Source organism: Erythrolamprus reginae, chromosome Z (assembly GCF_031021105.1).
Source record: "Erythrolamprus reginae isolate rEryReg1 chromosome Z, rEryReg1.hap1, whole genome shotgun sequence".
In the NCBI taxonomy this organism is placed as follows: Eukaryota; Metazoa; Chordata; class Lepidosauria; order Squamata; family Dipsadidae; genus Erythrolamprus; species Erythrolamprus reginae.
The window spans coordinates 23,507,216-23,618,384 of NC_091963.1; the positions used below are offsets into that span (position 1 = coordinate 23,507,216).

At 37.8% G+C, this 111,169-nt stretch overlaps 1 protein-coding gene across 2 annotated transcripts; it reads left to right on the plus strand.

Moving 5' to 3' along the window:
* Positions 1-993: 993 nt before the first annotated feature.
* ODAD2 (outer dynein arm docking complex subunit 2) lies at positions 994-107,134 on the plus strand. 2 transcript variants are annotated; one of them, XM_070729143.1, is made up of 20 exons: positions 994-1,098; positions 1,192-1,454; positions 5,652-5,809; positions 6,115-6,310; positions 7,079-7,185; positions 19,114-19,250; positions 19,913-20,029; positions 25,318-25,532; positions 28,012-28,110; positions 30,189-30,333; positions 38,325-38,471; positions 42,040-42,249; positions 44,722-44,946; positions 47,058-47,168; positions 49,604-49,758; positions 50,735-50,977; positions 65,325-65,439; positions 80,286-80,474; positions 80,792-81,013; positions 105,731-107,134. In XM_070729143.1, exons 2-20 carry the CDS (start codon positions 1,231-1,233, stop codon positions 105,842-105,844), a joined length of 3,129 nt encoding a protein of 1,042 aa, XP_070585244.1. In that variant the 5' UTR covers positions 994-1,098; positions 1,192-1,230; the 3' UTR covers positions 105,845-107,134. The 2 variants fall into 2 exon arrangements, with proteins under 2 accessions (XP_070585244.1, XP_070585245.1); XM_070729144.1 differs by having other exon boundaries at positions 1,040-1,116.
* Positions 107,135-111,169: the final 4,035 nt, after the last annotated feature.

Consider the following 111,169-nt stretch of genomic DNA (forward strand, 5'->3'; position numbering starts at 1 on the left):
TATTTTTAAAAATAAAGGATTGATAAGGATTGTTAATGAAATAAAAACAGAATTAACAAATATATGACAGAAAAAGCTCTCATTTAAGTAGTCTTTCAATAATTTAAAAGGCAGTGATTAAATACAGCAGATTTGTAAAATATTGGAAATGATATTCCTTTGGCAATCTTACAAACACATTTAAGCAGATAGGATTTAAAGTTATAAATTTCATCCTGCCCCCACTAATGTTAATTTAAAATTATAATTTCACTAGAAATCTATTTCTATTTCTATTCTAATCTATTTTACTTTATCTTATTTTTTCTATCTTTTTAAATTTAAAGTTGTTTTCTAATTGGTTTGTATGTGTTTAGTCTGCTTTATTTTGTATGCCGCCCATGAGACGGGCAGTGATGTGATGTGATATGTGATGAATTAATAAAAATAATACATAATAAATCATTGCCACTCAGAAGCCCAGTCCACTGTTTGTTTTTTTGAAATCCAAGCTCCTACTTCTAATAATACCCTATGACTGTCCGAATTAATCCTAGTTTTTTCGACATGCTGTTTTAAAAATATATATATATTGCTTTGCAACGCCCCTGTCTCTTGTCCATTTGATATGCTGGCCGGGGATCATGGGAAGTACATTCCGTCTCACGCAGCCATTCGTTTAACGAAGTCACCGAAAAACAGAAAATAACAATGTCAGCTAGGAAATACGCAAAAACAAAAAAATCAACCCCCCCAAAAAACCTGCGTGAGCGTGCATGTAAAGTCGAGAGGGGGATGATTGACAGCTCAAACAGCCGGTTAAGGAAGAAAGGAAATATAATGAAGCCAGACGGTCCCGAAGGCAGCAGACCCTCGTCTGGGTAGAATCCAAAACAACCAATGAACGGCGGGGAAGCACTCTGGCGCGAGAGAAAGGGGACGGCCCAACGCGTCTACCCCGCGTGTTGTTTACTACAGGAGGAATCTCCTAGCAACCGAAGAACTAACGTTCCCATGGCAACCAGCGTCGCTAGCTCCGCAACAGAAAGAGCGGCGGACTAGGCCGCGTCTTCCTAGATTCTAACAATTACGGAGCGAACCGGCTACCTGCTCAGCCTGGTAAGCGGCTGCGAACAAGTAGGTGTGGTGTATATTCAACCTATATTCAACCTAACACACTTTGGTCTGCAATGCTTCTTTTCTTGTTTTTAGCATCTCTCTGCCAAGAAGACTCTGGGATGATCATCAGCCATGGGGGTAGCCTTGACTAGAGCAGCTCAGTGGACCGCGGCTGGATCTGGAACGGGCACCTTGGAAATTACCCCCCTGAACGAATCTCTTTTGAACGAAATTATCAAGTTCACAGAAACGTTTAGTATCAAGCATTCCCAGGAAGCAGCTTTTATCTTCAAAGAACCACTCGCATGGCAAACAAAACTAGAACCATCTGCATTTGAGGCAGGCTATGAAGTCAGGTAAGACGGTGGCCAGATCACTCCTCCCAGGATGTACAGTATGAGAACAAAATAAGTCTTTTAAATACTGATAAAGATCTCCCCCCATTTCCTAATGGAAATATTAGTGTGTGATTTGGATTTTTTGTCTTGGGCTGTCTTAGAAGATGTGCCTAATTTTGCATCTGCAAATCTTCAGATTTGCAATGCTTTTTATTGGTGAAATCCACGGAGAGAGGTGGCATATGTCCTATAAATAAATAAATAAACAAATATTTTGAAGGGATGTAAGGAACATAATCATAATAATAGGTGGAGTTCAAGGGACAGGGATAGTTTGATGTAGTGACTAAAATGCTGAGCTACAAATCAGGAAACAGTGAGTTTTAGTTCTCTCTATAGCAGACCTGGGCCGCATCCGGCCCGCCCACTGTCTGTGACCGGCCTGCTTGCTATCTGTGACCGGTTTCCTGGAGGAGGAAGCCATGGAGTGTGGGGGGAACAAGCACCTCGAATGAACAGGACAAAAAAGCACCCACCAACAAGGCTCTCTTAGAGCCCCACTGTCGCAGGACAAATCAGGGTCGCCTTTTTTAGTCCTGTTTTGCCGCAGGAAAGCAACAATCCCTCCTTCCTCATGGCTCTCTCCTCTCTGTGGTGCCAGACAAAAAGCAGTGGTTTGGGAGGGGGGGACAGTTGCTGAGGCTCAGGGCAGCAGCAGCCCAACCGTTGTGGGAACAGGGTAGGCAGCTGAGACGGGGGAGTGGGGACAACAGCCCAGTGGATAGGATGCAAGGGCGGAGGCTGCTGGGGGAGGCAGTGGGGGGCCGACACGGGAGGATGGCGGGCGGGTGGCTTTATGCCATATTGGGTGTTATTGTGCCATAAGTGAGTGTTATTGTGATAATGCAGGGGCAGGGCCAGCCAGGAGTGGGGGTGTGGGCTGCTGGGGAGGGGCAGCGCGAGTGAGGAAGTGAAGGGAGGGGGGGAGGAGAGTGGAGGGGCAGATAAATAAATAAGGAACAGGGGGGAGGTTTGCGCTCTTTGTATGTGTGTGTGTGTGTGTTGGGGGGGGGGGGTAATTTGGGAGAAAGAAAACAAGGAAGAGGGTAGAACTGAATTAATTATATTAGTCTGGCCCTCTAAAACCATCCCAATTTCTCATGAGGCCTCATGGCAAAATTAATTGCCCACCCCTGCTCTATAGGCATGAAAGGTGATTGAATGGCTTTGGGCCAATCATGCACCCTCAGTCCAACCCATCTAACAGGGTTGCTTCAGGAGATAGAAGACAGGCGATAGAAACATTAAGTATGAATGCTACAGCTAGTCCTAATGTTACAATTGTCAGGATTAAAGTCAGAATTGCCATCACTAAGCAGTACATCATCCAGTGTAATATCACATGACTTTGTTGCTTGGTAATAGTAATACTAGCAATCTCCACTGGGTTATAACCCCGGGAGCATCCAAGGCAAGTGGGAAGAAATAAGGAGTGTATGGTGGCCATGGATGGGCCTGGGAAGACAACAGCAACAGCAAGGTCCAGGGAAGTGTGTGTGTGTGTGTTTGTGGGAGGGGAGATTTTTGCAACAGAGGATAAGATTCCTGGGATCTCCTATTCTATAGTGGAAGAAAAAGCAGAAGGAACAACGTGAGATCGTCCCTTCCGTTTCCCACTGACTTTGCTTGTGAGAAGCTTTACTTTAAAATGAATGAGCTGGAAAGGACCTTGGAGGTCTTCTAGTCCAGCCCCCTGCTCATGCAGGAGAACCTGTATTATTTCAGACTTGTAAACTGTCTAAACTCTTCTTTAAAACTTCCAGTGATGGAGCATCTGCAATTTCTGGAGCAAGCCTTTCCACTGATTAATTGTCCTATTAGGAAGTTTCTCTTAATTTGAGGTTGCTTCTCTCTTTGATTAGTTTCCAACCATTGTTCCTTGTCTTGCCCTCTGGTGCTTTGGAGAATAATTTGGCCCCCTGTTTTTTTGTGGCAACCCATCAAGTACTGGAATACTGCTATCATGTTCACCCCTACTTCTTTTCTTTAGACTAACCAAACTCAAATCCTGCAGCCATTCTTCATATATTTTAGTCTCCAGGTCTTTGATCATCTTAGTTGGTCTTCTCTGAACTTTTTCCAAAGTATCTTTTTTGTAATATGGTGACCATTGCTTTCAGTATTCCAGATGTGGTCTTACTAGGGTTTTATAAAGCAATGCTAATACTTCAAATGACCTTGTTTCTATGCCTGTGTTTATATAACCCAGGATTGTATTAGCGTTTTTGGCTGCTGCTGCACACTGCTGGCTCATATTCAAGTGATCATTGATTAGGACTCCAAGGTCCCTCTCACAGTTATTGTTTTTAAGCCAGGTCTCACTTAATCTATAGTTAAATCTTTGATTTTTTTCCTGCCTAAATGTAAAACTTTGCTTTTTTCCACATTGAAATTCATTTTGTTGATCCTTCAGCATCATAGTGATCTTAAATTGCTGCTGAACGAATGGTCCTAAGTCAAGGACAACCTGTAAAAATAAAGTGGGATAACAATCTAAAAAGAAATAAATTTTAAATTTGGCTAAATGTGCCTACAATGCATTTGTGTCTACCAAGCATACATATTGAAGAGCTTCTAAATTAAAAAAAGACTTATTGCCTACAATGAACTGTAATTAAAAAAATGCTATTTAACGTAGATCAAGGATCATGAGAATTATCATCCAAAATTCTGGAGAATCCATCATTAGAAAAGCTGATCTACTATATTCTTTTTAAAAAACCAATAAATGCTATGTAATTTCTAGATTCTGTATAAGAATTAATGGGATAATCAATGTTTGTTTAATGAATATTGCAATATTTCCTGTTCAGAAATAATCATCATTCAAGGCTGCTGACACTGACAATAATAAAAAAATACAGAACTGCAAAATACAAAAAAGATAGCAATTTGAGGCAATTTTATTTTATTATTATAAAACATAATGATGGATAATATTTTCTTTGTTTGAGGTTACATAATTTTATTGCATAACCTATTCTTAGCAAACTAGATAGTATTTAACATGATCAAAGCAAATCAATTAAAAATCTAGTATGTAAAAAATAATGAATTTAAAAAGTTAACAATAAAGGATGGGTATCCATTGAAAATGAAGCACAGGGCCAAACACACACACACTGGAATAAGATTGCTTTGATCTATTTATTAAATGTTGGCAAGATCAAAGTCATCTGTAACTCTGGGGGACCTTGTTCCACAAAGTGGAAGTAGCTACTAAAAAGAACTGTAAATCCTTGCCCAATGGACTACATGAGCAGCATGAACCTCCAACAGGCCTATTTTTGGTTTTTCTCCTACAATAGGAAATAATTCAATTTTTGGCAAGTTGTTGCCTGATATATCCCATGATGTTTTAAAAGATAATGACCAGTATTTTGAATTGGACTCAGAAGCCAATTGGCAACTTAAGCAGTGACCTCAAATTAGAATCTAGTTTGACGAAATTGATCCCTCAGGAGTATAGCTTCTGTATTTTGTTCCAGCTGTAGATTTCAGGTTGTATTTTGGGGAAAATATTTTTTACTTCAAACAAGTATACTGTATTCCAGTAAGTAAATAGGCCTTAAGGATTTTCTTTGTGAATAAATATTTTGGGAGAGAATGTGAGGGGAAAGGTCAACCAAATTAGAATACTGTAATTAGAATAAGGAAATATTACTTATCCTGGAGTATATAAAATAAAGAGGTTCAAATATTGATCCTTGTTTAATTTGCCACCAAAATATCCCTTATTCTATTAATGTAATCCAAACTATTAAAAGACAGTTCAGAATATTTAATAGATAAATTCTGATAAGTTAATAAAAGAATTATTTATTTATTTATTTATTTATTTATTTATTTTATTGGATTTGTATGCCACCCCTCTCCTAACACTATTTTATTGGAAGGCAAGATCCTCTGTTAGATGGATTAAAATCAGTTTGAGAAAATGATTTATAAATGGTAATTGAGAAAGAATTTGGGCTTATATTTCAGTTGCCAAGACTTGGGTTTTATATCCTTTGCCCAAATTATAAAAAAAGTATAAAGCATTTGACTGATGAAACTGGTTTACATGACTAAAAATCAAAATAACTGCAGTGAAAAACAAGCAATGTTTATTTATTAAGGATCACTGCATTTTAAATTATTACTTTATTCTTTCAGTGAAAAATCTGTTCAGTCTCAAGAAAAAGACAAAAATGGACAGCCACTTCTCCTCCTTAAAGGATCAAATATTAGCGTTCGCACTTTTGGGCAGCTGTCTCATTTAATCTCTCTTGCTGGGAAAAAAAGACTAAAAGAAGCACAGGCATGTCTTGAAGGTATTCTGTATACTCTTTCTCTGAAAACCTGGATATTTCTGAATTACATGATAATTAAGATACCTATTCCCAGTTGGCATTGTCCTATTTCAATAATTAGTTTATAAGGAGAATTTGTTGCTACTGAAATGTAGGAGAGATAGTTTATCATGATTTAAAATCAGAAATAGGTTAAGTAATACTAAAATTAGATGTTTTACAACTAATGGGATAATGTTTAATTCAAATTTATATTTATTTGTAATTAACCAAGACCTTCAATAACTCAATCTGAGTTTTTTTTATGTAATGTGAATTACTTATAGCCAATAGAGATCCTATTGTGAAAATTCTTGGCCCTGGATATGGAACAATTGAAGGAGAGGATTTGACCATGATTCGTTTGCTAGACAAAATTAAAAAGGATGATGCATCCGACAATGAAATTAAAATGAAAATTTCCCTACTACTTCAGCAATTGGATATGCAGTTGCTCAACAGCTCGCTGAAACAGATATCACAGTGAGTCTATTTCAGATAGTATTTGTTTATCTAAAATGAATTATGACCTCCTCAGAGGGCAAATCTTTTACATTTTTAAAAATAAGATTTACTTTTGCATATCTTAACTGAAAATTCAAATAATTCCCAATAATTTGAAAAGGAAAAGTAATAGAAATTTGGAGCTTCTGCAGTTTACTTTTCAAACATTGTCACATACAGGCTATCATCTGAGAATAAATTAATAAAGTACATATAAAGATTACTGCATTGCCCTTTTGCCTTCCTCACAAGTAATTTGAGGACATTGGGTGCTATCATAGACAAGTAGTCAGAGGAAAAATGGATGATTGTCAGAAAACAAGAAATCATTTTTCCTCCTATGTCCTAAGTTAACCTGAAGTCTAACTATCTAATTTTTGGTAGTTTCCTCTTTGCCCAGCAGCCTTGCCATACTCTTTCCCAAAACAAGTAGTCCAGTCAATAGTGGGTTTAAAACCTTTACTACTGGTTCATGCATGCGCGTGCTAGAAGACTCCAGGGCAGATGGGCAGAGCCTCCCATCGTTGGCACTACTGGTTCTAAGAACCAGTCCGAGATCAATTCACTGCTGGGTCCAGAGTTATGTATGAGAATTTCTGCTTTAAAGCTAATTAGTCAAAGTTAATAGTCTTTCTGTGGAATGTGGAATTGCTTTGAAAAAGTAACCCAAAATATGATTTGATTGAATCTTTAAATATTGTTAAAATGTTAGAATGTTGGAATATAATTAATTTATTCTAATTACAGGGAAGTAAGACTGACACCAACTGCTGTGAAAAATGAAGTGCAATTGCTGAAGCATTTCTGTGGGACAATGGATGATGCAGTCCTTGAATCACTAGACTATATATCAGGTTCAAATTGTGTTTTTTTATTATTATCATTTAAAAAAAGTATATTAAATAAAGAATAAAAGATAGACTCTCAAACATTTTGGGTTCATGGTGATAATGGAGAATTTGACAAATCGACAGGAGTTTCACCATTAAGCTAATCATGCTAAGGAAGAGGAAAGTTAACAATATTTATTTATTTATATTTTTAATTTTTAAACTCATTTCCACAGACTGTAACAGGGAAAATATCTGCCTACATAGTTCTGATCTTTGTAGGGTATAGAGATATTATGACATCTGAATATATTTTTCAAGGCTTTCTTTGCGACCTTACAATTGCTAATCTTTGGCTTGGTTCTTTTATTCTTGATAGTTGATTCTAAAAATTGTCAACAATTTCAATATTATCACAACCAATTCTCAGACTGGTTATCATACCTGTTATTTATTTCTATTTATAGCCTCCCCATCTCACATTTGATGTGGCATAATTAAAATAAAAGTATTAAAATATTATTATTATTATTATTGTTGTTGTTGTTCTTGTTTGTTCTTTGTTGTTGTTATTGTTATTATTATTCCTAAAATTTGGCAGTTTGAATCTTATCTAGATCCAGGTTGACTCAACCTTCCATCCTTCTGATTTTGGTAAAATGAGGACCCAGATTATTGCAGATAATTTGGCAGTTTGAATCTTATCTAGATCCAGGTTGACTCAGCCTTCCATCCTTCTGATCTTGGTAAAATGAGGACCCAGATTATTGCAGATAATATGCTGACTTTGTAAACTACTTAGAATAGGCTGTAAATCATTGTGAAGCAGTATATACAGTGGGGAAAAAGTATTTAGTCAGACACCAGTTGTGCAAGTTCTCCCACTTAAAAAGATGAGAGAGGCCTGTAATTGTCATCATAAGTAGACCTCTACCACGAGAGACAACACATCCAACAAATTTATTTGCAAATTATAGTATTTGCAAATTATAGTATTTGGTCAATAACAAAAGTTCATCTCAATACTTTGTTATATATCCTTTGTTGGCAATGGCAGAGGTCAAACATTTTCTGTAAGTCTTCACAAGGTTGCCACACACTGTTGCTGGTATGTTGGCCCATTCCTCCATGCAGATCTCCTGTAGAGGGCTGTCTTTTGGGGCTGTTGCTGGGCAACACGGACTTTCAACTCCCTCCAAAGGTTTTCTATAGGGTTGAGATCTGGAGTTTGGCTAGGCCACTCCAGGATCTTGACATGCTTCTTACAAAGCCACTCCTTCGTTGCCCTGGCAGCGTGCTTGGGATCATTGTCATGCTAAAAGACCCAGCCATGTTTCATCTTCAGTGCCCTTGCTGATGGAAGCAGGTTTGCACTCAAAATCTCACGATATATGGCCCCATTCATTCTTTCATGTACACAGATCAGTTGTCCTGGTTCCTTTGCAGGGAAACAGCCCCAAAGCATGATGTTGCCACCCCCATGCTTCACAGTAGGTATGGTGTTCTTTGGATGTAACTCAGCATTCTTTCTCCTCCAAACACGGCAAGTTGTGTTTCTACCAAACACTTCTTCTTTGGTTTCATCTCACCATACGACATTCTCCCAATACTCTTCTGGATCATCCAAATGCTCTCTAGCAAACTTCAGATGTGTCCAGACATATACTGGCTTAAGCAGGAGGACATATCTGGCACTGCAGGATCTGAGTCCCTAGCAGCGTAGTGTATTACTGATGGTAGCCTTTGTTATGTTGGTCCCAGCTCTCTGCAGGTCATTCACTAGGTCCCCCAGTGTGGTTCTGAGATTTTTTCTCACCGTTCTTGTAATCATTTTGACTTCACAGGATGAGATTTTGCGTGGAGCTCCAGATCAATTGAGGGAGATTATCAGTGGTCTTGTATGTCTTTTATTTTCTAATTATTGCTCCCAGAGTTGATTCCTTCACACCAAGCTGCTTGCCTATTTCAGATTCAGTCTTCCCAGTCTGGTGCAGGGCTACAATTTTGTTTCTGGTGTCCTTCGACAGCTCTTTGGTCTTCACCATAGTGGAGTTTGGAGTGTGCCATTGCTACAGGTAGTGAGTGGAGGACAGAGGAGCCTCTTAAAGAAGAAGTTACAGGTCTGTGAGAGCCAGAAATCTTGCTTCTTTGTAGGTGACCAGATACTTATTTTCCACCATAATTTGCAAATAAATTCGTTAAAAATCAGACAATGTTATTTTCTGGATGTGTTTCCTCATGTTGTCCCTCATGGTTGAGGTCTACTTATGATGTCATCTGGTTTTTGACTAAATATTTTTCTTCCTCTGTAAGTTTAAGTGCTATCACTATTGCTATAATCCATAATATAGCTAGGAAAACGTACAAACAATTTAGCTTCTATACTTCCATGGATCTGATGGTTTCACCCAGTATCTTTTATATGGTTAATGTTAAATAGGAGCAAGCTTGGTGGCATGTTACATAGTACGGGTGATAGAATAATCTCTCATTTCCAATAAATATCGACTGGAACCTGCCTAAAAGGAAAAGAACCAGCATAATACAGTGCTGCCCACTTCTAGCTCTCCAGGCTGCTTGACATAGATACCATGATTAATGTATCAAAATCTGCTGAGAGGTCATCCTTGAGCAAGGATATATGCATGACATCTAACTCGTTCTCACTAGAGGTCATCAAAAAGTACAATTGATACTGCGTCTGATCCATGCTCAGATCTGAAACCTAATTAAAAGGGCAGAAATAATTTGCTTCATCCAAAATTCTCTTAAACTTTGATGCCACCATCTTCTCTGCAACCTTCCCTAAAATGAAAACATTGAATACTGGACAAAATATATTCAATATGATGGAATATAGTCATGGCTTCTTGAGGAAAGGGTGAGCTAACAATTAGGGGTTACTCAATCATTAATTGTTAAACCTTACTTCTACATGATATTTATCTTGCATAAGGAGAAACCATACTCTTAAAAAAAGGTAGATCTATTCATATTATGTAGAACAAATGAATAACGCCAAAATTCATACTACAGTGATCCCTCGAGTTTTGCGATCTCAATCTTCGCGAAACGCTATATCGCGATTTTTCAGAAAATATTAATTAAAAAATACTCCACTCTTCTCTCTCTCTCTTTCTTCCTCTCTCTCACTCTCTTCCTTCCTTTCTCATCTCTTTCTTTCTTTCCTTCTCTCTCTTTCTCTATCTCTCCCCCTCTTGCTCTCCCTCTTTTTCTCACTTTCCCTCTCTCGTGCACCGAGCGGCGGGCAGGCGGGCAGGCAGGCGGCGGACAAGCGGCGGGCAGGCAGGCGGCAGACAAGCAGCGGGCGGACAAGAGGCGGACGGGCAGGCGGGCAGGCAGATGGCGGACAAGCGGCGGGCGGACAAGCGGCGGACAAGCGGCGGGCGGACAAGCGGCGGGCAGGCAGGCGGCGGACAAGCGGCGGGCGGACAAGCGGCGGACAAGCAGCGGGCGGACAAGCGGCGGGCACGGCAGCAGCGAGGAGCCGAAGATCGGGGTTTCCCCTTTGCGTGGGCGGCGGGGAAACCCCGATCTTCGGCTCCTCGCTGCTGCGGCGCTGCCGAGCAGATCAGCTGCTGGGCAGCGGAAGGAACCTTCCCTGGGTCTTCCCAGGTGCGGAAGTAAAAACACCATCTGCGCATGCGCGGCCATGGAAAAAAGGGCGCGCATGCGCAGATGGTGTTTTTACTTCCGCACCACTATACAGTGATCCCCCGGTTATTGCGTCCCCGACCATTGCGAACAGGGTAATTTGCGATTTTTCAACCCGGAAGTCAAAACACCATCTGCGCATGTGTGCCCTTTTTTTCTATGGGCACGCATGCGTAGATGGGGCCCGGCAGATCAGCTGCTGGGCGGCTTCCCTGGGTCTTCCCCCTCTTGCTGGTGGGAGGGAGAGCAGCGGGCATCAGCAAGGAGTTTCCCCACCGCCCACGCAAACTCCTCGCTGCCGCCCGCCCTTCGCCCGCCCACACCGTTCATTCTCGCCGCTTTCGAGCTGAGTCCTGAAGCGAATTCGCTCCGGGACTCAGCTCGAAAGCGGCGACAGCCAGCGCGGAGAAGCCGTTCGCAGGCGCTGGCTGTCGGCGCTTTGGAGCTGAGTCCCGGAGCGAATTCGCTCCGGGACTCAGCTCGAAAGCGGCGACAGCCAGCGCGGAGAAGCCGTTCGCCGGCGCTGGCTGTCGGCGCTTTGGAGCTGAGTCCCGGAGCGAATTCGCTCCGGGACTCAGCTCGAAAGCGGCGACAGCCAGCGCGGAGAAGCCGTTCGCCGGCGCTGGCTGTCGGCGCTTTGGAGCTGAGTCCCGGAGCGAATTCGCTCCGGGACTCAGCTCGAAAGCGCCGACAGCCAGCGCGGAGAAGCCGTTCGCCGGCGCTGGCTGTTGGCGCTTTTGAGCTGAGTCCCGGAGCGAATTCGCTCCGGGACTCAGCTCGAAAGCGCCGACAGCCAGCGCGGCGCGGCTGTTTTAAAATGTCGCCGCCGGCATGGGGGGCTTGCCAGCACCCCCCGGACACCCAACCCGGGTTTGGGGGGCTGCTAGGAAGCCCCCCATGCCGGCGGCGACATTTTAAAACAGCCGCGCCGCCCCCAATCTTCGGCTCCTCGCTAGCGCTGCGGGAGTAAAAACACCATCTGCACATGCGCAGATGGTGTTTTTACTTCCGCAGCGCTACTTCGCGAAAACCCGCTCGTTGCGGGGGGTCCTGGAACGGAACCCTCGCAACGAGCGGGGGATCACTGTATTGCGAAAAATCGAGTATCACGAGGGGTCTTGGAACGTAACCCTCGCGATACTCGAGGGATCACTGTATTATATTATCCTAAAATTTGTATTGTTTTAAACAAGTCAGCATCAACAATCCCCTTGGGTATGATAAGTATAGTTGGAAGAAAAAGTTTAATTATACAGTTATTCCCATTTGAAGCAACATTTTATTACAAAATTACCTCTTTTGTTACTAGTAATTAATCAAATTTAAATGAGTAACTTACATTTTACTTTCTGATCAAGAGAGAAAGCCATGGTTCCTTCGTTCTAAAAGTTTCTTCAACCCTCCCGCCCTTTCCCCCAGTGCTTCCTGTAGAGGAGGAGCTGTGATTGGTTCAGCCTGCTGCCAATCAGGCAACTGAGAGGTGTTGCCTGCAAGAGCAGGAGCAGCCATGCAAAGAAAAAAGCCTCGTGTTGTCAGACCCATCAGGTTTCTTTTCTCCCTGCCTTTCACGTTGGAACTGCTCAGCTTTGGGAAATGCTGCACGGGAGTTTTCAGGTCAGTGAAGGTCAGTGACTCAAATATAAGCCGAGGTTAGATTTTTGAGCACATTTTTGTGCTAAAAATCTCAGCTTATACTCGAGTATATACGGTAAATCTAATAAATAGTTATTCTCCCTTTTTTAACTTGTAAACTTAGTCTCATTGGATACATGATAGATACACAAGCACATATTAGATTCAAACTAAATGTAAACCGCTCTAAACTCAACTATAGAAAACACAACTTCAGCAATAGAGTGATCAGTGCCTGGAATGCACTACCTGACTCTGTGGTTTCTTTCCCAAATCCCAAAAACTTTAACCTTAGATTGTCTAAAGTTGACTCCTCCACATTTCTAAGGTCTGTAAGGGGTGTGCATAAGTACACCATTGTGTCTGCCATCCCTGACCTACTGTCCTATTGTCCTCTTTTATCATTACTTTTTACTAATGTTATGTTATGTGCCTGTTGACACCCATCCAGACCCCAACAGCCTCCAGGCACCAGCACATCACTTCCACTGCTTCGCTGACTGGACATGGGGTAGAGATGTACAGCTGGGTATCATCAGCGTACTGATGATAACTCACCCCATGCCCTTGGATGATCTCTCCCAGCAGTTTCATGTAGATATTGAATAGCAGGGGGAGAGGACTGACCCCTGAGGCACCCCACAAAGGAGAGACCTAGAGGTCGACCTCTAACACCCCCCCCCCCCCCACTAACACTGACTGCAACCGACTGGAGAGGTAAGAGGAAAACCACTAAAATTGTGCCTCCCACTCCCAACCCCTCCAGCTGGCGCAGAAAGATACCATGGTCGATGGTATCGAAAACTGCTGAGAGGTAAAGAAGCACTAGGACAGAAGATAAACCCTGTCCCAGGCCCGCCAGAGATAATCCATCTGCGCGCCCAAAGCAGTTTCCGTGCTATAGCTGGGCTTGAATCCTGACTGTTGAGGGCCTAGATAATTGGCTTCTTCCAAGGGCCGCTGGAGCGCCATCACCTTCTCAACAACTTTCCCCATAAAGGGAAGGTTGGAGACTGGGCGATAGCTGTTAAGAGTAGCTGGGTCCAGGGAAGGCTTCTTGAGGAGGGGGTGCACAAATGCCTCCTTGTAGGGAGCCGGAAAGGACCCCCTCCCCAAAGAAGCATTGACAATCTTCTGGACCCAGCTCCGTGTCACCTCCCTGCTGGCTGAAACCAACCAGGAGGGACACGGATCCAGTAAACAGGTGGCGGAACTCACAGCTCTAATGGCCTTGTCCACTTCATCAGGTGTCACCAGATCAAACTCCTCCCAGACAGATGAACAAGGACAGGCCCCAGTCACCTCAACTGACTTGTTGTCAGTCGATTCTGTTATCCAATCGGAGTCGAGATCCGCCTGGATCCGAGCGATTTTTGTCAGCAAAAAATGAGTTAAAATCCTCGGCACTGATCTGCGAGGGTTCCCCAGCTCACCCCTGATTAAGAAGAGAGCGAGTCACCCTAAACAGAGCGGCTGAGCGAGATTCCAGTGATGCAATCAAGGCAACATGATACGTGCATCTTGCTGCCTTGAGTGCCACTACTTGAGTCAAGTCCATGGCTGTCATGGTGACCATGAACTCCTGTACTAGCCCAGAGGATCTGCTGAGCGGCGGCAAATTGAAGTCCCCCAGGACAATGAGTCCGGGGAACTCCACTGCCAGCCCAGCCACCTCCTCGAGCAGCACAGGCAGGGCTGTTGACACGCAGCTGGGAGGCAGTTATGTGAGCAACAAGCTCACCTGAACCCCTAAGTCCAACCTCATCAGGAAGGACTCACAACCCGCAATCTCTGAAGCAACGAGTCTACGTAGGCAAAATAGCCATTCCTCCCCCCTTCCCTGGGGTTGAGGCTGATGCCATACCTGAAACCCAGCTGGGCATATTTCAGAGAGAGGAACTCCTCCCTCCGGGCCCAGCCAGGTTTCAGTCACACATGCCAGGTCAGTCTCCTCCTCCAGGATCAAATCCCGGATGAGGAGAGCTTTATTTACCACCGACCTGGCATTGAGTAGCAGCAGCCTGAGCCCAGGGCTCGGATTACACTCGTCACCAGTACCCCGAGTTGAGCTCACGGGATTGGGACAAGGGATCGCTTTTAAACAGCGATATCTTCTTCCCCTATAACAGCTAGCCCTGTGGTTCCCGCCACATCTGCCTTCCCCAGCAGCAATAGAATAGGCTCCCCCTTCCCTCCTGCCTCTCCATCGCCAGGTAGGCCAAAATTATCATTCATACTATTCCCATTCATCTCATACATACTATCCCACCCCCCAATAATTCATTCCATACATATCGCCCCACCTATCTCAATTATCCATCAATTAACCCCCCCTAATAAATTAGCTAAAATATTAAAAAATTAATAATTAATTAAAAAACATTGATAGAAATAGAACAGTTCATTCATCATATCTTAATCAATCATTCCCAATCATCCAACCCTAAACATAAATTCCTCCTAAAATTAATTTAAAATACTCCCACTAGTTAAAAATATTAATACCCTTCCCTAAAAATATAGTATCAAATATAATAAGTTTAAATTAGAATTGAAAGAGGCTCTCAAAACTAAAACAGTACTATAAAAGATATTAAGGTTTTGTAGTGCCATTACGGATATTAGAATATATAATAATAAGTATAGTTAAAAAACAAAGCCCTCAACCCTTCAGAGAATGATCAGGATTTTACATATGTCCACAGATATTGTCTTTTCCTTAAGATTTCACTTCCTGGGGGCGGAGTGGACAGTGTGGAGCAGAGCTCCATGGAACACCACTACTTTTTAGATGCTTGATCGATCTCTACGATGTCGCAGACTCCATGGCAAGGAATCCGAAGAAAGGGGGATCCTGCTAGCCAGTTTTGGGGGCGGCAGTCCGATCAGCGGACCAGGAATTCCCAGAAGAAGATCAAGTGTCTAGGAAACTAGTGTAATGGCGGCCTGATGTGCCCCCAGCTGGAGGATATCTGAGCAGACAACTCGCAGGGCGGCTGTGTTGGCAAGATCTGACTGAAAATTCACCAGGATTTTTATTGCCTTTGGTTTAAGAAATTGGTGGTGAGTCCCTTGGAGATAGAGCCCTTGTGGCATACTTATTTGCTAAAAGAGATCTACGGGAGGAGGGAGGAAGCTGTCATCTTTCCCCCTCAGACAGTGGCGAGCTCATTCGTGATTGACAAAACTTAAAACCTAACAAAACAAACTTGCTAGCGACTTGCCTTAATATTAAGAAGATCAGGCCTTTCCCCAAAGGGAAAAAAGGAAATCCAAATAAGACACTGCGTCCCCTCTTCTGGCGTTCTTACTCCTGACAAGGGAGCAATAAGGGAGGAGGGAGAAATCGCCATCTTTTCTCCTCTGCAAGCGGCGAGCCATACCAGAACATCATAAAAAATACAGCGTATCTTAATAACAACAAGAAAGAAGATCAGACGATTTTCTAAAGGTTAAAAATCTTCTCAAAAACAACTTAAATGACATATATAAGCTAAAACGATGGACAGCAATTAGAACTGCTATTTATTCTTGAACTTTGAATGTTTGAATGTACTTTAGCTTGATTGGATGCTTTACGTGGCTGCTGACACTTACCGTAGAAAATCTAAGGTATAGACGGAAGCTCCTGTGAGAACTTGGCTGAAAAACTTAGATCTTTCTGGAATTTTTTCTCTACCTTTCTTTTGGAACAGTTTACCATCTACTAGACTGGTCTATAAACTTTGCTTATATAAAGAAACTAATGAATTGTAATTGATTATAAGTGAACTGATTACAACATCCCAATGATAAACTCTGAGTAATATAAATAAATCCCAATAAGTTTTATTAGTGATTAGATAAACTTTGATTGCCTTTGTTTTCCTGGTTGATTCGACTACCTGACTACTAATTATATAATTAATTAAGCATACCTGAATACTAATTAAGTGTATTGTATGTATATATACTCTATTTAGTTAAGTTTCATTCTATTTAGTTCTATTTAGTTCTATACTATTCTGTATATTATATTTAGTTTATTTTAAATCATTACCGGTAGACTATTAAGTATACTTGATTTTATTGACAATATTTTAGACAATTGACTATTTGATTGTTTGATAATTAAGTAACTAATTAATTAATTGACTTGAACAGATAACCTACTTGACTCTGCTTGCTCTAATTTATCTATAATTTCATATATGACTAAAATTTATACTTTACCTTCCCGATTCTTTATATAGATTGCTTCATAATATAAATTGATATTGGGTTACATTTACTCCAAATTACTTTGAATTTATTTGTAATATATACAAATTATAGAAGTATATATAGAATGTTTATTGCAAATTTACATAACTTACAAATTTACATAATACAAAGAATATTTTTTTCCTTCTTTGTATATGATCGAACCTAGCACAGCCTTTCAAAGAGTGGAAGGGAATAGAAAAGGTTTGGTTAAATGGGACTCCTGGTGGGAAAATATAAAAATGACGAGCCTCTCAAATTTATCTAGACTTGGTTCCAGGAGGAGACCGATTAATCAGTCTACCTCTGCAATTCCTAGCCCATCTACCGAGAGATCCCTTGAGGACATGCTACCCAGGAAAAGGTCTAACTCTTTTAAGGACCTCCAGGCAATGTTACTTCAAATGCAAGATATGATGATTAAAAATCATGATGATATTAAAAGAGAAATTGGGGAGGTTAGGAATGATACAAGTGAGTTGAAAGAGAGAATTCAAAATATGGACAATAAACATGAAATCTTTCAATAACAAATTGTAAAGCATGAGCAAAAAATCCAGGAGCTAGAGGATAGAATAGAACAAGATCAAAGAGGTATGGATGTTATGAATTAAAAATTAATTTAGGCAAATAAAGACTTAGAAAATATAGTGATTCAGCTAGAAACGGAGAAATCTAACCACTATCTCCGTTTCCAGAACTTGAGAGAGGAAAAGAGTGAAGATCTCCCTGATACTAAGGCTGATATCCTTTCTAAAGCACTGGGAACTGAAAAGGAAGTTATGCTTAATGAGTTAGATGAGGTCTATAGAATCAATACTAATTATGCCAGACGCTATAATCTTCTCAAAGAAGTCCATATTAAACTAGTTAAAAAATCGGTAAGGGACGAAATCCTGCACAGAGCACGTGAAGACTCCATTGAATATAAGGGAAGAAAATTAGTGATTCTCAAACAAGTTCCAAAGAGAGTCAGGGATTTCCGCAAACCTTACTCATTCTTGCCAACTAAATTAAGTAGACATAATATAAATTTTAGATGGCTAGTCCCAGAAGGAATTCTGGTGTCATGGCAAGAAAAAATAAATAAAATTAGATACTTTAGACAAAGCGGATGAGTTTTATGAACAAAACTTTAATAAGGAACAGACACTAGAAGATAAAACCCCCAAAGAGTCGAGAGATTTACATAGACAGACAGAAAGAATTGAAGGCCAGGAATGGAAATGACAGGAGGAGATAGTGGATAAGATAAGGAAACTAGATGAAAAGAATGGCCATACAGAAGAACCTAAAGAAATATGAAGTACGAGAGCAACAAGACCCAAATACAAATAAAGTTGCGCAGGAAAAAAATCTAGGGATTGAACTATACTCTACGAATATAAATGGACTAAACACACCAAAAAAGAGATATAAATTTCTTAATAAATTAACTAAAAATAATTTAGACATAATAGCTCAGCAAGAGGTTCATATCAAAGAGAAATTTGAACAACTTCTTAAAAGAAATAATCTGGGAAACTTATTTACGTCACTAGCCCAAGAAAAAAAATTATTAAAAAAAAGATTTCACTTCCTCCTCCTTCTCTTAGGGCTTTAAAAATAGAAATATAATAAGGGGAGATGGAATTATCATGGTCATAATCTCTCTGACCCACAAGCCACAACTGTCTCTTAGGGATAGAGTTCTGCCAGGGGATACTTAGCATATTGAAAAGAGTACAAAAGACTCTCAATATAGGACTCTCTCAATATAGGAATCTCGTCTTCTCAAATGAATCCAAATGGTTTATTCCCTTCCTGTTAATTATCCCAGGGCCATTCCAAAGATTAGGGGTAGTGGGGAAAAGGAAAGTGCAATTACATTCATTGGATTTTTCCCTTAGTGATGATTTTGCTCAACAATGGAGTTAGTGGTCCCAATTGTGGTGAGAGTTATCTGTAGATGTTTCATGCTCAGGCCTAGTATATTACCTATATTACTTGATATTGTTAATATGCAGGGTCTCAAATTGTTGATGACCCTTTTACCACTTTTTAATGTGTGTCTTAGAAAAGTGTTAACTTTTGGCAACTGTGTTGCCAAAGAACTCACTGCAGTTCTTTTTGCAAGATTTAAGAAGTGGTTTGCCATTGCTTCCTTCCTAGGATTGACTAAGAGTGATTGGCCAAAGTCATCAAGTTGGCTTTTTGCCTAAGGTGGAACTGGAATTCATGGTTTTATAGTTTCTATTGTTCTGCCTTAACCATTACATCAAATCGGCTCTTTTTTACTAATCTGTACTGACTGAATATGAAATGTTTCATTTGCACTAACATCACAGTGGAAGTTTATTTACTACCTTTCCCCCTCTATTAGGTAAATTAAAGTAGACTAAAACATTGCTCTTGTTTTTTCAGACTATGAATTCTTCAATGGATGTCGTGCCCCACCTTGGAGACAAGTACATGGGGAAATTTGTTATTTGTCAGTTAAACCACGTGACACAGATGCTATGTTTCTTACTTGTAGCACTGCAGGAGTATTTTTAAATGGAGTAAGTAATTAAAGCAAAGCTTCATGGCATTTATTTCAGAGATTGGGTCTGTGAATTAAATAAATGTTGGTTTGCTTACTGGTTAAAACTATTGGACTGCTTGGAAGTCAATAACCAAAAAAAGAAAATACTTTGTTTAAAAAAAAGACATTCAAATACTTAGTTTTCAATTTTTGCACCAAATAATTCTGTAATGGTACTACTATACCTACATTCTGTTTATGCTGTTTCTTTCTATAGTGATTTATGCTACTTTTATTCTAATTATTAATTAGAATATACTGTAAATTGTTTTCTCTTATTGTAGCACTTGTGATGTGAACTGGCTCACCATTATGCATATAGATAAATAACTCATTTTTAAAATATAATGAGCTATAATGCTGCTGAGAGATATAAGGATTATAATTATATGATAGTATTGCAACAGAAGAAAATAAATAAGATTGAAATCAATGTAATAGCTTCACTCACTTTAAATTTTAAGATACGTTTCAAAATGGAGTGGATTTAACCAATTTAAATCATGCTAGACGTAAAGGTTGCAAGTTTTAGTAAATTCAGTGTGACTTACCTAGAAATGAATATAGCTCTATGAGGTCTATGTTTCTGAGAAATGTGTGGAACATTTGAAAATTATATAAAACTTCATTTTCTTATAGGGAAGGAGCAGTGAAAGAGATGAAATTGATTATGACAGGAAGAGTGACATATATAAAGATCTTGTCACATTTTTAAGAGAACGATCAGCAAAATTTGTAGAAAATATGGTTAAACAGGTATGCATTTCTTGTTATTATACTTCTAGTTCTCAGCCATACTGCGAACTGCTTGAAAGCTTGTGTATCTAAATTATTTTAATGTGATTTTGTATCTTATTTTGGTTTGGTCCATTTATGCAATATATGTTTATACGTGAACACATACTGTACAATCACCCATTGGATAATTTCATACATACAAAGTCACAGAGAAAATATCTGTACAGAGAATAGAATAGAGTAGAGTAAATAGAGTAGAATAGAGCAGAATGGAATGGAATAGAATAGAATAGAATAGAATAGATTAGAATGACAGAGTTGGAAAGGACCTTGGAGATATTCTAGTCCCCTGCTATACCATTTCAGACAAATGGTTGTCCCATCTCTTCTTTAAAACTTTCAGTATTGGAGAATTCACAACTTCTGGAGACAAATTGTTCGACTGGTTAATTGTTCTAACAGTCAGGAAATTGCCTGTCTCCTTGATTAGTTTCTATCCATTGTTTCTTGCCCTACTCTCAGGTGCTTTGGAGTGCGGTCGCCAACCTTTCAGACCTCAGAGACCACTAAATTCATAATTTTAAATCCCTTGGATCGCTAATACGATTTTTTTTTAAAGATAAATATATTTAGTGCAATATAAAAAATGCAAATAATTTTTCTTGGAAGCACCAACATTTTCTCATGGACCACTGATTGGTGATTACTGCTTTGGAGAATAGCTTGACTGCCTCTTCTTTTTGGCAGCCCCTGAGAAACCAGAACACTGCTATCATGTCTTTCATTAAACTAGATATACCCAATTCCAGCAATCATTCTTTATATGTTTTAGTTTCCAGGGCCCTAATCATCTTTGTTGCTCTTCTCTGCATTCTTTTTAGTGTCACAACATCTTTTTTTATATTGTGGTGATCAAAACTGGATTCTGTTCTCTATCCATGTATATAGTTGTGTCAATCATTATTCAAATTACCTCTGGTACATAGTTTAAAGTGATTGGTGAAGCCGCGCACGGGAAAGTACAAACGGCTATCAAAGCTGCGCCTCCTAGACCCGAGCCTTTAAAAAAGGGAAACCCGAGCCGCGTGGTTGTTACATGTTACAACAAGATGTTTACTTTGTTGCAAGCTGCGGATTCCTAATAAACAAATCATGCCAGACCCGTGTGTGTTTTCTCACAACTTAAAAGTGGTGACGAGGAAGTAAAGAACCCAAGACGAAGTCATGGAACCCAAATTAGTAGCTCAAGTGCCAGATTTCTTTGACCCAGAGCAAGAATCCTGGGACACCTATATGGAGAAATTCAAAAAATTCTTGGAGGCGTCCAGCTGCGAAGATGCTAGTGACAAAGTCAAGAGAGCAAACTTCCTCAACCGTTGTGGCAAACTCATGTACGAGCTAGCAAAAACTCTGACGGATCCAGTACTGGTGCGGACGGCACCATGGGCCACGATCACTGAAAAGCTGGCAAACCACTTCAAACCTACAAAACCACCGAGAGTATACCGCCACAAATTTGAGTGCTCAAAACAGGTTGAAGGCGAATCAATAAACCAATTCGCCACGTGCCTGAGAATGCTCCTCACTAACTGCAAATATAAACACCTAGAAGACAGATTAGTTGACCGCCTAATCTTGGGTATGAGAAATGAATCAGTACGGGAAAAGCTGATCACCGATGAGGACTCCACTCTACAGGATGTCCTAAAACAAGCCCAAGCTGTGGAAGTCTCCAAACAGGCAACAAGCAAAGTCAAGAAAGCCTCTACTGCAACAAATATCCTCAAAATCGAGACAACAGGGGCATTGGCTCCATTGGATCCAGAGATTCCAGATCTGGAGCAGACAGATTTGGCCTGCCTACAAATCTCATCCACCGGCAGCCAAGACATCCGAACAGCCATCCAGTGCCAAGGTTGCAGAGGACCCCACCCAAGAGCAAGGTGCCCGTACAGAGTTAAAAGATGCAGTATTCCAAGTGTGGCCTTATCAAAGCATTATAAAGTGGTATTAACACACTTCATGTGATCTTCATTCTATCCCCCTGCTAATACAGTCTAGAGCTGTCTTGGCCTTTTTGGCAGCTGTAGCACAATGTTGGCTCATATATAAGTGATTGTCCACTAGGACTCCAAGATCTCTCTCACAATTACTACTATACATGTACACCATATCTACTGTACCTGCGTGTTTGGTTTTTCTTGCCTAAATGTAGAACCTTACTTTTTTCACTGTTGAATTTTATTTTGTTAGATAATGCCCAATGCTTACGTTTATCAAGATTCTTCTGAATCTTAAACCTATCTTCTCGTGTGTTGGCTATTCCTGACAGCTTAATATCATCTGCAAATTTAATGAATTCTCCACCCCTTCCCTTATCCAAATCATTGATGAAGGTGTTGAAGAGTACTGGGCCTAAAATAAATAAAAATAAAACACTTCCCTCTATTGCAGTTCCAATAGACTTATATACCATTTCATAGTGCTTTTATTTACAGCCCTTTTTAAGCATATTGCCCCTAACAATCTGGGGTCCTCATTTTACCCACCTGGGAAGGATGGAGGGCTGAGTCAACCTTGAGCTGGCAGTGAGATCTGAACTGCTGAAGTAAAGCTAGCAGTTAGCTGAAGTAGTCTGCAGTGCTGCACTCTAACCACTGGCACCCCTCCGGCTCTTAATCTTTTTCAGAATCTTCCAAAAAATTATTAATCATTGTTAAACAACTATGGCTCAATGCAATATATCCACCAATAGATTCTTTAACTAAGTTCTTTTGGTGATTTACTGTATATATGAAGATAAATTTTAATTATATCAGGTATATTGCCCAAAATTGTTAGATCTGGCTGATATTTAAATTCTGCTAAAGAAGTATACTTGCTAAAGAAGTATACCTTTAATGGTCCAAGTCATTGTTATAGACTGCCTTATTTATGCTTTCCTAAACTTGAGCACAGTGGTCAAAAATGGTATTTCAACATTTATTTAGATGATCTAATGCTGAACTAAGTTACTTAGAAGTAACAATAGATAATACAAGAGATTATGAAAAGCTTTATATAAAATTGGAATTATTTTGATGATGAAAATCATTGGTAAATACAATCCTTGTTTCATTGATAAAAGCCAAATGTAACAGAGTATTTTGAATGAAGTTATTAGGAATCCGTTTTTAAATATTTTATCTATAATTTTTTTTTTTCATTTGTGCATGAACCATAAGAAATATCTATGGCTGGCTCAGGAATTTATCTCTTAAGTCTGGAATTTTGTCAGTAAATTTATTTCCTAGATCCTTAACACACTTATTTGGAAGCTGTTTTGATTTTAATGGAACTTATTTCCAAACTTAGGACTGCAGCAGTTGGCAAAAAGTCTCTGCTCATCTTTCTACACATGTTTTTCCTTTAAGCAGTAGTATAATTTTAAAGCAGGAAAATATCATATTTTAACAAAAAAAAGGTCAACTGTCTTTGACAATGCTTTAAATAATCAGAACCATTCCTCTTTCTAACTTTGTTTCTTATTATTTGAATTAAAAAAATATTCATTATTTTTCAGTTTTCTTTGATTTCAGCACTGGGGTACTTTAAACTGACATAGCACGTATGGCTGTTGCAGCTCTAGGATTTAAATATTGCTGGCAAATCAGAATAATATTTTAAATAAAAGATAGCAGTTATAATGGTGTTTATGGCAAATGATTTTCTTCATATTTTTAGATGTTGCATTTTCATAGGAACATTCATTGCAAGTAAACTAAAAATGGTTAGATTTTAAAGTAAGAGAATAAAATGCTAACTCTCATAATCCATAGAGAAATAATGACATCAATAAATAAAAATCTAAAATAAACCTGCACACTGATTGGAAGGCTACAGTTTATTCAAAGAGAACTGACTCCAACTAAAAGGGAAGGGGTATTTCATAGAGCATGGAAATCTTGTCAGGAGTGTTTGGATAACAATAAGAAAAACAAAATACTGTAGTAAGGATTTGATATAGACCTCCTGAACAAGCAGAAAGTAGGGATGAGGTGTGTTGTATCAAATGACTAAACTTTTAAAGGGGCTCATAATTGCGACAATGGGAGATTTAAACTTTCCTGACATCTTCTAGAAATCTAACTGCCAAAAGTCACATTTCTGTCCTTTCTTGCTGACAACTTCATTTGTTAGAAGATGGAAGAAGGAACAAGGATTTACTATCCCAAATCTGATTTTTACAAATATTTTTTTTGAATAACTGAGGAATCTGGGGTCGCTGTCTTTGATTTCATGATAGCAAATGAGGGAGGAAGAAGAGTCTGACTTGTATGCTGGGCACCAAATTCAGAATTTGCTGAGACAACCTCAGGAATTCTTTCCAGCTTTATGTTTTTATAAGTATGTTTTTCACCTTGGGGATGGGGGGAGGGAAGGAAGGAAGGAAGGCAGGAAGGAAGGAAGGAAGGAAGGAGAGAGATAGAGACAGACAGCCATTAAGTTTGTCTCGCTTTTGTACAAAAGTTACTAATTTAATTGAATGTGTTTGCCTTATTATTATTAGATGTTTAATTTAAAAACACCATGTATTATTATATTTAATATTGATATCATAGATAGATAGATATCAATAGACAGATAGATATAGATATAGATAGATAGATAGATATCAAATATTGATATCAAAATGTAAAAATGTAAAAGAATAACATATTTAAAGTAGTTGTATATAATTTAGTTCATTATTAGTATTTCAAAAAAAAAATCAACATTTGCAATCTCAGTTTTTATAAGACTCAAAACAGCTGCTTTGCTAGCCTTAAGTACCCTATGGAAAATACCAACTTCTACTTGTTGCATAGATAAGGAAATTGAGATTTTTGGGGCGGGGCGGGGCGGTAGGTAAATAACACATTCAGTATTGCAATAGTGCAATATTGAATGTTGCATATTATAGTAAAACCCTTAACAATATTTAGTGCAGTTTTTATTTTCAATAAAAGGCTCACATTTGTTTCTATTACAGATTTTTCCTACCATACTTCTTTTGAAGAGAGGCTTAAGAGTTTAGTAACAAAATGGCTATCTACATAAATGTCTGCTAGGCAGTTCATTCAGCAAAAGTTATTTAATATATTTTCAGATCATTAAATAGGATTTTAATAATTGTGTTTTTTAAAATTTTGATTTGGTTTCCTTATGGCTATCTTTTTTTTAAATCCGGAATTGTGAAAATCAAACTAGCTATCCTCTGATTTACTAAGCATGTTTTACTCATTTGGAAATATGACTTTTTCCTAAACATTTTCGTCTCTTATTAGAAATATACATTTTTTGATGAACCAAAGTATGAAAAGCATTCTCAACATATGGAACCAGTTGAGGGAGATGAATATGGCCAAGCCCCCAAATTTTACGACTATGCAGAAAAGAATGCAATTGAAAAGCCTAAGAGTCCTCCTGTAAAAAGTAAAACTCCTGACAGCAAGAAATTAGAACCATCTCTTAAGTGGAAGGCTACAACAGGCACTCGAGAGTATGTAATTCTTTTAGATTTTCTGACAAATATAATTAATTAACCTGCATTTTTGCAATGTAATATTGTTGTCATTTAAAAAAATGAAATTGAACAAATTTAAATTTGCTATAATTTAAAGGCTTTATTTAAATAAATTGTGCTTTCCAAAGTGTTATTTTTCCTTATTTCTCAGCAATTATAAAAAAAATTGTATTCAAACCATATTCCTTCAATTTAAGTACATGCCTCATAAACAGGCATAGAATTTACAAATGTAGATAGAAATAACTATATCTGTATGATTTGGAATGGTGCATTTAGGATCCAAGAAGTAAGCTTGTGGCTCCAACTTTTCATATTTGACAAGCAACTTAATGATATACTGTACCTTGAAATTTTAATGCTTTGTGATTGGCCAGTCTGACTGGTTATTTCATTTATATCATATTTTCTTTTGACAATACAAGGCAGAATATGTGTTTGTTTATGAGGACTGAGGGCAAGATTGAAAAGAATAACTGAACAAGACAATAGTGATTTTAACTTTGCTTCTGAGAATCTGAATTCTAACAATTACACCAGAACAGGTTCTTTACCAGTTACCATTTCACACAGATAAGGCAGGCAGTATTTTGCACAAACAGCAAAACTAATGTTGATAATTGGTGACTTGGCTATTCACAAGCTTGGTTGAGGTTCCATCCAGAACCAATCAAAGTAGAAGATAGGAAGAACAAGTGGTTTGGGCTACAAGTTCAAAAAGAACCTCTGAATCAGCCATGGAGAGTTGAGCAGCATATACATTTAATAAATTATTTGTAGTTGGTTAAACAGGTAATGATAACTTAGACACATGGCATTTTTTCATCTGGATCTCTAAGACATTCTAACTACATTTTCATGATTGGTAATATATACATCATAGAGAAAAAAATAGTAACCAAATCTAGAAGCCCAATAACTGTAAAATTCAAATGTATTGCTATTATTTATTAATTGGATTTCTAGGCCGCCCCTTTCTGAAGACTCGGCATGGCTTAATTGTATATGTATATTAATTGTATATGTTAAAAGTAATTAAGCAAATATATCTTCATTGTAGTTACTTTTATGCAAAGTATTAGTTAATTGGTCCTTTTGAAACAAAACTTTTAATAGGGTGAATATTTTAGGACTATATGAAGATTGATATGTCATAAAGAATATAGGTAGAGGAGAAAAGCAGGTGCCTCTCAAGATCTCTTGGTCTCCAAAAACTCTAAAGTCTGCAGATCTATGGTCTGGGAGTGTTAGGAAGTTTTGAAGACCTCAGTTCTTCTAGCTCAAGCTTGTATATCTTTGAAAAAAGGAATTAAGTGGATTAATATAGCAAGCCTTCTGGTAAAAAAGGACTATTCAGAGGTTTTAGAACAATTTTGTCTATAACATCCCACTGGCTTGCTTAGTGGAAAAAAGTTTCTGTATATATTGCACTTTAAAAAGTAGAGGTAGTAGTTGATTTACAACCTCAACTGAGCCCAAAATTTCTGTTGCTAAGCAAGACAATTGTTAAGTGAGTTTTGGCCAATTCTATGATTTTTCTCACCACAATTAAGTGAATCACTGCAGTTGTTAAATTAGTAACATGCTTGCCTGGAGGTTGCACAAGATGATCTCATGGCCTTGGGACAAGCAACTGCCATAAATATGAACCAGTTGCCAAGCATCCAAATTTTGATCATATGACCTGCAATGCTGCAATGGTTGTGTGAAAAACAGTCATGTCCATTTTTTCAGTGCTGTTGCAATTTTGAACTACTGTACTGTACTACTAAATGAATGGTTGTAAATTGAGGAATACTGTATTGCAACATTTAATTATGTGTGCAATCTAGATTTTCACCGTGACAATATATTCAGCATCAGTGATCATTAGTTGTGATGGTCCATCAGCTAAATTCAAGAAAGATCAGAGAAAGGATTATAGGAGGTGCTTATGACCCCTATCAGAGATATATTACTTACTGCAAGAATTGCAAGTTACCCATACAAGTTGTAAATTGCCCTATGAACTGAAATGCATTATTTTTATCATAGCTCTTGCCCAGCTTCACACAAATGTCTGTTAAAAGTAATTTTGAAAAGTCAAATCAATAGCTGCAGTTTAAAAAAAAAGTTTAAAGAAGAAGAAAGTCTGAGTCTGTTTTTAATATCAAAATGCCAGAACCGCAATCCAAGAGAGAATTAACTGTGCTTTGGTCCATTGAAATCATTAGGGTTATTCTTTGCTGCACTTAACTGAGCTGAATTATGGCCCATTTATAATTCTAGATTCAGCAAATTTTGCTGATAATTTGTGATGACATCAGTTCCTTATGCTTCTTTAACAAATTATTCAATCTAAATGGTATGGCATTAATCAGTTTTAGCCTTTAATGGACTTATTTCAGAAATTAAAACATTTTAATATATTCATTATATCCTTAATTGTGAAAGAACAAATGTTAAATCTTTTTAGAGGCAAACCAGCAAGAAAAGGCGAGGAAAAAGAAATCAAGCATGTCACTCCAGAAAGCAAGAAAAGAACCATTGGAACACCAATTGCTTCTCTTAAAAGGTACACAGTATTAATCATACATAATTTTCATTTGCTTGAATTAAAATCCCAATTTTCTACATGAACAGGATTACAACTAATAATTTCAGCATCTCATATGAGCGAACTGAAATGATTGAATTGTATTTGATGGATTTATTTTAAGGTGGGTTTTGTTTTTCTATTTTTATGTGCGGGAGTCTCCGATACGAATCTTACTTAATAAGTTTTCAAATGGAAAATTTTCTGATGTTCCCACTTCTCTGCATGACCAAATAGGGAACTCCCAAGCTGAAAATATAAACCTGTTGGTTCTGGCAGAATTATGTTATATTTGCATCTGCTACCATTTTTCCAATCACAGACAGAGAAATGATGATTGCTTGGCTTATTGTTCTAGTAACTTGGCTCTTAATAGACATTTCCTTAGCTCACATTTCTTAAGTAGTATACAGCAACTGATCTCAGTTTTGAACAGGGTGCCCTGAAATTTAAATACCTGTTTGGAGAGGTTTTTGCATTGTTTCGTTTTTATTTTTAGTAATCTCTCTTTCTCTCTTCTTCAGTGTTCTGGGACCAAGTTAGTTTCAAAATCTGAAAAGCAAACAAATACATCCATTCCAACAACTTTCATAGTCACATTGTTTCTCCAATTTCACAGTATTCCATCAGGAAAAAATCATGCAGGTTCAAACAAATGATTTTAATTTTTTTTCCACTCTCTAGTTGAGTGGATTATTTAAATATGATGTAATTCAGTTCATTATAGAAGTTAGCTAATTTATTTATAATTAGGAATTGATTTCTATTAATAAAGATATTAATAAACAGATTTACATGCTAATTTTATATAATTATTAGCATAATATAGTGAGAACTTGTATTACGTATGATACATAGGACACATATAATGTCTTCTGATCACTTTTAAATTATTACTATATTGCAAAAGATGGTTCCTGATATAAATGAAACCACAAAAGATGCTTCATCCTTTTTCTTTTATAAGCTCTTTTTATACTGCAAGTTGCATATATATTAATTCTTGATGTTCCACATGAAGAAGAAAGCATACATTTAGCTTCAGAGATGCTTAGCTTTGAAAAATTGTTCAAAAGGGTGGTGGTGGGGGGAGACCTTTGGAAAAGGAGTCAATCCATTTCCCAAATTCTTCTATCTACAACTATACTAAAAACAAAAAATCAAAACTGGGAATATTTTAACATTTAGCTTGTTCATGTGTGATGATAAACCAGCCTCTGTGATTTCATCTCACCATGTGGAACGGGGTAATCATATTGATCTATCTTATACTTTCTTAAAAGTGTTACAGTTGAGTAATTCAGGAAAATTATTTCAATTTATTGTTCAATTTATATAACATATTACTCTGGGCAGGTAACAGGAAATAAAAATGAGATATATACCTTGGTGTTCGGGTGGAAGTGATTCAACTGCATAAATGGTTTCTGATTAAATAGATGCTAGTTTCCTATATGAATTTTTGTATGCAATTAAAATGATTTGTTAAATATGAGAACAAGCGCCTAGGATTTCTTTAAAACAGTGGAGGTTTTTCCCAGCAGCAAAAATATTTTTAAAAAATGTTTTAAAAACACAATTATATTAATAAAATGGGTCATTAAAAAGATACATCTTGTATCTTGTATATTGACTTGGAAAACTGAAAAAAAGATACTCTTTTTAAAAATGCTGCAATCATCAATGGAACAACTTGTCTCCAAAACCTGTGGGTATTTATTTATTTTATTCAACTTGTATGCCGCCCAATCCCAAAGGACTCGGGGGGGAGGGGTACTCCAACACTGGGTGTTTTTAAGAAGAGACTGGACAACCATGTGTCTGCAATGATATAGGGTTTCCTGCTTGAGCAGGTGGTTGGACTAGAAGACCTCCAAGTTCCTCCCACCTCTTTTACTCTGTTACTCATAGGTCATCTTATTGTGGCTTACATTAAATTTCTGTCTCTTAATAATTTCAAATTCATATACTTATGGATTGTGCTTTTGGTTTATAATTATTATTCCTAGCTGTGATTGTCCCTTTCTTGCTCCACTTTTCCTTCTTTTTTGGTTTAGTAAACTTCTACTGAAAAGTGAAGATGTAAGTGAAAGTTCTTCTGAGAGTGAAGAAGAGGATGAACAGCCTGAACGCCATCAGGAAATTAACACCGATTTGCCATCAGAATATTGGCAGATTCAGAAATTAGTGAAATATATAAAGGTAAAAAAATAATTTTGAGGAAAGACTGCAAATGATCACATTGCTTCTCTTCTTATTAAATTATAAATTTAAAATTATTATTCCAGAATCTCTTCATTTTGTTTTTATTTCTCTAATCGGTTTGCATCCTACAATCTTTTTGAACCTCTGTTGTAGTAGATCTATACAATATGATTTAATTTAGTCATAACAATGCCCTTTCAGCCCAATAGACTGCAAAACAGATAAGTAATCCAGTGCAACCTATTTTAACGTGGCAAAATATTAAATATTCTAAATTCCATGTACTTATATATTGAATTTATATAGATATCCATCTCAATAAAATGTCTCCAGCATCCGTTGAAGTTGTGACATAAGAAAAAAGAGAATAATAACTTGACCTAACAGTAACCGTATTGTGTCTCTGTGCATGAAATTTTTCCATCGGTTTGGATTAGGTCTTTCTGATCGCTTTGTCAATTTTATTTTATTTTTTCTTTTTGTTGGTATTTATTTATTGATAGGTCTATAAATTTAAGAGATCACTTATGACTTTTGTTTTTATACATAGTTCCTTGCTGGGTTATATTTGTGCATTTGAACCATATTATAGAACATAGTACATAGAACAGAGTTGGAAGGGACTTTGGAAATCTTCTAGTTCAACCCCCTACTTGTGTAGGAGACCCTGTACTATTCAAGACAAGTGGCTATACAGTTTCTTCTTTAAAACCTCCAGTGATAGGGCCCCTACAACTTCTCAAGGCAATGTTCTCTCACAGTTATGACATTTCTCCTTCATTCTAGTTTGTTTCTTTCCTTAATTAGTTTCCATCCATTGTTTCTGGTCTTGCCTTCTGATGCTTTGAAAAATAAATTACAGTTTCTAAAATAATTTTATAATTTTGAAAATAGGTTATAATTTTGAAATTATTGTAGTTATGCAATAATATAATTTCAAAAGACTAATTATGAAAGATTTAATCCTATTTTCATATTTGTCAAATATCCCAAAGAAGCTAATAGTCTAATAGCTCTTGCTTCTGATGTGGCTCTTCCGGTAACTACAGGGATATATAACCATATCAGGTACAAAAAACTTAATTCATTTATTATATAGTAAGATATAAAAAAAGCAAAAAGAATATTTCCCTAACAACAAAATTTCACATCATATCAATTTAATTGCTCTGATGGAAAACAAAAAAATGTAAAAAAAAAGAGAGCAGCAAATTCTTTATTTGTTTCATTTTACTAAATTGTCCACAATTGTTTACTGAATTGCTTGTGAAAATGCTATAGAGTCATTTCTATTAAATTTAAATAATATGACATATTTGGAAGACTGGAAAAAACAGTAGACTTGTTCTCTCCTTCTGTTTATATAATTAATTCCAGAACATTTCTGCTTGAATATGACAAATGTATTAAAATAGCATTGGATTTGAGTAAAACATTATCTTGTATTAATAAGCTAACATATAACATACTGTATACCCATGGGTGGTCATTTCGTCTTTAAATTTTTAAAAAAAGAACCTTAATGCTTTTGCTTAATGCTTGCATATTGTTTTAGATTGTTTTTATTTAGATTGTTTTGGCTGTTCCATCGTAAATCATTCTGGGCATCATCAGAAGGAAAATTGGTATACCATTATTATCTTCACAACAATGTAAAATCACGACTGCCAATTCTGTAGCTAGTGTTGGCTTTCCTATATACTGTACTGAGTTATTCCCAAGAACCTAGGATATTATAATGTATCACTGTAGCATATGTAATCATCCAAGTGATCTGGTCTTTTGCAATTGACAGATGAAAATGCACAGCTTTTTCCAAATGCTGTCCAAGATGTTTTGATATAGAAATTAAAACAATATTATTATTATTATTATTATTATTATTATTATTATTATTAATAATAATAATAATAATAATAATAACAATCTCATATAAACTGAGCGACAAATTAATAATCAGCAAATTGACACAAATAAAAATATACATTATGAAGAAAGATAATCTCCTTTTCCTCTATAAAGGCAATGCAATATATGTAATGATTTATTAGCTCCAAGAGAAAAATAGCTGTAAGATCTTTGGAGTTATTCAGTGCTTGTAATTAAGTGATGTATCACTGAAGCTTTCCAAAATGTTTGCCACTTTTTATCTATTTGGATGAAAACCTTCACAATCCAGAAGTAGAAGTGAATTGCTTTAGACTGGCTTACAAAAAAGTTTAAAATAAAACGTCAGACATCTCTTATATGCGCCCATAAATGTCAACAGTTACAAAAGGCTTTTTAATTTGTTTCATACTTTTGTTAGATGAACTTTCTGAAATAATGTATGGTGTTTCTGGATCAAATTAGTTATTTAGGTAACAGTTGGAAAACTGACTTATGGAAGGCTTGTATTAGAGGTTTTTTGTGATATATTAAAGATAGAAAATAAGTATCATTGCTCATGAAAACTGTACAGGAAAAGAAAACAAACAGAGACAAAAAGGGCTGAAAAAATACATATGAGAAAAGAAAAATGATATGTGATAAGAAAATATAATTAATAATACACCAGCTGAATGGTACATCTAACGAAGCAACTGTAGCAATGTTAACCAAAAACTTAAACTTTAGGCACAGATATATCCTTACCCTTCCTTTGAACCATCACAATTCTTCTAATCTAAACCTATCCTATGCATACAAGAAGCTAACTTGCTCATAGCTTCCCTATCATCATCAACAGTAGCAGCATATTTCTGTGATGAGGGGCTATATAAAGGAAGGCCACTTGTTAAAAAGCAAAATACCCAAATGCATCATCTGTTTGTTGCATATAAAAAAAAATCAAGAGTGAAGTGATAATATACAAACAAATCGCAATCATGTATACGGCTGGCAGTATAAATAATACAAATACAAGGTGGTGAATTTCTACCATGGCAGGAAAGAGTTGGAGAGAGAAAACCCAGGAGCTGGAGGGAGAGAAGGATCACTTGCAAAGCTGCAGTGTTTCAAAGGAATATCAGCTTTCTTCATATTCAAATAAACCCCAACAGACTGAGGAGAAAAAAAAATAAAATTGGCCCTCAAAAAGTCGGCTAACATCATGTGATCAGCTCCCAATTGCTGCAAAATCTACATACACAGAAATCTGATATAGTTACTGTTAGGTCAAGATGTTTCTTTGCTTTTCTTCTTTCTGTCACAACTTCAAAGGTGCTGGAGACATTGGGCACAGTCAATAGAAGAAATAAGTAGAGTCACGATATCTCACCATACCAAAAGGTAATTAAAATATATAGTTTTTGAGGTACCAGTGCAGATTGGGACTTACATTCTATTTATGCAGCTAGTGGTGACAAGGATTTCAATCCTACCCCACTACCCGCCATGTTTGAAAGACAAACTAGGAAGCAGCAGATGCCAGGTAGCCAAAGTATTACCATTTCCTTGCCCAGACCAAAAACCATGTAAACTACAACCTGTAAAGTAATAGCTAGATCTCTTTATCCATAGGTCTGCATTATGGACTCAGTCTTTCATTTAACACTTACCTGCTAGTGACTGCAAAGCCTGCCTTCTGCCTTTTAGAAATTATTCACCTTGCTGGAATGTATGAATAAACACCCATTCAGTGAATTTAAGACCTTTGCTTGCTGATCCTGTTTATTCCCTGCAAGCATTCTCCCCTCATATTTGAATGCTCTGTTCATATGGTTTAGTTTTTCTTTGGAAAATCTGTTGGCTTTACTGCAATTCAATTGCCCAACTTTTTATTCAAGCTCAGCTGCTTGCTTTTTTCTTGACAGTCTGAAACAGTGATGGGTCTTCCCAGATTAGTCTTGTTAAATGTCTTTTGCAGACATTATTTTAGGCCCAGCCATGACCCCACACCCACTTGTGGCAGCTGCAACTCTTGCCAGATACTAAGAGCAGAACTTCCCCAGATTCCTCTCTATTATCTGCTCTATTTTGAGAAGAATTCAGCAATTTCCCTCTGGTGTTTGACATCAAGCAGAAACACGGCCAGAAAATGATGTGCCTTCCATACGTTCTGGTCCTGGAGAGGGAGGGAAGGTGTAAGAAAATAGGTTACTGTTAAAAGATCTATTCAGTGTAGCAGCCATACTGACTGGTGCAGTTTCTGTATGCTATGTCTTACAAGTTATGGGTAATGTATACTTTAATTGTTCCTGTAAAATGAAGAGGCAATCTGGCTAGTTATCTCCTTTCTAATACAGTTCTCTGTGATGACAAAGAAGAGAATGGGGAAACAAAGGAGAAAGCAGTGTTTTGCTTTTCCTCAAAGTCCATAGTGTCCTTTAAATGTTGATCCCTTTTCACTTTAAAAAAAAATTATGGAATTGATAGATGGGCATAGTCAAGCTAGCTTTACTTATCTATAGTAGCTCTCATTTTTTAAAAACCAGACTGAATGAGTTTGTGAATTTCTTGATAAATAAAATCATTTTTATTCACTCTGGGATGGATGTTAATTTGATAGAACAGGGGGGGGGGGGTGAGTGATGTAATTTACATCTCTTTTGCACAATTATATGAGTTCTCATTTCAAGGTGTTTTTTTTAATTTTTCTTTTTTTAGGAAGAGTGTTATTCTGCTTTGTTTGTCTAGTCTCCAACTCTTCCCTTTGAAGCAAGTTTGTTATGAAGGCATTGGGAACCAATTACTGAGGATTACAGAGGAAACAAATTACCTACATCAGTGTTTCCCAACCTTGGCAACTTGAAGAAATTTGGACTTCAACTCATGGCTGAAATGCTGGCTGGGGAATTCTGGGAGTTGAAGTCCAAATTTCTTCAAGTTGCCAAGGTTGGGAACCCTGACCTACATGATTTTCAGTCAGGATTCAGGCCAAATCATGGGGCATAAACAGAATTTGTTACTCTAGTACAGGTTGTCAAACTCACGGTGTCACATCAGCATTATTTGATATATCAGGACTTTTGCTAAACTCTGCATGAGCATAGGCAGCGCATGATGCATCCAGCCCATGGGCTGGGAATTTGGCAGTCCTACTCAAGTAGCTGACTTAGATAGGGAAATACATTGTTTGATCTTGTGAAACCTCTCAACCGTGAGTATTCTTCATCACCTATAAGGGATGGTGGTAGCGAACACTATTCTGTCCTTCAGTCAGAGGTTCCTCATTCATATACCCTGGATGAAAGTGTTCAAGTGCATGAGAAGCCTGCAAGGAATCAAAATTCTTTCCCATTTTGTTTTAAGCTCAGCACTGGTGCTGGAGGTATAAGGATCTGAATCGGACAAAACCATTTCAGCTTAAATCCCATCAAAACAGAGCTGCTTGTTTTCAGCAAGCATCTCGTAACATTGGATTATGTACTAGATGAAACTCTTTCTCTATGGATGCCCAAACTATATGGGACTCTGTCTTCTTTTTTCATAGAACTATATTTTAATACCTTTCAGCCCTTGGCTCCTGGTGGTCCCAGTGGTATTATTCATCCTTTACATTTTGGATTTTATCATTACATTTTTTTTTCATATGGGGCTGTAGGTGTGTGCCCAAAGGCATCAGGGATTGGGCAGATAATAAGCATTGTAAATATTGTATCAAAAATTAAGGAAATAATGATTTCAAAAAAGAAGTAGCAATTAGAAGCAACATGTGTCAGGTGTTTCAGTAGCAAGATGGGTCAGTAATACCTGTGTAGACTCAGAATTTCCCTGTATAAATACATTTGCAACTCTACAAAACTAAGATGTCAGAAAGTCGGCTTGTAAAGAAAATGCCTAAGAGAAGTTTGAGCATTAGTGCAAACCTACACTTTGAACCCAGTCTGGAATTTCCCCCCCCTGTATCATGCAATTTTGTTTTCATTCTTCATTAAAAAAAAAACTGGTGATGGTTTTAATTTGAAGTTTGCTCTATATATTCCTTTGTTACTGAGACATACCAGGCTTGACGGTGTCAGTGCTTAATTAGCTCTTAAACAATACTTATTTTCCACGCATTACAGACATGTAATGTGAACATTATGGAATCTCTGATTTTTATCATGGTTATGATTTTCCACTGGCCCTGGTTATTTTAATCTCTGTGTTTCATTCACTGCCAGGCTATAACCCAAGAACTGCAGAGGATTCAGGAAATGGGACAAGAAGTTATTCCATAACTCTGTAATATTCCTCCATAACTCATCACTAACAAGTTGCAGCTTGACCTGTGTTCTGTAAAACAAAATGAAAAGTTGGATAAGACATTGAATATTTAATAATATATTATTCCTATTAAAAATATTCCATCATAAAACCATAGCTGAAGTAATTGTGCCTTTATTCTAGCAAGTATCACAAGTATATCCAATAAAGGAGACTATCCACCTGCTTAGATAAAAGTTATGCAGGCAACTAAATGAGAAACTAATATGTTCATAATTTTAATATAGCATATGTATAGCTGAGTTAATAGTCCATTTAGTTTCAATATAATGAATGGAAGCTGAATTAAACTACCTACAAAAATTCAACAGGTAGTCACAAATTAGATTTCATGCAATAATCTGGATTTTTCAGATTATTTGTAAGTCTAGCTCAAAACAACTTGACATTAAAATAGAAAAAATCTGGAAGTACTGTAATAGGACTGCTTGGGAGGTTAGAATGTGAATGATCTGAAACAGTAGAATTATCTGCCAGGTTTTCTTGGCTTTAATCCCCAATTGAGTCAAATACCAAGGAACAGAAGAATATCTGTTTCTTTCTTGGGTTTTAAAAAAAATGGCAGATATTGTAAGGATAAACCAATGGTTTGTAATGTATTCCTGCAAACATTTTGTATGTTTGATGCCCCCTTTTAATAGTCTTTGCCTGGCAAAAGTAAAATATTACTAATTATGGAACTTGTTTTGTACTAGGGGTAGAAAGCTGAGGGCAATGTGGTTGGAAACAAGACATTTCATTTCATTTTTTTGGATGGGATTTTGATGTTAGATAATACCCTGAACAGAATTCTGCAGGAGCCATATGGACTCCAAGGAGTCTGTGGAGCTTGTGAACTAGTCTCATTGTATTAACTGACTGAGAACCAGAGGGCTATTTTTTTTTCTATTTTTCCCCTTAGTTTGGCTTTTTCAGAAGAAAAATGTGTAGGCCAGTTTTAGATTTGTAATTGTTTTATATTAACTAATATTTGTGATCTTGTCATACACCTACCTACATTTACCAGTATTTGTTTTAATGGAATCTTTATTTTTGTTATTTAAACCCAGTGATGAATGAAATGAAAAATGTTAAAAATCTCATCTCAGAAAGGTGGTTTTTCTTTACTTAACGACTATTACTTAGTATAATTCTGAACTTCATCTATTATATTATCTAAAAAGCGGCTAGGATTTTTTTTCTTTAAGCATGCCTTTACTTATTTTTTAAGTTTATATTCTCTTTTCATTACTATTTGTGGATATTTGTGCTGAACCATCCTATAAGTGGAGCTACATTTTTAGAAATAAAATCTGCCTTTAATTTAAAGCTTTAAAGTTAAGTGTTGCTGTACCATCGAACTTACTTTGCATCCATCATACTATATCCAGTTTCAAAGATTTTAACAACATGATGCAGTTTTGGTGCACATTTAATAGAGAACTAACAGTTTCCATGTTGATTAAAATCTACCCTTGAAAACTTCCCCTAATAGCTACTAGGCAGAAAAATAATTGTTATAGTAACCAGTAGTAATGGTTATAATGTAGCACAAATGTTTGAAAGCATATGAAAAATATTTTACGGATTTGTTTTAAATGTATATTAAACAGCGGAAGCAATTTTTTGCATAAAATTTTGTACAAAAAGAACCAGATTCAGTCTTACAAATGTAAAATTAAACGAAACTTTAAAAAGTTAGAATTGTATCTTCTCTTCTTTCATTTATGAAAATATTTCACTGATTTATCTTGGTATGTCTGTTTAGTAAAACTTATAGTAAAACCTATTTTACCCTATATTGATGGTCTCATTTATAGGCAGGTAACCAGACAGCTACTGTAATTGCATTGTGTTCAATGAGAGATTTCAACTTGTCTCAAGAAACGTGCCAGTTAGCAATTAGAGATGTTGGAGGCCTTGAAGTGCTGATTAATTTACTTGATACTGAAGAAATCAAATGTAAGGTGAGTTAATTGCATAGTGAGCATTATTTTAAGGATTCTACTAGCTTTCACATAGGGTGTTCATTTTGACTTCAGGTCCTTTTCTTTCTTTAAAAACTCTGTGACTACCACTCATCTTGTAACACTATGTATTTTAACTGAAGCCTCATAAAGAGTCTTAATATTTAAGTTATGGGGAAAATTTAAGGAATTAAAACAATTAAGAATTTATGCATGAATTACAAAGAAATTTTGAGAATCCTTCTGGCTTCCATGTAGAGTGGACAATGGAAATCAAGATTTCTGTGGCTATTTCCTTTTTGCATCTTCATATAAACTTTCTTTAGAGGCTTTTGCTATCATATCTAGGAAGCAGAAAAATTTCCTTCTTCAGCTTTGTCACCACTTGCACCCATCTACATCACAGTCATGATTCACAGTAGCAGTTTTCTATTTGACAGCATGATAATATCTTCTTCTCATCCTATGAATGAAACAATCATCCTGAGGAGTACTTACGTTTTAAAATTATATATTACACTTTAAATCAGTACCATCCCAGCTCAGCTTCAAGGTGTATGAAATCTGTAGTGCTGCATTACTCATTATCTCAGAGGCAAGGTCAGCTGATAAGGAAGGCTCTTCCCCTGGGGCCGCACGAATCCCAGCGACCGATTAGATCTCACAGAGTGGGCCTTCTCCGGGTCCCGTCAACTAAACAATGTCGGTTGGCGGGCCCCAGGGGAAGAGCCTTCTCTGTGGCGGACCCGACTCTCTGGAACCAACTCCCCCCAGAGATTAGAACTGCCCCTACTCTCCCTGCCTTCCGTAAACTCCTTAAAACCCACCTTTGCCGTCAGGCATGGGGGAACTGAAACACCTCCCCCGGGCATGTACAATTTATGCATGGTATGTTTGTGTGTGTGTTTGTTAATAAATGGTTTTTTAAAAAAATCTTTTAAAATCTTTTACATTTATTTGGATTTGTCATGATTGCTGTATCTTGCTGTGAGCCGCCCCGAGTCTGCGGAGAGGGGCGGCATACAAATCTAAATAATAAATAAATAAATAAATAAATAAATAAATAAAGATTATAGGAATGTTTGGGCATGGGCTCCTTTACCAATCCCTGCCACAGCTATTTCCCTAATAGATTTTGCTCTTTTCATTAGTATTATACTCTTTTCATGCTTGCCACTGTTCCTCACCCTTCCCTTTGACACCAGCTTTTCCCAAGCTTTCTAGAAGTTAGAGCAAAGAAGAGCAAACTGCCAGTACAGTGATCCCCCGATCATTGCGAGGGTTCCGTTCCAGGACCCCTCGCAATGATCGGTTTTGCGCGAAGTAGCGCTGCGGAAGTAAAAACACCATCTGCGCATGCGCAGATGGTGTTTTTACTTCCCAGCAGCGAGGAGCCGAAGATTGGGGTTTCCCCCAACTCCTCGCTGCTGCCGCGCCCGCCGCTTGTCCGCTCGCTGCCTGCCTGCCCGCGCGCCCTTCGCCTGCCCACGCCGTTCGCTCGTGCCGCAACTCAGTTGGGAAGCCGCGCGGCTGTTTTAAAACGTCGCCGCCGGCATGGGGGGCTTCCTAGCAGCCCCCCAAACCCGGGTTGGGGGTCCGGGGGGTGCTGGCAAGCCCCCCATGCCGGCGGCGACGTTTTAAAACAGCCGCGCGGCTTCCCAACTGAGTCGCGGCGCGAGCGAACCCGGGTGGCCGGGCGAGCAGCGAGCGAACGGCGGGTGGCCGGGCGAAAGGCGGGCGAGCGGCGAAGGGCGGGCGAGCGGGTGCTGGGGGGGGCCTTTAAACAAGCAGAAGATTTATGGTGGCTTTCCATTTTAATTATGTCTGGATGCAGGATTTCCTTGGGCTTAAGCTGCAATCACCCACAAAGCTTGGGCTTAAGCTGCAATCACCCACCCTCCCGCCAGCAAGAGGGGGAAGACCCAGGCAAGCCGCCCAGCAGCTGATCTGCCCGGCGCCATTTACGCATGCGTGGCCATAGAAAAAAAGGGCACGCATGCGCAGATGGTGTTTGTACTTCCGGGTTGAAAAATCGCCATATAGCCGTTTCGCAATGATCGGGATCGCAATACCCGGGGGATCACTGTATTTCATTTGCACAAGATCACTGTTTTCTCCTCTCAAATTAAGAGTTTGGTCAGTTTCAATTAGTCAATTTCAATTCTTTGGCAATATAACTTAGTCAATTCTATAGTTACAATGTGTCCTGTGTCCTTTTCTCTGATACTATTGCTGCACACAGGCCTTGGATCGAACCCCAATTCAGAAATCACTTGTTTTATGATAAAATCCAACTCTTTATTCGAACACAAGCATAGATAATGAAACTGGGGTTTTTAAATTAATGAAATGCAGGGTTTTAAAACAGCACAGAAGAAGTTTTTCCTCTCTTTAGAGCTGGCTGTAACCAAAAACTCAGTCTTACCTGCATTCCTTAGATGAAGTCCATTCATTTACTTAAACATATGCTTTTGCTCACTGAAAGCTTTCCCCCAGCACAGCATTCAACAAAGAATCGTGATTTTTAAGCCTTGTTCAATCACACCATCCAGCCTCATGCCTCTTCCATTGAACAACGTTGACTTTCCACATCCCATTTCCCACAATCCTTTTCCTTTATACTGCCTGGAAGTGACATCACACCTCAAAGAGACTAAGGCTGTAAGCTAATACCTTTGCAACTCCTCTCGCCTTCGAAGCAATCTTCTATAGCGAGGATCAATCCAATAACTTTCCACTCTCATGTCTTCCTCACTCTCTGACTGTGACCACTCCCCCATTGTCACATCAGCCCCCTCTAGTGGTTCCTCAGGCTCACTCAAGTCACTTTCTGCCTTACTCTTGCTCTCTGCTTTCTCTGGCAACCCCACTGGCCCAGGGTAACCAGAGGGGCCTGGCTCATCCTCCTAAGAATCTGACATGACCCAAGGTGGACAAGGAGCACTCACAACAGGTATCATTCCATATTTTATATTATTCACTATTGTTTTAAACCTGGGAGATGATCTAATGAAGTAGGAGAAGTAGACTAGGATAAGCCACAGAAGAAAAGCACAAAACTTCTGTTTTCTCTGCTGGCTGGTGAAATTCTACAAGAGGAGAGCAACAAAAGTAGAAATGAAAATAATCACCTGCATACAGTGAATAGCACAAACCCCAGTCAGAACAACACCACTTGATATTGATTTAGATGAGATGCTGTAGAAGCACAATATGAGTTGGCAGTGTTTGACTCCTGGACCACCCGGGTGGAAAGTAATAGAGAAAGAGCCTTTGCCTTCCTTCTTTTCCACTCTCTAATAAACTTGCATGGAACAAAGAAAGATAAGTAGGGTCTCCTCTGGCATGAAAATCTTCATAGTACAGGTAGTCTTCAACTTACAACAATTTGTCTAATATCCGTTCAAAGTTACAATGTCAGTGAAAAAAGTAACTTGTGACCTTCAAAGTTCAACCTTTGCAGCGTTCCCATGATTATGTGATCAAAAATCAAATGAAAAATTTCTTTAAAAAACTAACCTGTACTCTAAAAGAAAGCAATCCATAACAATGCATTTTTTCCCATTAGATTGGTTCATTAAAAATCCTGAAGGAAATTAGTCAAAATGCTCAGATAAGACGTACAATTGCTGATCTTGGAGGACTGCAGATCATGGTTAATATACTTGATTCTCTAGATCAAGATCTGAAGTGTTTGGCTGCTGAAACAATAGCTAATGTAGCTAGGTTCAAACGAGCCCGAAGAACAGTCCGTCAGTATGGTGGAATCAAGAAACTGGTAAGTTGTTTTTGTACTCATAAGTTTTGGTATCAGAATTTCATCTTAATTGTGTCTTTTTTCCTCTAACAGTAATGTGGAATTAAATGTTGTACACCAATGTGGTTAAATAATTTCCTTTTTCTTGTGACAGAAAAGTCACTGTTTTTTTTTTTAAATGATACTATAGGACATTAAATATCAAAACAACTAGACACAGGGACCATTTTTTCTCTCATGTCATCATTCTGTTGAACATCTAATGTCAAAGCATTGTCTTATGTCTAAAGATACTTACATACATGTGGTATGGCTGCATTATTATTATTATCCTTCTTATCTATTTCCTTTTACTATTGGTTTACTATCTTATGATTATATTACTTTGTTGTTGGTATGTACACTGAGATATTATGCACCAGAGACAAATTCTTTTGTGTTTCTAATCACACTTGGCCAATAAAGAATGTTCTGTTCTGTTATTCTATTCTATTCTATTCTATTCTATCCCATCCCATCCCATCTCACATTCTAAACCAATGAGAAGTGTGTTAGTGGGCATTTCTTCCATCAGAAACATAGAAACATAGAAGACTGGCGGCAGAAAAAGACCTCATGGTCCATCTAGTCTGCCCTTATACTATTTTCTGTATTTTATCTTAGGATGGATATATGCTTATCCCAGGCATGTTTAAATTCAGTTACTGTGGATTTATCTACCACGTCTGCTGGAAGTTTGTTCCAAGGATCTACTACCCTTTCAGTAAAATAATATTTTCTCATGTTGCTTTTGATCTTTCCTCCAACTAACTTCAGATTGTGTCCCCTTGTTCTTGTGTTCACTTTCATATTAAAAACACTTCCCTCCTGGACCTTATTTAACCCTTTAATATATTTAAATGTTTCGATCATGTCCCCCCTTTTCCTTCTGTCCTCCAGACTATACAGATTGAGTTCATTAAGTCTTTCCTGATATGTTTTATGCTTAAGACCTTCCACCATTCTTGTAGCCCGTCTTTGGACCCATTCAATTTTGTCAATATCTTTTTGTAGGTGAGGTCTCCAGAACTGAACACAGTATTCCAAATGTGGTCTCACCAGCATTCTATATAGCGGGATCATAATCTCCCTCTTCCTGCTTGTTATACCTCTAGCTATCCAGCCAAGCATCCTACTTGCTTTCCCTACCGCCTGACTGCACTGTTCACCCATTTTGAGACTGTCAGAAATCACTACCCCTAAATCCTTTTCTTTTGAAGTATTTGCTAACACAGAACTGCCAATACAATACTCAGATTGAGGATTCCTTTTCTCCAAGTGCATTATTTTACATTTGGTAACATTAAACTGCAGTTTCCATTGCTTTGACCATTTATCTAGTAAAGCTAAATCATTTACCATATTACAGACGCCTCCAGGAATATCAACCCTATTGCACACTTTAGAGTCATCGGCAAATAGGCAAACCTTCCCTACCAAACCTTCCCCTATGTCACTCACAAACATATTAAAAAGAATAGGACCCAGAACAGACCCTTGTGGCACACCGCTTGTAACCTGACTCTGCTCAGAATACTCGCCATTAACAATAACTGTCTGATGTCTACGCTTGGAATAACTTATTGAAAGCTCACTAAGTATACTTTTCACTTAACTGGGAGTTGCAGAAGGGTTTTTCATGATTATATAAATGGAAATATCCCCAAACCTATCTATTTTTTATCGTGTGAATAGTGAGAGAACCCAGGGGTAAACCGCCTTTTTGTGATATTGTTTTACCACAACTGCTGAAACTCATCAGGGCATTATTTGCTATTTCAAAGTGGAATACAAACAAAAATTCTAAAACAGACCAAATATTTTTTTTAAAAAAATAAGAGCCCACCACCCAACAAAAACTATAAATTTATTATTTTAATCCACCTGTGACATATAGCAAAATATGTGCATCTTTGACCTATCTACAGTGTCTCTCTCTCTTTCCTCCAAATCTCAAATGGGAAGTGTCTTCCCCCTGCTCCACCAGAAGATTACGGATTTCCAAAAGCTTATAGGCAGCAAGAGCTAAAACAGGAGTAAGATTTTTCCTTTCATTTCTAGAACAAGCATTGAAGGCAGAGTGTTATCTTTCACCACCAAGATTTTGAGGTGGCGAGGTGGGTAGAGTAGGTAAAGGTGGCGAGCCAAGGTGGTGCAGTGGGTAGAGTGCAGTACTGTAGGCCATTAAAGCTGACTGCTAGATCTGCAGGTCAGTGGTTCAAATCTCATCACTGGCTCAAGGTTGACTCAGCCTTCCATCCTTCGAGGTGGGTAAAATGAGGACCCGGAATGTGGGGGCAGTGGGCTGGCTCTGTTAAAAAGTGCTATTGCTAACATGTTGTAAGCCGCCCTGAGTCTAAGGAGAAGGGCGGCATAAAATAAATAAATAAATATTTGATTAATGCACATCAGGGTGTATTTGGTCAACTTTATTGGATTTTTATTTCTTACCAGGTTGGGCTGTTAGACTGTTCTGCAAGTCTCAATCAGCTTCAGGGCAAGGAAATTGAAGTAGCACGCTGTGGTGCTTTAGCACTATGGAGCTGCAGCAAGAGTGCTAGGAATAAAGAAGCAATCCGTAAAGCTGGAGGCATCCCCCTGCTGGCTCAGTTACTGAAGTCTCCTCATTCAAATATGTTAATACCTGTAGTAGGAACTTTGCAAGAGTGTGCCTCTGAGGTAAGCAATGTCCCTACATCTGAAAATTCAAATGACTATCCTCTGCAAATCAAATAGAAATCAAAAGTAGACAATGGCTTTAAATTTCAAATGCACATGAAACAATATTCTGTCTGTCTATCCATTCATCCATCTACATACTAATCAATCGTTTATTTTATTTATTTATTTTGTCCAATACACAATGAGGGTTTTAGTGGGTATATATCAATATACACATAGTAAAATACATGATGAAGGTTATAGAGGAGATACTCATAGTAAAATATATCTAAGAAATAATAGAAAAGAAGATATAGGAATAGAATATATCAATGAAAGAATAGAAGAAGAGATATAGGAATAGAGGAAAGGTATAGGAAATATAGGAGAGCAATAGGACAGGGGACGGAAGGCACTCTAGTGCACTTGTACTCGCCCCTTACTGACCTCTTAGGAATCTGGATAGGTCAACCGTAGATAATCTAAAGGTAAAGTGTTGGGGGTTTGGGGATGACACTATGGAGTCCGGTAATGAGTTCCACACTTCGACAACTCGGTTACTGAAGTCATATTTTTTACAGTCAAGTTTGGAGCGGTTAATATTAAGTTTGAATCTGTTGCGTGCTCTTGTGTTGTTGCGTTTGAAGCTGAAATAGTCATTGACAGGTAGAACATTGCAGCATATGATCTTGTGGGCAATACTTAGATCGTGTTTTAGGCGACGTAGTTCTAAGCTTTCAAGACCCAGGATTGTAAGTCTAGTTTCGTAGGGTATTCTGTTTCGAGTGGAGGAGTGAAGGGCTCTTCTGGTGAAGTATCTTTGGACATTTTCAAGGGTGTTAATGCCTGAGATGCGATATGGGTTCCAAACAGATGAGCTGTATTCGAGGATGGGTCTGGCAAAAGTTTTGTAAGCTCTGGTAAGTAGTGTGAGATTGCCAGAGCAGAATCACAGTGATATAATTGTCTATAAATAACACAAAGTAGTTTAAGTGAACTCCTATAATTATATTCCATTATATTTGAATTCTTCTTTAAATTAATACAAATTATGGTATTTACCTGAAAGTAATAATTACAAATAATTACAAAAAGAAATAATTGTATGCTATGTTTGTGTGGGTGTAGAAGGTGTGGGGATGTAGTAATCTCAGGTGACAAGCTGAGCAGTCAATTCCTAGGGCAACCAACAGATCCACACTTAGTTGATTAAAAAATGTGGGCTCTGCACTTGTGGGAAAATGCTAGGAGGAAAAGAGATCATTATCCCAAAGATCTTATCTCCATATTTTCTATCTGGAGCAATAACAAAGTATTTGTATACCAATATGGGTGCAAGTGGGAGATCAGTTAATTTTGAAATTGGGTTGTCTTATTTTGTATTATATACCATAATTGTATGAATTTTGGAGGGCCCATTACTTTGAGGCTCTTTTTCCTTTGAAGAGAAGTTTCTGACCAATGTGTACAGATAGTCCTCATCTTACAGCAGTTTGTTTAGTGACCATTCAAAGTTACTACAGCACTGAGAAAAATGACTTATGATTGTTGTTCACAGTTATGACCTTTGCAGCATCCTCATGATCATGTGACCAAAATTCAGATGTTGGCAATTGGTTCTTAATTTATGACTGTTGCTGGATCCCAGAGTTATGTGATCACCTTTTCTGACCTTGTGGCAAGCAAAGTCAATGGGGAAACTGGATACCCTTAAAACCAGACTACTAATTTACCAACTGCAGTGATTCACTTAATGACTAGTGGAAGAAAGGCCCTAAAATGGACAAAATTCATTTAACAAATATCTCATTTAACAACAGCAATTGTGGGCTCAGTTTGTGGTCATAAGTCAAGGACTACCTGTATTACACATGTATATGCACAGTTATACAGTAGGAAAAGACATATAAACTCCCTGATTGTTTTTGGCAGGAATTGCCAGCCTTAACTCACAAGAAAAGGAAGCTTTGCAGTATAGAGGAATATTTGCTAGTTTTATAATCTTCTATTCATTTTCATTGGGGGAGTGGGGATGGCAAAGACAAAAAAAAGCATTTACCTTTGTCCACATTGGTAATTTATTTTCTGAAGGTCTTTTCAAACCCCTTTCTAATGGGTATTTTTTGTAGCCCAGTTACAGACTAGCAATCAAACATGAGAAAATGATTGAAAATCTTGTGAAAAATCTCAACAGTGAAAAGGAAGAGTTGCAAATGCATTGTGCCAGTGCAATCTTTAAGGTAAGCACTAAGCTCCTGGAACAAAAAAGGTTATTTGCACACTATTTCTCTTTTAAAAATAATGAGACAAACTGGATACTTATCTAAGAAAAAAGTGGTGAGATTTCTTCACCTGCTCTATCACAAAAATTGAAATAACGGAATTTACACAAAAGCCCAAATCATTGGTACTTATAACAAATTATTATTATTAATAATAATAATAATAATAATAATTATTATTATTATTATTATTATTATTATTATTTATTAGATTTGTATGAACAATATAGAAATGCTAGGTCATTTAATCTGTAACATGCCAAATTTCACTATAGATCAGTTTATTTATTTTTGTAAAGTTATTGCCAGCCTTATACCTATAAATTTCCTGTTGGACTATACTTACTATCCTTGGGATTGGGTTCTAAGCGTGCTTAATTTGTCAGGATCATCCCTGTGAAGTTGCATAGTGGCCTCTATATCTGCACGGGAAAATGCAGTCTTTAATAACTTTGTTTACCATCATCTATCAGCTCTGACACCATAAAACTTCCAAAGGAAAATTATAATAAAAGTTTTAGGTCCAAAGGAAAAGTAGCCCCTTCAACTTGGATAGTATTAACTCCAAATCCACCTCTCAAATCAACAATTTAAAGAGGATGGTGAATTCTCTATTATTCTTGCTGTGTCATTCTATAGTTATTACTATAGGATTGTTTTGTAAATAGCTTGCCATGTTTTTTCCTACTTATCTCCATTCATAGACTTTCTTGCTTATTTATTTATTTATGAAATATATATGACTACTCATCTACCTATAGGAAAATTGGGATATTGAACAAAAATAAAAACACCATAGACCCAGAGAGAGTTTTAAACCATTAAAGCAAAAAATGCAATGCTGAGACCCTAATGAAACTTACATCCATAGATCAACCATACTGGCCTCATCAATTTCCTGGTTAGAAACATAGAAGATTGACAGCAGAAAAAGATCTCATGGTCCATCTAGTCTGCCCTTATACTATTTCCTGTATTTTGTCTTAGGATGGATATATGTTTATCCCAGGCATTTTTAAATTCAGTTGCTGTGGATTTACCAACCAGGTCTGCTGGAAGTTTGTTCCAAGCATCTACTACTCTTTCAGTAAAATAATATTTTCTCACGTTACTTCTAATCTTTGCCTCAACTAACCTCAGATTGTGCCCCCTTGTTCTTGTGTTCACTTTCTTATTAAAAACACTTCTCTCCTGAACCTTATTTAACCCTTTAACATATTTAAATGTTTCGATCATGTCCCCCCCTTCTGTCCTCCAAACTATACAGATTGAGTTCATGAAGTCTTCCTGATACGTTTTATGCTTAAGACTTTCCAACATTTTTGTAGCCCGTCTTTTGACCCGTTCAATTTTGTCAATATCTTTTTGTAGGTGAGGTCTCCAGAACTGAACACAGTATTCCAAATGTGGTCTCATCAGCGCTCTATACAGCGGGATCACACAGCGGGTCCCAATATCTAGAGCAGTGAGGGTGAACCTTTTTTTGCTTGGGTGCCAAAAGGCTGTGCATATGTATGATAGCACATGTGCGCATTCCCACACCTATAATGCAATGCCCTCCTCCCTGTGCATGTATGCACAACCCCCACACCCCGACACTCTGCCTCCTGTAGCCTGGGGAGGGTGAAAAATGGCCCAACGGCCTTGCTATAAATTCAGAAACAAAATTCCAGGAGGCCCATTGGGGTGTTTTTCGCCTTCCCCAGTCTTTCAAACTTCTGGTAGGCCCATTGGACCATTTTTCACCTTCCCCAGATTTTAGGAAAGCCTCCTGAAGTATGGAGAGAGTGAAAAATGGCCCAATTGGAAGTTCATTTCCAGACTTCTGTTAAGTCTGTTGTGTCTGTTTTTCACCACCCATAGGCTCCGGAGGTTTTCATGAAGTCTGGGGATGGTGAAAATGATCTTCCCCTTTGCCCTCTGGAGTGCCAAAAACCAGTTGGCCAGCGTATACACGCATGTTCAGGCTGACATAGGGCAACGCTACGCCTGCCCTCAGAAATGCCTCCGCCTGCCACCAGTGGCACCCATGCCACAGGTTCGTCATCACGGATCTAGAGGGGAAAACCATTGCTTTTCTGAAGGCCAATAATGTTAGGCCATCCATATTTCTTGATTAAAACTGTACTTGCCAATGTTCATTTTGAGACTTTTCACTGGAGTGATGAAGAAATGGGCTGGAGTTCTATTTATTTTAATAGGATTTAAGCCTATAGCAATTCTTTGCATTTAATTTAGGAATCTAAATATTGCTTCTAGGATTTTAAATTTAGTCCATTTAAATCACAGTACTGTCTCTAAACAGAACAGGGTAGGGATTGATCTGGATTTAAAACCTGTTTTCAATGTATCTTTGTATTTATATTTTCTTTTCTTTGTTTGTTTTTACATAGTGTGCTGAAGATCAAGAGACTCGTGAACTTGTTAGGCAACATGGAGGCCTGAAACCTCTTGCTACTTTAGTTGCTAATTCTGGAAATAAAGAACTTCTGGCAGCAGTGACAGGAGCAATCTGGAAATGTGCAATCAGCAAAGAAAATGTGACAAAGTACTTGCAATATTTGTTGTCTTGAAATATATATATTGTAATTAGCACCTTTGCTTATAACTAACCACAAGAATTTACAAACGATTAGGATTTAAAAACCATTAGGATTTAATCGTTACGTGTGAATAAGAATATTTAGGTTTTGTGTGTGCGCTTTAGATGGGGCTCTGTCTTAACTGTCATACTGAAACTTAAAACATGATGAAATATTTATTAGATTAGCTGGCAACCTAATAACATATATTTAAGCCAACATTTACTTCTCTAGAATACCTGTAGTTATCATCGACTCTATTCTCTATCTTAATGTCAAAACTAGATATATTGGAGTAAAAATTAGTTTTTGTGCCATGTTGGGTAAGGATAATGGGAAACACAGTCTAATCCATTTTACAGATCACTAAATTGAGGAAGGATATCCAAGAGCTATTGGTATCTGCAAGCAATGACAGGTCTGCTTTTTATGCATTTATGTGCAGTGTTGCAATACAAATATGAAAGGGTGGAATTTGTGTCAGGCATGATGGACAGTTTGGCATCATAATATATAGGAACAGATGTGCCTGGAAGTTAGCAAATTACAATTTGTGATGTTAAAGCAAGCAGCAAACCATTGTAAAATAAGCCATATCAGAAGTAATTATGGCAGTAATGTCAAGATTTGGCTGAAATCAGTTTGTGTATATATGTATTGCCAGTTTCAAATCTGTTTACGAATCTTGAATTCCATGATTCCTAATTATAAGACACAGTCATGACTCAGAACTATAAAATTTTGGAAAATACGGAAAGTACAAAACTTCTACTAAATTTATTTATTTATAAACTTAATTCCTATTGTATTGTAATAGTTCATCTGCCATTAAACCACCCAAAATATGAGACAGAATAATAAAATCCAAATTCTTTGAATTTAATTATAGTTTGAGCAAATCTGTTGACAAATACTATTTAGTCATGAAACTTTGATTTTTAGATTCCGGGAATACAAAGCCATAGAAGCTTTGGTTGGCTTGCTAACAGATCAGCCAGAAGAAGTTCTTGTTAATGTGGTAGGTGCCCTTGGTGAATGTTGTCAGGAACAAGCCAATCGGACCATTATCCGTAGATGTGGTGGAATCCCATCTCTTGTTTCCTTACTCACTGGAACCAATCAAGCTCTTCTTGTGAATGTAACTAAAGCCGTGGGGTCTTGTGCAGTTGAACCAGAAAATATGGCGTAAGTTTTTCTCTTTATATATTTTATGCACATTACCATATTGGTCACATTTGAAATTAGTGCTATTAAAGTCACATCATAAATAAGAATTACATTTAGCAAATATTTAGTATATTTGAAATAAAGTATTTCAAATAATATTTGAAATATTTCAATAACTAAAATATTAAAATTCAACTATAAATTAACAATATTTTTGAGGCTCTTTTTTGTATTCATTGATGATTTTATGGTGGGCTGAATATGAAATTATGCTTCTTGCTTTGAATATGGTATTAGCAGAATAGACTGGTCTATTCTGGTCTATTTAAATCATGATTTTTACTTACCGGTATATGGAAGAATCAATACTGCATGTAGTTTCAGAGTCTTTTCTAAAATGACATTCTAATGAATAACTGCTTCTGATTTCAGAAACATTACTAGAACTGTAGGATTTTGTACAGGTTTTTTGGATCTTGAACTTTTATGTTAAATGTGATCTAACATGGGAGTTGATAACTTGTAGTCTTAAGATCATATAGAGACCTTGATATAATGTAGCTTTCAGTTAATTTCAGAAGCTTTTTACAAATGTGATCTCCAATGTAGTTGTGACCAGTCTATCTCCCTTTTGGAGTCTTCCATAAGGAGACAAAACATAATCAAAGTAAGTTATCTTTGACAGTGTTTTTTATATGTGTGAGAGAATTAGAATGTAAATGGTCACCTTACCATTTCTGGATCTTAGTGGCTTTTCAGGTCCACCATTTATTTGTATGTGTTGTGATGGTATTAAAAGAAATGAAGCCACAATTAACAAAAATGGAAAGATTTGGGCATGCCAATAATGATCTATTTTATATTCTGTATTATTTTATGTAGTTAATATGGGATTGTTTCAGTTATAGTGATATCAAGTCTCAATTTTAAAAATACTGAGTAGATCATACCATTTTCCAAACTCTAGATTCTTTGTATTCAATTAGAAGGATGGGATCATTCTGGTAATACAGATTTCAAAATATCATATAACTATTTAAAAATAACTATATAGCAACTTCCAAAGTATAAATAGTTGATAGGCTCATGAATGATCCTGTGCTTTTCTCCTGAGGCAGACCATGAGTCTCATTTCGAACAATTTCACTTCTTTAGAAGTGAAAGGCAGAAAGTTGGGTTTCTGAATGAGATTCCAGGATCTTCTGGGTACAAACCATATCCTTCACCAACAAATTGTCATTCCTTCTTTGATAATATCTGAATCCTAACCAGTGTTCCCTCTAATTTTTTGGGGGGGGGGGGGCGGAAAAGTATAGTGTCTGAGCGGCAGTCCCTTCGGGACTGGGCGGCACAGAAATAATAAATAAACAAACAAACAAATAAAAAACCCACCCTGTTTTGCCTCAGAGAATATCAAAATAAAATACTGTACTGTGTGTCTACAACAGTGAGCTCATAATAGGGCAACTCTATCAATATCAAAATGCCACTTAAATAGTTGAGCTAGTTTCAAACTACATTTTGATTTTCTTTCTCTCTTCCTTACTCCCATTCTTTTTCTTTCTCTTTTCCTTCCTCTCTTTTTTCTATCTGTTTCTCTCTCTTCCTCTCTTCCTCTCTCTCTCCTTCCCTCTCACTCTTTCCCTCCCGGCTTCTGGGCAGGTTTGGAAAACTCTGAGTTGATGATGATTTTTAAGTGAGCGATTGCTCACTGCTCAGCTTAGAGGGAACTATGATCCTAACTCCCCCAAACAATTATATATTTCTTTTTTCATAGTGGGTGAAGCTAACGTCCAAGAATGGAATTGCCTCACTTCAGTCAATGTCCATGAGGCCTATCTGTACAAACCAATTCAGCCTTCTCAGCAAAGACACTTAAGATTTTGCTATGCAGGTTCTCACTTGATGGGAAGGCCGAATTGGTATGTGCAGGTATGCCTCAGTGAGCTTGATTGAAGTGAGAAGGTCCCATTCTTTGAGGTTAGCTCCACTCTACAAGAAGAGGTGTATCAGGTAAGAACAATGCCCCTTTAAGGTGCTTTAGGGCAAAGTACGTTTCTCCTGTTTCTGGCCATCTAGTCTTTTAAAAATCTTTTACATAGTTGACATTTCTTGAAGTATTTAAACATTTAGTAGCTGTGCATGGAAACTAAAAAATATTAAACCACATTTTCTTTTTTTTCCCCTTCCCACATTGCACTCTTATGCGTAAACCATGTTATTGGTATTTGGCTTTTAAAATGTAAAACCTAGATCTGAGATTTAAGCATTTCCTTTTTGGATAAATGTTTCATTAAAAGCTTCATGCAATATTTTGCTTTATGTGGAAAAAGTGTTTACACGGGCATGTAGTAATATAGTTCTTTGCTTCTATACAACCAAGATCAAATGAACATAGCCCTTGTTTCCTTCCACTGTTTTATTTTGCTTCACTTGCTTTTTTTAGTGCAGTGATTTAATTTCCTTGAAAGCACCATTTGTTTTCATGCTTTGGCTGTCACCCAGTGGCAAGATAGGGCAGAAATGTAAATATGGCATAGAATGAATGAAGCAAGTTCAATGGGAGAAAGATATGCATAGCATTAATCATTATTATATTATATCTCATAAATAATGGCTAATTCACATGTAATTTCTGTATTAACTGAACTGGTGGTAGAGTCATAAACTGATAATGGAACCCAAACAACATATTGTAAAGCATTAGTAATAGCACACTGCTTGGAGGCTACTACTTTTAAATGATTAAAGATAAATAAGGCAATGGGTCCAGATGGCATCCACCCCAGAGTTCTTAAAGAACTCAGATCTGTCATTGCTACCCCTCTGACTGATTTGTTTAACCATTCCCTTTTAACAGGAGATGTTCCTGATGATTGGAGAATGGCCAGTGTTGTGCCTATGCACAGAGAAGAAGCTGGTAACTACCGGCCAGTTAGCTTGACATCAGTTATAGTTAAAATGATGGAGACTCTACTCAAAAAGAGGATAAATCAGCACCTAAAAACCAGTAACTTATTGGACCAAAACCAGCATGGCTTTACTAAAGGCAAATCATGTCAGACTAATCTCATTGATTTCTTCCACTATGTCACAAAGGTGTTGGATGAAGGTGGTGCCATGGATATTGCCTATCTGGACTTTAGCAAAGCCTTTGATACGGTTCCACACAAAGAGCTGATAGATAAATTAGTGAAGATTGGATTTAATCCCTGGATAGTTCAGTGGATTTGCAGCTGGTTGAAGCGTAGACATCAGAGGGTTGTTGTTAATGGCGAGTATTCTGAGCAGAGACTGGTTACAAGCAGTGTGCCACAAGGGTCTATTCTGGGTCCTATTCTTTTTAATATGTTTGTGAGTGAAATAGGGAAAAGTTTGGTAGGGAAAGTTTGCCTATTTGCCGATAACTCTAAGGTGTGCTATAGGGTTGATATCCCTGGAGGCTTCTATAATATGGCAAATTTAGCTTTACTAGATAAGTGGTCAAAGCAATGGAAACCAGTTTAATGTTTCCAAATGTAAAATAATACACTTGGGGAAAAGGAATCGTCAATCTGAGTATTGTATTGGCAGTTCAGTGTTAGCAAAAACTTCAGAAGAGAAGGATTTAGGGGTAGTGATTTCTGACAGTCTCAAAATGGGTGAACAGTGTGGTCGGGCGGTAGGGAAAGCAAGTAGAATGCTTGGCTGCATAGATAGAGCAGAAAAGGGGGGATTGTGATCCCACTGTTTAGAGCACTGGTGAGATTTGGAATACCGTGTTCAGTTCTGGAGACCTCACCTACAAAAAGATATTGATAAAATTGAATGGGTCCAAAGATGGGCTACAAAAATGGTATTGCACCCACCACCGGTCAGCTGAACTGCTACTGCTACTGGGGAAAATTGGAGCCTTCACTGCCAAACGGTAAATTGGAGGTTGAATTGGCAATGGGGATTGCTGTCACCGCTGCCTTTGCCACTACTACCTATCACCGCTGCTGCTGATTGCTTCGATAGCCACCGTCTACTCTGCTGCTGATCACCGCTGCCGATCGCTGCCAAATCTTGTCTGAACATCTGGCTGACTGTGTGGTGAACCAATAATAATTCACGTAACATGATACGTAATAAACAATTAATGACAGAATTCAAACATTGCTCTAATCCAAATGAAGAAATGCACATTATTTCTTAGTACTGTACAATATATAAATCAAGCCAGATCTTGTGACATTTCTTTCTGGATTTATTAATTTTCCAGTGTTAATTTAAGCAGGATTTTAATCATGGCATTATAATAAACATTTAGAAAGAACATTTCACAAAATACAGGTAGTCCTCAACATAACCACAATGGAGCCCAATTTTCTGTTGTTAAGTAGTAAATGTATTTTGCCCCAATTTTATGACTTTTTCTTACTAAGTGAATCACTGCAGTTGATAAATTAGTAATCTGGTTGTTAAGTGAATCTGGCTTTGTCAGAAGATTGCAAATGATGATCACATAAACCTGGGACACATCAAAAGTCATAAATATGAACCAGTTGCCAAGAATCTGAATTTTGATCACACGATCATGGGGAGACTGCAAAGGTCGTAACTCTGATAAGTCACATTTTTCATTGTCATTGTGAGTTTGAATGGTCACTAAATGAATGGCTGTAAAGTAAGGACTACCTGTATCTCCAAAACTTGTTGCTCTAAATGCTAAGTTCTGGATCTGGAACTATTTGTTGTACATGCATACATTACGTGCTCAAAAAATGCAGAGAGAGTTGCAAAAAACCACAATGAGTCATTGGTAGGATCAGCTTAATGCTTTGGGTTTAAAAGATGTAGGGTGACATTTTCCTCCAATAGTTTGCATAATTCTACTACAGGTAATTGGAATATTTCAGCAGAGTAACAACTTTATCTGAATTCCAGTATGCATAATACAGGCTTGAATCTGATGACAATATCTTTTGTTACACAGGCGCACAGGCAACAGAGCATGTTGTTACTAATTCAACGGAACGCTCTTTTGATTTATAAAAGTATTATGTAACTCACCCAACTTTCCCTACAGTAGTTTTTTACAGCCTTCTCTAACCTGGCATCCTTAAGACCTCTCCTAGCATTCTTAGCCAAGTTGACTGAAAAATCTCGGAGATTTTGTACAAAATGTTTTTTGAGTACCAGATCACCATAGTCTAGAACAGTGATGGCGAACCTTTTTTCCCTGAGGTGCCAAAAGAGCATGCATGTGAGGTATTGTGCATGCACAAGTGCTCACACCCACAATTCAATGCCTGGGGAGTGCGAAGACAGCTTCCCCCAACCCCCAGAGTTCCTCTTTGGGCCGGAAATGGCCCGTTTCTCAACTTCTGGTGGGCCCAGTAGGCTCATATTTTACTCTCTCCAGGCTTCAAAGGCTTCCCTGGAGCCAGGGGAGGGTAAAAATACTGTCTCCCACCCCCCTGGAGACTCTCTGGAAGTCAAAGACACCCTCCCAGAACCTCTGTGTGAGCCAAAAATCAGCTGGCTGGCATACACATGCACTTTGGAGCTGAGCTTGGGCAATGGCTTGCGTGTTAGCAGATATGGTTCCGCATGCCATCTATGGCACCCGTGCCATAGGTTCACCATCACTGGTTAGAAGCTGGTCTAGACTATATAAAACATGTTTTTAGAATAGTTTCCCCAGTGTATTTGTTTGAGGGCGTTTCTGTTTGTTTATCTATCCTGCACAATTAGATTGTAAATTTTTAAAAATATTTTCTGTTATATTTTATTTAACTTCAAACCACTCTATCAGTAAGTCTTATGCACTAAAATTTAAGATTTTCTAAACCAACCAGATGTAGCTTGACTCAGATTTACAATACTATTTATCAAAGCAGTTTGTAACTTTTTGTTTAAGTTTACAAGAGTTGAACTGCGGTTTTCAAAAAAAGATGAGATTGTGCTTTGTAAGACTTGAAACTTGTAATCTTACCAGGGAGTGCAATATATATATTCACTATAACACTGTTTACATTTGTGTATGTGGTCTCAATTGGCAGGAGATGCAGTCAGACTTCTTGAGAGTCCTGGCATACACTGGTGTAACAAAAAGGATGATAGCTATAAGAAACAGATGTTGAATGTGTGCATGTGTCTTTGAGAAAGTCTGAGTCTTGTTTACCCTGGAAATATTCAATATCAAATTATTAAAGCACAAAACTAGTTTGCTATAGATTCACTTAGAACTGTTAGTTTGGCAGTAAAACAAATATAACCCTGTAATCCATTTTTTTTAAATGAGCTCAGGTATTAGTTTAAAAAAGCAATTGCATAACCAAAAATAATCAGGGTGTAGCAGACATATTCCAGTATCAATTGCAAAAGTAATCAATGTGACCAAGATTGTATTACACCCAGTATTTTAGGAAATCATTAGTGTTTTGTAGAATGACTGGCCTCCAGATCTATTGTTCAGAAAGTTTGTTTTCTCTTCTTGTTTAATGGTTTTTCTTGTGTGCAAAAGTAAGGGTGGGAATACACAGGAGTTACAGTTCTGAAGTTATAGCGGATCTCTCTTGAAGAATGATTATTATACTGTTGATGGGTCTTGTGGAGCTGGAAACAACTTCAACCAACGGGGATGAAATAAAAATAATGGAAAGTAATCAAAACTAGTCTTAATAGGAGTAGCACAAATTCTGGAGAATAATGTTTTAGGACAGTGATAGCAAACCATTTTTGGTTCGCCTGCCAAAAGGGTGTGTGTGGGTGTGCCAGCATGCGTGCACATGCCCACCTCACTTCCCTCTCCCCCCACACATGCGCAATCCCCCCACTGCCCCACACGCATGCGCACAGTTCTTTCTGAACCCTTTTAGGCAGTGGTGGGTTCATACTGGTGTTGTCCGGAGAGTCTTACCGGAATGCACTGACTTTTGGCAATTTTTTCCTGGCGTTTCCATGTCAGAAGAAACCCTCCTACCTCCTCCTCATCTTAATGCTGACCTTTAAACTTTATCTGAAGCACAGCTGAGGGATTCTTCCACACAGAGACACCAGAAAAAAATCACCAAAAATCATCAGGTTCATACAGTACGGCTCTACCCCTTCCCCCCCACTGCTGTTAAATTTTTAAAATGCTCAAATGGGCAAACTGGAAGTGCATTTTTCTGAACTTCCGGTTTGTCCATTGGGGATTTTTTTTTGCCTCTTGAGGAGGAAACGGCCTTTCCAAAGGCCAAAACTCAGCTGGCCATCCATGCATGCGTGCTGGAGCTGAAACATACAAAAGTCTTGCATGCTTTTCCATATGACTTCACGTGCCACCTGTGACATATCTGTCAAAAGTTCACCATTATGGTTCTAGGAACTCAAACATGTACATACGATTAAGGCATGGGGGAGTTGAAATAGCTCTCCCCCTAGGCCATTACAAGTTATGCATGGTATGTTGAAATAGCCCTCCCCCCCTAGGCCATTACAAGTTATGCATGGTATGTTTGTGTGTATGTTTGGTTTTATAATAGGGGTTTTAGTTGTTTTTTATTATTGGATTGTACATGTTGTTTTTATTATTGTTGTTAGCCGCCGCGAGTCTACGGAGAGGGGCGGCATACAAATCCAATAAATTATTATTATTATTATTATTATTATTATTATTATTATTATTATTATTAATAGCTTAATCTTTAGGAAAGGCAAACAGTTACTATTTGTCATAGCTACTGTATGCATTCAGGTTATACAATCAGTTCAAATTAAAGCAGCAAAAAGATAGATCCTTTACAGTCAAACTAATAATAATTCTCCTTTAATGACCATTCATTCATGATGGTTCAAAATTACAGTGGAGATGAACAAAAGGGCTTATGATCCTTGCCTAAAGGGTCACAAGCCATGATAATTTGCTAACTTTTAGGGGGCATTCTTGATTCTATTCATTATTACAATCTCTTCTAAAAGTGTGTCCTTTCCCTTTCCTTCTTTCCTTCCGTTTCCTCATTACTAGAAAACGTTCTTTAAAATTTTTGTTTATGATCATAAATAAGTGAAAACAAATTTTTCGATTCCTTAAAAATACAGTATTCACAGAAGTGAATACACTCCTTCACATTTTGTAAATATTTAAGTATATCTTTTCATGTGACAACACTGAAGAAATGACACTTGGCTACAATGTAAATTGGTAAGTATACAGCTTATATAACAGTGTAAATGCGCTGTCCCCTTAAAACAACACAACACACAGCCATTAATGTCTAAACTGCTGGCAACAAAAGTGAGTACACCCCTTAATGTCCAAATGGGGCCCAAGTAGCCATTTTCCCTCCTTGGTCTCATGTCACAAGTTACATGAGACCAAGGTACAAAGTCTCTGGTGTGAAGGGGGAGCAGGTGTGTTAAATTTGGTGTTATTGCTCTCACTTTCTCATATTGGTCACTGGACGTTCAACATAGCACCCATGGCAATGAACTTACCGAGGATCTGAAAAAAACAAATTGTTGCTCTACATAAAGATGGCCTAGGACCAGTAATGGGAAGCCAAATTTTTTACTGCCACCCTGTGGGTGTGGTTTATTTTGTGGGTGTGGCTTAATGGTCATGTGACTGGGTAGGAGTGGCTTGCCAGCCATGTGACCAGGTGGGAGTGGCTTGAATGATCATCATCGTTCAAGTGAACTGTTAAGTCCTCAACTTACAACCTTACCAGTGTCACTCACTGGGGTGACAATTTGCTTCGCGTTTCCCATGCTCTCCTTCCTGGGTTGGCCCCCCACCTCAGACTGGGTAGCTAGGCGAATGGGTGCTGCCAGAAGCCTAAATGCTGCCAACGCCGCTTCCCCAGCCCCCCCTGCTTGTACCTCAGGCGGGAGGTGGCCGCGTGATGGTGGAGGGGAGCCAGGCAGGAGAGAGGGAAGTTCATCCAAGGCCAGGAAGGAGAAAAGCAGCAGCAGGGGGAAAAAGGGGAGCCGAGCTGAGACCAGTAATCCAGGAAGTGACAACCACCAATCAGTTGGAGCTGTGCACACATCTTCCTTTCCGCCAGTGGAACTGTGTTCCACCCCGTCCTGCCTGCTGCCCACCCCTGCCTAGGACCCTGAAACTGAGCTGCAGTATGGTGGCCAAGACCATGCAGCGGTTTAACAGGACAAGTTCCACTCAAAACAGGCCTTGCCATGGTTGACCAAAGAAGTTGAGTGCCCATGCTCAGTGTCATATACAGAGGTTGGTTTTGTAAATAGTCCTATGAGTACTGCCAGCATTGATGCAGAGGTTCAAGGGGTGGTAGGGTCAGCCAGTCAGTGCTCAGATGATATGCCGCATATTGCATCAAATTGGTCTTCAGGCTGTCGTCCCAGAAGGAAGCCTCTTCTAAAGATGATGCACAATAAAGCCTGAAAACTATTTGCTGCAGATAAGCAGACTAAGGGCATGGATTTCTGGAACCATGTCCTGTAGTCCGATGAGACCAAGATAAACTTATTTGGTTCAGATAGTGTCAAGCATGTGTGGCAGTGAGGAGTGCAAAGATAAGTGTGTCTTGCCTATAGTTAAGCATGGTGGTGGGAGTGTCATGATCTGGGACTGCATGAGTGCTGCCAGCACTGGGGAGCTACAGTTCATTGAGGTAACCATAAATGCCAACATGTACTGTGGCAGAGCATGATCCCCTCCGTTCAGAGACTGGGCGGACAAGCAGTATTCCAACATGATAATAGAATAGAATAGAATTTTTATTGGCCAAGTGTGATTGGACACACAAGGAATTTGTCTTGGTGCATATGCTCTCAGTGTACATAAAATAAAATATACATTTGTCAAGAATCATGTGGTACAACACTTAATGATTGTCATAGGGGTCAAATAAGCAATGAAGAAGCAATATTAATAAAAATCCTAGGATGTAAGCAACAAGTTACAGTCATACAGTCAACACGGGAGGAAATGGGTGAAAGGATTGATGAGAAAAACTAGTAGAATAGAAGTGCAGATTTAGTAGAAAGTCTGACAGTGTTCATTATTTGTTTAGTAGAGTGACCCCAAACACTAAGAAACTAAGGGTAAAGGTGATGGACTGGCTAAGCATGTCTCCAGACCTAGACCCTATTGAGCATTTGTAAAGCATCCTGAAAGAGAAGGTGGATGCTAGGTCTCTAACATCCAGCAGCTCCATAACATTGTCATGGAGGAGTGGAAGAGGACTCCAGTGGCAACTTGTGAAGCTCTGGTGAACATAAAGTAAATATAGATAAAAAAGGGCAATAGGACCGGGAGGGTAGGCACATGGTGCACTTATGCACGCCCCTTACAGAACTCTTAGGAATGGGGTGAGGTCAACAGTAGACAGCCTAAGGTTAAAGGTTTTGAGGTTTTGGGAAGAAACCACAGCTGTCATGTTTGAAGTTTGTAAAAAGTGTACATGTTTGTAAAAAGGTATACTTGGCTGTAAAAAGTATTCTACTACACTGGTATTTTATTAAATAATATATTACCACACCATTTCCCCCTAATTTTCCTCCTCTAGAATCTAGGTGCATCTTATACTCCAGTCTTATACTCCAAAAAATATGGTACTTAAATATTTGCAAAATGTGAGGGGGTGTACCCACTTCTGTGACATACTGTAGCTTCCTTTTTGCAATCTAAGAATATTTTTGTCCATTTCTTTTTTTCTTTTCCCCCCCCTTCATGATTAAAATTCTATAGCTGGAGCAACAGGGAGACATACAAATTGTACTAAAATATGTTTTGATTTTGCTATGGCCTTCAGCATAGGGCAAAAGCTTGCGTGTCAGTTGAGGCTTACCTAGGAGACAGTTCATTCTAAAACAATCAAGCAAATTTGTCATTTTGTCTTAGAGGAACCTCTGTGCTTGATAAGCCAACAATTTTTCCTTCTAGTCAAGCAACAATGAGCCAAGAATTTTAGCAAAGACAAGGTCAGTTAGCAGTTCAAGAGTCAGCTGAGGTAGCAAAAACTGTTCCATACTCCAGAGTGCAAAGAGTGAACTGAGTCTACTGCATCCAAATAATCAGACTAGAAAATGAGTCAATGTTTCTGGCAACTGGTCATAAGAGTGTCAAGGTGAAGATTATATCTTATTACATCTCTGGAATCAATTCCCCCAGAGATTCACACTGCCCCCACCCTCCTTGCCTTTTGTAAGAATCTGAAAACGCATTTATGCCGTCATGCTTGGGCCACTGGACACCAGCCTCTGCCCAGTGAATGTGTAGGATGTGGTAGCATGCATGTGAATGCTTGATTTTTAAATGTTTTGCTTTTTAAGACAAATTTTAAAATTAATTATTACTATTAATTGTACTAGAAATGTTTTATATATTGTATTTTTTATTGAAATGTTGTAAGCCTCCCCGAGTCCACAGAGAGGGGCGGCATATGAGTCCAGTAAATAAATAAATTTGAAGCATTGGTTTATCAAGGACAATTCAGGGCCTGAGCCTCCATTCTAAACCATTTAAACTATTGATCTCAATAGCAAGGCCAGCAAATACCTTTTCTTGTAAAGGAGTCTTTCTGTGCCTTTCAGCTTACTATTGCCTTTGTGAACTGAAACTCTCAAGAATTAGATCTCCAAGATACTCATGTCTAAGTAAATGGATAGAGAATAAATGATACCTTAAGTAGAGCGTTATGATTAAAATAACAAGGGATGAGTAGGAAGCAGAAAACTAGGTTCATCAGTAGCGATTCTGGATATCTTACTTGGCCTGACTGCATTACATTTTTATTTAGTGTATGGTATATCATGCATGGACTACCAATATAAACATTTTACCCAGAATGGTAAAACATAGTAAAATATAAATGCCAGAAAGATCTGTGTTCAAATAACAATATCTAGGCTGTCTAACCATTGAAGTGCAGCATTGTTTACATGGGGTGTGGGGTGGGAGGAATCAGTTATTGGTCCAATGTGTGCCCTTAGCATACATTAGGTTACAATGTGATCCAGAGTCACACTGAGGGGAGGATATTATGCCCCTTTTATATCTAGCCCCAGCAGATGCCGTGTGAGATGCAAATCCTATTGATAATTGCTGGACTAGTAGTTCAAAGCTGATTGCAAATGAACTTGTACAGATAATGAAAGTGAAAAAATGAAACTAGAAAACAGTGGAGATAAGGAAGACAAAATAATATAATGCTATAGCAATAGCAACCAAATATTTCAAATCTGCAATGGGATAAATTAAATCAAATAAAAAAGAGTTAATCTTTACTTTGTTAAATAGTAGTATGGTACAGTTGATATAATTCAAATCTTAGACTAGAAGGCATATATTGTAAATCTGGAAACCACTATCATGTAGGGCCTTGTGAAAGATCTTGATGAGATTATTGTTAGGTTTGGCTGCCTCATTCTAAACTGCTAAAACTAATACAGTATCTGAGTTTATAAATAGGATGGTTTAAGAAATAATTAAACAGACATTGAAACAAAATGCTATTGAATGTGTGTGTGTGTGTGTGTGTGTGTATTGATTGTAGCATATTATATATATATATATATATATATATATATATATATATATATATATATATATATATATATATATATATATGTTTTCGTAGATTTTCACGGGTATATGTATGTAGATTGTTCTGAGTTCGGGTTTTGCCCTGTGTAATATTTTGAGTGTCTATGCGACGTTTCGGTGAAATCACATTCACCATCATCAGGCTGAAGTTTTAAGCTTCGTGTTGCTGTAAATATATATATATATCTATACATGTTTGTAAAATATTATCAAACTACCCGAAATATTGGACTAGGATTTAAAATTCATTATATAGATTTTATTGTTCTCATTTCTCTTCTATCCTTTTTTAAAAAGCTTTTCATTCTATTTGTAAAATATTATCAAACTACCCAAAATATTGGCCTAGTATTTAGAATTCATTATATAGATTTTATTGTTCTCAGTTATCCTCTATCATTTTTTAAAAAAGCTTTTCACTTTATTTGTATCCAGCTTTTAAAATTGTTTTTAGTCTAAAATTTTATTTTCTATTTTCCGGACAATTTTTTTTTTTTTTGCATTATCTATGCTGGCAATATAAATTTGTCTGCATTATGTAATGTTTGAAATTGACATTAGCTCTCTCCAACAAATTAATATTAGCCTTTTCCAAATTACCTGGATGTTGGAGGCAGAGTTATATAACCAAGTTACACTGATTTCAGTAAAGCTGCAGTTATATTAGACAAAATTGTGTTTCCTAAAGCATTTTAGCTGGGTTATAATAATTGTATGATTATGTACTAGGATGATTTTGTGCTTTTCGTTCCTTTCAAATTCATTTTATATAATGAACAAAAATTAGATGTTCTTGTTTGATTTCTACATAGGTAAAACATCTATTTTATTTTCAAAATAAAGTATTCACAATTAGAGACCTGAATAAACTTTAGAATTAACATGAAGTTATAAATCAAAGTAGGTTGGAGTCTCTTTATCTTCACCTCATCTGCTTTGAATTTTGCATATCTTCCTGAACAAAACTAAGTTTGTAAAGGATATTAAGTTTTGTTTGGTCTTCCTCTCCATTTTAAAGTACTCTGTGGATTTTAATATGAAGTTATGATCCCCTAGACTGATTGATATATAAACATAAGACAGATGGTTTAAAGATGGCTCTGATAATAATTCATTTTTCAGCTAGACATGAAGATACTTTGATTACAGTATGTTTAAGCAATTATAACAGAGTATTCAGTGTTAGTCTTGTCTTAGGGAGAGCATGAGAGACAAGTTGTACATTATTCATACCCAACAAAGAGTGCACTGTGGTAGTGTGACCCATTTTCATTCTGAATGTTAGGTGAGCACATAGATATTTAAAATATGTCATAGAGCAAGTTAAATAAATTAAGCATAGACTCAATATAAAGTACATAACTTTTTGGCATAAATATTTGTTTTGGAAAGTATTTATTGCTATATGAAAGAAACCAGTATGTTTGAATTTTGGTTTGACTTTGCATAAAGCTTGTTAAAAAGTCACATGGCCTGTTTGCAAAATTTATTAGAGTCCTTCTATATAGTATCATTTTATTTTCATTTTCATGAGGAATTATTTTTAAGGCAAAATATTAGGAAATTGTATATCTTATTCAACAGATACAAAGATATTTGAATATCTACAATTACATTTCTAAATGATGTATATACACCTATCAAATTATTAAAAATAGTTCATTTCTATTTAAAAATTACGACAATAAACCAATTCATAAAGAATAGCCATAGACTTATTGATAGAATTTAATAAATTGAACTTGGATAAATAAGCTATTATTCAATTAATCAAACACATGTTTTATATCTTCTAATTTTCAGTTAAATATCTTCCATATTTCTCTTTGATAGGATAATTGATCGGTTGGATGGCGTTCGCTTATTATGGTCATTGTTGAAAAATCCTCACCCAGGCGTTCAGGCCAGCGCAGCCTGGGCTATCTGTCCTTGTATTGAAAATGCAAAGGTAAATAAATACATTGAAATTATAATCTAAATAATCACCAAATGTTGTGAACTAAATAATAAACAACCAATGCATTTGACAATGTATTGGTGATATTCTGATTAGTAAGCTACGTGTTGGCTGAATAGTATGACAATTAAATGTGTTCATAGCAAGGATGAACTGAGCCTTATCAAACTGGAAATAGTTATTAAAATATTTTAATATTTTAATAATAGTAGGGTATCACGTCTTAGTGCTGAACTAGCACCTATTGCCAATATTTTCAGTTCATCATCTTAATGGATCCTTATCAAACATGTAGATGGTAAAGGGAAAAGAGTTAACAATGGAAAAGAAACATGATTGGCTAGAGGAAAGGACAAAAATAGAATAAATAAATTATAAATTTTCAAAAGACAGATACTTTTTAAAAAAAGACAGATACTTTTTTTAAAAAGACAAAAGCAACGCAAAGCAATATGTTAACAAAATAATAACAAGTTATGAGGAAAAATTATCCGATTGAACATTCTAAAAGAGTGGGGAAATTATTTTTCCCAAATGTTTTGTTTATATGTTTTGTTTTGTTTTCTGTTATGTTTATTTGTCAATTTGTTTGTTTGTTTTTATTTACTTGTACTTATTTGGTTTGCTATTGTAACGCCTTTGTATGTATATATATATATTTTTAAGGAAAATAACCAAACAAAAAAATTCAGAATAATATAAAATTAAAGAAAGGGCTTAAAATAGGATAATTTGTCAGAAAAATACAAATTCTAATTTAGGAAACAAAATCAATGCACAGATACAGGATAGGAGATACAGTACCTAGCTTGGTAACAGGATTTCTAAAAATTGTCATAGAACAGTATATGAGTTAGTAATACAATATGGCTGTTGCAAAACGGCAAATATAATTTGCTGAAAACAATCACAGTATCATAGTTCTGTTTTATTGTGTTTTGGTCATACTTTTAATAAATTTGATTTCTCCTCTCCAAGGTGCTGCTGTTTGAATCATAAGTTCTCTAGAATTATATTAAAATGTTACCTATACTACATGAAACAGCTATAAATATATTTTGCTGGTTTAATTAAACTAAATTAAAATTCACATTAGATTGATCTTTTTCATCCTACCTTATTGCTAAATTACTTTGCATCCTGTGAAGGTGCGCTGTGCCTCTGAATTGGTGAGATGGTGATAATGTCATATTGACTTCCAGAGTTAGGAATTTTTACTTGCATGGAATAACATGAACATGTCTGGAATAAAATCAGGCTTTGGGTTTACTAATGATGTACTAAACTGCATGTGCTAAAACTGATCAGTATTGTCCTTATCTTAGTGGGGAAATTTCCATATGGGACAGGTGTGACTAAGACTAGATATTAAGTCTATATTTTTACTATTTTAATAAATTTTACATGAAAGCCTCACTTAATCAAAGTCACAATGAATGACAGAGATTAGGGTTTTTAGGTCCATCTGGTGATGATCAAAGCAAATAGAATATTGTGTCTTGGATATAAAAGAAGTAAAGAGTATGCATTAGCTAATTAAATGAATAAAGAAAATAGATGTAAATTTAAGGATGAAATAGAGCTGAATGAAGATGATCGTATCTTCTAGAGAAATGTTGTTGTCAATCATTTAGTCTTCTTTAGCCCTCAGCCACTCTATGGATTAGTACTACAGTGATCCCTCGAGTTTCGCGATCTCGATCTTCGCGAAACGCTATATCGCGATTTTTCAGCAATTGTTACCATCTCGATCTTCGCGAAACGCTATATCGCGATTTTTCCACCCGATGACGTCATACGTCATCACCAAGAGTCACTTCTCTGTCTCTTTCTCGTCATTCTCTGCTTCAATCATGGGCGAATGGGCGAGCAGCAAACGGCGAGCGGGCGGGTGAATGGGCGAGCAGCAAACGGCGGGTGGGCGGGTGAATGGGCGAGCAGCAAACGGCGGACGGGCGGGTGAATGGCGAGCAGCAAACGGCAAGCGGGCAGGTGAATGGGCGAGCAGCAAACGGCGGGTGGGCGGGTGAATGGGCGAGTAGCAAACGGCGGGTGGGCGGGTGAATGGGCGAGCAGCAAACGGCGGACGGGCGGGTGAATGGGCGAGCAGCAAACGGCGAGCAGGCGGGTGAATGGGCGAGCAGCAAACGGCGGACGGGCGGGTGAATGGGCGAGCAGCAAACGGCGAGCAGGCGGGTGAATGGGCGAGCAGCAAACGGCGGGTGGGCGGGTGAATGGGCGAGCAGCAAACGGCGGGCGGGCGGGTGAACGGGCAAGCGGAGCGGCCGGGTGAATGGCAAGCGGCAAGCGGAAGCCGGGCGGGCGGGTGAACGGCAAGCGGTAAGCGGCAAGCGATCTTGGGGTTTCCCCTTTGCCTGGGCAGCGGGAAGACCAAGGGAAGATTCCTTCGGCCGCCCAACAGCTGATCTGCTCGGTAGCGCGGCAGCAGCGAGGAGCCAAAGATGAGGTTTCCCCGTTGCCCAGGCAAAGGGGAAACTCCATCTTCGGCTCCTCGCTGCTGCCGCGCAACCGAGCAGATCAGCTGTTGGGCGGCTGAAGGAACCTTCCCTTGGTCTTCCCCACCGCCCACACGCAAACTCCACCCTCTGCGCATGTGCGGCCATGAAAAAATGGGCGCACATGCGCAGATTGTGTTTTTACTTCCGCACCGCTATATCGCGAAAAATCGAGTTTCGCGAGGGGTCTTGGAACGGAACCCTCGCGAAACTCGAGGGATCACTGTATGTGGAGAAATATGTAAATATAGGATCAATTGTATGAAACAATGAATGAAAGAACTAATACATATATCCAAAGTATGACTTGGTATCATTCTAGGTTATATTGTACTTTCATATGTACATACTTTTTCCTATGCAATACTGGAAATATATGGGTAATGCTTTGATGTTCAGCTTCTTTTCCTGTAAACTTACATATTACATAATGCATGCCATAATATTCTAACTTTATTCTGCTTAATGGATTAGATACATAGTATTAGTCACATATGTTCTAAGAGTCCTCAACTATATTTTGGATTTACAGAGATGGGAGGCAGTTGATTTGCATATAAATTATCTTTAGTTATTTATTTATTTATTATTTATTTTTAATTTTAATTATTTATTTATTTTTATTTATTCATTTGTCCAATACACAAATACATAGGAAGAAAATAGACATGTGATAATATAAAAGAGGGCTTAGAGGAGAGGATATATGAAAGGAAGAGAATATATAAGATAGGTGAAAGAAAGGAAAGACAATTGGACAGGGGACGAAAGGCACACTAGTGCACTTATGTACGCCCCTTACTGGCCTCTTAGGAATCTGGAGAGGTCAATTGTGGAGAGTCTAAGGGAGAAGTGTTGGGGGTTGACACTATTGAGTCCGGTAATGAGTTCCACGCTTCGACAACTCGATTGTTAAAGTCATATTTTTTACAGTCAAGTTTGGAGCGGTTAATATTAAGTTTGAATCTATTGTGTGTTATTTAATGTGCCCTAAATAGGACTTAAGGCTATGGAACTGTTAATCATGCTTGATCAGAGTGTTACATCTATAATCATTCTCTTGCATTGATCACATTATTATTTATACTAGGTTTCTACCATGACCTACATCACTGAGAAAATAAATCTGGATATGAAATATTCAATTTTGATTCATTTAACAAATTTTAACAAGAAGGGAGATTATCATTTCCCAAAAGGAATAATATTTGACCAGCTTGCTAACTTGTAAATTGAAACGTTCATGAATTCCAAATTCAGAATATGCTTCCAAATTAGAAAATAGTTCATTTAGTTTTTATTCATCTATTCATATGTTTATCCATACACTGAATATTGAAGGTGTGGGGGAACTATTTTGAATACAAATAAGCCATAGCAAATTTGGCAAAGGCAAAAAGGGAAACGAGCAGCAAATCAAAGACACGCAAACTTGAAGAAATTAGATATGCTGTTTAGAATATGAATAATTACCAGGATTCTGATGCACCTCCTCCAAGAAATAGGAGATGGAAGGACACAATGAAACATCAGTTGGATGGAAGGATGGAAATGTTAGGGTGTGTTGACACAAAAGAAGATGAGAAATTAATATAAGCCAGATACACTTGAAGGAAACTGAACAAGGTTAGGAAAAGGGAGCCAAAATATAAGTAATATCATGCCAGAGTCAACAAGGGTAATGTTTAGTGAGTTAGGCTGAAGACGAAAGACAAGGTATGTTCAAATGGCTATTGGCTTCTTTCCAAAATATCAGTGATGTTTACACATTGTTGAATGGTACTCTGCATGTTCCTCCCACCTCCATAAGCTGGCCAGTACTTGTTCCAGCTGTCCAATATAGGAAAACAGTGGCTAGTTGATACTCCACCCCCTTTACCTTGCTCCTCCTTCATTCCATTTGCTTCACATGACTAAAGAAAAGAAGAGGAAAAACAAAGAGTTTTAAAGGTACCATGGGATTTTTATTTATATATTTTTATTTATTAATTAGTATCCTGCCTTTATTATTTTTACAAACAACTCAAGATGACAAACATCCCATCTTCCTCCTCCTGTTTCCCCCATAACACAAAATCTAGGGAGGTGGGTTGGGCAGAGAGAGACTGGCTGGCCACAGTCACCCAGCTGGCTAAGATGGGACTTGAACTCATGACACTCCTGCTTGCTAACTTGGTGCCTTAACTACAAGCCCTAACTGGCTCTCTTTTGCTCAGAAAGGAAGTGGAAATCCCTGAACATGGGATGAATTGGGAGTTCTTGCAGTAAGCAATTGCCTGTCCCACATTGCAGAACGAATGCAGCAAATTTAGACTTATTATGTTTCCTCTGAAGCTAATTAACTTCTGAAGAGGGAACATTCTCATTCTCATACCCATATGTATCAGCATTGACATCATGTTATAGAAGGGTCAGTAAGAGACGTGCATAAGTGCACTAGTGTGCCTACCGTCCCTGTCCTAGGTTTCTCTCTTATTAGTACCAATATCATATACTGTATATAAACAGTGTTATTCCTTTGTATACTATCAATACATACTTGAAAAATATATAAATAAATTTGGGGTGGAAGCTGGAACATAACGTTTGTATCTTTTAAGAAAGAGGCTTCTTTCACAAAATATCTATAGGAATTTATCTCTGGGTTTGTTTATCTTATTACTTGAGAATTATCTTTAATCTTACATAGGAATATGCAATTTGCTTTCTATAGGCATGGCCCATTGAGTATCAAACATTATAGGACTACTGAAACCTAAACATGAATTCTACTCAAATGCTCCAAGATAGTACAAAAAGGAAAGGGATGAATTGTTTCTCTTGATGAATAAAGAGTAAATTTATTTTTACTTTAAGGGACAACGTTTTTTTAAAACTTGCTTTAAGTTTAGCAGCATCAATAGCTGGGCTGAATAGCATCAAAAAGAATATCATGGCAACACAATCCAAGTTCACATTTTAATATACACTTTAAAGTTGTATATTCTGTTATTCTGTATATCCTGCATTCTATGTATTCCTCATGCTTTCTGTATGATATTCTTTATTTTTAGAGCTCTGAATTGATAAGCAAGCAAGGAATACAAAGTTAATATTTTCCAATATTCCTCAACTGCTAAATAGAGAATAAAATCTATGCTTCTTCTGCATTAATATAAGAATTTTGTCATTTCTATACTGTCCTCCTTGATCTTAGACAGAAGGCAGGGGTGGGTGCTAATTTACCTTGGCTCTGGTTCGCTTCTTCTTGCATTGCGTGGCCGTGCTGCATGGCTGCGCCGCATGGCCATGCTGCATTGCCATGCACAAACATGTGCAGTGTCACAAATTCAAAAAAATAAAAATAAAGCCAAGAACAATATGGCGGTGCATGTGCAGTGCTGGAAACTTGGCTTCTGCGCAAGAAAAAAAAAGTCAGAAAAAAAATCCCCCCCAAAAATAAAAGAAAATGATGGTGGCATCTACGGACAGGCCCCAACAATACCAGTTCTGTGACATCATCATCATCATGTCACCAGTGATTTGCTACCAAAATAAAAATACATGGAAAGTTGCAGAGTTGACTTGTAGAAATTACTGAATACTAAGATTAAGGCAAATAATTTACAGGATCACTTAATGTCAAACTAGAGAATAGAGTCAATGTTATAATAAGGGATACTTTGTATTTATGAGGAAGCTTTCCTCTTTCATCACAATCAAGCAGATCCAGGTGTACCTTGGCTGCCTGCATTGGGACATTGAGGAATTAAAAGGCATGCTGCATGGGCAATAGAAGAGCATATCTATACATCACGGCAAATTTTGTTACTGCATGGTGATAATGATTTTTTTTGCACTGGTAAAGTATATAGCAGAATTAATCATGTGTGTGTACGCTTAAAGAGCAGTATTGAGGCAGCAGAATCTTCTTAACAGAAGTAGATTTAGATTAATTAGCTGGTTAATTCAATAGCTAAAAACCATAACGGTAGAAGTAATTGCTATGACAGAGTGGAAGTATATTAGCCAATCTAAGCAAATAATTATGAAGAATTGCAGTGAAAAGTGTTCTGAGCTCTGTTGATATTGGAAAGTCAATTTGTAGTCATGATACTACTTATTCCCTGTGGTGAATAATATAAACATTTAAAAAAAAATATTCAGGGATTACAAAGTCTGCCTTGTTAGAAGGTGGTTACCATGTTGCTCCCAAACAAAGACTGATGGGTTCCAATATGATTCAGGCGCTTTTAAATGTGTACAGCAAATAAAGACTTTTATTTAAGACAACAGTAAAGAAATTTATCACAACCTGCATATACAAAATATTTTTAACAGTTACTTTGAATAACTTTAACTTTGGGAATCTTCAATACTTCATAAAGCTATGAAGGAAGATCTAGTTTGGGGTGAGAAGAGCTATATTTAACAGCCTGGGTACATGTAATTGACAAGTAGAATATGTAATAAATTTGTAATCCGATTACTAAATCTTATGAAAGAAATACACATTTCAGCTATTGAAATTATTAAAAGCATATGTGCTAAATCTACAGTGAAGTTTAGGGGCAAACAGAACTATATTTTTATTTGTGAATAGCTACTAAAGTGATTCATGAAGGAACTGAGTATAAAGACATTAATCATTCATATCTCAGAGGTATATTTCCACTGAAATAAGCAGATAATTGTTCTGATCAGAGCACTTTCTTATTGCTGTATATAATAAATATGTATTTATCTGACTTCATGTATATATTTCTCTTCATAGAGTTTTCAAATTATTTATTATTCTTATTTGCTGTCCCTGTGTGACTGAAATGTAAAGCTCCCATTACATTTAAGATTTCAAGTACAATAATATCTTGCCTTGATCATCTTCTTCAGTTCCTCTTATCTAATAGAAACATAGAAGTCTGACGGCAGAAAAAGACCTCATGGTCTATCTAGTCTGCCCTTATACTATTTCCTGTATTTCATCTTACAATGGATATATGTTTATCCCAGGCATGTTTAAATTCAATTACTGTGGATTTACCAACCACGTCTGCTGGAAGTTTGTTCCAAGGATCTACTATTTCAGTGAAATAATATTTTCTCATGTTGCTTTTGATCTTTCCCCCAACTAACTTCAGATTGTGTCTCCTTATTCTTATGTTCACTTTCCTATTAAAAACACTTCCCTCCTGAACCTTATTTAACCTTTTAACATATTTAAATGTTTCTATCATGTCCCCCCTTTTATTGGTGATTAGTTAACAAGTTAATAACTTGTTAACTAATCACCAAATCTCTTATTGCCTTTTTACTATTGTTAGAGATAATCTTGTCTAATACTAGAGAATTGTTATACATAATACTTATGGTAAAATTGTTTGTGTATATTTCATTTGCCAATATTTTTGTGTTCATTTCCTGATTTTTTTTATCAAAGGCATCCCATTAAATAAATCTATTGTACTTTATTTAGGAAACCAAAAGTACTCTGCATTCTAAAGCCTATTTGGTATAAAAGCATTAGTAGGTGAATTTGTATATTCGTGGACAACTGGCAAATTAGGTCATAGGAAATTATTTGAAACATTTAAAAGTTTCAACCGATTCATAGTATGTGAATGTAATAGAAAACATTTTTTATTTTAAAACATTAAAAAAGATACTTTAAAACAATAATTAAGTTTAATGAATTAAAAGCTGTAAACTAAAGCTCTTGAGTCTTTGGAGAGGGGCGGCATACAAATCTAATAAATTATTATTATTATTATTATTATTGATTGATTGATCGTATGGTGATGGTCTTCCTGCCCTGTTAATTGAGAAATCTTTTGATTGAAGTTTGTAGCTTAAGACAGTATTGGTTTACTTAAATCAAAATTCTATGTTGCTTCAAGGACTTAGAACATTTGGAAATTAATTGAAATTAAATATAAGATAAATTGAATCTATAATAAAATGATAAGAAATATATGTATTTCAGATTAATTCTATCTTGAGCTTTTTCTGTGCAAAATTGTATCCTTACAATTTATATTGACGAGTGCATAATATAACTTGATTGCTTATTTTATTTATTTATTTATTTTGTCAAGTACGTATTTATTTATTTATTTATTTATTTATTATTTGGATTTTTATGCCGCCCCTCTCCGAAGACTCGGGGCGGCTCACAACAAGTGGAACAAATCATAAATAATCCGACTAAATTTAAAATATTTGAAGATTTTAAAAAACCCATATGCTAACAGACACACACACAAACATACCATGTATAAATTAAACATGCCCAGGGGGAGATGTTTCAGTTCCCCCATGCCTGACGGCAAAGGTGGGTTTTAAGGAGTTTACGGAAGGCAGGAAGAGTAGGAGCAGTTCTAATCTCCGGGGGGAGTTGGTTCCAGAGGGCCGGTGCCGCCACAGAGAAGGCTCTTCCCCTGGGGCCCGCCAACCGACATTGTTTAGTTGACGGGACCCGGAGAAGGCCCACTCTGTGGGACCTAATCGGTCGCTGGGATTCGTGCGGCAGGAGGCGGTCTCTAATATACATAGATATAGCATTGTTTATACACATAAGATGGATAGTGATAAGAGGGAATTATTGGACAGGGACGATAGGCAGGCTGGTGCACTTATGCACACCCCTTATTGACCTCTTAAGAATCAGGTGGAGTCAACAGTGGAGAGTCTAAGGGTAAAGTTTTGGGGGTTTGGTAACGAAACCATAGAGTCAGGTAGTAAGTTCCAGGCATTCATCACTTTATTGCTAAAGTCGTATTTTCTACAGTCAAGTTTGGGACAGTTCACTTTGAGTTTGTATCTGTTGTGTGCTCGTGTATTTTAGTCATTGACATGTAGGACATTGTAGCAGATAATTTTATGAGCCCTGCTTAGGTTGCACCAATGGCGATGTAGTTCTAAGCTTTCTAAGCCCAGGATTTCAAGTCTGGTTGCATAAGGTATTCTGTTGCGAATAGAGAAGTGGAGGGGTCTCTAGTAAAGCATCGCTGGATACTTTCTAATGTATTTATGTCTGATATATGGTGTGGATTCCAGACAGATAAACTGTATCCAAGGATTGGTCTAGCGAGCGTTTTGTATGCTCTGGTTAGTAGTTTATCAGAAAAGAAGCTAAGATTAGGTTAACAACTCTTGAAGCCTTTTTGGTGATGTTGTAGCGGTGGGTTTGGTGCTTAGGTTATTTCATATGTTTATTCCAAAATCTTTGACAGAGTGACGGTCATCTGCAAGGTCTTGTTTATTCAACTTGTATTTGGCATTCTGATTCTTTTTGCTAATGTGCAAGAGCATTTGTTGGTTAAGATTTGGAGTTGCCAGATGTTTGACCATTCTGACACATTCCGCTGCATTTGCGGAAACTAGCCAACCCAAGCAGTACACCAGCCGAACTAGCTAACCAATCCAACCAGCCAGCCACAGACCAGGAGATATGGAGTTGAAGTCTTCAATGAAACACAGCAGCAGTAGGAAGTATTGGAAAAATATATTTACTTCTTATTTACACTACTAACTGTATTCTACTTTACTATACATATATCACACTAGTATCTCTCTAGTATCTCACTACAATTATCTTAGTTCAATAACTCACAGGAACCAATTTATACAGCAATACAGTTTCTTCAGAGCACACTTACGAACAGCAACAGAGCACAGCTAACAGCGAACAGAAAGAGAGAGAGCAGAGAGCTCTTGCATAGTTAAATAATTTTCACATAATTGCTAGGTTGCTGCATGCTCAACTGCCTCAGAATGACTCATCATTCTCAACAAAGGCCTATCTTCTGTATTAAAATATTATCTCAGGATTTTTAATTCCTGACAAGTATTGTCTGTGGCGTTGAAGAGTTTACATCATCGGCAAAGAGAATGCAGTCACTTGTAATGTAATCACAAAGTTCATTTATATAGAGTATAAAGAGTGTTGGTTCTAATATGCTGCCTTGGGTTATACCACTGTTAACAGGAATGGGATTAGATAGGGCGCTCCCTATTTTGACCACTTGTCTGTTTGACAGGAACGCAGTTATCCAGCCATGTAGGGATCCAGAGATGTCATTGGATGTCAGTTTCAGAAGTAGTTTATCATGAAACACTGAGTCGAAGGCTTTACAGAAGGCTAAATAAATTGTGTCTATTGTTTTGCCCTCGTCAAGTTTTGAAATCCATATATTTTTGCAGTTGTAGTAGTTGTAGATTGCGGGATAATTTTTTCCTGTAACTGAATTGCTTGTTTGAAAGTAGGTCATTAGTTTCTAGGTAGAGAGTATTGGATCGGTTTATGACTGATTCCATAGTTTTGCATGTGACACAGTATAGAGAGTGTCAGCCTGACAGAGAGATTGGTCTAGTAGTTTTCTACTAGATGTCTTTGACATCAGTCTGTTAGATAAGGGGCTGAGGATAACTGCAAGGCAGCAACTCACTCCAATGTAAGATGGGAGGGAGCAAGAGGAGGGGAAAGAGGTAAGTAGGTAGGCAGGGATAGCGAATAAGAGGAGCGGACACACACACATGCACACACAATACACACACACGCTCCTGCCACCCATTCTGCCCCCCCCCTGCAGCCTGAAACATGCAAAGATGCCTGGGATCATTGCTGCAAGTTCAGGGCTGCTGAGGAAAAAGAATGGAGATAGCTCTTGCCGCCTGTTCCACTTGTCCCCCCCAACAGCCCGAAACATGCGAAGATGCCTGGGATTAGTGCTGCATGTTTAGAGTTGCTGAGAGAAGAATGCCTTCGGGGCTTCAGAGAAGCTTCCCTGAAGCATCCAGAGGGCAAAACAGCCTTTCCCAAGGCTGAAAATCAGCTGGCCAGCGTGCACATGCATGCTGGAGCTAACATAAGGCATTGCATGCCCTCCAAGATGGCCCCTCGTGCCATCTATGGCCATAGGTTCACCATCATGGGTTTAGGGTCCAGTTAATGAGCGGTAGATTGAGGTCTCCAAGAAAGACAAGGGGATATGGGCAGGAGGCTGCCCACGTTAGCAGTGAGGTTAATTTGTTTGCATGTGTGATGTCATAGTCTGGGATTCTGTAACAAAGTAGGAGGCGAAGTGTGATATTTAAGGACAGATCACAGACAATGGTTTCAGGAAGGATGAGATCATGTGTAACTTGGATATTTTTTAGGTTTAGTGTCTTTTTTTAGAATATAGCTACTTCACCTCCTCTGGGGTTTCATGGTCGGACTGGAAGACAAGGTAGTTTCTTGCTGGGATGATGGAGTCAGGGAGGGATGCATTTAGTCATGTTTCACAGACAAAAATAATGTTGAAGGTGTCAGTGTTTAGTAGGAGGAATTTGGGCATTTTGTTAACTACCCACTTCTTGCATTGATTAGTTTGCATTTGAGATTAGTATTGGATTGGATTGAGCAAGTAAACAGTGTGTTTGCCTAGTCTTGGTTGGTGGTGTGTGGGATGTTGTTTTGTTGTTGGGGGATGGTGGGTTGGATGTTGTAAGATGGATTGTGGATCTTGTTTTTGATGTGGTTGGCATGGTAATCTACATATAAGTTTGTTTCACCTAGATCTAGTCGATTTTTGAGTTCACAGAAGCGGATGTGTTGTAATAGAGATAGATCCGATCTAGATATAAGTTTGCTGTGATTGGTATTGTTTCTGGCAATGGAGTTTATAATGTAAATGAATTTCTGTTTGCTGGACTCACTTTTACAAAACACTCTGCAGAATTGGGGGGCCATTGAACTGTTGTTATTCTTGTGCACAGGGCATCTCTGGAAACTTTGATAATTTTGTCGGAGGTAATGGTTTGTGTATGAGGGAATAGGATCATATTATATTATATATATCTGGACCTCTAGTATAAAATGCTCTGCTTACCCTGATTCCATTACAGCCAGAATAGGACGGAATTAACTTGCTTAAGTCTGCATTTCTGGTGGAATTTGTAACAGGAAGACAACTGACCATAAAACGGTTCAATAAACATCTGACTGATAAACAAGTATACATCACTCCAAACCGGACGTTATACGATCAAAGGGGGAAATTTACATTGCCTGAAGCAAACAGGATGAGACTGTGATAAAAGACCTTGACCACGGTAAACAGGAAATTGGTTGTGATAAGGCAGAAGGCTTCAAAGAAATTAGGTGTGAGAAACATTTGCTCAAAGGAAATTATTCAAGGAAATTCGTTTGTGATATCTGGGGAGAGGAAGGACTCAAAGATATGCCATGTTTGTAGTTATGTTATGGGATGTTTGTATATCACTTGACATGTACGTGTAATCCCATTTGCATATGCTCCCAAATAAAAAGAGGTGCACAGCTCAATACTGTGTCACATTACCCAGAGAGAAAATGTGTCCAAGTCTTCTTTCTAGGATTGGCGTTCGTGAGTGACCCCCTTGGCTGGGTTGCTCTAAGTCCCTCTGAAGACATTGCTCCCCTCAGGGACTTTGCAGCACCTCAGATGTTAAACGTGGTTCTAGGTATGCCAGTAGTTGTGATTCTAATCATGCCAGTAGTTGTGCTTTTAATTTTGTTTCAATGGATTCTATGGTTGTTTGTTGGGTCTTTGTGGTTGCTTCTAAGATATAGATCCTGTCAGACATAGCAATGAAGTTGTCTAGTTTTGGTAAGCAGGATGGGCATATATAGAAAAATGAAGGAGTTTCTTGAAGAACATTGGCTACCTGCTTGATTATTTTTAGGCAGGAGTGGTGGACAGATTTGGTGCAAATGTGGCGTTTCTTGGAAGCATCATGTCGCTGATAGCAACGTTGCATTTATAGCATGTGCTGGGGTCATTTGGGTTGCTGCTGTGTTTCCGGGTCTTTTGTTGTGGGTTTTTCGAGTTTTTGCCTGGAATGGTTGCTGATTAGTTTGTATTTGATACCCAAAATAGTAAGTTCTGTCCAATAAGTATGTAACAATGAATACAATTATTCAACGTTTGAATAGTTAATAGTACTTAACCAATCAAATAGCTAATAGAATTATTATTGCAGTTAATTAATCAGTATATAATTAATTGATAATATATAAACAATGATATGATAAATCCGGCTTATATAATTACCCAGTAATATACCGGTAATCAATCTGTAACTAATCAAAGGCTTGTACCTTATGATTTATTTTCTTTTATGTACACTGAGATCATATGCACCAAGACAAATTTATTGTGGGTCCAATCATACTTGGCCAATAAAAAATTCTATTCTATATTCTAATTGGCTTTAGTTTTTGCAAACTGGGACACTGACAATGAATGCATTAAATTAACAGAATTAATACATTCATTTTTAGCTGTTATTACCCAACAATAATATTTTTAAGGAATGTGTTGTTCTGATCTGTGGCAATTGTACAAAATCTTAGTGAAACTTAAAATATTTTCCTATACATAAAATATTTACTATAACGTTTGTATTAGTATTAAATCATATGTATTCATGTTCCATAATGGTGATGTCTGTACAGGTAGACAGCATTAACCTTCTAGAACTCATTTTGTAGGGCCTCGGTATGGACTAACAAAATATTGCTTCAGAATTATATTCCTCAGATGTGTACAAAGTCTTGTCCAAGATGGTTGGCTCACATATTAATTACTTTATGTTATAAGCTCATTTTCTTACATAACAGTGTTTTGTGAAATGCAGAAAAGACATGCTGAATTTTCTCTTTTTCCTATCCTCCTGTAAATTGACTTTAAGATGATTTCCTTTAAAATGATAGGCAGTGGAATTGGACAAGGGCAGGTTCTCCAGAAGAAATCATAGTCCACAGAGGATTCTTGGTAACTCAGGTTTATTTGCACAGCCATACCATCACATTTTTGGGCAAAAGCAACCAGACTTGATAAATTGGCTTTGACATCTTAAGCTTTCTAAGATGCTCCAAATGGAAAATACTACTGATTTTTTTTTTTGGTATGCTTTTTATCTGTAAGGGTATAATGTTTATAAACAGCGTACCTTTTCAAAGCAGCGTTTAGTCTATAAGAGTTCAGACTAATATGAGATGTAAAATTATGATTCTGAAACATGAAAGAGATACAACACTTTAGAATTTTGGCAGATAAGTATGTTTTTCATGGTAGATTCATTTGAAAAGCAGTAGCTGTAATGATCTGGTCTCACAAATCACATGCAACTCAGAGGTGCGATTGTGAAGTACATAGAGCTACCACACTTTTAAAGATAGAAAGGAATGATTTCTGCTATGATGTTAGAAAAACCTGATCATCTATGAAGAAGATATTTCTGTCATCCCTAATTGCTGAGATCTAGTTATAGAATTACTCACAGAAATAAAATTTTATAATTTGTTTTGCTTTAACTTAGGATGCTGGTGAAATGGTTCGTTCCTTTGTTGGTGGTTTGGAACTAATTGTTAATCTTTTAAAATCTGAAAACAAAGAAGTGTTGGCAAGTGTTTGTGCTGCAATCACCAACATAGCAAAAGATGAAGAGAATTTAGCTGTCATAACAGATCATGGTGTTGTTCCTTTATTATCCAAATTAGCAAATACAGTAAGTAAAACTTTGTTTTTGTTGCTAATATTCTGGAATACACTGTATGATATTATCTTTTATATTTCTTCTGCAGCTAAACATCAAACATTATTTCAGAATCTTCATACCCTGATAAAAATATAATTGTTCAGAGGTCCTAATTTTTTTTAAAAAAACCCTGATGTTAGTAGCCAATAAAGCATTGAGAATAAAGAAGCCAACCCTTTTAAGCTCCTTTCATATTTTTAATAGTTGCTATTATGTGAAGTACTGTATCTTCCATTAAGACATCAGGGGATGCATTTTATTATAATCTATTTTCCCCCTTGTTTTAGAACAATGACAAATTAAGACGGCATTTAGCTGATGCCATTTCTCGCTGCTGCATGTGGGGAAGTAACAGGATTGGTTTCGGAGATACCAAAGCTGTTGCCCCTTTGGTACGTTATCTAAAATCAAGTGATCCAGAAGTCCATCGAGCTACTGCACAGGCATTGTATCAACTGTCAGAGGATCCCAATAATTGCATTACCATGCATGAAAATGGAGTGGTGAAGGTAAGATTATGATGATAGATAGATAGATGGATGGATGGATAGATAGATAGAAATATAATAGACAGATAGACATACATTCAACATCATTTAATCCTCTTCTTATAATCTTTTGAAATTTCTTTAATGTGTTTATTATTAGAAAAACAGTGTTCCCTCGATTTTCGCGGGGGATGTGTTCCGAGACTGTCCGTGAAAGTCGAATTTCCGCAAAGTAGAGATGCGGAAGTAAATACACTATTTTTGGCTATGAACAGTATCACAAGCCTTCCCTTAACACTTTAAACCCCTAAACTGTAATTTCTCATTCCCTTAGCAACCATTTAGATTATTACTCACCATGTTTATTAAAGTTTATTTAAAAAAATATTTATTAAAGGCAGACAAAAGTTTGGCGATGACATATGACGTAATCGGGCGGGGGGAAAACGTGGTATAGGGAAAAAAACAGCAAAGTATTTTTTAATTAATATTTTTGAAAAACTGTGGTATAGCGTTTCGTGGAGTTCGAACCCGTGAAAATCGAGGGACCACTGTAGTTTGAAAACTACAATAAGCTAAACTAGAGTTACTATGTCGCTAACTTGGGTTGCTTAATATGTTTTGAAATATAAGCTGCAGTGGCTGGCTCTCAGTCTCTTCTAGCATTAGTTCAAAGAACTGGTATTACCTGGAGATCCTAGTCCTGATTCTAAAACATCTCCTCTCAAATGTGCCTAGCTAGTTCTTTCATTCATCTTTGGTGGTCCAATGCACTTAGATAAATGACTATCAGAAATGATTTTAGTTTTTCTACATGTCACTAGAAAAAATATAAATGTGACCCTGCTATTCCTTAGAATTTCACATTCCATTGTAAGTTAGTTAAACTATATCGCACTTTGCCCCACAGCATTATTATCACATTTGAATTTCTGACTAGATGTAATTAATTACTACTAAAATAATTTTATAATTGACTCAAAGGCTTAAAATCATGTTACATAACATTCAACTTTGGAAGACTCAAAATAACGAATAAGTACTTTTCTCCTACTCTCAATAAGAAAAATGGGCTTTTATAGTATTCATGTAACTGATTTTTAAAAACTTTTTGAAATCTGAAAATCTCAGTGTTTGGTACAAGATAGGATGGCAATTCTTCATATTGTTTGAGAATTGCTCTTTAATATGTGGACTAATCTTAAGTCTTTTTCACTAGGAAATAAGGGGAATTTATTGTAATTTTGTGGAAATTAGTCAAGCTTACATACCATATTTTTGGGACTATAAGACGTACCTTTTTCCTCCCTAAAGGAGGCTGAAAATTTGGGTGTGCCTTATACTTTGAATGTAGCTTTTTCAAAGCTTTCCCCCCCAACCCTAACTACCGTGTTTCCACGATAGTAAGACCCCCCCGATTGTAAGACATATGGGGGGTTTCAGGGGGGTCGGCTAATATAAGCCATACCCCGAAAGTAAGACATATGTCTTACTTTCGGGGAAACACGGGGGGTATTGCCGCCGGGCCGATTGCCGAGCGGGGACGGGGCGCGGGAGGAGGCAGCGCTGCACCGGACCCCTCAGGCTGCTCCGCCCAGGATGGGGCTCCTCCCGAGCCCCTGTGCGCCCCTCCGGAGGAGCCCCATCCCGGGCGGAGCGGCCTGAGGGGTCTGGTGCAGCGCTGCCTCCTCCCGTGCCCCGTCCCTGCTCGGCAATCGGCCCGGCGGCATTGCTGGCGTTCCAGGCGGGCCGCCCGGCAGTCCAGGTTTCATCATTCATTTATCTCGGCTCGGAAATTATGCGGGTCTTTCAATCCTGCTGCTTCTTTTTAGCTCCTTTCCTCCTTTTTTTCGGTGCCTTTCATCAGCTGATGGACCCCAAACATTGCAGACCCTGTGCTTTTCTGACTTACCCTCGTTAAGGATGGAAGGCTGAGTCAACTTTGAGCCTTCGGGAACGCGACCCTTTCAATTTTTTTCCAATATAAGACATACCCCGAAAGAAAGACATAGGGGGGCTTTTGGGGGTAAAAAGAAAGTAAGACACTGCCTTACTATCGGGGAAACACGGTAGTTGCTAATAATCTTCCCGGCTTCTTATTCCCTCCAAAGAAGGTTTTTTCCTGCCCTAAGTCTTTGCAGGCTTGTTTTAATTCCTACTCCCTCTGAAAAAGGCTTTTTCAGCCCTAACCGTGGGATAAAATGTGCTGAAGCTGAACAGAGGGAGGATGCTAGCCAGATGAATATCTGGCAGGTAGATTTCCCCCCCTACTTTCCTCCCCCGAAACTAAGATGCATCTTATACTCTGGTGCGTCTTATACTCCAAAAAATACAGTATATACTAGACTAGAATGTGGACTTATTTGTATAGGTAACATTCTCTATTTAATTTGAATACTTTCTTGTTTCCTTTTGTTTGCTTTAAAAAGTTACAGTTGGATGCTGCATATAATTTTTTGCCCTAAAACATACCAGTAGCTATGAGCATTGTATAATAATGGACAGATAGTGGTGCTGCTGTCCTACATACTAACAATATTGATAAGTAGCAGTGGTCTTTCATCAGGTTATGAAACGGATGGTTGGCTGCAAGAATTGATGGAGCAATAAAACTATAAGAATACAAATTATACACAGAATAACCATGCCTTATGCAGATCTCTTTTTAATTCGGGGTTCGGTCAATGGCAGTGGCAAATGATTTCATCTTATCTTAAAAAAATTAAGCAGGGTAATATTTGGTACTTAGATGGGAGACTATAAGCAATTCCAGGATTGTAGCTTAGACTAGAAAATCAAGACATCAACAAGAAATCAGAAAAGGCAATGGCAAATCCTTTCCACATTTTCTAGAGAACATTATATATGTTTGGATTCAGTAATCACAAAGTTAAATTTCTGAGAATTTTTGCCTTCTATGTTGTTGTATATTTTTGTTTCAAAGTGTATAATGCATCCTAGGATTTTTCTCACAGTCTCCTATCACGTATTCAAAGTAATGAAGATCGAAGACAAATTTTGTCTTATTTTTACAAGATAGAACTCTGTCATTGCTTATGCTTTTGAGGGGAGCTATTGCACAATTATAATTTGGTGGAAAAAAGTACAGAGTATTACAGCCAGATATTTTTTGCAACTTCTTGGTATTTTATTAGTGCTTCTTTTAAACAGTGGGATGTATACTAATACTCCTAGCTTTTCATCCTTCATCTACCCGTTTCCTTTTTAAAAATATTCTCACAACTGGACTGTTGCTGTCTGCATTATTGCTAGATTTATTATAGATAGTGATTAGTTTAGTAATTGTTGAGGACCATGGCTAAGAAGTTTAAATCTGCCTATCCATAAACAAATCCACTGTGACCATGTTCATGACCTCCAATGAGCAGAAAAATCTTTCCAATACAACCCAGTGCTGCGATTTAAACAGATTGATGGTCACTGACCAATTCTGCTCACTGACCACATGTTTAATTAAACCAGTTCATTATTCATCACTATTGAATATTGTTCTCCGTATTCAAGATCAGTTCTAAAGATTTTACAATCTTTTTTACTGCTGTCATTAAGCAGATCACCACAATTGTTAAATGAGTCATGCAATCATTAAACAAATTCAGCCTCCCATTAATTTTGCTTATCCAGAATTGCCTGGGAAGGGAATAAATATCAATCACATGATTCTAGCACACACACCTATAAAGCCCTCCATGGCATCGGGCCAGTATATCTCTGGGACAGTCTTCTGCCGCATGAATGCCAGCGACCGGTTAGGTCCCACAGAGTTGGCCTTCTCCGGGTCCCGTCAACTAAACAATGTCATCTGGCGGGACCCAGGAGAAGAGCCTTCTCTGTGGCGGCCCCGACCCTCTGGAACCAACCCTCCCCAGATATCAGAGTTGCCCCCACCCTCCTTGCCTTTCGTAAGCTCCTTAAAACCCACCTCTATCATCAGGCATGGGGGAATTGAGATATTCCCTTCCACCTAGGCCTACAAAATTTATGCATGGTATGTTTGTATGTATGATTGGTTTCTTAAATTGTGGTTTTTAAACTACTTTTAATATTAGATTTGTTTATATTGTTTTTTACTGTTGTTAGCCGCCCCGAGTCTACAGAGAGGGGCGGCATACAAATCTAATAAATAAATAAGAAAATAAATAAGAAAATAAATAAGAAAATAAATAAGAAAATAAATAAATAAATAAACGAACAAACAAACAAACAAACAAACAAACAAACAAACAAACAAACAAACTGTAACTATCATAAATACATGCCAGTTGCCAAGTACATTAATTTTGAGCACATGACTACAGGAATGCTTTGAAGGTCATAAGTACTAGAATTGGTAGTAAGCCACTTTTTCCAGCTGTTGTAACTTTGAATGGTCATTATATGAATGGTTGAGGGTTAACGACCACCTGTATTTCTAACAGACTTAATCATTATTTCATTCAAATATTGTGCTAGAATTTGATTTCTTTTCATTTCTTTTTTGTCCTAATGCACAGAGTTCTTCAAGATTTTAACAAGATTTAAAAAAAAAATATAATAGAAAAAATTGTCTAGGATACTCCTTTGGATTATCACTTGTATTCCTCTTTTTAAACCTTAATCAATTTCTTTTGTAGATCCAGTGCCAGCCAGTCACTCATCGGTCAATCAGTTAAATGTTTATTACAGTCAAAATCAGTACAAGTAGATTTGAAATATACTTTTCCAAATCATTTTTGAGCTGTCAATTATAAATCCACTTTTGATACTATCTTTATCTTGTCAGATAAAGTTTGTTCTACAATTCATTTCTTCAATAATATTTACAGTATAACCTATCTATAGATGGAGATAACATTATTGACAACGTTAATATTATAGGTATTAATTTCTGACTGCATTGTTCCAAAATCTCTTTCAACATTTTCACTGTAAAAATGTTTCATTATGAAAATCCATTGTAAACATGGATTTTATAGGCTTGTATCTTTTTTCTTTGCTTAAAATCCTTAATGTCCCAGTTTTCAAATCATAAAATTGCTTATCACTTCCAAAAACCTAAACAGATTTACTACTATAAACAGTGGGTATTTTATAATTAATTCCAAAATCTCATTGTAAAAGTTTCAATATTCTAAATTTATCTGGACTCTTAATTCATTTATAACTTTCTAAGATCAAAATTTTATTTACTCTTGCTATTTATTTCAGAGTCTTTACATTCTTAAAGCTTATCGTTACTTTTTCGTTTGTTCAGCATTGAAGGTAAACTCACTCAGTGAATAGTTTTTAATCTTATTGTTCTGAAGAGATAATTGTGTGGTGTTGGTTATTACCTTTAAAGTCTTAAATGACTCAGGGCCAGACTATTTACAAGACCGCCTCCTCCCTCATATCTCTCTGCAGCTACTAAGGGCACACAGAGTCGGCCTTCTCCACGTCCCGTCCACCAAACAATGTTGGTTGGCGGGACCTCGGGGAATAACCTTCTCTGTGGTGGCTCCGACCCTGGGAGATCAACTGTCTCCAGATATTTGCATCATCTCCTCCCTACCGGTCTTCCGGAAAGCCTTCAAGACCTGGCTTGGAATTCTTCAGAGTCTCCAGAGAAGGGTGGCATTCAAATCTAATAAATAATAATAACAATAACTAGGATTGAGTGTTAGTACGCATGGTTTTTTTTATATGACATAGTAGTTTATATGGTATTGTAGATTTTATCGATGTTTTTATTGTTCTTTTTACTTGTATTTATAACTGTTGTTAGCTGCTCAGAGTCCATTTTGAAGTGAGCAGCACATAAGTGCAATAAATAAATAAATAAACAAATAAAATAAAATAAATTGTAATATTGTGAGGGAGCGTAAAGAGTCACTAACATTGTTTTTACTGTTTGGAAAGAAGTTGGAAGTCGTCCCTTTATATACTTCTTTTCTCTTTATTATATTTATACTTCTTTATTCTCTCTTTATTTTTTATTTTTCCTTGAAACATTTTAATTTTTTCTTTTTCTTTAAGTTTAGTTTATATTAGATTTTGCTATCACAATAAAAATTCATATATTTAACAGACATGCCAAATATTCCATGAAACTTTGTTGCTGTGACAACTCTCTTTCAGTCAGATTTTGTCTATGGCTATCACAAATATTTCCACTGATAAGCTGAAAAGTACATTTAGCATACATCTTTTTTTTAATAATAACATATCTGGAGATTGGTTTACAAGAGATTCTTGTATATTAGATAGGGTGGACGTATTCCAAATCTCCTCTATTAAATGTTGGTAAGAGTGAAGAAGTGAGCATTTGCAAAGCTTATGTCTACCATATAGAACAGCCTCTCTCTTGAGATATGTGTCTCTCTGTATGTGTATCTATAGTGTGTGGGTGTGACTGTATGTGGCTTGCACATAGGTTGTTATTATTTTCTTCCAGAAAGCTTTTAAGACTTGGCTTTTCCATTCCGTGTTGGGCTAAGATGGTGGTGTTAGACCAGCATTTTTGCCTTTGATGGTCTGTTAAGAGGTTTTAAAAATAATTTTATCTATTATTAGTATATCTGTTTTCTGCCTAAGATTATTTTGTTTATTAGCTGCCTACGATTATTCTAATAAGTAAATTAATTAAGCATGACTCAAAGCTGATTTATGTAGGCAAATAGGTCATTTTTCATAGTGAGTGGATGGTTGACCTCGTCCTATCAGATGAGGACTGAGTCTTTTAATTTTAATTTGAGGGCTCCGCCTGGTCTGGAATCCCCAGTCACGACTCAGTCCTCAGACTGGACGGACATGGTCAGTTCCATCCCTGTTGGGATCACCAATTCATCAAATTGTGAGTTTTGCAGCTTTCACCTGTCATCTGGAGAGCTGGACTCATCACTGAGGAAAGTTCAGTCAAACTGTGGCAGTGGTTGCCCACATTGTATCAACATCAAGCATTTAAGGGCCTAGCCTCTCATTCTGTCAGCTGACATAGGGCAAAGCCTCGCGTACCCTCAGATATGGCTACACGTGCCATAGGTTCGCCATCACTGACCTAGGGGCTTTCCCTTGGCTCTGACACAGCTGCTGTCATATAGGAGATAACACCTGCCCACTCCCACCCTGCCACCGCCATGGTAGCCAAGACACCCATGATACAGATGCATCCTGCAAATTTCCAGACCCTAGTTTTGACAGCCATTGAGCAGGGCATTGCTGCAAGACTGGCCTAACTTTATTGGCCCTCGAAAAGGAGGGAGGATCAGTTTCACCTTCTGGCACAGCCTGAGATTTTGGCCCAGGCCGCTGGCTGCAGTGAGAATCCCCTCTTCTATTCCTAGAGCTCCTCAATGGATGAGATGTTGGCTCAGTCAGGGGACAAGGATCGTTTGGGGGTCAGTTTGTCAAAAGATAAGAGCTTTGCCACGGAACCTCCAGCTCCTTCCACGCTTTTCGACCTGGTTCTCTTCAGCTCCTTGTTGTACAAGGCCAAGTTGGCAGCAGGACTGGATATCCCTCAAGTCTCCCCTTCGAGCCACTCAGATCCCTTATTTGCTGAACAGATGGCCAAGTTGGGATCAGTCCCTGGACCTCAACTGTTTGTGAACACCATATAGTACCAGTGGTGATCACTTGGATCTGACCCATCAATTGCTTCCTCATATTGTCACAGGTCTTATCTGTCCCAGTGGTAGATCTTCCAGTCACAGCACTCTATGCCTCTAACATGATGCCTGGCAATTTAGAGGAGCTTCTCCAACCAAAAGATCGGCATTTGGAGCAAGCCCACCAGAAAGCCCATCAGGCGGCCGCCTGGGCAGTCCAAGTCTCATTGACCACTTCCTTCTTCAACCGCGCTTCCCTGATTTGGCTCCGGCAGCTACAGGAGTGGATTCCTTTAACCAACCTGAAGGTTCAGCAAGACATAACAAAGTTAATTGCCACCACATAGTTTTCAGTGGACGGAACACTCCAAGTACCTTCCAAGGCCATTGCAGCATCTGTGATGATCAGGAGAATGCAATGGCTAAGACAGTGGCAAGTCGACACATACCACAAATGGTGTTTGGCATCCACTCCCTTCAAGGGCCAATATTTGTTTGGGAGGGCCTTTGTGGCATTCTTACCAGCGCCTCTGAGCCACAAGGTTTCATCATCTATCATTGGCAGCTAGATCTGGGCAACCATCACAGTGGCCTATGACCTTTTAGCATCAGCCTGTCCAGAGCGGATCACAACACATTCTACACCAAGGTCTGTGATGGCGGTGTCTTGGGCAATGCAGGGGTTGCTAGACGAAGTGTATGTGCTGCGCTGCCACCTGGGCATCCCTGACCCAGTTTGTTCGGCCTTATAAAATAGACAGATTTGCATTAGCAGAGGAATCCTTTGCCCACAGAGTACTACAAACCGTCCCTGAGTCTGACATTGACAACAGGCCCAGCTTGATCCCCTCCAAGGACAGACTGCTTGGGTATGTCCCATTCTGGATGATAGTTCCACCCACTATGGAGAAGGGGTATTGGTCTTGATGAACCTCTTGTCATAGGGTGGAACTATCATCCAATCCCTCCCTAGGCTCGCTGGATGAGGACAGGTCCTTTCTTTTTAATGGTATATGCATCTTCCTACCATGGCCTTGGACTCCTACCTGACCTGTCTTGGATAGCACTTCGAGTCTGTGTTCATTGGCTTCATCATAACTGGGGATTTCAGACAAGGCAGAACCCTCAAATTAAAATTAACAGTTTCAGTTTTCATCTGATTGGATGAGGTCAACCAATCCTGGATGACAGTTCTTTATGAGAAAAAGCGCATCAGGTAAGACAAATGTCCCTTTTGGATGTAATTCTATGGAGAGAACATTTGCATTAAATATCATCTTTAAACAACTTCCTTTTTGCAGCAGAGTTAAGGGGGCAGGTTCCAAGTAAACAGCAATAACAGCATATGTGAGCCACTGTATTTCAAATTTATTCCCCAGCGAGAGACAATAATTTTGATGGTTTTATTATTGCTGTTAGTCTCCACTTTGGTAACTTTTTAATTTAAGAACATTGGGGGGTGAGGGAACCTGTATGTTGGCATTCTCTACTTGGCATGTTCTGAATACCTTTTAGACTTCTAAAAAGAAGCCTGTCCCACTAAGCTTTAGGTTTGTTGGAGCATTTCAACAGAAGCTATGCCCTGCAGCTCTTTTAATTATAAATGAGCCATTTCAAATACGTGGAACTGTAGCCAACATATGCAGAAGGAATCATGAAAGCATTTTTAAACAGATAGTTTTGAAGGTTCAAATGTATAAACAAGGTATACTAAACCCCAGCATATACTCCGAATTTTAATGGAAAAGGTTGTAGCTCTTTGACTCTTCCAACTTCAACAGAATTTGCCAAAAAACCAAGGAATCTGGCATGAGCCATAGATAACAGTTCCATCTTTCATCTAGGTTTCTCTTCTGTATTTATCTTGCTTTAGAGAATGCAGGAAATGTCATTTTTTCTGACTTTTCTGACTTTTATCCAAACCACAGAAAATACATTGAGCAGCTTCTTGCAATTGTCTAAAAACAAATTCCAGTTCAGGAGAGTTTGTGGAAAAGTCAGGCTAGGATCCAGAGATCCCAGTGCACAACTGGAAAACATTTCTACACATCCATAGAGGAGTCACTTATTTTCCATACAGCTACAGAAAACCCCCTGGTCCATACATGTAGCTTTGTAGGACCAAAGAGGAATGTTAGCTATAAGGAAACACACTATGCAATTGGCATGCCTTTCTCAATTAACCTGAGTTAGGTGAAAAGCAAAACTCCCCGAGGAACACTATTTGTAAACAGTGCTACCTTAAAATTTAATCGTACAGCTAATAAAATGAATTTCTTTTCACTGGCAGATAGCAGACTGAGCACACTGAGGCAAGGTGCCAGGTAATTATTTTTGGCAATGAGCTGAGCAAAAATAGTTTCCTTGAGGGGAAAAAAGAGCATTCACAGAAGCTGAACATAAGAAAAAACAATAATAATGTATTTCAGACTTCTTGACTAGCCTTTTTGGCAATCATTAAAAATATGATACATTTCTGCCTGAAAACAGCAAGTTTAATTTTACCAATTAGCTGAATATTGTATGTATTGAATTAAAGTTCTGGCCGCTGGCTGTAGTAATTAACCATCAGAACACACTTGTCAATATCTTCTTTCAAAATGGCTTGCTGGGTTCTTGGTAAGATTCCTATGGACACTAGACTTTACTATTTATTCGATAGTTTGTTTATTTATTTATTTATTTATTTATTCTTTGTCCAATATACAATACATATGAAGGAGAATATACATTAAGTAATATATATAATGATAGAAAGTAAGTAAGAAGAGAGGTTGGAGGAAAGGAGAGAAAATGTATGAGATATGAGATAAGGAAAGAAGATTGGACAGGGGACGATAGGCACATCAGTGCACTTATGTACGCCCCTTACTGGCCTCTTAGGAACTTGGAGAGGTCAATCGTGGAGAGTCTTAGGGAGAAATGTTTGGGGCTGGGGGCTGACACCACTGAGTCTGGCAATGAGTTCCATGCTTCGACAACTTGATTGTTAAAGTCATATTTTTTACAGTCAAGTTTGGAGCGGTTGATGTTAAGTTTGAATCTGTTGCGTGCTCTTGTGTTGTTGCTGTTGAAGCTGAAGTAGTCATTGACCGGAAGGACGTTGCAGCGTATGATCTTGTGGGCAATACTTAAATCGTGTTTTAGGCGTCGCAGTTCTAAGCTTTCAAGATCCAGGATAGTTAGTCTATTTTCGTAAGGAATTCTGTTGCGAGTGGAGGAGTGAAGGGCTCTTCTGGTGAAGTACCTTTGGACGTTTTCGAGAGTGTTGATGTCTGAGATGTGGTGTGGGTTCCAGACAGATGAGCTGTATTCGAGAATGGGTCTGGCATAGGTTTTGTAGGCTCTAGTAAGTAGTGAGAGATTGCCAGAGCAGAAGCTACGTAGGATCAGGTTAGTACATCGTATTATAGGATATTTTTACACATTTCAAATGTTTGTTTGTTTTTATGTACCAAAAGCAGCTGTTAGACATTTACTTTTATACAAAGGAAACTGGCGAAGGAAAAGGTTTTATTTTTTAGAAAAAATCTTTATGCCTTTGTAGATGCAGAAGAAAGGAAGAAATGCATTTCATCCCTTGTTGCTTCTTTGCCGGCTTGTTGTTTGGCAACTCTGATCAAATGATGGATGTACATTTATTTGCAGCCTTTCGGTCATGCAACATCTTTAAAAATCTTCAGTCTTGTATGAGTGTTGAAATGCAGCAGCTGGTAGGGCAATTTAGGGCTGAATAAGGCCGCAAGATGGATTTTGCAATGTTTCCTTTCAGAAAAGTCTACAGATGGCAGAATTTTCTCATAATTTTTGTGATCTCTTAAAATTGGAAATATTTGCAATACCTGAATTTGATTTTTTTTCAACTTGTCAGTTTTGCATACATTTTAATGAATTTTCCCTTTCCCCTTTTTTTTAATATCAGGTTTTTTGATGTCACAATTTTGTTTATACATATAGCAGGATCAGATACATGGTTATTGATTATGTGCCATCAAATCAATGTTGAATTTTATTTACCATGGAGGTAGAACTTCTTCAATATAATCTAGGTTTAGTCTGCCTATTCAGTTTTTCAATTATTTATTTATTTATTTATTTATTTATTTATTTATTTATTTATTTATTATTTAGATTTGTATGCCGCCCCTCTCCGCAGACTCGGGGTGGCTGACAACAAAGTGAAAACAATTTACAACAAATCTAAATTACTGTTTAAAAATATTTAAAAACCCCATTTTCTAAACACACATACATACAAACATACCATTCATAAATTGTATATGCCCGGGGGAGATGTCTCAGTTCCCCCATGCCTGACGACAAAGGTGGGTTTTAAGGAGCTTACGAAAGGCAAGGACAGTAGGGGCAGTTCTAATCTCCGGGGGGGGGTTGGTTCCAGAGGGCCGGGGCCGCCACAGAGAAGGCTCTTCTCCTGGGACCGCCAACCGACATTGTTTAGTTGACGGGACCCGGAGAAGGCCCACTCTGTGGGACCTAATCGGTCGCTGGGATTCGTGCGGCAGCAGGCGGTCTCGGAGATATTCTGGTCCAGTGCCATGAAGGGCTTTAAAGGTCATAACCAACACTTTGAATTGTGACCGGAAGTTGATCGGCAACCAATGCAGACTGCGGAGTGTTGGTGAAACATGGGCATACCTAGGTAAGCCCATGACTGCTCTCGCAGCTGCATTCTGCACGATCTGAAGTTTCCGAACACATTTCAAAGGTAGCCCCATGTAGAGAGCATTACAGTAGTCGAACCTCGAGGTGATGAGGGCATGAGTGACTGTGAGCAGTGAGTCCCGGTCCAGATAGGGCCGCAATTGGTGCACCAGGCGAACCTGGGCAAACGCCCCCCTCGCCACAGCTGAAAGATGGTTCTCTAATGTGAGCTGTGGATCGAGGAGGACGCCCAAGTTGCGGACCCTCTCCGAGGGGGTCAATAATCCCCCCCCCCAGGGTAAATGAAGGACAGATGGAATTGTCCTTGGGAGGCAAAACCCACAGCCACTCTGTCTTATCCGGGTTGAGTTTGAGTCTGTTGACACACATCCAGGCCCCAACAGCCTCCAGACACCGGCACATCACTTCCACCGCTTCCATCATTGCTACAATCAAGATTATAACATCCTATACTGTTAACTGAGCTACTGATTAAATCACTTCATCACCACATATTGTACACCACATATTTTAATGTAGGTTTTTATGATTGTTTTCTTTTAAAATTTGTTATTTTAATATTTTATCCAGTTGCATATTTCATTACACATTGCTATAGGACACCAGGTAATAAAAGTAATGTGAAAAGTAATGGTCTAGCTTGAACACAAATGATATTTTTTCTTAGCCTTCAAAATTCCTGAATTTCAAGATTTAGAAATGAACCTTCATTCACTTTTACCACCGTTACAATATTAGTGAGCATTTCTTAGCTCTTGAGAAAGAAAGAAAAAAAAACAGAAGGCAACCAGCCATCTCCTGCTTATTATAGAGTGAAAAATTAGCAACATTTTGGTTTAACAGTTCCTTAGATTTTATGCCAAAAGTTAGGTTCCAGCCCACATGGGATTTTCCCTGTGTTCATTTTCAACTAGAATCTGTTCACTTTTGACCATGGTATTTCAAGGCCAAGTTCTTTCAACAACATACAATATATATCCCAAATATTATGTTATCCTTTTATTAGTTGAGAAGAAGAAAAAGAATAAGAGTTAACTAGCAATGAAATGGTAACTCAGTTTTAATCCTATTTAATTTTGGATTCTGCCACATCTATTATTTATCATTTAATTGAAACAGAAGCTTTTAAGAAGCAAATTATATGTGTAAAATAACACATAGACTTGGATGTCTCAAGTAGTTCCAGGCTTTGGTTGCTGAAAACAAGCACCCAAAGCAGCTAGATTGATACTTCTTTGGATGGATTTTGACCATATGTTTTTATTCAAGGCAGATTGTTTATGTATGTAACTTTTTGGAATACAGTTAAAAAGCCCATTTCCTTCCTAATTAGAAAGTCAAGGAATTTAACATCTTTGAGAAACAAGTAGTCATTGAATTGAAAAAGAAAAATCAATACAATAATTTCTAGCATCACTTAAAAATAATAAGCCTCAACCATAGTTCCCTCTAAGCTGAGCAGTGAGCAATCGCTCACTTAAAAATCATCATCAACTCAGAGTTTTCTAAACCTGCCCAGAAGCCGAGAGGGAAAGAGTGAGAGGGAAGGAGAGAGAGAGGAAGAGAGGAAGAGAGAGAAACAGAAAAAAGAGAGGAAGGAAAAGAGAAAGAAAAAGAATGGGAGTAAGGAAGAGAGAAAGAAAATCAAAATCTAGTTTGAAACTAGCTCAACTATTTAAGTGGCATTTTGATATTGATAAAGTTGCCCTATTATGAGCTCACTGTTATAGACACACAGTACAGTATTTTATTTTGAAATTCGCTAAGGCAAAACAGGGTGGGTTTTTTATTTGTTTGTTTGTTTATTTATTTATTATTTCTGTGCCGCCCAGTCCCAAAGGGACTGCCGCTCAGACACTATACTTTTCCGCCCACCCCCCAAAAAAATTAGAGGGAACACTGGCCTCAACTGTTATCTATTTTAAGCAATATATGTAATTTTATTATATATTTATGAAGCTTTATATTTATAAATTTATATATTCCTTTATGAGGACATGATATTTATTTAGGTAGCTAAGTTACCTCTGAATGGTAGTTTTCAGAAAAGAAAGTTGGTCATACAAACCAGACATTTCAAGGGACTACACTGGGAACATTTTTCATGTAAAGTCTGTAGACTCCAGGTTATCAGTGCTTTATTTATTAAATTATTTATTAATTTGATTTCTATGCCACCCAATCCCATGGTCTCTAGGTCCAATCTTTGTCTGTCAAATTGTATTATTGTATTAAACAATTGGTTTTTTTAATGAATGCATTTTAGTTATACACATAATATAAAAAATAACAAAAAAGTGATTTAATCTGTATTTCCAGTTTGTAAAATTCTCAACCTCCTAATATCTTGGATCCAAGCTCATTCCACAATAGGCGGACACAGTTCCTTTGAAATAAGGGCTCAATCCCTCCCACTACAAACCACTGCATTTGTTTATGGTTTTAGCAAATTTAAGAAAAGAGATTAATTCAAATTAGAAAAAAAATGGACAGCCATTTGTCCAGAAAGGTATAGGGTCACTTGCTTGAGAAGGTGGGTAGACTAGAAGGTCTCCAAAGCCCTTTCCAACTCTGTTCTTTTACATTTTGTAAATTGAATTTATTCTCCCATTTCCTCTGTGTTTATTTAGCCATAAGTGGAAATTTTGTTTCTAAAATTTTCTTTAACATTAGGATTTATAGATTAATTCCAATATTTAAATAAGGTTCAGGAGGGAAGTGTTTTTAATAGGAAAGTGAACACAAGAACAAGGGGACACAATCTGAAGTTAGTTGGGGGAATGATCAAAGGCAACATGAGAAAATATTATTTTACTGAAAGAGTAGTAGATCCTTGGAACAAACTTCCAGCAGACGTGGTTGGTAAATCCACAGTAACTGAATTTAAACATGCCTGGGATAAACATATATCCATTGTAAGATAAAATACAGGAAATAGTATAAGGGCAGACTAGATGGACCATGAGGTCTTTTTCTGCCGTCAGTCTTCTATGTTTCTATTTTGTATACTGTATAAAGTTATTGTAATAGTAACTAAATACATTTCCAGCTCTCTATTTAAAATGAATCCACTCATGTATCATCTATATAATGTGTATAGATATATTAAATCTGTAGAAGATGTAAATGAGGCAAGTTCTCTTGATAAAGCTTCATGTCAACTAAATGTTGGCATTTTAATAAGAATTTATTAGATACTAACAATTAACTCTGGTTGATACTCTAAGAATAATCCCTACTGGATGCACCACATCTCATGCTCATTAAATCACTTTTTCAAATTTATAATCTGGAAAATCTACAAAATAAATGAGATAAATGGAATTTTATTTCTACTTCTCTTGCAGTCCCAAAAATGTTTTTCAAAAAGCAAGTGGATTTTCTTGGGTTTTTTTTGAAAATTTGTTTGTTTGTTTGTTTATTCAATATTTATTTATTTATTTATTTATTTATTTATTTATTTATTTATTTATTTATTTATTTATTTATTTATTTATTTATTTATTTATTTATTTATTTATTTATTTATTTGATTTATATGCTGCCCCTCTCCAAGGACTTCTATGTCACCCTTCTCCTGAGACTCAGGGCGGCTCACAGCAAATTTAGGCACAACATGTTACAAATCTACGAATAAACTCTATATTAAATACTATCCAAAAACGCGATGCTAAAAATCAATCAATCACATCCATACATAAATTAACTCATTGGCCGGGCTAGCTATTAGAGATTCATTGTCCCCAAGCCTGTCTGCAAAGGTGGGTCTTCAGAGCCTTACAGAAGGCGGGGAGAGCGGGGGCAATGCGCATCGCTGAAGGGAGTTCATTCCATAGGGCTGGGACTGCAACAAAGAAGGCTCTTCCCCTAGGCCCTGCCAGTCAACATTGTCTGGCTGATGGGACCTGGAGAATGCTGACTCTGTGAGCCCTGGTTGGTCGCTGGGATACGTGAGACAAAGGACGGTCCCATAGGTAATCTGATCCAGTACCATGTAGGGTTTTATAGGTCATAACCAAAACTTTTAATTGTGTTCAGACACTAATTGGTAGCCAGTGCAGTTCATGGAGTGCTATAAAAACATGGGCATATCTGGGAAGGCCCATGACCGCTCGCACGGCTGCATTCTGGACTACTTACAGTCTCTTCAGAGGTAGTCCCAAATATTTTACTTCTCCTCTAAAAAGCTTCAGTCGTTGTTGTCCTCCTCTACTTCCTCCTCTTCCCAAAACCAAGTCCAATTGCCTTTTGAAAACTATTTTTGGACCAATCATACCTGGATCTGGAGTCCTCAAACTTTTTGAACAGAGCCACTTCACAGTCCCTCAGACTGTTAGGGGGGATAGACTAGCTAGGTGGGCGTGGCTTTGTGGTCATGTGATTGGATGGGCTTGGCCAATTTAGCAGTCCATTTTGTCAATTTAGCAATCCATTAAATAATACACACAAATTAAATTTTAATTTGTTTTCCTTCTTAGGGTGTTTTATTTGCTTTGACTCTTCTTTTTACTAAATAATTGTTAAGTTGTTTATGAGGCTAGTGGTTCACTTCCAAAAGCTCAATTTTGCAACAGGTCTTCTCAATTCTTGTAATCCAAGGAGGTTACAATCAACATCTCTTAGAACTTCTTCCCTCCCTCCCTCTCTCTTCTATAATAACAAATTGGGGTGGGAAAGAGAAATCTTGCTGAAATCCATTCTCTCCTATTTCCATTCCACATTTAAAGATTTTTACCAGTTATATATCAAAGAAAGAAAAGTGTGCTAGCAAGTGGGAGTGGGGAAGAGAAACCAGGACTGGAAATACTTGATGGATACAGAGATGAGACTGGCTCCTGGGGTCCTTGGATACCTCGCTGAATTCCATTCCCATGCCCATTCCCCCTCCATCCTATTGCTATTGCTATCCCATCCCATCCCATACATATTTCCATTCCATTCTCTAATGTTTACATTCCATTCCATTGCATTTCAGTCCATTCTATTCCTATTCCCGCTTCCACTCTATCCTATTCCTATTGCTATTCCATCCCATTATGCGCTGCTTCCTCCCCCCCTGCCACTTGGATGCTCTTCCTGTCTCCCTCTCCAGGGATAGAGACAACCATCGTCCTTCAGGGGCAGGCAGTCTCACCAGGATATCTATGTGTGGTAGCTAAATTCCACAAAGAAAATACAGTAATTTAAGTGATGGGAGATCCAGTCCATCAAAAACAAAGAACAAACCCCCTCCCCATCTGTGGAAGGAGCCACCATGGGCAGTGGGACTGGGATCACTTCTGGACATACCAGATGGGATCCCATCTCACGTTGCGCAGATCCACAGAAAGGAGTGAGGTTCACCTGATTCCTGATTGATTCTCATTCCAAGCCTGAAATCTTTCCCAAACTCAAATTCCCTTACTATTACCGGAGCAAATTGACCTTCTGAGCTAGCAAAGATCCTCCCCTTGATCGTGAAGAAGCAGTCAGGAGGCGTTTGTGTCAGCTGAAACCCCTCCCCTTGTTTGAGCAAAGCTGCCTCTATAAAGCATCATGCAGTGTAATTGCACAGCAGGGAGGCTGTTGGGAGTCTTTGGTTGCCCTGCCCTCTCCCCTCCAGTGGAGCGAGGGTGGACTGATGTCCCTGACAAATCTTTTCTCAGTTGGCAAAAGCTGTGGCCCGTTTTTGGTCTCCCCGTCCCTATCCCAGTAGCACTCTGCCAACCAAAAGCAGGGCACATGGCCAACCAAAAGCAGGGCACACGGACATTCTCCGGGCTTTCATCTGCATATTTTTTGACCTTCTTGCACCCCCTAGAAGCACTCTGCCGGCCCACAGAAGCACTCTGCCAGCCGTCACAAGCATTTGTCCAAAGGGTGTGGCAATGTGGATGGGGCATCCTCATAATCCAGTGCAGGCTGGCTTAACGGCTTTGGCAGGCCAGATCTGTCCCGTGGGCCGTAGTTTGTGGATGCCTGACCTGGATGATTGAAAATCTCCATAGAGATTTTAAAAAACCACCATTCCCTTTAATGCTACTAAATAACATATTTTTAGAAAAGAAATAATAATGCTTTTGATCACAAAAATATATAGAAGGAACGTCACAGCTCCTTTTTGCCTCTAGGCCCAACCCAGGACCATTTCAAGGCAGTTAATTTATTTATAGCCGACAACATATATATTTATTTATTTATTTATTATTTATTTATTACTTAGATTTGTATGCCGCCCCTCTCCGAAGACTCGGGGCGGCATATATATAGCAGAATGGCTTTATTATCAAGCCCCCAAACACTGAAGAGAGTATTATTCCAAAAGTGTGAATTTTATTAAGATATTAAGAAAACAAAAGATGATCTGTGAATATGCAGTCTATAATCATAAATATTATTTTCCTTGTTTCATGTCAAACTTTATGGAAATCATTGCAGTTACTCTATGTACAAACGTAACTCTGGTTTTAAGTCAGATACATGATTATATTTCTGCATTTAACTCATCTGTGCATTTAACTCATCTGTTGGATTCATAGGGAAATTGCTTCATGAAGCAATAAGCAGCAATTCAAAGCTCATCAGAACTGCAGATTGTAGCAAAAAATAAAAAACAGGAGTTGACTTTCAGAAACTGAATGGAGGAAGGCACTTCAGAAAACACAAGTTATTTATGGGAAGAAGCCACACTAAGTTGTGCCTTACATTATCCATCAAGGAAGAGTAGGAATGCCAGGCTCTCAAAGCACCATATTCATGTCATTGATAATATTCAATAGGCTCTGTATTTGGTAAAACTGACTTGCAACTTTGGAGTCATGTTCATTCCATACTAACAACAAATTATTAACAGCTGTGCCTTGATTAGAGGTCTGTTAGTTGGGTTCATATAATTAGTGTCAAAATCAATTTATTTGTGTATTGCATTTTTCACAAACATATTGAGTTTGAAGTTTGTTCAGGTACAAATACTACCATGTATCAAACAGATTACTTTAATGTAATTATTGTCCGGTTCAAAGCATATCAATTTTAAATAATCAAGATAAATCAGTAGGCCAGTTAAATATTTCCATAGCAATAGCAACATTTTACTTAAAAAACAGTTCATTCCATATCTTCACATGTTGAGATTTTCTGCATAAAGAAGTTAGGTGAGCCATGGAGTGCTTGGTTAACTCTCAGTTTGTATACCATCTCCACTAGATAACCTCCCCAAGTTTAATGATGATAAAAGTTTTCTGTAATTGAAAACATGCAGTCAGGCACACCTCTTATAGGCTTCTTGCAAGTTGTACTAGTATCATTCCCATTCCTTAACTACCAAGAGGTGAGGTCCGTGCTAACTCTGAGATTCAATGTTTCCTCCAAGAAGTTTATTTTTCTGTGAGTAAAGCAAAGGGCTGTACTGAAATCCACATCTCAAACCTTTTCAAAGATTAAAAAACCTAACCCAAACCATCTTCACTATAGACTACGTTGAAAAAGCAATTCGTGTTCTCAAACCTTCCCTATCTGTCGGTCCAGATGGTCTTTGTGCTTACTTCCTAAGAAAACTTTCTTCTGCCATAGCTGAACCCCTAAGCATTATCTTCCAAAAATCCTTCAGGACCAGCACCCTTCCCAAACTGTGGTCAAAAGCAGTAGTCATCCCCATTTTCAAAAAAGGAGACCCATCACTAGTTGACAACTACAGACCAATATCACTATGCTGCGTCCCTTGTAAAATCATGGAGTTGTTAACCTGATCCTACGTAGCTTCTGCTCTGGCAATCTCACACTACTGACTAGAGCCTACAAAACTTATGCCAGACCCATCCTCGAATACAGCTCATCTGTCTGGAACCCACACCACATTTCAGACATCAACACTATCGAAAACGTCCAAAGATATTTCACCAAAAGAGCCCTTCACTCCTCCACTCGAAACAGAATACCTTACGAAAACAGACTAACTATCCTAGGTCTTGAAAGCTTAGAATTGCGGCGCCTAAAACACGATTTAAGTATTGCCCACAAGATCATATGCTGCAATGTCCTTCCGGTCAACGACTACTTCACCTTCAACCGCAACAACACAAGAGCATGCAACAGATTCAAACTTAATATTAACCGCTCCAAACTTGACTGTAAAAAATATGACTTTAACAATCGAATCGTCGACGCGTGGAACTCATTACCGGACTCTATAGTGTCTACTCCCAACCCCCAACATTTCTCCCTTAGACTCTCCACGATTGACCTCTCCAGGTTCCTAAGAGGCCAGTAAGGGGCGTACATAAGTGCACTGATGTGCCTAACGTCCCCTGTCCAATTACATTTCCTTTTCTCATATATCCTATATATTCTCTCCCTCTCATCCACTCCTTTTTTACTTACTATCCCTATATATACTACTTAATGTCTATTTCATTCCATATGTATTGTATATGGGACAAAGAATAAATAAAAATAAAAAAAATAAATTAGCTTCAAACAACTGAACAAGGTTCCATCGGTTGTGCACACTTCTATACAACCATATTGTTACAATTATTTTATGTATTAACAGCTTGATCATGCATGTGTAAAGGAGAAAGAAAATAATTCCTTTCTTTAGAGGAGATGAGCATTGACTTATAGGAATATATTGAATATAATACTCTATTCTCCCTCATTTACCAAATCATTTTTCAATAGACATATTTTGTGAACAGTTCAAGAAGGGAGATGGAGAATAACAAATGGTTATCTACAAAGGACCTTATATTTATAGATCATAAATCAAAGTGTCTTGCTTTACATCTCTAAAACATGTCAATATCAGCAATAGGGAGAATTTTCAAAAACAATTAAATGGTTTGCCTCAAAATCTAAAAGTTTTTGAGTTTTCTTATGATCTATTCTTAACACCCATCAATTTTCACCAAGTGCTTGATGGTGTTTTAGGCTCGTATAAATAACATTTTTAATCACTTGGTTTGATGCTTTGACTCATCTGAGTTTTGCAATTTTATAGTACTGTAGTATCTTATTTCCTTGGACTAATGTTTCCCTAATGATATTTGGGGTTAGAGCAAAATCTGCCTTTTCTCATTCATATTAATTCAGCTGACTCAGGGCAAACAATAACTTTTCCGGAAAACTTTGTCTCTCAAAATCTGTGATTCTGTGAATTGCATTTCAAGAGTTTGTGACAGATGTATAGGAAGCCCTAATATAGGAAGTCCTTAAAATCATTCGTTTAGTGACCCCTCAAAGTTACAATGTGTTCTGTCGGGCTCTCTGGTAGACTCCTCCCGAAAATTCACAGGTACAAATTTCAGACACACACACGTTTGAAAATTCAAAACAATGTTCTTTATAATGAAAATTCACTTAAACTAAGCCCTCTTTTGGTATAGCAAAGAGCACTCGTCTCCAAACAAACTGGTAATTTGTACAAGTCCCTTATCAGTTCTGTGATACTTAGCTTGCAGCTGTGAGGCAATTCACAGTCCTTCTTCTTTCACAAAGTGAAACACACTTTGCTCTGGTTTAGTTTCAAAGCGGGGAAAAATCAGCACACAAAAAGTCAAAGTCAGCAAAGCAGGCACGAAACACAACGATCAGATAATCCTCCACAATGGCCAAACCCACAGGCTGCTATTTATAGCAGCCTCACTAATCACCACAGCCCCACCCAACCACAGGTGGCCTCATTTTCTTTGATAATAATCTCTCAGTTGTTGTTGCCTATGCATGGCTCTCCGCATGTGCGGCTGTATCATTAACTCTTGTTCTGAATCCAAGGAGGAGCTAGATAATTGATCTCCTTCTGAGCTATCTGCCACACTCCCTCCTCCCTGTCACTCATGTCTTCTTGGTCAGAGGAGCCTTCATCAGCAGATTCCACCGGGGGGGGGGGGCAAAACAGGCCTGCAGCATGTGGATGTCTCCCCCACATCCACAGTCCTTGGGGCAGGAGCTGGGCCAGAGCTAACCACAACACAATGGAACTGAAAAATGGCTTATGACTGTTTTTCATACCACCATTCTAGGATCCTATGACCATGTGATCAAAATTTGGGTGCTTGGGAGGTACTCATTACATGCATGGTCCTAGAGTCAAGTGATGCATTTGTGATCTTCCCAGTTGACTTCTATCATACAAAGTCAATGGGAGAAGCCAGACTTGTCCTATTATGTGAATCAATAGCATGATTCACTTAATAACTGTGGTGATTCACTTAACAACTGTGACCAAAAATACATCGCAAAATCGAGCAAAACTCACTTCATTGACTTACTTAGCAATTGAAATTTTGGGCTCAGTTGTGATTGTAAATCAAGGATTATCTGTTGCAACTCTGTAGTAAACATGTACAAACTAAACTATTGGAGGTGAAACAAAACCTTGAATGTTTTACAGATGAAATCTAGAGATCAGAGAAAGAGAAGTGTCTGACCAGTGCTGACGCTCTACACAAATACTTCCTAAAATATAAAATTGATCTGCAGAAACATATATTTGTGCAGTTAGAGCTCCTGTCTCTCAACAGTTCTAAGGCTAATGAATGGTAGTGATTAGTATTTACATTTCTGTTAACTTTCTGCTTGTAATATGTAGCTGCTCATAAAGTTACATAATGCAGCAGTATAAAATTATGCATAAGCTTTGAATGGTAACATGTTTTTGTGGTTGAGTTCAATGTTGCTTATATTCAAAACACTAAAAGCTACAGATTGAAAAATAATTTTTAATTAAGGCTACATGGTTTAAAATCCTGCGGTTGCCATAATAAAAATTTAGGAGACTTTCTTAAATCTGAATTGACCACACTGCTTTCCATGAAATGTTTATATTGGGTGATGAATATGGCACACAGCTGCAGTGCATGCCGGAGATTATAGTAGATAGATGACTTAAGCAGAGTCCCCCATACTACTTATTCTTGTACCCACACTTGCGGAGAGCTTGTTTTGTAGCTGGGATGCTACTGTTTTACAGAGAAAATCTGTTCATGTTCATTTATTCAGGAGCAAAAGAGTAGAAACTAACTCTGTTTTCTTGTCATTTTATAACTAGCAGAAGGGCTGAATTTATAGGTTCAGGTCAGTGTTTCTCAACCTGGGGGTTGGGACACCTTTGGGGGTCGAATGACCGTTTCACAGGATTGGCCTAAGACCATGGGGAAAGACAAATTTCCCACTGTGTTAGGAACTAAATCTTCTACTCTGGTGCCAGGGAGTATATTTTCACAATCTGACCAATCAGGTGGGGGCTTCCTCCTGCCAATCAACTTAAAGCTCTGTTGGGAGAATTGGTGCTAGACTTATGGTTAGGGTGTCACCACAATATGAGGAACTATATTAAGGGGTTAGGGCATTAGAAAGGTTGAGAACCACTGGCTTGGGTAGTCAAAAAAGTCAAAATGGTAGCAGAATAAAAGGTTTGTTCCTAGATATATTAAAAAGTTGGAAGCTAAATTCCAATTGAATACAAAGGTGTTTTTTAAAAAAAGAACTCAGTTGAGATTTGAAGAAAATGGGAGAAAATATTCTCAGTCTTCAGGTCTTAATTCATAATCTTTCAGGAAGAAAGATAACTGATGGCACATACACATGCTAAAGGATAAAACAAAATAAATCTAAGAAAAGAAAGAAACAGATCAGATAAGACCATAAGATAAATTTATTTCCTTCTGATTTTCCAATCTTTTGCTGGTTTTGGCTTTTCTTCCCCTTACCTACCTAGAACAAACTGATAATCCCCTCCATCTTCTTTCAGAAAAAAAGACAAAAATAAGACAACTAATAATTTTTGTTGTTATTTTGTAATTTTTTAAAACTCACTTTTGGAAGATTGCTCATCCTGGCAGATTGTTCAGAGTTTGAACAGAGTTAGTAGTCTCTGTACACTGTCTAAAATAGATTTAGGTTTTGAATGATCAGAGTATATTTCAATCTTTGGGACTATTTACTCCCCTTACACAACATAAATCTATTGGCCAATGTTTTAACAAAAACCAGATTGAAGCTCTATTGCTAAGAGCAACAGTTTTTTAAATAGAGCCATTAACATACAGGAGCATCTGAACTCTCAGAATGTTTCCATTGGAATTGGGAAAACTTGGAACTTCATTGAAAGGCCAATGTTCAAAACGATGTCGTTTAAATGCCAATCCTGATCATTTGCCACTATAATACCAATTTAATATTTTTTATTATGTCTTGGTACATAACAGGATTGGCCTGAACTTTTTTTTCTTGATATGCTTATCTTAAATGCATCTATTCCATTCTTTTTAAAACGTGTAGCGCTTTTGGCTAGTGTGTTTTCTCTAAAGAGGCTATTGAGAATCCAGCTTTGAGCAGCTGATTCCAGAATGTGGAACACATGGCTATTTTCATTCATTATTGGATGGATTTCCACAGGCGTGTTATTTTAAAATAATTTATTTTTAGTGTAATGTTTTTGGTTTGGAACCCTTTCTCATTTCCCCCCCCCTGCACTTTTATTTTTAACAAGCTTCTGCTGGGTATGGCAGGCTCTACGGATGAAACTCTTCAGGAAGCAGCAGCTGGTTGCATAGCAAACATCCGCAGGCTGGCTCTGGCTACAGAGAAAGCTAAGTATGGCTGAAACTCCAAGCGGCTTTTATCAGGGTCCTGTCAGCTTCTTCTGTCTAATGTACTGTATGCTCACTCAGATTGATGGGCAAATGATGATTGAGAATGTCTCAGAAATCTATACTTTCAGCTATTTGTACCAGTGTGGCATACCTAATCAAAAATAAATGGATGCAAAAGTGATATATAAAGTCAAAAGATGCATGATATTTTAGCATTTGCCCTTATTACTGTATTTTAAATTTTATTTTTATTTTATCACATTCCACTGGATATATTTGACATAACCCAAACATATCACTATGTCCAAAAGTGTTGTAAATCTAATGATGCTTCCTTCTTATTTGGAATGCTATAGCAAATGTATTTCCTTTCATTGTATGCAGCTGTACAATTTTTCACTAATGTGTTGAACTAAGTCTGTCTAATCATTCCATTATTATTATTTTCCTTAGTTAGGTACTTAACAATCTCAAGAGGACTACATTCACATAGGCCACTTTCACATCTGGAACTAGACAAGGACTTTAAACACGTGGGCTTTCCTACACACTCCCAACATTCTCTCAAATACCTGTACTACCTATACCAACAAGATTAATTAATTTGATTAGAAATACATGGTCCAAACACAAGTTCAATTCTTAAAACTCACAACTAGATATATCAAACCATTTTAAAACAAATTGGTGTTTTCTTCTTCATTACACTATCTTTGGTCATGTCCTGTTTTTAACTCATGGTACTGCTACACTGCAAATCCATGCTAGATTCTGATAACCGATTTTAGAATCATGGCTTTCCCCAAAGAATGTTAAAATTTTTAATTTGCAGAAGGGAAGCACAGATTGTTGTTCCATGTTTCTAGATCCTATCAAATTTCCAAGATGCCTTAGGGGCTTCCTACCAGATTCAATCTGTGATGTAGCCCTATCCATAACTAACTTCCCTATGGAGTAGTTGCTACTGATACAATTCCAGTTGACCAGCCTTTTCTCTATATTGTATGTAGGGAAATTTATAAATATCACTCTACATTAGCAATTTTTCCTAAAGACTTCAGTTTTATCAAATATGTCAAACGGACTGTTATTTGCAAACATTAATTTCCTTTTCAATAGCAATAAATATATTTTCTTTATCAACCTTGTCAAACCATTGAAAGGCTAACTTTTTAATATCTGCTGTATAAAGATTTGTATCAGGTTGTATATTTTTTGTCCCTGGAGATAGTTTAAGTATTTGGAAAAAGATGAATACGTTTTGCAAAATGAAATACAATAATAAACTGGCTTTGACTGGCTATTTGATTGATTTATTCTCAAACTATATCAGCCTTCTCTAAGATCATGCCCTCTAGATGTCATAGACCCGTGGCTCCTAGCTTTTGGGCACACTGCCCAAGAATTCTGAGTGTTGTGATCTAAATGTATCCCAAATACATTGCAATGGTCAAAGCTGATGTATAGATTATAATCCATATAAAGTATACACCAAAGGAAGTAATTACCCAAATATTTAAGTTTTATAGGTTCCTGTAAAATTTTCCTTCTGCTATAGCAATCTTGAGGTCCAAAGCAACCTATCTTGAAATATATGACACTCTGTTAAAAAAAAAAAATACAATAGCTGATCAAGAGGCAATTTGGAACATGTGTGCGAATGGGCTGGTTGGCAGTATTTTATTTTACAGCTCAAGCTTTCAAAATGCATTTAATAGCTTTTTCAATTTGGTCATGGTCAGATTCTCAATTAGTGTAAATCAGCTACTACCCTCCTGTAGATGTCAAGAACACTAAAGTGCACTTTTGTTAAAATGCACATGGGGGAAATGATTTTACCCAACCATTCTGCAAGGGAAGTGCTATCCTACTCCAGGAAGAAAGCAGAGAGAGGGGACCTGCCTTTCTTTGGGCTGAAAAATATAAAGTTTTCTCTGCAAATGTCTGTCAGCAAACAAAAAGGGGCTTGCTTTATCGTTTCCTGAATGTATTATTTATTGCCTGATGACAGACACTTATTATCAACTAATCAATTGTCCCAGGATGCTCAACCAGGCACTGAAATGTGAGCTTTATATTCATTTCCTGCTAAAGTTCAAGTGAATGAAAATATATGTTGCAGGCTATTTACACTTTGTTTTAGCTTCCCCTCCTCCCCTCCCCCCAGTCTTACTTCTTAAGCAGAACCGGAATGTTTATGTATAAAAACATATAGGTTCACAGGCACTAAATTGTATTTAATGAAGTATATTTTTAATTTTTTTTTAAAAAAAAAGGTTTTGTCTTGTATCCTGATTGCATAATATGATGGGCTGCTAGATGTTCTGTCAGGCTCTCTGGTAGAATCCTCCCAAAAATTCACAGGTACAAATTTCAGACACACACACGTTTGAAAATTCAAAACAATGTTCTTTATAATGAAAATTCACTTAAACTAAGCCCTCTTTTGGTATAGCAAAGAACACTCCTCTCCAAACAAACTGGTAATTTGTACAAGTCCCTTATCAGTCCTGTGATACTTAGCTTGCAGCTGTGAGGCAATTCAAAGTCTTTCTTTCACAAAGTGAAACACACTTTGCTCTGGTTTAGGTTCAAAGCAGGGAAAAATCAGCACACAAAAAGTCAAAGTCAGGAAAGCAGACATGAAACATAACGATCAGATAATCCTCCACAATGGCCAAACCCACAGGCTGCTATTTATAGCAGCCTCACTAATTACCACAGCCCCACCCAACCACAGGTGGCCTCATTTTCTTTGATAATAATCTCTCAGTTGTTGTTGCCTATGCATGGCTCTCCGCGTGCGTGGCTGTATCATTAACTCGTGTTCTGAATCCAAGGAGGAGCTAGATAATTGATCTCCTTCTGAGCTGTCTGCCACACTCTCCTCCTCCCTGTCACTCATGTCTTCTTGGTCAGAGGAACCTTCATCATCAGATTCCACCGGGGGCAAAACAGGCCTGCAGCATACGGATGTCTCCCCCACATCCACAGTCCTTGGGGCAGGAGCTGGGCCAGAGCTAACCACTAGATACAGTATTATGCTTTATTTTGTTTGTTTGTTTGTTGGCTTCCTGCCTTTATTATTTTTACAATAACTCAAGGCAGTGGACATTCCCTATACAACTTCTTCCTTGTATTTTCCTCAGATCAACAACCCTGTCAGGTGGGTTAAGCTGAGAGCGAGTGACTAGTTCAAAGTCACCCAGCTGGCTTTCATGGCTTGTGCAGGACTTGAGTTCACAATCTTCTGCTTTTCCAAGCCTGGTAGCTTAACCATTATATTAGGCTGGCTCTTATATATTGCTGATTTTTCCCATGCTGAACTTTGTGTAATAAGTCATTGCTTAATGATTTCTTCACTTATGGATAAACATGCCCTGTCCTTAAATAACTACTGTATTTCAAGTGGGGAAGCTGAGCTTTTTGCTGTGGGACAATCAGATCCAGCACACATACAGGGGAGAGAGTTCATCTTTGAAGACACCTCTGGGTGTTTTCAACCAGCAGACAGTCATGGCCATCCCGGTTTTAGAATTATTTCCCCAGGGAACTGTATCTGTCACCCAAGTAAAGTGCGACCCTTTTTCTGCTCCTTATTACCCTTGATGTTGTTGTTGTATTTTGAACTGCAGAAGTTGTGGGATAGAAATCGCTAAGAAGAAAAAAAAGTTTCTACACAAACACCATCAACAACCCAAAAAACAAGGACTGTCCCCCACCTTTTTTTTCCTTTTACAATAAAAATACAAACTTGGCTTAATTACTCCTTTGAGATAAACCAGATTTTTTTAAAAAAAACCTTGGCAACTTTAACACGTGTGAACTTCAACTCTCAGAACTCCGCAGCCAGCATGCCATAAGACGAATGGATACATGGGTGATATGGATGAGATTCATGGAGAAACCAAAATAGAAAACAAGCCTTTTTCTATTCCCAGCTCGTTATCTCCCACTGATCCATAGGTTTTCCCCTATGCTTTTGCCTAATCCCATTTAGTATCCATTTCAGAATACAGTGTTCCCTCGCTTTTCGCGGGGGATGTGTTCCGAGACCTCCCGCGAAAGTTGAATTTCCGCGAAGTAGAGATGCGGAAGTAAATACACTACTTTTGGCTATGAACAGTATCACAAACCTTCCTTTAACACTTTAAACCCGTAAATTGCAATTTTCCATTCCCTTAGCAACAATTTAGACTATTACTCACCATGTTTATTTATTAAAGTTTATTTAAAAATATATTTATTAAAGGCAGACGAAAGTTTGGCGATAAAATATGACATCATCAGGTGGGGAAAACTGGGGTATAGGGAAAAACCCCGCAAAGTATTTTTTAATTAATATTTTTGAAAAACCGTGGTACAGACTTTCCGCAAAGTTCGAACCCGCGAAAATCGAGGGAACACTGTACTGCCTTCATTGCTTCCAGGAATTGAATGCCCCCTGCTATCCCCTTTCCTAGCCATCGCATCCAGCCTTCAGTTTAATGTTTCCTTGGATCCCAAAAGTGCTTTGTCGGCATTAATTCAGCGCACTTCTCTGACTCTTTTTTTTAACTTTTAAATAACAAAGTGGCAGTCACACATTGCCCATAGCTGAGGCATATCGAGACCACTCCACCTTAATGCTTTGATACTGATTTTACAGATTTGAAAACAGACTGTTCCCTCACTCCAGGTCCCGGTTTCCTTGTCTGTCAGCTCCTCAGCTTTCCAGCATGCTCCCTGGGACACAGGAACAGTAGATGGAGTAAGAGATTGAATAGCTCAGACAGCCCAGCAAACTGTAGAGTTTTGATGACCTCCAATTTACCTTTAAGGGGCCAAATCCTAGGTTAGTCTCACCCCACCAAAACAAAAACATTCCTTCTTCTGGAACTAAGCCAGGAGAAATTTTTGGTCCAAATGTAGCAGGCAATTGGGAACCATTTCTGTTACCGTTACTGTTGCGCTATGTATATAAATATTCAGAATCATATTAAACTACTCTGGCTCAGCTATAATGTTCCCTGCTACTCAGCAGGTTACATTTTTATTTTTTACTTTGGTATTATCAAGATGCTAATGTGAGTGCACTGCCACAAAGCAACTGACTCCTCTTAATAGGTGTTCTGTCTGGGTCCCCCCAGACGCCAACACCAACTAAAAAGAGTACCCAGACACACTGGTAAAAAGCAAAGACAGTTTATATATTTGAAAGCAAACACAGGTAACAAAAACTGTTCTTACAGACAGGAACGTTATGAAGCCTCACAGAGGTTTCACGACAGCCAGGCAATAAAACAGGATTCTTGCTGGCAAAAGCAACACTGGAGGTAATAAAACCCACGCCTCCC

Coding starts and splice junctions, on each gene's coding strand:
- ODAD2 (XM_070729143.1), top strand. CDS start 1,231: ATGGGGGTAGCCTTGACTAGAGCAGCTCAGTGGACCGCGGCTGGATCT. Junction 25,533..28,011: donor GCTACAACAGGCACTCGAGA/GTATGTAATTCT, acceptor AAATCTTTTTAG/AGGCAAACCAGCAAGAAAAG. Junction 47,169..49,603: donor GTGCCAGTGCAATCTTTAAG/GTAAGCACTAAG, acceptor GTTTTTACATAG/TGTGCTGAAGATCAAGAGAC.